This window comes from Dermacentor variabilis, chromosome 1 (assembly GCF_050947875.1).
Source record: "Dermacentor variabilis isolate Ectoservices chromosome 1, ASM5094787v1, whole genome shotgun sequence".
Taxonomy (NCBI): domain Eukaryota; kingdom Metazoa; phylum Arthropoda; class Arachnida; order Ixodida; family Ixodidae; genus Dermacentor; species Dermacentor variabilis.
The window spans coordinates 134795897-134940075 of record NC_134568.1 but is presented as its reverse complement, the minus strand read 5'-3'; the positions used below and the strand labels follow the sequence as shown (position 1 = coordinate 134940075).

Sequence of the window (144179 nt, the reverse complement as noted above, 5' to 3'; positions counted from 1 at the left end):
GCAGACCCTGTAGCTACTGATGCTATATGCGCGAGCGCTCGCTTACTTGCCTGCGTGCGGAACGCCATTGTCACCGCCACCTGCAAGAAACGTTATTCCTTCACGGCAAGTTAAATTAAATTATGGGGTTTTACGTGCCAAAACCACTTCCTGATTATGAGGCACGCCGTAGTGGAGGACTCCGGAAATTTAGACCACCTGGGGTTCTTTAACGTGCACCTAAATCTAAGTACACGGGTGTTTTCGCCCCCATCGAAATGCGGCCGCCGTGGCCGGGATTCGATCCCGCGACCTCGTGCTCAGCAGCCTAACACCATAGCCACCGAGCAACCACGGCGGTTTCACGGCAACTTCATGGCGCATATTCAACTGAGCTGTGGGCACCAGGACCCCAGCGCGGAATGCCTCGCTAGTTTCATTTTCGAGAGTCATGCCACCCGCTGCATAGAAGGTATTGAAGAAACGTTTCTAAATATGTCTAGATATATTATTGCTGCCGCTTTTTTTTTTCACACGCGTATTTTTCTACTTAGGAGCACTAGAAAAAAAGAATATAATATTTTTTTTTCCTTTCCCTTGACTTCTCGCCCGCTATTGCCGCGTGAATCAAACGTGATCGCTATTGGGTCTATGCGAACGGCGCCGAGGCGTGATCAAATTTATTTTGTTGCGTGTTTCACTGGCGTTATCAGCTTTGTCTACTTCGCTCGGTTCAACGCAGCTCAGCTGAGTTCGCGCGCTGCTGAGTTTCACGTTTGGACGCCTGCACAGCACTGGTGCCTTCGACGTGACCGCTTCAAGACGCTGCTCTAGTGATTTCGGGGTGGCAGTGACTGCGCAATTCCCGATCCCCTACAAGCAGAGGCGGCAGACACGGCGCCAGCCAACAAGCGCACCGACTTCCGAAACAGTTCTGTCGTTCTGTCATAGAGAAAGAAATTCAACAAGGAGGGGGCACTCGGCAAAAACTGGCAACAGGAAACACGTCACGCCTAGCGTCAACTCCATCCGTTAGTTGACGGGAGCAGCGGAAAAAGAATAGGAAATGAACTTACAGACAACGTTTTATATTTTTGTTATTCTTTCCCGCTAAAACTTAAAAGTTTTGCGTATAAATGAACTTATACTTCTCGGCTTATTTTTCTTGCGTCACCTAGCAACAAGCTAGCGGCACGCCAGACGCGCCATATGCATCCGTCATTCGCCAGATATGCCATCGAAGAGGGCGAGGCCGGCTGCGCATGTGAAGCTGGCCCGCTCGGCGACCTGTCACTTTTTGATGTAGCCCGTTCGTCGGGCTCCCGGCGTTTTCTTGCGTACCGTCTGCATTTCGACACTGCACCGCTGCACTACTGGACTACAGCAAGGTGAGGAATTTTGTTTGACAGTCTGCGACGCACTTCAAGCACATTTAGGCTTACTGCACAAAACTGAACCTATATAGTGACGCAGTTATTGAAAACCACCTCCGCCGTCCAGGCCTAGTTAATTTGAGTTGAATACTACTGGGAGGTGTTTGCGACGCTTTCTATAAGCCCAAGCATTATTATAACTGAATTCGGTAGCTTTTGGGCACGCTCGCCGCACCTGGCTTTGTGACGAAAAGCACCCCGGCCGTGTGACGCAGTTTCGCGTGTACTGAATCTTACCGGGACAAATTTTGGCGCTTTCTCTGACCCCAGACCTTATTGTAACTAATTTTGTTACTTTTTGGGGTACTTTTCAAGCACAGTGGCCCCGCTCGGCGTATTGACGCAGTTAGCGAAAAGCAGTGCGGCTGTATGCGGCAGTTAGTTTCGTGTGTAGTGAATCTTACTGGGAGAAGTTCATGACGCACTCTCTGACCCCAAAAATTATTGTAATTCATTTCGTAACTTTTTGGGTTACTTCTGAGGCATGCTCGCCGCGCCTGAAGTTGTGCAGCTTTTAGCAAAAAAAGCAAGCCGGCCGTGGTGAGTGAGTTTTGCGTCTACTGAATTTTAGTGGGACAAGTTTGTGACGCGCTTTACGGCCCTGCAACAACATATACCTTATTTCGGTACTCAAGTTTGTCGAAAACGCGACGAGCGATTGCCGAGAGTGATAACGCGGGACTGTGTTGCTTGCGCCGGCAGGACGCTTAAAAGATAACGCCGAGGAGCTCAAGAACTTGACATTTCTGTCTTCTGGGCGACTGAAAACAGCCTTTGAACCCACGAATCTGTCTTGAGTGCGACTAGAAGGCATTCTGCGAGCGTGTAACATGGTCTAGCTTGAGGCTGTGTTGTAGCCACCTCTGTGTACTTGACGTACCATCGCGTCGACTGAGGCCAAGTTGTTTTGGAAACGCGCAGTCACCCGTGTATTTGTGCTCTTAAAGTGCAGGAAATAATGCCCGGGAAGGAAGGGATGCTTGAAAATTCAGATGTTTCCTTTAGATCTTATGGCATTGTTTGGGAGGAGTCTATTTGCTGCGAAATGTATGTAAAAGTGAATTTATCTGTAATGCCGCTCATTCACTAGTTACGCACGTTTCACCTCTACACTCAATATTCCTGTTAGGTCGCTATACGAAAATGATACATGCTTGTAATTTACTTTTTGCAGATGGTGGCATCCGGTGGACCTTCGTACGGCAACGACTGCTACTTGCATGGTGCCACAACGTTGGATGAATGCATAAGACCGGAACGAGCATTTATATAGAGCAAAATAAACATTTCATCATTTCAGAAGACGTCTTGCGTTTTCTTTATGAAATTGCACGTGACAGATTCGGTGGAGGCTTCTAAAGGTCGTTCACGCAATCATTGTTACTAAATAATAAAACGATCCCGCGCCAAGGCTGCGCGTGGTTCAGCAGTAGAAGCGAAAAAGTGCCGCGCCGATCAACGGAGCCGGCGTGGCGTGTACCAACTGTAACCGAAACCGGGAGGTGTTAATACCATCCGCTTGGGGCGCTACAGTCAATTCGGCCGCTGGGCTCTATGGAAGTGTCCGCTCTTGTTGAAATTTCTTTCTCTATGGTTCCGTCTGCTGCGTGCTGTGGTGCAAAAGCTCCTGCAGAAACAGTCAAGCAAAGCTTTCGCTTCCTGCAGGCGAAAGGTGAGACACCGTGCTTCACTCTTGCTGCGATACATTGTACTAATGGAGCGAAAACGTGCACGTGCCCACAAATGAAAAAAAAAAAACACTTTGCTCTCATTTGTGTGCGAAAAGACTCATCCTGGTTGTTAGCCTACATATACATTTCGTTGCAACAATTCCCTTTCCTGAAACAGTTTACTGTTAACGTAGAAAATTTATTACGGTCGCGCAAAGGCGGACGGCAAGACTGATAAAAAGCACAAAAGATTAGCGTTCATGCTACATGCTCCGTTTTCTCTGTGTCGGCGTTCTATTAGAGGTGCCACGATAAGCTTGAACCAACTCGCGCAGTTTTCACTATATTTCTAAATTACGTAAACATTAGATAGCGGACAAAATAGGCTCTAGGCAGCTGGTTTGTTGGTGGTTTCAATGTGCGGGCACAACAGAGGACACGATCATTCATTTGACGCGGTTCTGTACAGTGCATAATCTGAACCCCTCGTCCCCCACAAAAAAGAAAAATGGGCTCCAATCCACGCAGTGAAGGTGGTTGGCCAGCGAAGCTGTGGTATCACCTGATCCGATAGACCAATGTGACGTAGCCTTTAACTGGGTCCTGCCGAGCCTGAGCACGACGCCGTTGCGCATGTTTACGTTACTGTTCTTTTCCGTCGCTCATCGTATTCGCGCTCCTCTTCAGACGCCCTAACTGTGCGTGGCTTGTTTTAGGCAGGAACCGCTGCGTCCTGCCTAGCCTGAGCACGACGCCGTTGTGCATAGTCAGGCTGCTGTTCCGGTCGCCGCTCATAGTGTTCAAGATGCTCTTCGGGAGTCCTAACTATACGTGGCCTTTCCATAGCGCTATCGGAATACAAATTAAATTATTTGCTAGGCAGGTTCTTACATTACATTTGAAAGTGTAGTGACGTCACTCTCTGCTTCGTATGCTACAGTTGCCGCTTCGCAGCAACTGCAGCTTATGCAACCGTAATCTTTACCGCGAAACGCTCGCGGCGAACGCTATGTGCGACGGCAAGCTTCCTGGTTCTTTATTTTGTCTTGACCTCGCACAGCCGGTGCCGCCGCTGGATGGATGGATGCATGCTATGAGTGTCCCCTTTGGCACAGGGCGGTGGTTTGCGCCACCAAGCTCCTGCCATTGTATTACCTAACGTCCTACCTTTGTTAAAAAAAAGAAAAGAAAGAAAGACTCATGAAGAAGTCCTATCACCAAACTTTCTGAATCCCTATTGGGAACCTTGTTTTTGTACTCCTACGTTGTTTTTCATTTGCCTACTTTTCTTGCACCAATCTTCCAATCGCCTCTTACTAATCTCTATTGCGGACATATTAACTTTCCCCCTGCTCTCGCTGAACCAAAAGAAGGAGGCCAGAGGTGCCTAAATCGACCGCTGGGCAAATATCTTCACATTCTAACAAAACATGCTCCATCGTTTCCCTACCTTTACCGCAGCAAGCACATGCTCCTTCCTTGTTGTATGTGGCTTTATAAGTGCATGTTCTAAGGCATCCTGATCTCGCTTCGAAAAGTAATGAGTTTCCCGTTGAGTTATCAGAAATTGTTTCTTTCTTGATTTCGTTTTTTTTTTCTCTCACGTAGGTATTAATGAATGGATGGATGCAAAACTTTAATGCAGGTTCTGAGGCACACGACTCAGCGCGCTGCGGGCCGCTGCCACGTTGGGACAGTCAGGCCATGCCCGACCGCCGCATCGTGGGCCCTTTAGACAGCCCATAGCTGCGCCCCGGCATCGGGGCTCTTGAAGCGGAGAGCCACTTGTCCTCATTGATTTGTTCTGTGCCTCGTAACGAGGGGCAACGCCAGAGCATGTGGTCTAGGCTAGCGAAGTCATTGCAGTGCCTGCAAGAACTAGTGGCATAAGTGTCGGGATAAAGCTTGTGGGTAAAGCCGGAATGGGATACGAGCCTGTTTGCAATAATCTGGGGGTCAATGCCTGCGCTCTGTTTAACTTCTTGTGAGGAAGGGGAAAGTCTCTCCTGCCGAGATAAAAGTGCTGCGTAATTTCATTGTACGTTGTCGCTTGATCTCTTTTCTCCCCCGCTGCGAGCCGGCGATGGAGGTCTCCATGGTCGCGCAAAGCGAGACGTCGCGCCTCGGAGTGGGCCAGCTCGTTGAGGTTTGTGAGGCTTCCCATGACGGATCCCATGTGAGCGGGGAACCACGTGAGAGTGTGGGAGGCGATGATTTTGCCGTCGAGGATGCGACAGGCTTCCTTACACACGGCGCCAACGCTGAAGGCGCGGATGGCTGCCCTGGAGTCGCTGAAGATATTGGCATGTTTGTCGTCCAGGAGGGCCAAGTTACTCATGGCAGGTTTATTTTTTTTTCATTGCAGACACCCATTAGATTATCTCAGCCTCTCCGCCTTTCCGCTTGACGTTATTTTTGCCACGTTCCTGATTATAACGACAGCATACTTGCTAGTAAAATTCCTAGCTCCTTTCCTCCTCTGTGAATGAATGTTTTTCCTGTACAAATATCTGAGCATTCTCCCAGCCCATTTACTTTCTTCCATATTCCTCAGTCGTTCTTCGTAATCAATTTTACTCTGAGTTTCCCTCACTTCAAAAATTACAGCGCATATCACCCTGCACAGCTTCGTTTGTAGTCTTCCCGTGAGCGCCCAGTGAGCGGCGTCTCACTCACCTTTGGTTGCCATCGAGTCCTGATGGTACCCCTGACTTCAAGCAAACAACCGCATTGCCAAATGTAAGTCCTGGAACCATTACACCTTTCCACATACCCCGGAGCACCTCGGACCTATTGTAACCCCATAGCGCTCTGCGTTTCATTATGGCTGCATTTCTCTTCCCCTTTGCTGTTATTGTTTTTCCTGTGTTTCTGTATATCTATTCCTTTCGTTTATCCCTATACCAAAGTATGTATATTCTTTTAGCCGAGGTACTTCCTGGCCCTGTATTGATATTGTCTGGCCATTGTTTTCATTAAATGTCATAACACCCAATTTTTAACGCTAAATTTTGGACCTACATTCTGGCCTTCCTGTCTACAGATATTAGTTAGACGTTGCATATCACTTTGCTTGTCAGTTAGCAACACAAAGTCGTCCGCATAAAATAAATCTGGAAGCTGCTGCTCTACTACTGTACCCACCCGCTTGTAGGAGAGATTAAACCAGATATTACTTCCTACTGGCGCCTTCTCCAACCTCACCATGTACATCATAAACAGCAGTGGGGATAAACGGCACCCCTGCCTCAGTCCCTTGTTGATATCAACTTTCTCTTCGCTTCTCATCCCTTCCCATTCAACGCAAACGGTATTTTCTTGGTAAATCTTTCAAAAGCTGTAGACAACCGTTGCCTAAGCCTTCACCTTGCAAAATATCCCACAAAATGTTGCGGTCAACGTTGTCATACGCTCCTGTAGTATGTCTGAAAAGGCCACATATAATGGTATGTTTTCTATTCTTGATATTCCAATATACTGAGTAAGAACAAATTAGTTATCCTCCAAGCGCCTACCTATTCTGAAGCCATTCTGAAGTTCTCCCAAAATGACATTATTCTCTGCCCATGCTTGCAGCTTTAATTTGATTGCCTCCATTGCTAACCTGTATATTACCGATGTAATGGTCAACGGTCTATACGAGTGAATTCTATCTGTCTCCCCCTTACCTTTATAAATTGAATTCATTCTACTTTGTAGCCAACTGTCTGGTATTCATCTATCGATTAAAGTTTTTTCCACTGCTTTCACAAGAGCTTCCTATCTTTTTGGTTTTAGTTCATTAATCAGCCTAAGGGGTACCTCGTCTAGCCCTGTGGCTGTGCACTTTCTCAGCACCAGCTACTTTTCGATCTGGTTCTCTTTCATGGTCTTTTTTTTTCCTCAAATACAACCTCGTCATTGCCTTGGAATGATTCGACTGTTATTTTTCCGATGTAATTTAATGCCGCGCCCCTTCCAGTTAATTTCCATCTTATTGTGTTATTGTCTTATTACACTTATTGTCTAATAAGTTTATGGGGTTCCAAAATATTCTCGGTGCGGTGTTCTTTTTCTCACCTATTTTTCCCAACCATCATTAATTTTCACCTTTTATCTTAACTTTAAATAGTATTTGAAGCATATATTTTTTTCTTCCGGTATATTTCCCATTTTCTGTCTACTACATTCTGCCGCACGTTGAGGCGAGCGCCATCTGGTGGTGCTGCAAGGAACCGAGCGGCGCACGCTTCCCGCTGTTGAGCTTTTGCCCACGGACACGAAAAATGTATTGTGGGTAGAGATACACAGCTTCGCTGTAAAATGTAATAACCCATTGTAATACACCCACTGGACAATTTGTTTTTCCAGATTAAACTTTTTACAGCGAATCGGTATACCCCCACCGTCCAAGGAAATGTTCGTGTCGTTGGCGTCATAAGCAACTCAAGGTGAGTCACCTATGTGATATGCATCTTTGTGCAACTGTCGTTCACTCTTCGTAGTATTAGTTTTTGTACATTTATTACACTATGGTCATGTGGAGCATAACCTATGGCCTGTTTTACATTCAGGTTCAGCCTACAGGCCAGTATCGACATCTCTTGCTGAAACTACAAGGTCACGCACGAATCCACATGTGCTAGGTGTGTAATTCATATGCAATGTTATATTCTTTATGTTGTTGCTGTTCGATCTTTGCTTTTTGCTTATGCATTCTGTGGCCAGGTGGAGTTTAATCCATGGTGTTTTTGTTTTAGATGCTTTGCACAGGTCGGAAGCTGCCGGCTCATTCACGGAATTGCAAACTCGTGGTATGTCATTTATGGGATATGCATCATTATGTTGCTGTCATTCATTGTTTCCACTTTTGGTGTTTTTTTACATTTATTAGCTATGGTCAAATGCCTGTGGTCTGTTTTTTGTTCAGGTTCATCATACACACCAGTATCCACACCCCTTGTTGGAGCTACAAGGCCACACACGGAAGCACATGCGCTTGGTGTGTCATTCTGATGTCGCATTGCTGTTTGTTATGGTGCTGTAGTTCTTGATATTTAGTTTCTTTAATGCAACTAGGATTCTTTGCCTACTTCAGCCGTTTTGAGCCTATCTAACGATCCTCTTACGTCTTTGTTTCAGGTGCTTATGCAGACCTGCTTCGACACATGCTGAAGTTGCCAGCTTCACAGAGTTGCAATCTCTTGGTATGTCCCACATGTAATATAAACCTTTATGCTGGCTTTGTTCAGTGATTATAATTTTTGTTTTTGGTCATTTAATGCACTGCAGTCAGGAAGAGCGTAACCTGTGGTGTCGTTTATGTTCAGATTCATCGTACAAGCCGGTATCCACATATCTTACTGGAGCTACAAGGTCACACGCAAATCCACAAATGCTCGGTATGTCGTCCACCTTCTACTAATCGTTACAGTTAATAGGGTTCAGTGTTGGGTTTTAGTGTTGCAAAGGCGAAATTTTCAGTATTTTACCTGTGAAGACTGATTTGTCTTGCTCTTTCATTTAATATTTACTTAAGACAAGTCATTTTTTGTTTTCTATATGTACCATTCACATTCGTGATAGTCCATTAGCACTAACTTAGATTGTTCATTGTAACATATTGGAAACAGAAGGTGATGCCCTTAGCACTAAATCAGCTTTGTTCTTTAGTTATCTTGCAGCTTCATGACAGAAAAAATTATGGCAGAACCCATCTGATGATAACTGTCGACCGTAATGTGATTAGCATTCAAGCAATATAGCAGCACACCACATTGCTGAAGCCACATTCATTTAAAATCTAAAGTGGCTATTCTGAGACTACCGTTGCTTTGGCTATAGGCGACGTATGGTGTCTCCGGTATCAGCTCACTTTGTGATAGCACTCGCTTGGCGAGGTTGCCCGTGAGCATGACAGCATAATGAAGACTGTGTGACGAAGATGTAATGATGAAGTATGACGTCTATGGAAAAACAAAGGTATTATGAATACAACGCCATGGTGACAAGGAAATCGCAATTTTGAAACGATGACTATGGTACAATCACGACAATGTGACGACTACAGCATGAGGACAATGGGATGATGCAAGTGCATGGCGACGACTGTGATGAAGATACGGTAACAACTGCATGACAACGATGGCGACGACAATAAGATGACATGTTTGAAGTGATGACAATGGAAAACAACAGTGCGATGACAATTGTGTGATGATAACCCTGTGATTACGATGATGTGGTGATGACGGCATGGCGAGAGTCGGTGATGATGTTAGAATGACGAAGGTGGAACGACCTCTACGGCATCACGACGGCAATATGACAGTGAAGTGCCTAATCATTCAGTCATGGAGATAGCCAACTTTTTTGTCGGTCAAGGCAACTGACTGCGGGCTGACACTTAAAATTTTAATTCTGGCTTTTCACATGCCTCTAGCAAGATATGATTATGAGCCAGGCACACCGTAATGGGGGGGGGGGGGGGCTCGTGAAAAATTTTGACCACCTGGGGTTCTTCAGCGTGCGTCCAGGGCATGGCACATGAGCATGTTTCCATTCTGCCCCCATCAGGATGTGCATGCGGCATTGAACCTGCGAGCTCAAGCTTAGCAGCACAACACCGTAGCCGCTAAGCCACTGCAGCAAGAAGTGAGCTGACACATGAAAGTCCTTTGCAATTATGCACCGTGATGCATATTTACCTTGACCAAAAAAGAAATTGGCTATCTCCGTGACTAAGAGATTAGATGCTCGTTTCATTTTCATTATGGACACATGTCTGGTTTTTAGGTGCTTTTTTTAGTACCTTCTTTTTGATTTTCCAAAGCGTATATATTACGGTTGCAGAATAAATGCGCTTGATAGCAGCTAGTGCTTAGTCCTATTCTCTCTTTCTCGTCTCGTTTGTCGCTCTGCATTTCTCTCATGAAGCCATACTAACAAGCACAGGTTCAGAATTTCTTGCAATACTGCTGGCTGTCCAGTCATTAATATATCTGCATTTTTATTTTTCAGCAGGCATTCAAGTGTTCCCTGTTGAATGCTGTAGTGTAAATGATAAGCAGCAAGTTCTTAGAGTTCCACCTCTTAAGCTTGTGTAATTGAACAATATGTTTCACTTGTGCTATGTACCTGTGTAAATTGAAACACAGACAACAAAATACGTAGTTTCTACACAGTTTGCCTCACCTAGCTTTCGCTTCAAGATAATGGTGTGAGCGTGAGTATTCATTCGCCAACCCTATGGCACAGCTATGCAGCATGTAAGAAAAACTTTTGTATGTTGCCGCTGGCACACTACCTTTTCTCAATGTCATCGTGATGGAGTGACACTGCCATGAATTAGTGGCGCAGTTTATCGTTTCTTCCTCCTTTAGGAGCGGGCCCCATCATTCGAGCTATGACGGTTGCTAGCGTGCAAGCGGTGACTTAGAAAAGCACTTGTAGTCCATGGCGTGGCTGCAGCATTGTACAAATCGTGAATCCTAACCTACACTGTTATCACAAGGCTAGTGCTAGGTGACGAAAACAATAAAGAAGGCACGTGCTCCGCTGTTTATGTTCCAACTATGGCTTATAGTACGTTTAGTAGTGCTCATCACTGTTTCTTTTTTCCAAGTGTTGCCACATCAAGTACCATATGTACACAAAAATAGGTTGATTACTGACATCTTTGAACCCTATATAGTAAACTCACTGAAAAATTTTTGAAATAGGATTTGAATATAGGTAGACCTATATCTTTCTAGAAAAGTGCAACACTTTGACCATGACACATCTTTATTTACTGCTCGGCTACTAAATCTCGTTAGTTGATGCCACAAGCTGTAACCTCGTCTGAACTGGCAGAGAAGACATCCTCGCTGGACGCTTCGCAGGCATCTTTGGCATCCCAAATGACGTTGTTCGTGCACCGTTGAGCGCTTTAAATATGCAGCATTCTTTAAAGCCAGTCTTAATAATCTCCAGACTGACCTTACGGCAGGCGTAATGGCGGAACTCAGCTTGGCACTCTGGCTAGCTGTGTTCACAAATATGGTCGATAGCTAATTTTGGGTAACAGTTTCGAAAAAAAAGGTCTACCTATATTGGAATAAATGCAGTAATTCTTCATCTTGCAAATAGTGCTGAAATGAAAATTTGCATAACACTAATGCCATTATTTCTTTTCATTTTTTGTAGCCTTCATGGAAAGTGTCTTAGAGGTAATGGTATTAAGCAGACCCAGCACGCCCATTCACAATACCGTAACGAGCTGCTCAGCTATGCCAACAGTGCCCCTTCACAACCTTGTGACCTCCCTGATTTGCCTTTTAGGATGCGACAGAAGTGCTCGACTATGACAAAAAGCTCGAGACAGACAGACAAGCTCGGACATCACATGGTAATTTCTCTGCTTCATCTATTTTTGTAATTTTGCCAGTTTTGTGGCTGTAAGCATGCTTTAATTAGTGCTCTACTCCAGTGTAAAATTGCCTGTCTTGTAACTACAGTGGACTGTAGTTACAAGACAGAAATTGATACTGATGTTACTTATGACACTAAGCCTCATTCATGACATGCTGTAGGATTTTGCATTAACTGTCTATGAAAATTTTAAAGAACATGAGTAAAAGTAAAAGCTCAGTTAGCACTTTTCTATTACCAAGAAATCATTTAGGTTGCAAAACTTTCAATGTTAACTGCTACCCAATTTATCTTTATAGCTGTATTTTTATTGCTTCTTTTTAACAGAAGAAGCACTTGCCTGTCCAAGGAGGGGACTCAACAAAACGGAAAACAACACGCATTCTACAGTCCCTCCTTAGCAGGAACACGGCAGTAAGCTTCAGTTGGTTTAGAACGAAGGGGGAAAAATATTCTCCGAGTTGAATCTGTGCAAGCTAATGTGTGGTGAGTTAGGTGTAGCAATTTCGATATCACTTACTTCTTTTTAAATATAGTGTCAAGCAGTATACTCACTGGATTGAGGCTGCTTTGGCAGATTTGATCCCTGATTGCCTAACTAGATGGATTTTCCATGGCAAAATATATATAATGTACGACATTGTAACAGCTTATGACTTATACACCTATTATTCACATTTTGCTAAGTTTAGTGCTGGTATTTAGTTTTGTCTCTTTGGTAGGGTATATACTAGTCCAAGTTCTCCGTGGTGTGCAAAACTTATAGGAAGGGTAATTTTTCTCATGCATGCTGGCACATTGACTAATGACATCAGGCACCAAGATGGTACCCTAAGGGTGTCGAGAGGGCCGCCATGATGTGGTTCCGCCATGCTGCCGAGCGACTTGCTGCTCAACAAATATAATTTTGGTAATTTCGCCCCAAATATGATCATGCTGAAGTCAGCTTTCTTGTTGCAGATTTTCTGTATGGTATGTATGAACATATTTTGTTTCACTTGTGTTTCATATTTCTTTGTTTTGTTTTTAATGTTACCGTTTGCCACATTCAGCGCCATCATTTTCTTAATGTAGTGTTTCCTGTGCCTAGCTGGAATTTTTATTTCCTGAAACTTAATTTCTTTACTGGTGCACATAGCTTGCACTGCCTGCTTAACTCTCTTCTAGCAGTGTAGGATTAAGAGTTAAGAGAACAGAACTAAGACTAATTAAATGTATCATTGGCGTAACTGTGAACACTGTTGTACAATGTTTAAAAAGTGCACAGCAATGTACACAAAAGCACCTTAGCAAGTAAATACAACTTTGAATTCTGCACTACTAGATGAGAGTTAAGCAGGCTGTGCACACCAGCAAAGAAATTAGGTTCCAGGAAATCAAAATTTCTCTTGGGCACCGGAAACAACACAGCAAAATATTATTTTAAACTTTGTATTATAGGTTCTATGAGGCGAATGTGACTTAATTACATATGTATTCATCTTATAATGGGTAGCGTACAGTAAAAATGAACATTTCCAAAGTTCAACTGTCGTGAACTACTGTCTAATTTATAGTGTATTGTCCAACATGAAATTAATGTCGTGCATATAGAACAATAAAATCCAAAAATAGTACATGTTTTAACAATTAATTTTTCTGTCAGAGCATTTCTAAACTTCAGCCGTCTTCAGTGTACTCCAAAATTCGCTGCCTTGTCACATTACTTTTTCTATTATTTCTGTTCTAGAACTGGTACAGCATGATGGCCTTCAGTGTTTTTATCATTTGCTCCTTTACTTTTCCCTCGTCCTGAAAACGTCTTCAAGCTCTTGTTTTAGGCTTGGAATTGAAACACGGAGGGCAAAATCCATTGTTGTCCATTTTATGTTGGGAACTTACACCCACTGCTGTGTAGCTGGATGCGTGTGCTTCTGCCCCCTCAGCAAAGTTTCCAGTGTTCTCAAGATTTGGTAAATATAAAAACAAAGAGGGAAACAACAGAACCACTGAAACCCATAAGCCTGCAGTCTTGGGAAAAAGCAGGAAAACGAGTGAATTACATCTCGAGAAGAATACGTTGTAGGTGACTGAAGTGAAAAAAATGTTCGAAAAAATGAACAACTTTCAAAAAGACAATTCTTTGTATTTATGGGTACCTGCCCTTTAAATGCAGCATGCACTGGTAATTTCTAGGAACAGCGGAATATGTAACATCCAGCTGTGATCCCTTAATGTCCCGGAGAGCACAATTAATAGACATCCTGTGGATATCCAAATATGATCCCAGAATGTCCCGGAGAGGACATACAATGTAAGATCCTGTGGATGTCGTTCTTTGTCTCATTTGGGAGGATTTGGGGATTTGTATGGGACATCCCAGGGACATCCCACACCTCCTAAGCAGGACATACCAAGAATATCCAAAGGACATCAGTGTGTTGTCTGGGGTGTACAAAATAAAAAACAATTGGGACACAGAAGAGTAGACCTTTCTAAAAAGCAACAGAAACTCACAAATGGTCAGGATCCTGTAATATGTAATGATAGTATGATAAAATATTAAATACACTGAGAAACACAGTGTGTTTAATATGTGACAGTATATTAAATAACCACAAACTCGTCAGTTCGAATAATATCCGTAGGGTCAAAATGCTTCTCGCAGACGCGGACATGCTCGGAGCCGAAGCTAAAACAATCTGTTTCCTGTCGTAGTATCGCCCGCTTCCATATTTCACGCTGCTCAGCCTCGCTAGACAGACAGAACAGCGAGGCTTTTTCGTGCGTACCTATATAGCCAGAGCGGCAACCAGTCACATAGCGAGTCTTCGGCATCTCAGGTTAGCGCGTCACATGCACTGCACTTGCTCGTGATCGAAGGCAAAATCATGAAAGAAAACAGCAGCTGCCACACCACTGCTGTCGCATTCCGCCTGCAGCCTTGCAGCTGCACCAGGCCACGCACACTCTCAAGTTCAACAAGTGGCCACAGAGGGTGAAAAAATCGGCCGCGCGCCACTGCTAATAAAACTAGCATTGCAGAATCACTTCGGGATGCTTACGTCAGTTCCAATATTTCCCGCTAGAGGCGCCGTAATAAGCGCAATAAGCGCAATAGTGGATCAGAAAATTTGGGTGGCGTAGTTCATAGTGGTTCTTTTTTCTCTTTTTTATTGTTTAACCTAGGTAGGACATTAGGCAGTATAATAACAAGAGCTTGGTGGCGCAACCCACCACCCCGTTCCAAAGGGGACGCTCATAACATCCATCCATCCATCCATCCATCCATCCATCCATACATCCATCCATTTTATTTTACAAACTTTCTCTTACAATTACCGAAGCATATTTATTACATAAAAAGGAGGGCAAAATTATCATTGCTATTAGATATTGCACTATTTATTAGCAAGTTTATTGTTTCTTTGTCACTATAAATGCAAATAGCGTTCAGCATCATCGATCTTTCACGGTACCTCTGGCCTGGATTTAAAATTCTTACCGGTATTTTCGAGTGCACGGCGGCACGGATTCATTCGTTCGTACACGTTGCTTCTTTGTTGCTTAAACTAGTTCATTACGCTTCGATGTCTCTCGTTATTTAACTTAGGGTAAAGTGACGTATTTGCAAGCGGACATGTAAGCCCGAAAGCTAGGTTTCGGTAGAGTGTACTAGTTTCGGTCGTGAGCCATTCGGAACACGTCTACATCGAAACGGGAGCTGGATTCTGCTGCGACTGACAACGGCAATAACCGTGAGTCGTTTAACACCGCTGCTTGAATCGTTATATAATGTTCGTCTCATTAACGTACAGGCGGAGACACGTTAACAAACTAGATCCTGCATTACATATGGGCAGTCGGGATCCTCCGTTGCTGTTTCCTAAATAAACCTTTACTTGCGAGGCTGTCGTTATACACACACAATCAGGAAAGAAAGAAAGAGCGATATCGAAACGCGCGTCGCATTTTTCATCTTATTGTAGCCGTGGCCATAGGTGACTGAGTAGCCTTATCAATATACAATAAAACAGTTTTTCGAGTCCGCCGGTAACTTCTTTCGTCCACAAAACAGAATAATCATTTGGTAAAATGAAGTGAAAGTGCAGAATTTCATGTATTAAGCAGTTGCAAGCATGATAATTCACCCATATTTCGTACTTGTTGGTTCCAAATGTTCTTGCTGTTCAGTTTGGTTTACCGCAGGGCATTTATTTTTGCAGTAGTGAAGTGTGCATGACGTTCGTGCAGAAAAATAATGCTTCAGTTCCAATAGCTTCATGACTTTCATGCATTTCCTTGTGGAACCAGCAGTATGATCTCTTCTAGTGTATAAATGAACGCACAAATGTTCTCATTTGTGATCTTAATAATACTTAAGCTGTTGACATGCATTGTAGTTAGGCAGACATCAATTTTATGGACAATAGCAATATTTATTTAACATGCTGCTTAAGCACCCTAGAACAGACAATGTACATTTGCATGTGTTCTGTAGCCGCAAACCTTTACAATATATATGTCACACCTTCTTGCATTTCATATTGCAAAATTGTGCTTTTTCAATTTCTGATGCAGTCAAAATTTCTGTCCCAGACATGCAGTAATGAGGACGGCACCAGTATAAAGCAACACACTCCACGCACTAAACAAAAGCTGCTGCCTGCTACAACAAGGCCATTGTGTGGACGTTGGCTGCTACTACAAGGTAAACAACACCTGGTTTGGATATAAATATGCTTGATATAGGCTGTATTGGCTTGCTAGTCTTGATATACATGTCATTTGTTTGCAGCAATATGAATGTTTTTTCATATTTATGGTTCAGTATAATTGGTTCGAACATAAAAGAAAACACTACATGAGTTTGGCTAATCTGTGCTGTATCTCATTTGTCACTGTTCTGCCCCAACAGAGTCTATGCAAAGTACAACTTGGTCATCACAGGAGCTCCCATCTATACCAACAGAACGGGGTTGGAGTCGAATTTGCAAGGCTTTAGACCATAAACAAAGAAGCGCAAGCGGAAGAATTTGGATATCAAGTCTGCAGAGGACTGTGTCAAGACTCAAAATAGCTTCAGCCACTATTCCATTAGCACGGACATTTGGCCGAGTCATCCAGCTAACTCAAAAAGGACTTTCTAGAAATTCTTTGTGTTCAGATGCACCTGCAACTTTTGACCAAGCACCGACGACGCTGGCCAAAAGAGTTCCGTCAGTTTGCCCTTAGTCAGCTTCCTGGCCATGTCAATTCCATTTGCGCCAAGTGTAATTTTTTTCTGTATATGCAAGCTTTTTCATTGCCCATCCTCATTAGAGATGATTTATCATCATCCAAACATAAAGTTCAACCGGTTCTTCGCTGATACTTAATACTAGTGACTGTCTGGTAGCGTACCATATATGCAGCAGTATCTTCTAGTCTATGTTGTCATGCACAATTCCTTTCCTGAAATAGCTGATGCAGCAACGGCATGTGTCTTCCATTAACCTACACACCGTGTGCTATTCACCATTTTACTTTGCTTGATGTTTTTAGCCTTCAATGCTTGCAGAGCAGAGTGGTTTCTCTCTTGAATGCAAGCTTTCTCATTTTCCATATTCCTAGTCTCCTTGATGATTGCTCTTCTTCCTCGATAGCCTGGGTCTTTGCGCAAGCTACACTGAAGTTATTGATTGCAGAATCTGGTTTGCTGCCCCACTTGGTTGTGGTCGCCGTGCTACGTTTCTCGGATGTGGGGGCCTGGCCAGTTGCGTTGGTAAACAGACTTTCGAGGTAAGCATCTGCTCCTGCAGTCCGCACAGCGACATAGACTCCCAGTATGCACGCACTGACACAGGTGCTCTCCGTTCGTTCTTTCGTGCTGCAGTCTTGGGCCAATTGTGCTTGTGGCCTACCTCGGCCATGATTTGCTCAGAACGGAGGCCAGCATAATGCTTACATGGTCGTGTATGAAGTTGATAGCCACATGGATGGAAAGGCCCGCAAATGTGGCTGATGAAGGTGATGCCCACGAAAGCGACTTGTCCATATTGAGACAATGTGAGACACCAAGTGTGAGCCACAGATTAGCGGCCCCCAAAGGGAAAAAAATGCGCAGGTTGGAAAGGAATGAACGGCTAAAATGCTGTGCCATGTCGCTGTGTAGGCTGCGGCAGCAGATGCCTGCGTCACCCGATTGCTTCGCAATGCAAGTTGCTCATTTTTAACGGCGACTGTCGCTGCAAGCAGGCGGGACACTCTGTCCAATCTGTTCGCTGCTGGTTGTCGCTCGTTAACCTGACCACCACGTGCGACGAAGGCAAGCACTACGCCCGTAGGTAGGCGGCTGAATGTACCCAAGAGTCCCGTGTACGTGAATGCTCACTGCTGCCGTATGATTCATAGCCAATGTGCAATGTATTGTCTGAACCTTATGCGGTGATTGCCGTTTAATTTCGCTCTTATCTCACTTGGTTACGGTCGCCGTGTTGTGCTTCTAGGATGTGGCGGCCTGGTCAGTTGCATTGGGAAGCAGGCTCTCGAAGTAAGCATTTGCTCCTGCAGTCTGCCCAGCAACGTAGACTCCAATTTACAGGCACCGTGATTTGTGCTCCCCGTTTGCCCTTTCCTGCTGCAGCCATGGACAAATTGTGCCTCTGGCCTTTCTCGGCCGCGATTTGGCATGAACGGAGAATAGCATACGTGCTTACATGGTTCGAAGTGTATGAAGTTGATAGCCGTATGGGTGGAAACGCCCGCAAAAATGGCTGCGGAAGGTGATGGCCACGAAAGCGACTTGTCCATATCGAGACAAAGTGGGACGTCAAGTCTGAGCCACACATTAGCGGCCCCCGAAAGAGAAGAAACGTGCAGGTTGGAAAAGAGTGAACGCTAAAATGCCGAGTAGTCCATGTTGCTGTGTTGGCTGCGGCAGCAGATGCCTGCATCACCCGATTGCTTCGCAATGCAAGTTGCTCGTCTTTAACGGCGACTGCCGCTGCAAACAAGTGGGACACTCTGTCCAATCTGCTTGCGCCGCTGGTTGTCGCTCGTTACCAGACCGCCATGTGCGACGACGACGGTGAGCCGTTTACGAGCCTCCCTCAATGATTCCAGCGTATCACGACAAACATGCAAATTTCATTTCTGCTATTGTACGAGAATGTACACTGCTTGTCTTCTGCCAATAAAGTCTCGCGTTCTGTTCACTCACTTGTGACTTGTTTGTATGGGCGTAAGTAGAGGCTCTTTTGTCTCCTGGCAATTAGAAAGCACCAGCTACCCGGCATCCAAGGCATTGAGGCATGCCTCATAGCCGGCAGGGCAAGCACGGCGCGTACCAGCGTACGCCACCGGCGAAAAACGGCCATATTGGATTTTGCTCTAAAAAACAACGCACTTCTGCTTCCGAATTGAGCAACGCCATCTTCTGTTCACCTAAGTAAGTTCCATGATCTGCCGCTGCTTATTTTCGTACCACTGCTGAAGATACAGTGCCCTTCTCTAAAGTTGGTTCTTTATTCCATGGCTGCACACACGCCACACGGTCGCGCGCCTTCGTCGTTGCCCCTATAGGACCCCTAGCGCCGCCTTACGGAAGGCGTGGTCAACATATGAAGCTCTCCTGTAGCATTACGGAAAAGTTTCATGACCATAAAAGCATTGAAAGACTCTGGTATAACGTAAAACTGTTCCAATTTAAAAGGGTGATGGTTTGGGCTAGTTGGTTTTCTTTTGTCTTTATTTGTCTTCATTCCAATCTCCTGACGTCAAATTTACGTAACCGCCAGCGCAAGCGTCGGGCGGTGACCCGCAGCATTGTCTGAACAGCCCAAGTAAACTGTCTCCTCGTTTATAGGAGGTCGTTTTTGTTTGCTTTAATAACGAATATCATTGCCTACATTGAGCGGTTTTTCTTATCTAATTGGCTGACAAGCGGCGAGGACCACGCTGAAGTGGAGAAGGTTTCAATGAGGCCGAGGGAGCGCAGTGAAAATAGGTAACCGGACGCGGAGGGTGGTGACGGTGTCTGCGATTGGCCCGTTTCCCCTTACTTAGCTTGCGGTGGCTGGTCGAAAATTGCGTCGGCGTGCAACAGAAGGTCAAGAATGCCGGTAAAATGGATCCTCAGAAAAGCAGAATTAGATAAGTGATGGCGTATACGTGCCGAAAGGGCTCGATAACTATATACTGGCATGAAAAAAGTTCATTTACGCAAATAAATCCGTGCCCTCTGGCAGGTGCGAATAGCCAGTGCCTGAGCGATCGGTGGGCAGCCATCTTCTATTCTTTTCGGAACGGTGCGGTCTCGGGCTATTCAAGAAAAAAAATCAGTGTTCGGCATATTAATGCATCCTTAACGCGTACACATCACTTTGACGGGGTGAGTTTATGCGGTTTTGTGACGTCGCGTGACAGAAAGGCAAAGTGAGCGCAGCCCGAAAGCTTTTCACCGATAGCAGAGGGCTAATGGCGAAAAGGCGCTGAATCATAAATAATTATTTTTTTTTCATTCGGTCCCTTGATACATAATCAGTGTACACAGGTCATATCACATGCGAAGCCTGAAGTTTAGTAGTCGATTATAAATGTTAATTTTTTGTCCAAGTAATGCCCATCTCTTCGAGTAGCCGGTTCATGGACTGGAATTGTGACATCCACCCCAGCCAATTTTAAAAGATTTTTGAAAGTGTTCGCTAAAACACCCGATACGTAGGTTTGTGCCGTGCGCTAAATGGAAGCATCAACGCCGTCTTCCATATGCATAGGTACCGTCTGTCGCGGTACCTGTGGCGTTTTGTCGGCTCCATTCCCCGCTGAAATGGTTCGTCACAGATCATGTCGGTATGTTATGCATATATTCATTCATAAACTTTTATTTGTTACCTTTTGTACTCTTTAGATGCACCAGCGATAGATACGCGACAACACCTCTTTCCCTCGCGGGAAATGCAGCAGCCAGAAGCGTATCGATTCCAACTTTTCCATCTGGTATGACCGGTTAAACCAACCTACACATCTGCAATTTGTTAGCCTCCGCGCCAACTTTTACAGCAAAGTACTGCTTCAGCGACCTCCATGTAAACATCATCGACACGAACCAACTTTCCAGAGCATGTGGCTGTAGGAGTTGCATTCGCGAAATGATAGTCCGGGCTCACCTGAATGGCTAATAGCACTGCGTGTAGTGTCTGCAATTGTGACAATAACCTATATTACATTTTACGTGACGGCGTTCACGTGACGGCACAGAGAGAATTGTCCCTCGTCACATTAGCAGTATTGGACGACTGGTCATTGTCTGCATAGGACATACAGGAGTACCGACTTCATCATTAGTCGAAGGTTCTGGAGGTGTTATTGTGTTTTTTATTTATTTTTTAAGATTTACTGGTCTGTTTGATCAGCTTTGACCACGCGATGTTTTCATTGTACAGGGACTGAATATTTGGCTGCGCGTGTTCAAAAAACGATTTTGCGCTCACCGCTGCACTCATCTTTCTCCACTCTTGCAGAACGATCGCATTTTGTCGTCGACTTCGTTTAGTTTATCACTTGGCACGATTAGTCGCTTGTTTTTTAGGACAAAAATGAGAAACTATTTTTGCCTATGGGAAAAATGGCGTCTGAAAAGCCGGCCCTGCATGAATGGGTGGATGGATGTTATGAGCGTCCCCTTTGGAACAGGGTGGTGGATTGCGCCACCAAGCTCTTGCTATTATGCTGCCTAGTATCCTACCTAGGTTAAACAATGAAAAAAGAAAAAAAAACACTATGAACTACCACACCCAAATTTTCTGATCCCCTATTGCGAACTGTGCTTTTGTACGTCTCCGTCTTTTGTCGTTTCCCTACTTTTCTTCCACCAATCCTCCAATCGTCTCTTACTAATGCCTATTGCGGACATGTTTGCTTTACCACTGCTCCCGCTGAACCCAAGGGCTTCAAGGAGGCCAGTGGTGCCTGAATCGACCGCTGGGTAGACGTCTTCACATTCTGATAAAACATGCTCCGTCGTTTCCCTAGCTTTACCGCAGCAAGCACATGCGTCTTCTTCCTTCTTATATCTCGCTTTATAGGTGCATGTTCTAAGGCATCCCGATCTCGCTTCGAAAAGTAATGAGCTTACCTTTGACTTATCACAAATGGTTTCTTTCCTGAGTTCGTTTTTTCCTCTTAAGTAGTTGCTCATGGCAGTTTGCTTTTCCATTGCCGCCACCCATGAGATTATTTCAGCCTCTCTGACTTTCCGCTTGACCTTCTTTGTCGCTGTGTTGCCCACCGTACAGGCCGCATGCTTGCTGGTAAGCTTCCTAGTTCCTTTCCTCCACTGTGAATCAATGTTTTGCCTGTACAGATACCTGAACACTCTCCCAGCCCATTTACTTTCTTCCATATTCCTCAGCCGTTCTTCATACTCAATTTTACTGCGAGCTTCCCTCACTTCAATACTAGTCCAGCCCATATCACCCTGCACAGCTTCATTTTTAGTCAATCCATTTTTGTTTTGTCAATCAATTTTATGCACAGCTTCATTTGTAGCCCTGACACAGACTTGTGTCGCCGCCTGCCGGCAGCAGCAGGAAGGAGCTGCTTAGCAGATGAACCATCTTGAAATCGGCCGCTTCCGCGGCAGCAGCTCCTTCCTGCTGCTGCTGGCAGGCGGCGACACAAGTCTGTGCCAGGACTGGCTCATCAGACGCCATTTTTCTCATAGGCGAAAACAGCTTCTCACTTTTGTGCTAAAAAACAGGCGACTAATCTTGCCAAGTGTTATACTAAACGAAGTCGGCGACAAAATGCGATCGTTTTGCAAGATTTGAGCAAGAGCAGTGCCGCGGTGCGCGCAAAATCGTTTTTTGAACACGCGCAGCCAAATATTCAGGATCCCGTACGTTTTAATATTAGAGAGATTTAGAACAGGGGCCCCAAAGAAATAGCGTCGAAGCCACTGTGCATGCGCGATACACGAACTGCGTTTGGGTTTTGCGTTGGGAACGCTATTTCACCGATTTAGCGTAAGCCTAAATAGCGGCCCCAAAAGCTTTGCGTCAGCAAACATGGCGGCATCCATTGAAGCGACGGCTCTAACCTAGCACCAAACTGGGTTCGATTCGTGGTAACGCCTGAAGTTCGCAAGCTAGGAGAAGTGACTGCCGTTATCGCTTTCTCTCAATTAGCGTGTGTTATGAAGATTGATTCATTAGACGCCGCTGATTCCGAATTCGATTGTGGATTTTATGACTCGTAGGCCTAAGACGGTTATGCTTGGCTGGTGAAGGTACGTAAAGTTGGTTTGCTCAAAACTAAGCGCAACTAATTGTTTGCTGCTTACAGAATGACCTCTAAACTGTAATTAAACGCGAATGCATGCAAGTCAAAATTACTCTTCCTATCATAAAATGGTATATTTTATATAATTATTTCTAATAGGTTTTTTTTTTTTTTTGACGCCGTAGTGGCGCTGCCAGCGCAAGACGCTATCCGCAAACGCAAAGCCCTGTTCTAGAACTCTACTCCTGCGTGCCCCAACGCTAACACCCGCAAATCTCTTTGGGGCCCCAAACTATTGGGGCGGTAAAGGTACGTAAAGTTGGTTTGCTCAAAACTAAGCGCAACTAATTCTAGAACTCTACTCCTGCGTGCCCCAACGCTAACACCCGCAAATCTCTTTGGGGCCCCAAACTATTGGGGCCCCCATTCTAAAACTCTTTATTAAGGGAATCTATGTTTTAGAAAGCTTGTGGACAGAGAATCGCAGCACAGTCTCGTACAAGGAGCTTTTCTTTTTTATACACAGCTTATAATTCGACCACCAAAGGCTCCGTTCGCTCTCAGAAATCAAGCCGTTCAAGAAAGATGGTTCGCGCTGAGGAAAATAAACCACAGCCAACTAATGGCATGAAAAGGAAGTTTATTACCGGAAAATTACAAATGACGGCGCACAGAGTCACGCTTGTACATAGGTTAATATAAAATAAATAGATCTGGCGATGCACGCAAATCTTTTGTGTGTAAACACTGGCGCACTCACGCACACAGCAACCAGCTTCTTTCTTTCATTTTGGAAGCATGCGCTCCATTCGCAACAGCAGCAACACACCATGGAATTTTCAAGCCAGCGTATTACAAACGTCCACATTTCTTTTTTGGCGCAAAGTGAATCAATGCTACCGAGAAATAGCATGAGCAAGGACATTATAATTTTCGCCTTAACCCGGAGGCAAATAATGAAGTAAAAAGCGGCATTTGTAGTGAATAAGCGTAGACATGCTGCTTCTAAACAGGGCTGACTAAGGCCATTTCCTGTGCAAGCTCGTAGGTCGGATGGCGCGTTCGCGGCTCACGTTGTGAAACCTGTTCCCAACGAATCGCCAAACCAATAGCGCTTTCACATACCGTTGTGGACACAGTGAAAAACTAGCAATATGGTTAATAAAAAGCCAAGCTGCTTTATTATTTACCCCACGCTACGAAGTCATTCTCACCTTAGCGACACTTGGAGGGAACGCTTTATTAGTACGCCCCTGTAATGGCATGAGTGTTATACAACGTGGTTAAACAAACGAAAACGACTCTATGACCGAATTTTCGTCCGCGCTATATTGTAACAATGGATGTTTTAGACTTTAACTAGAAAAAACATTTCGAAGTTCCAGGAGCTCACGCATCCGAAGCAATAAATAGGTTATTACATCGAAAATTCAGGCTTCAAAAGTGAATATGTATTCGTCAGTTACCAACAAAAGTCAAGGTTGCTTCTGCTGTATGTGGCTTACAACCTACCTTTCTTCTCCTTCGTTTTTTTTCCTTTTTCTTTTTTTAGCCACAGCTTGCGTCTACCTATGCAGGACGGTCTTCGGCTACTTAATACGGCTAATTAAATATTCTCGACTATGGGATAACATGCTCAACATGTCCGCGTTCCAAACTATACTGCTCCAAACAATTTCCGGCTAAATAAGAAGTACTCAGATCCTTATAAAAACTTAGGCAGCTCCTGACAGAAAAGTCCGTGGCACTCTTTCGCCATATATGGTCCTTGCGCCACTGAACACCACATCATCATCGCATAACGGTCTTAAACAGTCAGTTCAACAGTCATACACACAGTCACAACACTCAACCCGTGGTCATTGCACCAAATAAGATTGTCATGTGCAATATGGTGGCTGTGTACACAACAGCGTGGAACCGCACGCAGTCATGTAAAAGAGTGAACGGTAGCATACGTGTAAGCGCGCTAATAACCTACGAGAACCAAGGTAATATGGGTTTAGTTCTTCTGTGCGATCATTTTCGGACATGCGTCTTCTATCGCTCCAAGGTGCAAACACAAATTCCTGTCCTGTTCCTTTAATATCTAGGAATTAATGCGGAGGGAACACTTACTACGATGCAGTTCAGTTGAACCTGAGTGACATTCCAAAGTTGTATATACACATAGCCTACACGTTCTCTTGACTTTTTCGCATTGATTGTAAAGCTTGCATGCAAACCAGACGTCCGGAACGGTTGTGTCATCTTTTGTGAGCGTGGTGGTGGTCTTTCAGTTGAAGAGAACATGAATAGTGTTGCATCATTTCCATGAGCTCAACACACATTAGTGTTGGAAATAATGTATGAACTTGCCTATAACTACATGGCATGCCGCGCCATGTCGTATCACGTTATTTACCAATGAGCAGGCACTCGGCGAGTAAAATCACACAGCCCTGCGAAAGCATTCACTGCAATGACAAACGATTTGCCTCTATACACAAAGCCATTCCAGAGTCAGGAGACTTTAGAATTACATTCTGTTTTGTGTTCTCATCAGTCATCGTGCGTGCAGGGAGTCTTCCACAACACACACCACATTGCATTTGCTGGTAAATAAGTATTTCATGCACACAGAGAAAAAAAAAACAACATCCGTATGGTTTTCACCACGCTACAAATACACCAAACGGTATGAACGCGTGACTCTAACTGTTGCACAAAAGCGTATACGATCAGCCACAAGAACTGAGATTCACTGAATGCCACTCAGAGACTTCCGGCACTAAAGGGCCTGGAAACCAGTAAAGTCATATCAGGACACAAATGTGACTGAAGTGAAATCGTACAGGGTATCACTTTTACACTTAGTGCAAGGTAAACAGTTTTCGGAATCATTAGTATATCTACCAGACAAGTGGTTCCGGTAGGCACGCAAGGTCCAATGGGCTCGTCATATCATACAAAATTTTCGCGCGCACATACGTTGTTGCCTCTCTGAGATTTCTAGGATGCTTAGACAGGGCTTCAGTGTGGCGCTGCGGCCACTGATCTGCGTCGCTGTTGGGGCTCTCTGCACCGCATTGTTTATGGAGACAACGACGGCGCTGTTGAGCGCGAGCCAATTTTGACCCAATTTGTCTTGGGTAGCTAAGCACTCAGCCCCGACATAAAAGCTGACGTAGCTTTAGGCTATAAGAGTAGCGTCTAACTGCATAGTACTTCACGTAACAGGTACTTCACAGCACTAGTGAGAACAAGGAGCACTGGTGGTCATTTAGGCGACTGGCTATGCGCCGAGACACTCTAGTGTTCACGAGCCAAAAATGAGCGACAGGCTATGTGGGCACACTGTAGGAACGCGTAATATATACCCTTTTCTCATTGTATTCAACGGTCCCAGCACAGGCCCCCAACAACCCAGCGCTAACTAGGCGTCAGAGCTAGCCGGAGGGTTTGTCCCAGGAAATAATTGCAAGCGTCTGTGTAACTCGTCAGCTCCATGCCGGATTCGCGGACGCTTAAATAGAGCGATAGAGCAGGATAGTCATGTCCCGGTAGGCCATTCGCACATAGCACTGCTTGGAGTGTGTGACGCAACTTCCCCAGTTGCGCCCCACTACGCAGTGCCACGTCGGCTGGAACATCTGGTCGAAGTCCTGCTTGATGCTCTCGGCAACGTGCTTCTCAGTCGAGTACAGTTTGACGGCCTGCGTGGCTGACTCGACAGCGGCGCGCTGCATCTCCTGCGGCATGTCCGCCGCCTGGATCTTCACCTCGGGGTTTTCCTCGCCACCGCATACCGTGGACGCGGTGGGCGTGACGCATGTCAGGCGCGCGCCGCCGACTCCGGCGCCGAGGATGCCGCCCCGCTCCGAGCCGCCTCCGCCTGCGGGACGGCTGCTCACGTAGAACGAGGACTTGTGTCGTCCATTTTGCCTGCGGTAAGAAGGAATGACCACGTGGTCAGTTACAAGGTGACATATGAGGAGCGACCTTTCTTGTGTTTGTGTTAGAGAGAGTAAAGTGAACGAAAGGCAAGAAGGTCAACCCAACACCAGTCCGGTTTGCTACCGTACGCAGAGGGAAGGGCGTCAGTCTTGTGCATGAAAAGTTTAGGTGGATATCAGCTCATCCAGATATGTACACTTAAACACGTCTACAGTATTCACGTGTGAGTTTCCCTGAAAACGTGCGAATATCTGCAGGTCATCAAGATTAGCTACCTCAATGTGTTCCACGTTGGCGAAAGCTAGTATTGTCAAGTGTCCCATTTCGCGTCTTAAACGCAAAGTGTTCGAAGGTAAAGGAAGTAACTGTCGTCACCTAAGCTGGGCAATGTTTTCAGACAACCATATACGTATCAGCGAGCATTCGATTGGTGCGAAAATTTGTGATGTATTGTTGTATAATACTTTCTTCTCAGTAGTGACAGTCAACATTGACATATGTGTGTCTTAATGCAGCTAGTAACTTTGTATTGACCTTTACATGGCATTGAAATAAGGTGTCGATTTTTTTGCTGTGGCAGCGCGTCTCAGTGCTTCACGGCTCAATTCTTTTCAGCTCTTCCATCGTGTGCCCCACCCATCCAGCTGCGAACATGGTGTTAGTGATCGAGTTTTGCGGGAAAGAGAGAGAAATAAGTGATAAGGGAAAGGCAGGGAGGTTAAGCAGGCTGAGCCCGGTAGGCTAACCTGAACTGCGGAAGGGGAAGAGGGGAAGGAATTTGAAAGAGGAGAATGAAAAGAGAAGTTCACACTTTACACAGTTACACAGACAAGCGTTCATCACTGAGTTAGTCACAGGCGGGTATACAGGCTGGTTCATTTCAAAAAACGCAGCAGCGCCTTTGTAGCCTTGCACATAGCAGACGCACGAGGCCACGGGCCCAAGATCTTCTCCTCTGTAAAGGGCCTGCAATCTAATTGTTTCAAAGCTGTCCGAAGGGCACTTCTCTCATTTTCGTATCTGGGGCAGTCACATAAGAGGTGCTTGGTGATTTCCTCAGCACCACATGTGCTGCAGTTGGCACTGTCCGCCATTCCAATTAGGAATGAGTGTGCGTTAGTAAAAGAAACACCTATTCGCAGGCGACAGAGTAATATTTGTTCCCGTCGGTTAAAACCCGGTAAAAGTCGTAATTTCATATGTGGGTCCAAGGCATATAGGCGTCGGTTGGTAAACTTCGGTGTATTCCAATTTTTTAGAGTTATGGTATGGGCAAGACCGCTGAGGGGCCGCGCTGCATCCATTCTTGACAATGGTATCGAGCTTCTTTCATATTCTCCATGTGCCGCACGGGCAGCTTTGTTGGCGCGTCCATTACCAGTGATGTTTCAGTGAGCAGGTCGTGGCTTCTGTCCACCGCTCGATGGTAGCGTAATCGTATCTCTGCTACCAATTGTTTATGTGGGCTGCAACGCAGACTTTATAAGGGTGACTGCAGGGCGCCAAGTTCAGACCTTGTCGATGTTGTGGCTGATCTTGAACTTCTTGCAGAATTATGTCAACGGAATAACTACCGCACCAGTAGAGCTGGTTAGAGTCGAAGAGCCATCTGTATAAATGTGATTTCGATTGCAGCAGGAATCATGCAGCATAGACGAAGCCGGCTTCATTCAGGGCACAAGCTGACAAGTCGGACTTCTTTGCAACTCCTGGAATGGAAAGCCGCACTTTCAGTTGTATGAAAATGTCTATCACTCTATACTGTATGACTTGTATAATATTTCTAATGTTTCTTTTTCCATTTCTTTTCTAGGCGCTGCACTATGGAAATCCAACTGGTTAAGAAGGGCCGCCTGCGCTGGCTCGAGATATACCTTCGTGCTGTTCTTGGGACCGGCACCTTGTTGCAGCGCTACCATGAGGACCGTACGGAAATAGTTCGAGTAGCTTCGGAATGGGGACTTTGACGCTGACAAGTTTCCGTCTGATAGGCGTCGTGAGCGTGAGCGTCAGGGGAGTACTGAGGGAACAAGACAACCTACACTGTGCTATACTGAAACAAATGCAACGTATTTAGGGAGCGTCAAGCAGGGACCATTAGATTGGTGCCAGGCTGTCATCGTTCAGCCAAATAGCACATGGCATCACACTGCAACTTGACAAAGTGAGACATAGAAAACTTGAACTTGTACGTTCAGAGCTTGTAAATTGAGTAACATCTTCAGGCTTCCTTTCTGCTCCTTCTCGACCGAAGGTGCTCTGCGGTAGATCGTCCAGTAATGGCTCGAGAGGCTCGAGCTCCAAAGTTTTCGCTATAGCTCCCGAAGCATTAGGATAGTTAACATGTATATTCCGAGAAGCACCGGGAAGCCTAACGGCGGAATACAGTTTAAAACAAAAATGACTCCTATTAATCTCGCTGAAATAAATGCGGCTATATTCTGCTGTATACCTCACAGATGTTTACACAAAGACGTTGAATATAGCGAGAACATTGGTAACCCACTGAACGACTGTAGAGATTCCAGCACGAATCGAGAGATCCTTGCATCAGAAGGGCATTCACTGCGTGCGAAGCTTGCACATACAATCTACTCATTTTTCTTTTACTTGAGACAGCAAGTTATATTTATTATTTTCAGTGGTTCATGAAGCCTCTTGTGTGTCATATGCGCCTCCGAGATGTGCGCTCAGATGCGTTTTACTTGCAATAACATGTGATATGATAATTTGTGTTTGTATACTGCTTCTCGTCATCTTGTTTGAAGCCTCTTGCGTGTCATATGCCTAACACTGGAATAAAATGCGACAAAATACGTAAATCCTTGCACATATATCTCAAAGAAAAGAGCCATCGTTTGCTGGGTGCATGCTAGATGACATCGCAATACCGCGGTGCAGCAAACGGAGGCTTCACTAAGGCGGGTGGTATCTGTGCCTTGCTGTGCAAGTTCGCCAACATGCACGTCAAGTAACAATTGATGGGCACGCACGTCGTAAGCCAGCGCCACCGCGTGTATGGTGACCTGAACTAGCTACTGCGTCTTTTCAGTCGCAGCTTTTACAAAAAGCCCTTTAGTTCGCCCTGTCGTTGCTGTTTTTGCAGCTTTGCTTTCATTAATGCAGGAGATAGGCCGCTATAGTGTACCGTTGGTAGACGCCATGCAGGCTAATGCGATTAATTATGTAGGCTAATGTGATTCTAGGCTAGGGTAATGTGATTAATAGAAACAAAGCAATACTTACATAGGTGCTATCATAGGCTTAGGTACGTAGTCTTCGACGTCCTTCAGCCGCTCCAGCCTCTCGGAAAAGTAGTCCGCGTTGTTGGACAACTCTGCGAAAATGCAAGTGCCATGTTAATGGGCAGAAAAAGAAAATTGTTGAAACTTACAGGTGTTGCTTTTATTTTAGGTTTCATCAATGGTGCATTCATTGCTTAATGGTTATTTTCCTCTTTTCCATAAATATGTATAAACAGGCACATTCAAGCTGCTACCGGGTAAAAAAATATCTGGATGATAAAAGCAAATAATAAAAGCTGTTGAAAGCGCCAAAGAAAGGCTTTCTGTGAAACGGAAGGAAAGAAATGAATTCGGTAGGGCACCTCGCATCCAAGCGACATCCCCCTCCCTCCCGCACTAACCCTCGCCCCAATCTTCGAAAAAAAATGAAAGAAGTTAATAAATGGCTCGAACATGACAGGGATGTGTTATAGGCATGTCTGCTCCCTGCTCATACATTCATCCAAAATTGGGCTTTACCTCATGATATGATTTCATAATTTTCATAATTTCATAATTTATCTATTGATAAAAATACAATAAATATTGGTATAAATCCTTAACGAAAGACACATACGACGCCGCAAAATACATTTCTATTATGCTCTATTCACTTATGTTCTATTCCAATCACACTAAGTTCAGTCCCGTGACCTGCGGCGCGTATCCATGCTAAAATCCTCCACAGCTAGCTCATTTGCTCGCAACATCACATCATACCAACAACATACTGCTGAATAAATTTTCTCGAGCAAGCTACGTAACCGAACAATCAGACTCGAAAAAAAAAAGTCGCAATTTCTCCCGAAAAGGCAAAAGATTGATTGCGACAGCGATTTATTAGACAGCTACACGAAGTAAGGTTATTAATTTTCTTGCCCGTATAACTTGCCGTAAACATTCTCTTACTAAATTAACAAGCATGGTGTCACGCGCGGACATGCAAACATGAACACACCTCACTCGATGACTGCGGACGCTCAGTGTCAAAACGCTGATGTAATGAAGAGCGGCAGCAGCGGCGAGCAAATTGCCCAATTCATGCTTCCTCTAGGCGCACGAGAACACAGCGCACACGAAGCCATCAGCTATACCGGGTTGCCCAGCTTTGCACCCACCGCAGATTACCTCCAAGATAGGGCGCGCGCGTCCTCGGCCGAAGAGTCGAATCGCGCTAACTTGCCTCCTTCCCCCCGCCCTCTCCCTCCTAGCGCGGACACCATCGGTGCATCCGAAACCATGGCCGTGAGTGGATATCGCATTATTGTGCGTTGTTGTTGCCAGAGTGTCGTGGCAAAATCAAATATTGAAAGGAGTGTCTTGTTCTTCATTGTTCCCTCAACAAGATGGGAGCGCCTTGAAGTGCACTTCCACCATTTTGCGAATGGCAACGGGACGGAAAGGTGGAAGTTTGGCGAAGAAAGTGCGTGTGCGTTCCTGTGGTTAACGGCCGCGTGCTCGCAGGCCAGACAACCACACCTTGCCAGGTGCGATTATATTTTGTCTAATTTTCCTACTATGCAATCAGCGCGTCTGAACAACCGCGTTTCAGTGCTTTCCGTGCCATTCCACTTCGCGAAAGTGGATGACCAGCAAAGCTGTTTAGCGCACGACACATATGTGGCCCAGAATACTGAACAAAGGTACGAACATATTTGTTGTCCTAATCTATGGTCATCGCGGCCATATAGGTACGCACACACATTAGTGCATCACATCTGTTATTAAATGTGTACGTCACGTAAGCCAACGAATGGCTCATACCCCTTAAGCAATGGTCCATGATGGGCATACACCCGTAAACGCGGCCTCCCCATTACGACGACAGAAGTTAAATTCTACGCTGTAATGATGAGAGGCAACGGATCAGGCTGTGGAAGAAGACGATGACGAACGCGCGAGCAGTGACACTAATGCGTTCGCGCAGTCGGCGCCGAAAATTGTTTAACTGTCCTTTTTGAAAAAGTTGTACAAAACATTTTAAGAAAAACATCTGTTCTTACCCTCTGTTCCTGGGACCTCTTCAGGTCCCACGTGTGATAAGGGTAGTTCAAGGACGGGTCAGAAGTCCCCGAGCCCACAGGGGTATGTGCCATTGAGCTGGACCCTTTCCGCACTATCAATCGCCAAGATCGGCCCACATGATTTGTTTTGTCAACATCTCGGATACAATTTTTTTTTCAGATCCTAGCCATAGACAGCTTTACTGTAAAAGGCTGCACGGCTAAAGCCCAATTTATTGCTGCTACACAGTTGTCATGGATGCACGGGCGTCTCAAATGCTCAGTGGCTGAGGGGATCAGTGTAGGGTGTTGGCAAAGGGTGGCGAGCAGTCGCATGCTTTGCAATGAGCTGCCTTGCGAGAATCAGCAGTGGCAGTCATCCCGAAGTTTCAGATGGAGGGCGATACTCTTTCCTGTTGTCCGCACCACCTATAGAACTAGATTCTTCACGAATACCAAACATGCAGGTTCAAAAAAGCATCCCGAGTAAACCGTGCAATTCAGAAATCCAACCTATGCCACCGCTATCTTGTCTCTATCGCTCTCACAGGCGTGCCTGTAAGTAATGAAAATCGCGAATCCCCGGCACGACAGTTTGTCTGGGCTGCCGATTATGCTCCTGCCATTCTAAAGTATGCAGGGGCCCTATAACGAACAAATTTTCCAATATGTTTTTATTCCAATCTGCTGACGTCAATTTTGCCTAACCGCCAACGCAAGCATCGGGCGGTGCCCGCAGAGTTGTCTGAACAAACCAATCAAACGCTCTCCTCGCTTATAGGAGGTCACTTTTGTTTGCGTTAAAAACGAATAACATTGCCTACACTGAGCGGCTTGTCTTATCTAATTGCCTGACAAGAGGCGAGGAGCACACTCAAGTGGAGAGGGATTCGATGGGGCCAAGCCAGTGCACTGAAAATTGATAATCAGATGAAGAGGGCGGTGCCGGCGTCTGCGATTGGTCCGCTTTCCCTTACTTGGCTTAAGGTGGCTGGTCGAAAATCGCGGCGGCATGCAACGGAAGGTCAAGAATGCCGCTAAAATGGATCCTCAGCAAAGAAGAGTTGGCAGAGCGAGGTCGTAAACGCGTCTAAAGTTCTTGAAAACGATACACGGCCACGCAAAAAGGTTTATTGTACTCAAATAAACCAATGCTCTCCGGCAGGTGCGAGTAGCCAATGCCTGAGATATAGGCGGCAGCCATCTTTTATTCCTTTCGGAATGGGGCAGCCTGCGGCTATTCAGAAAAAAAATTCAATTTTGTTCTGCATATTATTGCATCTTTAACGCGTACACGTCACTTTGACGCGGTGAGTTTTCGCGATCTTGTGACGTCGCGTGACAGGCAGGTGAAGTGAGTGCAGCCTGAAAACTTGTGACCAATAGCCGAGGGTTAATGGCTAACCGTTTGCTTGTAATACAAAAGAAAATTGTTCGCGTAATTAGTGATATGCCTTTTGACTCCCCATCTGAGCCCCTATTTAAAAAGCTTCGGGTACTTAAAGCCAGTGATATGTTTAACTACCGCCTTGCTCTTGGATACATAAAAGAAACCAAACAGAACTTAAGCCTTGTTTCATCTCTGGCTAGATTAAAACACACATCCCATGTTATAACACCAGGTCCCCGGAATACTGGCAGGTGCCGCATGTGCGTTCAACCTATGGTGACCAAATGACTTGTTACACTCTCCCCACTCTGCTGAATAATCTCAGATTTGCATCCATCGATGTACCAAATTGTTCTGGCAGAGACCTGTATAATTTCTATTGCCCCAAGAATTGGGTTTAACCATGTACCTAATGTTTTTCTTTTTAAAGGTGTCGTGTATCTATATATCTATATTGCTTGTTTTTCCCGAGCTCTTTCATGTATGAAGCAAATTGTTTAAGTGAGATCTATGTACTACATGCCATTACTCTTTCCTTTCTCCATTTTCGTTGTTCCTCTTTCCTTTCATTTTCTTCTTTTTTTTTCTCGCTCCTTGCTGTCTGCTGCCTTTTGGACCTTCTGGTTATTAGGACCAGTCAAGTTGCTTTTGTAGCAACTTTTTTCCTAATGCCTTGGCACTTTGTACCACTTGTTTTTATGAATAAAGGTATATTATTATTATTTTAAAAAAGGCGTTGAATCAGAAATAACTATTTTTTTTTGTTTGGCCCAATGATGCATAATCAGTGCGTACGAGTCATATCAGATGGGGAGCTATCGCGGTTTTCGTGACGTCGCGTGACAGACAGGCGAAGTGGGGGTAGTTCAAAAAAGTTTTTGACCAATCGCCGAGGGCTGATTGCAGAATTGGAATAGACAAGTTTGGAATAGCTTTACGTTATAGTGCTCCAGGAAGCTGTTCCCTGTACTGTTCCCAGCAGTTTCCGAGAGAATATCAGTATCATCTCACTTATACATACAGATTATAAAATCTGTTCCAGCAAGCTGACCTACGAGTTCCTGCAGTACATGACGCAATAACAGGGTCCCATGGAAGCATGTGCACAGAAAGACCAACTCTGGCGTGTGGCTGCACTTAGCGCTATCTGTGTTGGGAATGTGACACCATGCGAAGGAGATGAAGCAACTAAGCGTTTCATATATGCCGTCTACGCCTTGTCAATACACTAGTACTTGTACATATTCGTGGTTACGTCCTAGCTTTTTTTTTTCGTCGATCTTTTTGTCGTTGCAGTTAAATTTGTGCGTTTTCTGGGAACGCTGCTTTTTCTACTTTATTTTTTGTCTAAGCACAGGTTGATAGAGCGTCTCAGTTGGAGCTGATTTTTCTACTCGGTGATATATAAGATTAAATGTGTGCGTACTAGTAATCATAACTTTCGAAACATTTTCAAGCAAGAAAATCACTTTTTTTCATTATTTCCCGATTATCATGGCATCTAAAATTTTTCCCGACGTTTCCCGTACTAAGTGCCTGTAGAGTTTAGTCCCCACCCACAAGAAGCGGCTTGAAGCATAGCTACAAGAATGAAATATTATAATTTTACAGGTCGTAGAACTGGTAAATTATACACGACTGTTTCCGCAGAAACCAAGAAGAAAACGATGTCGGTTGAATTGGTTTGGCGTTCTTACCTTTACGAAAGGCGCTCAAGCCACCGTTCTTGGCTTTCTTGTAAAATGAGATGACGCAAGCCACGCTGTATATCTGCAAAAAAAAAAAAAATAAATAAATAAATAAATAAATAAATAAATAAATAGGTGTGAGGTACTTTGAAACCAATTCAGATGGAGAAAAAGTTGGAGTGACCTGCAGCAAGAAGAGTTTCCGTGAATAATATTTATTAACCTCTGTATCGCGAAACTCCTTCCTTGATACATAATTTAGGCCTCACTGTATACCACAAGAGAGGCGCTTATCATTGAGGATAAATGGACTGCGTTTTCCCTTACGGCTGGCGTTCGAGTGACGATAAATTTAGCATCGCAGCTTGATCGCATATTACCTTCGCTCACCGCAATGCTGCGAAACAATGTGTACTGCTTTTCCACTGGTGTCTTAGTTCGGTGCAGCGGGATTCAGGCGGTAAGCAAATCCTTTATTAAAGCTGCGAAAGAACTGTAGACGCTGAAAGAGGGCTTTCACTTTCCCGACAAGACGCGACAGTGTGACACAAACACAGATAGATCAATGGTAATTAGGCCCAAAAATGCAGAATGTAGTAGTTCAAGCTGTCTTCGAAGGACTGGCTGTCCCTACGTACCCGTAGCCCGGTCAGGAAGCCCACAACGATAGACACGAGCACGTCCGTAGTCCCGCAGCTTGACTGAAGAATGTGAAAAAGGAAATAAAAGCAATATGTAAGGATGACAACAAAGGCGTCGGTAAGGACAACACATGAAATCACTTTTTTTTCCTACTTTTACGGAGCAAAATTTCAGTACCTCGGAATTTTCTCTGACGGACTAGCAATTTCGCACAGACTGTTTAAACAAGAACGAAAAAATTGCATTGTGTGAGGCTGCACTCTATTAAACGATGACGGCCTCGTAATTCGTCTGCTGTCACACATGCACCTTGTATCTTTGGCGCGTGTACATGACGAACATATATTTGGAGTATAAACAAAAGTGCAAAAGAAACACGGCGTCGAGTATCCAGCGCACTTATGTGCTATATCTACCTATATAGTGGAAATCGTGATGCGTGCAGCGGTCAGCACGGCACTATATGCTGCCAGAGTCGACAGCTGTGTCGTTCCGTTGCCTGATGACACCAATAAAACTACCAAGAGACACGAAGAGACAGGGTGAAGAAGAGGACGCGACAATGTTTCAAGTCCTGCAGGAGGCTCTTTCCTCTTCTGTGCAGCTTTTTTGCCTCTATCTCTACCAATGCTTTTATTTTTGCGGACAGGCACTAATACTATCACTTGTGAACACGCTATGGGCTGCTTACTTGCATCATATGTCATTCTATCACTTGTGAACATGCTACTGGCCCCTTATCTACACCGTAGGTCATTATTCTATTATTTTTGAACATGCCAGTGGCTCCTTATTTGCACCATAGGTCATTATACTATCACTTCTTAGCATGCTACTAGCTCTTTATTTGCATCACAGGTCATTATTCTATCACTTAAAATGCTAGTGGCTCCTTATTTGCACCATAGGTCATTCTATCACTTGCTAGCATGCTACTGGCTTCTTATTTGCGCCACAGGTCATTATTATAACATTTGGAAACATGATAGTGGCTCCTTATATGCACCATAGGTCATTCTATCACTTGTTAACATGGTGCTGGTTCATTATTTCCACCATAGGTCTTTATTCTATCACTTGTGAATATGCCATTGACTCCTTACTTGCACCATAGATCATTATTCTATCATTAGTGAACATGCTGGGGGCTCCTTCTTCGCAGCATAGGTCATTCTATCACTTGTGAACATGATACTGGCTTCTTATTTGCGCCTTAGGTAAGGCTAAAACGCTCTGAGCGCATGATGTCATCGCCGTTGATATATTGTGCCACCTCCTGAACCTGTTAACAGACTGCTCACGCAGCAGTACATGACAAGGGGCGCACAGAGGCCACAAAAGCTACACGCACAGACCAACGACAGGTAGCCACAATCTACAATGTACACCACACCGTTTCATAAAATCATCAGAAAAATCATCATTCATCATAATTTTACCCACGTGCCGTTCATCAGTTCAACAGCATTAGGCCTCAACCGCCGCCTCCCTCTACACTTTTCTCCCCCCGTACAATGTAAGGTTGGGTCGCAAGAAGAAAGAAACGCTGATACCACACACCTTTAGTGTTGCCAGTCGTAGCGCGGTGAAGGCAGCGAATTGGTCCGCTTCAGTGATATATGGCGTTCTCATCGTCATCGGGTAGAGGCGGTCTCGCATGACGTACTGATGAGTGAAAGACAAAAACGAGATTCACATCATTTTTAATTAACGCGAACAAATCGGTGTTACTGCCTTGTTAGTACAATGGGCTTTTGGAGGACACGGAAAAATTACTGAAGTTGTACGAATCAAGGCGTGATTTTTTACTTCATAGAATATCTACAGGCTGGTGGGGGGTATAGATTATTGATCTTGCCACCATTGCGCTTGTTACACGTCAGGATAAAGAAATTGTTTCATGTACAATTTAAACCAAAAGGAGCGCGCCACACCATAGGGTCCTACACCAAGCAAGGAGCTCGGACACGTAAAGTTATCATAAAAGAAGCGAAACAGGTGCGAACGCCACAGATTCTGCACCAGCAAGCGAGTTGTCGACAAATTTTAGAGACCTTACTTGTTTTTCTGAAGAGGAAAAGCCGTTTATTCCAATACCAACAAATTTGTGTAGATACTGTGAGCTCCCGCACGAAGCAATAGTGTTTCTGAGGAAATTGTGGGTGCTTGTATTCGCAGGGAGTCAATCAAGCACGCGCAATACGGCGTACTTAAACAATGTATGGTGTATTAACGTTGTACCTGGCACATAAAAGCGAATGCGATCAGCTATAGCCGCTTTGTCCGAGCATATTTTATTGTCCAGCTTATTTCCGTAGAGACCTACGGTTGTAATACAACTTCGACATTTATTAAATTTATTCGTGTTTATTTTATCAACATGAAGAAAGACAAAAAACTGGGGAGAACAGAAAAAGAACAAGGCATTGACGCAGCTATAGCGTTTTTTGTTTAATGCGTTAGCATTCTTTGGATACTTCACGCACTTTTCGGGGGCTATCAATGTATGTTGTTTGACTGTTGGTAACTTGTATCTCACCGTTTTCCCGCTCACCTGGGCCACTGGGTAGTCGGTGATCGAATGGGTAGCGCGTCGGGCTGATGTGCTAAAGTGACAGCGTTCGAAACAACTACCGGACGAAAGTGGATCACTTAATATGCGGCAATGTGAACATACGTGCCGCTCTTCATCGAACCACTTTCACGCCGACATATGTCACTGTAAATGCGGGACTGGTAAGTACTGCTGTTCAAAGGAACACTTTGACGCCGACCTAGAGTAGTGGGCATGTGCCGATCTCTCTGTGCTGGTCTCTAATGAGCCTCTTTGACGCCAACTTGGGTAACTAGCTATGCGCCACTGGGAATGTGCAGCTCTACAATGACGAAAAATATCCCTTAAATTTGTCCGGTGCTGAGTGGAAACAAGCCCGTGTCGCAAGGTTTCCTCAAGTACAGCAACACGACGCATTAGCAGGTTGCGCCACAAATGCAGTTGGTATGTGCCATTCTTCACTGAACTTCTCTCCAATTTGGGTCACTGAGTATGTGCCACTGAATCTGCGGCCAAGCGAGGGAACAATTCTCAGCGTACGCTGGCACCGGAGCGCCACGCTTCTCATCTCGGAGGCCACGCACGGACTTATGGGCAGTGCCGCTAGAGGACGCAACGCGTCCAGAACGCAGCGCGAGAGAGCAGTCCGGCTGCGGTATGACGCGTTTCTCAGTGTTCGCACGCTCCCGCGCGTTATGCATTTCGGAGCCTATGCACACGCTTCGTGGCGGCAGCTCTAGATGAGAGTGTTCTTAGGGAAACACGAAATGGGAGTCTCCTTGCAGTGCATATGCCTGATAACTCGTTTCGACGGTGGAAATACGCTGTGGCGCTACACTGATTCAATGCTAACGCATTACCATCGACAGGCATCGTGAGATGATTTACGCCGCAATTTTTTTTTTCACCATGACTGCTCATGAACTGAACTTTGTATCCTACTGCAGTTATTTCGTCAAATCTACATGAGACCAGTTGAAATAGTTGGATCTAAACACTCGTTCTCCTTATCGTGTAGCATACGTTCCTCACGCTTTCTTTTGTCTTTCTTTTTGCGTTTGAAATGTAGCTGAGACAGAGAAGGGCACAAGTGGCATCCTGTTTTAGGTCACTGGCGGCAGACTAGCATGACACCGGCAAACGAAGCTTGGCGCTAAATTTTAGAAGCAACGGTAGTTAACATCTGAAAAGACAGCCTTTGCATCACGCTATGTGATAGTATAAAGACTGTTTTATTTCTGTATGTGCTCATTTAACAGTTAGTCGTAACTTTCTTTGCGGACAACCCTTGTATTTCATGCTGAAACCCACCATCCTGCTAACTGCAGTAAAGAAGTGCGAAAGACCTTTGGAGAAGAGGGCCAGTGAGTACGCAAACAAGGCGCAACATTTATAAACAGTCTAAGAAGAAATATTATCGATCGTTCACAGATACTTACCATAATAATTCGTAGTAGGACGAAGCCGGTGCTGGCAGCGATATCCACGGCTGCAAACACGGACAGAAGCAGTACCGTCCGCAAGGATACGCTACCCTGTGAGGGAGATTCAGAAAGCGCAAAAGCAAAGCTGCGATCAGAAACGAACTGCAAACCTACGTGCTCAAAAGTACGTTGGAGTCGTTGAAATCAGGACGGAACATATTACCCACTTCACTTCAAAAAAAAAAAAAAAACACATCATTTCGTCTCTCAAATCTAAGCTTTGCGCGTATATGGTATCGCTGTATGTAGCATATCTTTCGTATTTTCTTTTAAAGATATCTTCTTCCTGTGCTAGATTATTGTAAAAATGTCGAGTCTACCCACTTGATTCATCTTTCGTAATATCAGCTTTGTGCTTAGTTTGATAATGTTTTTTTTCCATTTGTTCATGTTTTATAACGTACAATTTAGTGCTTAAGTTTCATTTCTAGTTTTCTATTGCTTCTTGCCGTTGTTTTCTTGTGCGTCTTATGTTTATACTTTATTCACAACAAATCCCTCTAGAGAGTACCACATCGGGACCTCTTTGTGTGCATTACGCTCTATTCACAAAACTTTGTATTTACGTCAAATAAACTGAAATTGCAAATACACGCTCAGTTCTAACAAATGCTAGTCACAAACTCAAGCCAGACAAATGCACTTTCTGAGAGCGCAAGCACATATTACTGATTTAAGCAAAAGTTTGTGAGATCATAATATGATAACGCTTTTAGAGCTTGCAGTCTCCCCTTGTGGAGACTATGTAAATATTAGCTAAAAAAAGGAAGCTGAGTTTCCCCGTACATTCAAAGAATAGAGAGAGGGCTGGTAGATCATTTTGCAGGAGTAACTAGCTGTTCAACTGGTCTTCGGGAGCTCGCACATCTCTGAGTGGAGAGCGCCCACTCGGTTGAGACTCAAGCGCAGTTAACGCGTACACTCTAAACAAAATGCAAAACAACAAAACAGAACAAATGCAATCGTTGGGGGAATTATGTTGTCCCCAAATAATGATCATCATATACAGTGTGTGCACTTTCTTTTTTTTTAGGTTTCTGCGCTTGCTACATTCCTGTAAAGGAGACAATTTCACGCTGGAAGACGAATTCTTTTCGTGACATGAATGTACCGGATGCACAGCGTTAATAAGGTAACGCAAGATAAGTAACGATCATTGTTTGGGCAAGATAACCCCCACAAAGGGCAGAAATCTTACACTCCGTCGGTCAATACGACCACACTAGAAAATTTATTTATTTATTTATTTATTTACTTACTTATTTTACAAGGAGGGCACGTACATGCATGCAGTGCAAGTGCGCTTAGAAAAAAATCCTTAAAACACAACGCAAATACAGTATTGCAATAACTATGAATCAACTCAACCGTAGCGTTTTACAACGCATTTCCTTACAGTATTGATAGTATGCACGACAAAACAAGCACTAGGACTATGGGAGAAACATTAACTCTAACATGAAAGGATTGCCACTACTCCATTGCTTTCAGTGTAGACCAGAGGTTAGGCCCGGTACTGGGACGCGAACTCAGTTCTTGAACCTGCGACTACTGTAATATACGTGCACTTCAAGTATACCCAGGCTACATTTTCTTTTCTTTATCTATTGCGGCCCCAGTGGTGCGTAAGCATTCCTTGTGAACACGATGACACGCGACAGAACTGAAAAATCAATTCTGCAGAAGCCTGCAAGGTGGAGGAAGAGTAGTGAAAAGGAAAATTGTCGTCCACCCGACTGTGTAGCAGGAAGCTACACAGAAAAATCTGTACGGATTTCTCACAAAGAAAACTTCGCAGTTGAAGAAAAATTTGTTCTGGTCCGGAGATCGAACCCGGGACCAAAGCCACTTCGCGGCGTGCGCTCTACCATCTAAGCAAACAAAGACTGGCAGGACACTGAATATGGCAAAAACACCCGCCGTGGTTGCTCAGTGGCTATGGTGTTGGGCTGCTGAGCACAAGGTCGCGGGATCGAATCCCGGCCACGGCGGCCGCATTTCGATGGGGGCGAAATGCGAAAAACACCCGTGTGCTTAGATTTAGGTGCACGTTAAAGAACCCTAGGTGGTCAAAATTTCCGGAGTCCTCCACTACGGCGTGCCTCATAATCAGAAAGTGGTTTTGGCACGTAAAACCCCAAATATTATTATTATTATATGGCAAATTAGTTCGGCGGAAGGCCGCAAGGTGGAGGAAGGTTCATGAAACAATTCCCCTTTGTAAACGAGCCATGTATTGATGCGTACTTCGCCATGTCAGGTGAACATATTATTTGTTCCTAGTCTTGAACAGGTTTCTTTTAAAATTGCCCGTGATAAGTAGCGTTGTTCCACCTGTTCGGGTAGATTAACTTTAGAGGTGGACATTACTTAAGGTTCAAATTTATATGAGGCGGACATTTTAAGGACGGATATGGAATCGCTTCCTTTCTAAGCAGCGATTCTTGGAAAGCAGCAACAACTTCACGACTGCTCAGCTTAAATTTCAAATCTTCAACACGTATCCTAAAGTGATTAATTACAAAGTTAATCAGTGCACTTTCTTAACCACCTGAAATTAAGGATTTCTCGCAGAAGCAGTGTCTGCTTTTTCAATTAATCCAGCTTGACAAACAAGATTGCGCTATATGCTCCATGCAATCCTTTCTTTTTTTACATATAAAATAGTAACCACACTTGGTACATGCACGCACATCTAATGTGCCGCATTGCTTATCAATTTGTGATGTCGAATATCACTGGTACACATGGTACACTGTCGAATTACTAAATGTTAACTAATGTTTGCCGATCCAAGCATGACCGTTGCGTGCATTCTACCATTTCCGCATGTCGCATGTTATATCTCTGTCCTTGATTCTTCGCCCGCTACAGCGAAGCACCAACGATTCCCCCTGCTGACAATTCTTTAAATACTGTGCAGGTGTACGTTTGCGTACAGAGGAGGGAAGGAGCGGACACGGTTCGCAGCCTATTTGTAGAAACTAAGCGCCGTCGCAGCTTCAACAACCTGTACTTGCGGCACCATATATAAGCTCAGTTGGAGGGCAACACTCACGTCATCCTTGGCCTGCTTGAGGGCGAACGCCATCCACCACCAGCTGAGAATGTAGATGATCACGAACACCACGCTCAGGGCGAGCGTCGTCCGCGCCGACGTCAGTTCCACTGCAACGAAATGAGATCACGTTGCAGCTTGCCTCGTGTAAGTCGGGCGCGCTTTAGTATGCTGTTACACAGAGTAACGACAAACAAAGAAGGCAAGATAACGTGGTGGGTTAGGTTCAATAAAAATACTTGTGCATTTGGTTACGTCATTTCTGTACCCTATAATGACATTACACCGTCTGCAGCACAAACATATGACGTATCACGTATTCCACTGCAGCTACGTCTCTGATACAGCCTACCCGATTTTCTTCTTTAATTGCAATAGCAGGTATGTGGACACTTCAGGCGAATTTCCTCTGTCGGCGTCGCCGTCATGTTTCGTATAAAGCGCAAGAGTGATAAGATCGCGGCTGCGCGCCGCATGCTGTAGGTGCGAGGGAAAGCATGGGAGAGTGAGCCGACAAGGATGGTGGCTTGTGGTGGCGGCGTCTACTCGCGCGCGCCAGGGAGGACGGCGGAGAGGGTGTGCTCCGACTTTGTGCGAGCGCTCGTATAAGGAGGGGGGGGGGGGAGGCAGAGGTAAGTAGCGCGCGATCGCTACTGCGGTCGCGGCTAGCGCATGGTTCGGCTGAGGCCGCGCGCGTCCTATCTGGAAGGTATTCCGCGGTGTGTTGGAAGGCTAGCCGACCTGTGAAACTGATGGTTCGTGTTGAGGCGAGAGCTAGCACGAAAGGGGATCGATTCGCGCTCGCCGCTGGTGCCACTGTTCATCACGCCAGCGTTTCGACAGCAAGCGTCCGCTGTCATCGAGTGAGATGTGTTTATGTTTGCCTGTGCGCGCGTCACACCGTGCTTGTTAATTTAGTTAGCAAGCAAATGTTTGCAGCAGTTTATACAGACGGTAAAACTACTAGCTTTCCTGCGTATAGCTGTCTAATAATTTGCAGTGGCAATCAATGCTTCACGTTTCGGGCGAAACTGTGACTTTTTTTGCATTCCGCTTGATTGCATCACTAGTCAAGTATAATTAATAAACTTTCCAGGCATTAACTTTAGGGAAGAACTTCCAGTAAGAAAGTTGAGTTCTTTAGCAAAAGACTACTTCAGCAGCTTCTAGCGTCCTACTTGTTGCGTAATATCTTTTTCTGCATTCTAAAGAAGCCCCTCGGGTTATATAAAAGAAAGCGTAATACATGCCCGTTCGCGCGGCGCGATGGAATCGCAGCGCTATCAAAGTTGCCGCATAAGAACGAACAGCGCATTTATCCTGAGGCGCAATAGCGTAAGGCTTATTGTTATCATGAACCAGGCAAGCACATCACTGGCCTAGACCGTGCAGCTGGCGCCTGCGTCGCTGCCCTTATGCCCGGTCACTTTCAGAGCGAAGCTGTTAGTGCTGTTAGCCTCTACAGTTGGTCGGTATTTTTAGCGGAGCACCCTCAGGAAAAAAAAATACCTTCAGTGATTACGAAAAAAAAACCTTTAGCGATTGAAACTAAAAGTGCATACGTTCTGATAGCACACATACAGTATACATTACAGCATTCGTTTCAATACAGAACGAGCACAAAAGCATCGAAACCACATCATTGATGAAAAGGCGCTCCTGATAACAACGCGAAGCAAGTAGCGCTCTTAGCATACGTTTTCCGGTAAGGATTACTGTTGCGCGGCAGCTTGCGACATCGGAGTGTCGTCACTAGCCTCTGATTTCATAGTTGTCGCTGCCCCGCTATAGGTAGGCAACGCATAGGAGAAAGGAGTGCCGAGGAGCAGCGTGAATCTGAAGAGCGGAAAAGGGAAAAACGACAATACGACCAGCGGCGGCGTGCTGCCAAAATTGCCATTGCTCCCACTACTCTAAGTTATATCATTTCTACCATTACCCTAAGCAATGCAACACTGCAAATACCCCCCTCAGCAGTTGTAGTGGTGCTTTTCAACAGCTTCGCTGGACATCAACTTCCGCAGGGCCGCAATGGAGAGTCAATGTTTCTAACAGCATCCGTGCAAACTAAATGTGATGTTCGTTCACATGGCATGTTTGAGAGCACTGCTATCGCGACGCGCATGCAGGCATGTCACGAGCATTTTTCTGTATTTACTTTTACATATCTCGTGGGCTTTATTTGTGAAGAACTAAATGTTATTACGCAAAGAAGTAGGAAATTAGAACCTACTGAATTAGATAATAAAGAGAAAGTGGGACATCCACCCAGTCGTAGCAACTACTACGAAGATCAGATGGTAGAGCGGCTGCTTCGGAAAGGCGGTGATCCCGGGTTCGAGTCCCGGACTAGGACGAATTTTTCTTCAGCTGCGAGGCTTTTCTTTCGAGGAACCCGTGTGGGTTTTCTATGTAGCAATTGCTACGATTGGGTGGATGTATAATTTTCCCTTTATTAATTACTTCTCTCCACCTTGCGGATTTCCACAGACATATTAAGTCACACTGAATTAGATCGATGGAAAATAAGTGCAGAGAAAGAACACACCCGAACAGCCGATAAATACACAGGACAGGCGCTGTCCTGTGTCTTTCTCGGCTGTTCGTGTGTGTCTACCTGTGCGCTTATTTTCCGTCAATCTGCAATGCACCATCTAGCCCGTCTGCAGGTGTCGTTAAACTATACTGAATTAGATGCTTCCTAGAACTCCCTGCAAGTTTGTCATTGGGAGTTTTGCCGTTACTAAATTTTCACCACTCGTTTATTAACAGAACTGATACATGCATGCAGGTGCACAGAGGCTAAGTCAGCAAAGCATACAACCTCGTCTTCCCCATTGTCTATTATGCCCCGTTGTGACAGTTTTATACAAAATATCGATAAGCTATTGTTTCGTTCATCATGTTCGATTAACGCTTCAGTGCTACGTCGTCGCGCAGGTATGTGCGAACAGTACGCTACAGGAATTTCCGTCCATAACCTTGATTATTCATCCTGATATATTGGGGCTCACTGATTATACCTGTGCTCTTCAAAGGTACGGCCATAAATGCTCCTGAAATCTTTAAGCGAGCTATTACGCAATACAAACTTGGACGAGAAGAGCACAAGGACGGAAATTAGATTTTCCTGCAATCGCTCGCAAGGTACATGTCAGTGTAGTAAGTTTGTGTCGTTCTGCGTATAGCGTTTACTGTTTGTTCGTGACTCCCTGTGCATAGCGACTCGAAGTTTACTCGTTTATTTTTTGTCCTAGCTTACTTGTTCTTTTTGGTTTCAACCACACCACACGAAACAGAAAACATTATAAGAAATTTAAAAGCAACCAGCGCAGGTCTTGATAATATGCATTCAAATCACATCAAGTTAATTGCACACCTAATCTCAGAGGTTTTCACAATTCTTATTAACCTAATGCTTAAGACTGGAACTTCCGACAAGAACTTAAACAAGGTAGAATTACTCCTGAATTCAAAAAGGGTGACCGTGCCTTGCTTACTAATCATAGATGAATATGCATTCAACCCTTTTTCAGCAAAGTTATTGAACAGGTGGTAGAAAAGTGCCTAACTAATTACCTATCTAAATTTAATATTCTTTCACCATTCCATTTCGGCTTCCGCAAGGGCTATTCAACCGAACTTGCTCTCATCGCCCTAATTAAACAATTAAAGATGGTAATCGGTAAAGGCATCTATGATGGATCAGTGTTCATGGATCTAACTAAAGCCTTTGATAAAACTAACCATTGCATTTTATCCTTTAAACTTGAATGTATCGGAATAAGAGGTCCTGCTGTAACTTTAATACAAAGTTACTTAACAGATAGGGCACAAATAGTAAGAATTAATGTTGTTCTTTCTAAATTAATGATAAAAACACTGACATATCACAGGGATCCATACTTAACCCACTCGTTTTTAATATATGTTAACGACCTACCTAATAGCAAGTTTTGTTCTAACTATATTATTTATGCAGATGACACAACTATCTTCAACTGTGACAATTGTGTAAGCGACCTAGTTTCGAAACTTAATACTGACTTAAACACCATGTTTTATTGGTGTCATTTTAACGAACTGGATATAAACTCGTCTAAAACTAAATTTGTTTTTTCACGTCCCACCAACGCTCATCCGCATTCATTCCTACGCTCTACCTTAGGAATAATCTTATCACCCATAGTGCTTCCTGTAACTTTTGTTGTGATCGGCCGTTCACCCCGCGACAACCTCCGGTCACGGACAACGCACTTATGGGAAACGGGCCGACGGCCTCGTGAAGGTCGTTCTCAAATGGGATGTTGTATGGCCACCACTGGAGTACCTCGGTCAGGAGAGCTCTGGGCAATTAGCCAGGATATGGTCATTCACCTGTCAGCCACCCAACTTGGCACTTCCACGCCGGAGATGAGGCCAGTGCGCTATCCCCCCTTTCCTGCTTGTCTCCAGTGATGTGCATGTGTTTCCAACAAAGCTCCCTTCGGGGGGAAAGGGCAACAAACCTCCGGATTGGTGGCACCTGCGGTCATCGGTCTCCTAACGCCAGATTGGGGGAGGTGAAACGATCCCCATGCAGGGGATAAAAAGAGCGACGGACGGCTGGAGTGAGGTGCTGTTACAACTTCATGAACTCTTTCTGTACTACTTTGAATTTTCTTGTAAGTATGTAACATAAAGTTGTGTGTAAAACGTCCTGGATACCCGGGCCTAGCCCCACGTTCCCTTACTCCTCCACGAGGTAAGTATATTCCACATCTTCGGATCCCCAGTCGCAGCAATGTTTGGGTGTAGAACGTGACTCTAACCATAAATGTTATGAAAACATAGCCAACATTAGGCAGAAGGCAACCTAGGAAATAAGGACACTTTTGAAAGCTCGGTATGTATTTAGCCATAAGACACTACTCTCTTTATACTACTAATTTATCCATTCACATATGAACTGTCGCATCGCATGCTGGGACAATACGTATGCTATACCCACTTACAATCAATACAAGCATTACAAAACCCGGCTTTAGAATAATTAGTTTTAGTCCTAATCATTTCTACGCCAAACAGTTACTACATAACTATGGTATTCTTACTGTAGACGAACTTATTAACTTTAATCTTGGTACTTTTTTATACCGACAACTAGATAACTCACTGCAACAGTCGTATACCTCGATCTTGTCTGACGAAAACTAATCTTACGCTTCCCAAGGTACGCAGCAATTATGGTAAGCAGAGTATCCATTTTTCGTTCGTTTCCATCTGGAACACACTACCTTCTACTATTAGGTCATGTAAATCGTTTGAATTTAAACGAAAACTGAAAGACCATATTTTATCATCTGCAACCACTTAGTTACGTCTTTTTTTCCTTGTCTCCCTCCAAATGTACACTTTGTTAATACTTGGGCTACACAAATAAAAATTTGGTTGGTTATGCCTCATTATCCATTTACTTTCATAATGGCGTTAGAGTTACTTCTACTTCTGTAATTAGTCGAATGTAATTGTAATTATTATACTTTTTTACTAGCACGTCTGTAGCTGATTTGTATTAGTACTGATAAACCTAAACCAATACTATGTTTTCTATTCCTTTTTATTTTTTACATTAATTGTTTCAAGTGTTTATATTTTTATTTATACGCTGTACAAGATGTCCCATTACAGTCTTTGAGCTCGGGACCTCCTCCTGTATAATATTTCCTTGTACTTTATTTTGTATATTAATAATAAAACCTGCTTCAATTCAAATTTATTCAATGTTGTCTCTAGTACACTGTACCATGGCGATTGGATGTGACAAAAATAATGCGATTCTCGTTTTCACTTGTTTACCTTGTTGAGCTTTTTTTTAATGACATCAACCTAATATGACAATTAAAATTGCGCTTATTAACCAGAATAATCTCGGTTATATTGCTGGTAATTATAATGGAGTTGTTTTAGTATGCATACTTATTATTCAGCGTGAAAGCAATGGAAGACACAGAGTTCGAAGAACACAGGACTAGCGCTGTCTTAACAACTGAAATTTAATGAACAAGATTCTCGAAAAAGAATACATGAATAAACCAACATATGCCTGCGCAGGAAATCTAAGTCACCTGGAAATAGTTACTGAGTAAGTGCGTTCACAATCTAACAAAACGACAGGTGGCTCAGATACACAATCATTGCGCAACTTTTCTGGGGAACTTGCTTAAGCCTTCCATACAGAAAGGTTGCGTGATGATGAATAAGTATGCATCATTTACAACTCGCCCACCTTTCAACCTTATTGTTTTAGTAGCGGTTATTACGTTTTGTAGTTGGTGAATGAGGGAGTTAGTAACGGTTACTACGTTTGTGTGAATACCAATAGTAACTGTCACTACCTTTTTTTTTTAGTAAGCTAGAGTTGCTTCCATTACTACCTGCATGTTACTACCGTGGTGGTCAATATTTTGATAACCGATTACTAACTAAAGGTTGGTAACTACAACGATTTTTTCCCTAAGACTGCTGCTAAATTAGACGCTTGCTAGAGCGCTCTACGACTAGCTCATTGTAAGTTTTTCCCTGTAATAATACCTGCGAAGTTGGTAAATTATTTTGATTAATTATGCAATTAAGCAGAATGTCAGAAACAGTGTGACTTGCTCGATTCAATAGCCAGCAACATGCATTTAGTCGCGTCTTCCTAGAGTGATTCGGCATATTTTTAACAATTGATTATAGTTAGCTGGGACACTCTGTATACTTAGGACACTACCTAAAAGACCCCGCACACTTGAGGGATGACTGAGCGACCCAACACCACCTACTGTGGCCCCGTTAACGGAGCTTGCCACTGTCTTTGGGCACACCGTACCGGAAGAACTGGACCAAGCCTAATCAAGAGTCGACGCCACCAGCGTTTCACTCTCCACACCCATTTCCCGCCGCCTCTCACCATCCCCGAACACCTATAGAAGCCCCGCAGAGGGGCTGGATCTAATAGTTTCTTTTTCCATCTCTCTCTCTCCTCTCGCATGGGGAGCTTACGTGACACCGCAGACGAAAAAAAAAATTGAAAAAAGTGGGCACGTGCGCCCCAGAAGGTGAGAACAAACCCGAATGGTTGAAGCACCACGGTGTCCATTTCTCATTACTTTCTACTTCTCCATTGCGTCAATAGGTATAACCGCGACGACTGTCGAAATCAATTAGCTTCCGCGGACGCAATCAGCGTGAGAGAAAGGGAACATTCTCGCACACCTGCGACGCGGACAAGAGCGCGCCGGTGACGAGTGCGTTTTTATGCGCGTGTACTCGCGAGACGCACAGCGGGCGGCGTTCTTATGCCTTCCTCGGGCATCTTTCGCAAAGGCACGTGGCTCCTGCTATCTCTGTCCAGGCTGCGTCCGAGATAGGCGTGGAAACTTCGCAGTCTAATGTTATATGGTAATCAAATGAGTCTTTACGAACGTCCATCCAGAGGAAGTACATTCATGAAAGGATAAGGTGTCATCTATCTGATCGCAGCAATGCACCGGCAATTACATGGACCTTACCTTTTCATTTCTTGAAGCGCTACGCATTTAAAAATGATGCACATGGGGTGAAGCGTACGCACGTTATATTTGCGGCAAGGCACCAGAAGCAAACGCTGGCCGACGGCATTGGGCGCACGTTTTAATTCAGACACTGCTGGCGTATTAAGTCCTAAATTGTCCAGATACCAGCGAAGAGTTCTTTGCAATACGTAACTAGAGCTTTGAAACGCGTCTGGCGCGGTGAACATCTGTGAAGAAGTGGACAGCTGTAAAGAATAATGCGAGAAGTCTGTGCATCGTGGATGTGGTGGACTCGTTCGTCCTACAGCTGCATCACGTTGCCGACACGCCAAAGCCATCACTGGGTTTTTTCGGCTACGAACATGAAGCTTTCGGAACACGAACGCTACCAAACACCTGGAGTCAGGCACGTACCCAGAATTTTTTTTCGGGGGGACGTCAAATGGACTCGCACAGGAAAGAAGCGCAGGAAGAACACTGCCAAGAACCAGTAAACAAGCGAAAGCGTAAAATAAAGATCACTTTAGTAGAATAGAACTTTAAAAAACAGCAGTCGGCAACAAAGGAACACGGACTGCGCGGAGTTGTGTTACTGCGCCAGCCAATCACAGAAGCAAAGAAAATCGTCGTCATGCGGCCTTTTCAAAATGGCGTCTTACTTGATACCTCCGGAGCGTCTGCTGTTCTTGAAGAGTCTTTTCATCGGCGGAAGCAAAGAGGTGTGCAACAGACATGGACAAAATGTATGGAGTCTGAGCATTTCACTCTTCAAAAGTCTGCGGTGCAGTTCATTTCACTGCTGAACCCATTTTACTCATGAAACTTCACTGCCAACTGAAGTGAAACTGCACAACAAATAGTTGTAGCGAAGCAAGCATGTTATTTCAGTTCAATAAGGTATTAGGCATTCGCCATTGCACTATAATAGGCGAGGGGAAAGGTATAAAATTACGCGCTAATAATTTTATTTTTGTAGTTACCACTTTATTTGGGTAACAGAAAAAGTTTGAAGTACGACTGATTTGCATCCTCGCGGAGGAACAGTCGCTGGCGGTTATGAGGGCGTGGGCAGGGCTTCATTGCAGACTTAAGTTGTACCCGACTATAGTAGTGTTTTTTTCATTAGCTCTGGAAGAAATATCGAGAAATATACGTTTCTGGAACAATCACAGGGGGGGGGGGGGGGGTTTGGATCCCTCGTTTACTGCTCTAGCAAGTTAAGTGCCACAACCGACTCGTATTGTTATTTGGGAAGTTACGTAACGATGCGTGGCCGCCAGTCGCGTACAACCACGTATGGCGCAAGAAGCTGCGATTCTACACGTACTGCACCCACCGCGGAAGGTTCGAAAAACACCTACATAAGCACAGCAGAGAAGTGGCTACGTTAGGCGGCTCAAATGATAACTGTAGAAGAGTCATTCAGAACACACGGAATTGTTCTCCACTTCGGGTGGCATTTTCTCTACTTCCTTTTTAAATAAAACGATGTTGATCCAGAAATATTTTCTTAAACAACGCGTAAATTTGTTAATTTTCACTTTTCCTTCCTGTTTGGCTGTTGCCTTGGCTCTCTCCCTTAGCAGATCGCTTAATTTCTCAAATCCTTGCTTCTCTTGTGTGCAGTTAGCAATTTTGCACGAAAAGAGCTGTACAATTAGGGAAAAACCAGACGAGTTAACGGGTGACAGTCATATTGCCTATGAGTTTAAGAGTTATTGCAGGGTTTGATGATAAACGCTGTCTCGCATTATTTTATTTTCGACCTTATCTAACCCGTATCACGGTTATATGGTTCAAAGGATCTGTCAACGTCGCGGCGAGCAGTCACTCGAGAAAATAATGAAACAAAAAGAAGAGTTAAACGCAATTGACATTTTCTCTGGCCGCAATTCGTTCCACGTGCATACAGACCAGCTGACCACGAACTGAATCCCTTTCCTGGTCCCTGGATCAGTCTGAACGAAGAAGGTTGAACTAAAGAAGCAACAACGATGCGCGTGACCGTTGAATAGACGGTGACAACTGAATGCATCTCGAGTTAATCGCGCGGGCACCGAATTCATGAGGAAACTGGTCTTCATATCCCAGGAGACGCCGATAACTACCCTCATCCAAACGGAGTGAAAAAGGTAGCAATATGTTGACCGCCGAATAGCTGTCAAGTCTCAACATTGATTTGGCGGCGCTTTAGGAATCTGTGAGAAGTGGTGGCGTGGGGCGGAGGGAGGGGGGGTATGCCTGTTAACTTCGGGGGGGGGGGGGGGCCGGGCCCCCCGGGCCCGCCCTTGGGTACGTGCCTGCCTGGAGTTACTGGCAGCTAGTTTAATTAACGAGAAGAAAGGGGATTAACGAAGTGGTCTGATTTTTATTAATCATATCATAAGAAGCCAACAAACAAAGACACCAAGGATAACACAAAAGGAAATTACTTGTACTCCCTAATTGAAATAAAGGAATTACAAATTAATGGAATTGAAAGTGGATGAAAAAAAACTTGCCGCAGGTGGGGAACGATCCTGCGTCTGCGCATTACGCTCAATTGGTAGAGCATCGCACGCGCAATGCGGAGACGTGGGATCGTTCGCCCCCTGCGGCAAGTTGTTTTTTCATCCACTTTCATTGCCATTAATTTATCATTTCTTTATTTCAATTAGTCAGTACAAGCAATTTCCCCTGTGCTGTCCTTGGTGTCTTCGTTTGTTGGCTTCTTATGATATGGCAGCTAGTTTAGGCCTATAAGGAGTCACGAATGAGGAATACACTCTATATTCCAGATCGCGGTCTCTGCAGCGGTGCAGCTTTCAAATTACAGACCGATCTCCGAAGTTTGCGAGCACAGCAAAAAGAGAGAGAGAGGGGGGCAATAAATTCTATTTTTTAATGGGTTCGGAGAGGGAAAAGGAGGGGAGGGGAAAGCGGTGCTCTAGGTATCTCTCCGGACACCTGCAATAAGGTTGACACTGTATGTGATGAAAAAAGTTAAAATTAACCTTGCAGAAAACTAACTGTGGCATAAAAGCTGTTTGAGGAAAATGTAAGAATAGAACATTGGCCAGTTCGTTTGTTACATATTTTTCAGCCGTTGCAGCTGTCATAACGGGAGAAAAAGAAAAGAAGAACAAGGCCAAACGTTTCGTTGCAAAGGGAGACGGTAAACCTTCCCTGATGTCGAAACAAACACCCATGGCGTGGGATCCATGCTTAAGGAATTTCAAAAGCAAAGGCGCCGCGAAGTTTCTGAGGTTGTTTTTCTTCAGGAAACTGATCCACTCTGATTTCGTTACGTTGCATATATACAATTCCTACACTGTGACAAAAACTCCTTAAATAGATCAGGACCGCTAGCTTTGAAAATAATACGTCGCTACGTTCTGCAAGGAAATACCGCGGTACTTAAAGAAAAATGCAAGGGGTTCGTAGTTTAAATATGAGCAAAGGAAAATTATATTTACACTGGCTTCGTAGTTCGAAAGGCCCTGAAAGTTTTCCTCATTCATGAGCTAGGACACGTGCAAAGGAAAATCCTCTGAAAACTAGGAGAAAAAAAAAAGCGAAGCACTTGCTGTCACGCCGACACTACAGGAAGGAGACGAGGGATCGCTAGGCAAACGCCTGCATGGCTTCATTCGTCTTCTTGGTGTCACGTAAATCTGAGTCCGGCGTGTCCTATTTTTTTTCTTTCCCGCGAACGTTCTCTCCGTTTCTCCAGTCTGCCACCTAAGGACCTCAAAAGCATGTGCGGCCTCCGTCCTTTGCGGCCTTAGAAGAGGGGAAATTCAAAGAAACCATTTGGCCTATCCATTCACCCATAGATATATCAGAATATGCACTGCACGTCCCCTCTCGGGGCGCATAAAGGATCAACGATTCAGTGCAGACTATAGTCGTTAAGTTGCCTCTGGTGAAGCCAGTTTACAAGCAGTGTCTGCCACGAAAAAGGTCCCGATGAACGTGGCAGGTGTTGGAGCACGATCAGCACAGCCAGTACTCACGCAGGAAGGCCTCGAGGTCGCCCTTGAGGTTCGTCAGCGTCTGTCGTGTGCGGTCCAACACGAGGCTCTTGTGGTCGTCGCCGCCTCCCATCAAGAGGTCCGACTCGGAGGGCATCCATACTGCCAGCACCACGCGCAGGAAGGCGATCTCCTTGCTCGCCTCGTACAGCCTCCCCGACAGCAGGATGAGTGCCAGGAAGGACAGCCCCTGCAAAGCACGCAAACCGCGCCGGTCGGCCATGCGTCAGTGAGCGCGCGCAGGTCCCAAACACACGGTGAAATGAAACAAATGATGAAATTATACGGGGTAATTGTAAAGTGCTACGCGTATGCAAGCTCGCAATTAAAGTCAGATGTTTGAAGATATGAGTCGTGCACGTGCGCACGACCCTTCCAAAGGCATGGACACATCGGGCGCAGTCGCAACACAAATTTGTAATAATAATAATAATAATAATAATAATAATAATAATAATAATAATAATAATAAAGTATTAAACAAAGCCGATGGCCCCTACCGTACTACTTTCCAACTTTAGGCGCTCGTCTCGAGCTCAGTGCCGCACATTACCATTCAAAAATTAAGACTCCCCCGCTGCGCCTTCCCGCCCATATCCTAAACGACATTTTTTTCGAAGACGAACATCCTTGGACCATGGTCGTGTGCGTCGCTGCCGCAGTAAGCAATGGCAGCATTACTGCAGTGCCTCCAGCCTAAAGTTCTATGCGACCGTTTATAGACTTACTGCGCATATTCACATGTGCGCGCGAACTAGTGCTCTTTCCCTCTCCTTCTTTTTCCTCTTTTTGTCCGCCCCTTCCCCTGTAGTGCAGGATATCAAACCGGACGTTCGTCCGTTTAACATTTCTGCCTTTCCTTTCTCCTATCTATCTATCTATCTATCTATCTATCTATCTATCTATCTATCTATCTATCTATCTATCTATCTATCTATCTATCTATCTATCTATCTATCTATCTATCTATCTATCTATCTATCTATCTATCTATCTATCTATCTATCTATCTATCTATCTGTGACATGCCCTCCTTTCCTTGTGTGTAGGGGTTCTTGTGTTCGCTTCTTCAGCAAAGCTTGATCTATATACTTGTGCTTTTAGTATTCAAAAAAGTGGCCGGTATGTTCTTCTCGAGATGCCAGGCTCTCCTCTTTCTTCCTTCTTAAACTAGGGATACCTATATATTTCACTTTGCGAAGTAACGCTATGCCAGCATATGTGACGGTGGTAAATATTTCGGCATGATGTCTGTAATATGTCACCAGCGTCGGTCCCTTTACCCTGAATTCGTCTACTGTAGCGGCCTCCCTTCTTGGTGCTAATCCCGGTGAAAAAATAAATAACTTTGATGTATACCTTAAATACAATTTTGTTTTTCCTCGGTTCCTTTCTTATTGAACTGTTAAACTATACCCAACGTCTGCATGAAAGTGTGTGTGCGTGCGTGTTTTGTAAGCGTTTAGATCACTTTTGCCTCACATTTGAACCAGAGTCAGCTAACGTACCTAATGTACAGGATTGTACAGCATTTGCGGAAAGGGAAGCCATTGCGAACATGACCGCCGCTGACACCGCAATGTCTACTCGCTCTTCTGTTGCACCAGCACTACTCCAAAGCACGAGAGAGAGAGGCAAACCCTCGACCTCATCGTGCATATCTTTCGAAGCCCAGAAGTTGCGCGGGCGCAACACGACGCATGCAGGAATGAGCAACACTCGTGCTAATATTGGTTTCGTTGCTTTTGAAAAAGGATGCGCGTTTCCTGCTTGAAAAAAGGCTTCCGGAATACGGGGCGATCATCTTTAACTTTACGGAATTTTTTTAACATGGCTTGCTGCAGATAACATAATTCTAGTCCTTGAGCTTGATTATTAAGAGAGGCGAACATTAGTTGCTCGTGAAATAGAAACACATGTTCGACTAATTAACACAAATTCATCAAATAACTTCTTAATTAAATACTTTGGGACATACATTGCAATTTACGAATTGTAGCCGGTGAGTTTGCAAGGCATATCCACTTGGAATGAATTTCCAGAATGATACCAGTTTGGAGATATGGGCCATCAAACTCGCCGTAAAAATTCACTGTTCCACTTGCTTATTTTAAGAAAACGCTCTTTTATGCATTGAAGCACAAAATTAACTATAACGCCCATGTATTTCGTCCCACACTTTTGGAAACATCTTGAAAATGGTTTCATCCTGGAAATTCATTTCAAACGGATACGTGTCACAATTTCACCGACTGCTATTGGTAAATTGCAATATGTGTCGTAAAGCACTTAATTAGGAAGTTAATTAGTAAAATTTTGGCAATTCGTTGAATGCGTGTTTCGATTTCTCGGGCTAGTAATATCGGCCTCCTCGAGTAATGCAGCTCAAAAATAATTATGATATCTGCTAGAAGCGATTTTTAAAAAACTCTGCAAAACTTAAAGATGATCACCCCGTATGTTTCTTATGAGAAAGCGAGAAATAATTTAATGAGAGCTGGAGATATTAGCTTATCCAAACGCCTTACGTTCTACTCCAAATGGTTAGCGATGAACATAAAATAATTGCCGCAAAAATTAAAGCTAGTCTGCAAAAACTAGAGGAAAAAACGCCCCTATGAGGCACTACTCTATGCTCCCCGGACGCAAACACTTTTGCAAAGAACCGCCTCATCGCCAGCTCATCAGTCGCACGAAAACCGAACGGGCCTCCGGCGCTGTTTAACATGGTGCCAGAAGGAAGACCGTGCGGCTTGAACAGTTTTCGGGCGTTTGGGGACGTCGATAGAAACTCCAGGTTTACCATACAGAGCCTGGGCGCTCGGAGAGCCACGTGCTTTCCGCAGACGATCAGATCATGAACACGCGGAAGCACAACCCCCGCTCCGTGTCACGCCAGCTGCGGGCACTGTGGATACCGGCGGCAGCAGCTTCGATAGGCTGCGCAAGCGAAAATTCAGCGCGATAATCAAACTGTGTCGCCACATACGCCACGTCGTCCGCTACACAGCCCTTCGCGACATGCAGCGGAGAGTTCCGGTCGTTCTTTTCAAGGACGAGTTGTTAAGGCCTGGCAAGTGACGCCGAATTCGTTGTTGACCAGGGACTATGGGAGGGCGAGCTGTCGCTGCTATGAATAAGCAAGCTCCCTCGTGGCAAGCCGCTAACCTCTGTCAACAGACGGCGTGGGCCAAGCGGCGCTAATATGACGCTTCGCGCTTTCGCAGTGCGTAGAATCTGCTGCCGCCGGCGTCCGCGACTCACGCGGAGCACAGCGCGAGCCCCACTTTCGTGTTCGCGCTATAAGAGTGCACCGCCCAGTACTACGCATTAGAGGTAATTAAATTAAATTCCGTGTTTTTTACGTGCCAAAATCACGATGTCATTATGAGGCTCGCCGTAGTGGGGGCACTACGGATCAATTTTGACCCCCTACGGTTCCTTAACGCTCACCCAATGCACAGTACACGGGTGCTTTTGCGTTTTGCCCCCATCGAAATGCGGCCGTCGTGGCCGGGATTTGATCCCTGCGCCCTCGGGCCTACAGCAGCGCAACGCCAAAGCAACGTACGATGCCACCACGGCGGGTACTGCAAGTATTATACTAAGCCGGAATGAAACGGGCACGGCAAAAAGAAAAAAATTACAGGGTCTCTTAAGATCTCTCTTAAGAGGTGAACGGCGAAAGCCTACTCTTCCTCTTTTTTATGATTCTCCTCTTTCTCTTTTGCCTCTTCTCTTTCTTTTCTTTCTTTTAGTCACTTCTGCTCACTACTAAGCATTTTTAGTCATTTGTAATCAATTGTGGTCATTACAAGCCGCCGTTAGACATATTGGTCATTTCGGAGTCATTAGTAGTCATTACAAGTCATTAGTAGTCATTATTAGTCATTACTAGTCCTTGTTAACATCTACCAATCTTTATTGTATAGGTATCATTCACTAACTGTCACTATCAATCATTTTTCCTTTTTTAATCTGTCTTGAATCTGTCTTCATATGGCGTATGACACTTCGGCGGACACTCTGGCCGTCAGGTCTGCTGACACAAACTTCACCACGGGCCTAGAAAGGGTTTAGCCTTAAAAGAAATAACGAGGCTTCTTTTCACTAACGTACAGAACAATGGTAGCTTTCGAAGTGGATGACGTGAATTGCATTTTCCAATTTTCGCGATGAAGACGCTATACACTTCATTCTCTTCTTTTCTGCGCAGTAGTTCACTTTACGCCCATCACTGCTCCCTCTGAGACGTTGGTAAGTCACACCACGAAGATGCCTTAGCCGAGCCTTGGCGAAAACGCAGGTGCTCACACACCGCATACACAGCCGTGGCCATTCTGCGCAAACTGCCGCTCAAAGAGGAGGTCTCCGTTCGGAGCCGGTGGAAGGACACCGCGAAATACTAGCGGAGCCGACGCAAGCTGTGCGTCTCTCGACCGACTCCTCGAGGCGTACACACGAGTCATTATTCATACAGGCGCAAAAGTGGTCCTCTAAAGACCAATGCTCCCGCAAACGCCGTAAGAAAATCGCGGAAGACGTATTCATACTTCCACGCTCGCCAGTATTAGTGTGGCTGGCGTGACTCTCACTTGTATTCCGAGTTCGGAGGCTCAACAGGTTTACCGGTCCGCTATATGTATACTGATATACTACAGGCCATTACATGTCGTTCTTCGTCCAGCCATGTAAAGAGCGGAATGGCCCTGCCGACACTGCCGTACTCTTATTTCAAGCACTTCGCTGAAGAACTATATTCCACGAGCGTGATAGCTCATGCAGTCGTCATACAAAACCCTATAGTCTGCTAGGTCTCGGAAGTAAACAAAATAGTCAGGCCATGACAGCACTTTCAAGTAATTAAGCGAAAGAAATTTTATAGTTTGCGTACCTTGCGTTTAATTTTGACTCTATATGGAAGTATGAGGTTTTGAAGGAAGCAGTCTACGCCCACGGCCGTAGCAGTGACAGGCTCTCTGAATCGCAAGAAGCTCGGAGGTCATGAGGTTACATTTCTTCCCGGCTTTAGGGATCCCGGCTTTATTGGGCGCTCGTCCAGTTTGTCTAGTGTGGCTGAGTGAACTGCTCTTTGCGGGTTGAAACGAGGGCACTCACAAAGAAGATGCGCGATTGTTTCATTGCACCCGCAGAAGCCACAAAGTGGGCTGTTGGCCATTCCGATAAGAAAAGAGTACGCATTTGAAAATGCTACTCCAAGCCATAGACGCACTAGAAGGGTGCAGTCACGTCGTGGAAGCTCGGGCGGAATACGGAGCTGTAAATTAGGGCCCAGGGTATGAAGGCGTGCACTTGTGAACCCGGATTAATTCCACTAAGCTAATGTTAGGTCACGCGCAAGTGCGGAAAGTTTTCTCGCTGCGTCGGCTCTCGAAAGTGGAATGGCAACGCAGTTGACGCCGTCGTGGGCAGATCGGGCAGCTGCGTCTGCTAGATCATTGCCATGTATGCCACAGTGACTAGGCAACCACTGATACATCGTGTCCTTCGTCAACTATGCGATGGTGGACTTTTCTGATCTCTGCGACAAGCTGCTCATGTGATCCATGGCGCAGTGCTGATAGTACACTCTATAGGGTTGCCTTGGAATCACAGAAGATTGACCATGCATGGGGTGCTTCCTCCTGAATGAATGAAGAGCCGCACGCAGGGCTACCAGTTCAGCAGCTGTCGTTAATGATACATGTGACGTTTTTAGCTGTATTTTGACGGGTCCTGTTGGTATCACCACAGCGGCAGCTGAACTTGCAGGTGTGATTTAGCTATCGATGTAAACATGTACGCGGCCACTGTGCACCTCATGTAAAAGTCCTAATGTGGCCGGCTTCAGGGCAAACGACGGCATGTTAGCTTTCCTCGTGATTCCTGGGATGGTAAGGCGTATTCCAGATTTGCGCAGGCACCATAAAGGTGAGGATGTTTCAAAGTTCTTTCAAAGGATATGGGGGTGAGGGGTATTTCTTTAATGAAAGACCACTCCGGCATCTTGGACCGCATTTCTTTCTGTTTTAGTTTTTCTATTTATATCTTTTTAACGCGGCAGCTGTTGTGGAATTTTCAGTTCTCCAAGTGTTCGTAATCCTTAACAATACAAGTTACGGTACGCAATATCGAATTGCTGTGGTTACTTGCCTTTTGGTAACCATAGTGAAGGAAGCCAGCTGCACCTTTTATTCTGCTGAACACTTTTATGTAGCATGTACGGAACAACAGAAAGCTGTGTCGGGGGTTTTTCATGTTTCTCTACAATTTTCTCACCGACACTTTTCATCTAATTATAATATTTAGGAAGTTCATTAATTAATCATGTCTAATTATGTAATTAGGGGGAATACAAACAATAATCTGAGTATCTCCAAGCGACGGCAAAGAATATTACCTTGGTTCCGTCCAGCTTCGTGGCATTTGTATATTTTTTAAACCTTGGTGCATGATAGTTGGGACACCATATATATATATATATATATATATATTGTCACGTGGTCGTGACATCAAAGAACACAGTAGCAATACTGTGAAAGGCAAAACTAGCTTTTATTGGGCGAACCTGTGCCCACAAAACAGGCTACACTTAAAGCACAACGAGAGCGGCGAACACAGTCGGCGATCGTCGAAAATCTGATCAGCGGGTCAAGCGCGTCGGCTTTTATACAGCAGTCGTCCAATGTTCCAGACTAATCGTTCGGACCCGCGTGCCTTCCACAAAGTTCTACACCATTCGCGTCACGCGATGAAATCAGATAACACAAGGTTCGGCGACAACAGACAGCCGGGTAGAAGCATCGGTAACTTTCCAGAAACTTCGGATACATGCAGGCGCGTCCCGCTCTGTGCGATTACATTTGTTAGGCGGCGAAACGTGGTCGCCCGATAAAGATAAGCACACGTGTCTATATATATATATATATATATATATATATATCGACCATCTGAGGCTCTTTGGTGTTCAACCACTAACAGCAGCACCGTACACGAGCGTCTTTAGATACGTACCACCCACATGGGAATGCGACGGCCACTAATTAAACCCACGACCAGTGCTGAACCACCACGGCGGGTGAGATTCAAATCTGAGAATAAATAAATTAAATGAGAGGAGAACGAAGACAAAGTTCACGTTATCGTAATAAATACTCATTTGCCCCCTCCCCATGCGCACTTCAATACTCTGAAACAGTCACATGGCCAGACAAAAGCTGTTTCACAGTATTCGGTTTGTCTGTAGATTGATTGATTGATTGATTGATTGATTGATTGATTGATTGATTGATTGATTGATTGATTGACTGACAAGTGAGCGAGTGAGCGAACAGTGCCCGTGGTGGGCACGGTCAACCTGTTCAGGGCGCGTGTCGGCAGCTGTTTCGTCCGCGCGCCTACAGCTGCATCTCGTGCGTCTCCATAAGGGCGCGAGATATCCGGCGTTACGTCAGCACCGACCGACCTCTATGGTTCTGACTCTGTGAACTTATTTCTTTCAGATGAACATGGTTCATTAACCTTGAAAACCGCAGCATATGGCAGACATATAGGACGAAGAGAAACGGCACACTACTATAGCCTTCACCATTCGTCCGGTGTGCGTCAAGCGCTGCCGTTTTCAAGATGCGGCACCATCTAGCCAGAAAGCCTATATTGTATTATGTCCGCTAACTCCTCCTTTTTTAGAGCGCAGCTCTTTGGCGTCCGTTCCTGGGTTTCGCGTCGTCGTCGGCGTCGGCGTCGTCGTCGGCCTCGTAACCAGCTCCGCCCCCCTTTCATCCCCCCAGCGCTAGCAGCGACCGACTGATACCGCTGGATGCCGCTGACGCCGCTAGAGAGTCAAGATAACGTGACTGCATAGAACACCGTCGCCGCCATGCAGAAAGAGTATCAGTCAGAGGCATCAGTCAGTCGCTGCTATCTCTTCCCTCCTCCCTTTATCGTGTTGTCCGCTTGCTGCGCGCGCTTCTGCCCCCATCGTTTGCCGCTGGGTGTACACGCCGCCCCCCTCCGCTTCCGCTTACTGCTGGTTGCTCTCGACGGCGGCGATGAGCCTCCGCTTCGGCGGCGCGAACTGCAGGGTCTTCTCGGCGGCGGCGATGAGCTTCTGCTTCAGCCTCGCTTACTGCTGGTTGCTCTCGACGGCGGCAATGAGCCTCCGCTTCGGCGGCGCGAACGGCAGGGTCTTCTCGGCGGCGGCGCTTAGCCTCTGCTTCCCCCACGGCTGTGACAACCTCGCGAGGCACTTGTATAGATCTCGTCTTTGAGAATCAAGCATTGGTGTACCAAGTCGAACATATATCAGTCTATTTCTCCGACCACAAAGCTTCCTTCATGACTGTCAAGAACTGTTAGTGGAGTCTTTGTTAAAGGAATACGTGTGAAAAATAAAAAAAAAATTCTGTGATAGCGCATACATGTGTTGCTCGATTTCTTTGCCTCAATCTATCCAAAAGGTGAAACAGCTTATTTGCTGCGCTCAAATTTCGCATTAGGAAGTAACGTAATCGTCGGTAATTTTTTTTTCTCTCTCTCTCCGTGATATGTTCGTGTCGCATGCGACGCTGACTACATGACAGCAAGCGTGACGGTCTCGCAAACTACACCAGCTGCCTTCATTCGCTTCATTGGTGTCGCTATAGCGCGCCACACGTAACTCGCGCATATCAGCGAGGTAAATTAATGTAAGCTCATAAATTCATAGAGCACGATAAGATCAACTTTTCCGACGTCTTAAACGAAGCCCACTGCTTCAGAAAGTGATGCCGGAAGAAAAAAAACGCCTCTCAGCGTATTAAGGATTTCTTGTCATGCTGACCAACGTGAGCTGCTTCTAGCTAGTTTCTGATTCCGCCACTTGTATTCAAGCACGCTACCCTACACTCACGACATAAACAATAGTCGTTCGTTACAGCGGCAACAAATCTGCTCACGCACTACTAGGATCTTGTTAACCGCGCGTAACAGTACGTTCTCTTAAGCATTAGAAAGGCTGTGGCCGCAAAGGATGTCCTGGATAAAATGTATACCCTTCTTTTCCTTCTTCTTCGCATTGTTTTGCTTTCTTTCGTTTTTTTTTCTGGTGCGAAAGTGTCAAAGAGCTTACTGGGCGTAGAGCCCGCGTCTGTCATCTGCAGGAGCGAAACGGCGCCTCATTCTCCGTTGGCTGCGACGCCAAGTCACGAGCGCGCCTCGACCGTGCAGAGCGGGCGAAAGGGAACACCTGCTGCAGCAATAGTGCGCCAGGGGTTTGCCTGTGGGGACAGGACATTGCCGCGACGCCACTTGACCCTCTCTCGCATTCCTCGTCCGCACAAGCTCTCGCCTGCGTTCTAACTGCGCTTCGGCAAGGCAAAATCAAAACGCGCCAGGCGTCTCAACGCACCCGCTTGTCCGCGAGAAGTTCACAACTCGAAGGACCACTCAGGGGCGTTCAATTGGTCATTAATGCTTTTGCATTCCAAACTCATAAGAAATGTTCAATTGTCTTTCTTTCTCCTTCTTTTGTGAGATTGGACAGGCAGACCTCTCACAGTCCACAGAATTAAATTGTAAGACTTAACGTCCCTCCTAAACTGCACAGCTGGTTACGACTCACGAGGGACACTGTAGTGGAAGTCGCCGGAGTAATTTTGACTACCTGGGGTTCTTTAACGTGACACGTGCCGCAGAAGGGAAATGAGAGAGGGGGGCGCATAGTGGAGTGAAATAATGTGAGATATAAGTATTCTCAGCTGTACTATTAAAAAAACAGATAAATATAGCTCTGGGACCGCCATCACATCGAAAGCACAGCACGTTTTCAAGCATATGCACTAAGTAAGAGAGTAGATTAAAAAAAAACACTGCTGCATTCGTCTCACCAGTGGCACGTAGAGGCAGGGCAGTTTCTGATCTTCCCGATCCGTGGAGTACATCTCCGTTTTTCTTCGGAAACTTTTGGAGCACTCGGATACACAAAGGTCACTCGCAGTCAATGTCTCTAGTCCTCACAGTGATGCAGAGTTTTCTAAAGAACATGGTCACCGTATTCGAGCTGGTACGCGGGCAAAGTTGGCAACGCATCACCACGACCTCGACCCACGGAGTAGGGTTAACGCGTGAAACACAGAGCTCAGAGAGCAATGACAGGAAATGCGAGTCAGGTAAGCCCACCGAACATAGCGATATTATTAGGAATTACCACATACTCAGGTTCGAGGTGTTACTTATCCACGCTGTAGTACAGCTTCAGTTTAAGCTCTGTACATTCATGTGCATTTGAGCCTGATTTGCCTCCACACTCCTGGCATTCTGTCCAATTGGAAGATTTGCGCACTAAAACTGACAATACATGTATGTGCAACACCACAGCCGCTCGAATGCTGCTGAGACGATTGGTGAAAAAGTACGAGTCGCTGTAATGTTCAATGCAATAAAGTCAGTAAGATTAGTTACGATCTATTGCCACCTCATCCATTCATTTGGTCTCGACAAATTCACGCGCAGCGTGGCAGATGTTTACTGAATATTCGTAAACGGTATCAAGACACGCCTACTTGACCAAAGTTGGAGTTTTCGTTCCATCCATGCCTAGGAACAGAAGTGTATTGGCCTGGAATGGAAAGTAAAACTATTCATGACAATTGCTCATCAAAGCATGTTAGTTATAGGAACAATAAAACAGCCCATATTGAACGGCAGAAAAACCCGTCACTTATGATAGTACATAACAGTCAGACTTCGCAATATTACAAGATGAATGCATCGCTACAGGAAGATGAATTACCTGTTAACAACAGAAACGATAGTTCAACTCGAGTCTAAAGAATGAAATGAAAAATTATGTGGACAGGAGTGCCAAGAAAAAATAGTTACTCACAGAGATATAGCTTGTCGGCAAATATTACAAGTCCCAATAATTGTCAAAAGCACGGAGTCCACTTCCAGCAATAATCACGGTGGTCCAATTAAGCGACGCCCAAGTCACACAGTGCTTAACGCTTTCTTTCGCTGAACAAGAGAGAACAAAATATGGAACATGTCCAAAACTACAGTGAGCGAGCCAGAGGGCGCACGTGTCAGATTGTCGTGCAGACTTCGTCACTAAAACTGCAAAATTTATAAGGTGTTGCATGCAACGACGACCCTGCGACGTTGTAACACAGTACGTTCTGACGTTCTAGAATGTTCAGTAAACTCCAGAACGTTTTAACGTCTAGTGTACGACACCTGCGCGAAGAATGCACAGTATAATAGTGATTTCTTGGAGCAGCCGCACTTAGACGGACAGAGCTAGCCTGGAAGTAGCGTTAGAGCAATGCTATATCACGTAGCAACGCTGTTCCAAGCACAGAAATCAGTCGGTTTGAAACGCTGAAGGCGTATATAACTGAAAAACTCTTCTGCTAGAAAACACAATGTGAGACGACACAGATGAGGTCTACGAAGATATGAATGTCATTGCTACGAAGATTTGAACTTTATCCTTGCCATCAAGAAAGTTAAGGCTCAGTTTGACTATTCCACACATACACAAAATTCAGACGCACGTTTTACATTATAAATACATTCAATGAGAACCCAGAGAATACGCAAGCGCTCTAGCCCGTATTTTCGTCATAAAGACCTGCACTTGAAACACAAATTCCTTGCAGCCAATGTCGGATAAAAAGCTACATGCAGCGCTGTGTACAAAGCCGCGATCGTGGCTCCACCACAGGAACCTGCCGCCGAAGTGGACTGCAAGAGCGAGTACTTAAAGCTGAGTGCTGTCTATTCATAGGAACACCTCGACTGATGCGAGTGATCTGAGCTGCACACATCAGGATGGCGATGAATACCAAGCCATGGCCGGGCCTTTGTTCCGCCTCCGCTGGATGAATCACTGCAGGATTCCAGATACACACCGCACTTCGTCGAGAAGAACAATGGAGCTTGGAGATTACAGCGTCGCGCTCTACCATTCCCTTCGGGCCACTCACTGCGGAAAGGCAAAAAGTCCGCAGACAACGGTTGCCTTTCGCTGCCACATAAAACACGTGTCGGCTTGTCCACACACAGCAAGAGTAGCACGCACAACGCGCTATCGCGCAGCACACGACCCACGGTCCTGGCCCGAGGAAACGCCGGAGGCGTCTAAGCGGCAGCAGCGCAAACTGGGGAACACGCGTCGGCCAACCCGCCGGCGCTTCGCGACAGGAATGAGGGCATTCCCGGAACCCGTCGAGGCCCGCAACAGACGGACGGACGCGCGCAATCCGATCGTGACATCTGACCGGTTGCCCGGCCGTTCGACCTGAGCAAGCAGCAGCAGCCGGCGCACGGTGGCGTTCTGGGGAAGGGAGGAGGAGGCCGTCGAAGACGCGCAGAAAACTTCCGCTCTGCTCAGTGTGCGCAGCTAGGTGTGCGGAACGAACGAATGGTAGGGGTTGGCCCAGCCGGCGCAAACTTCGCAGCAGCAGCAGCAGCGGCGGCTTCGGCGGTTCCGTCCGGCGTACGTAGCCGAGGCGAGAAGGTTTTCGCGAAAAGGAAAAAAAAAAAAGAAAGAAAGAAAGAAAGAAAACGATCGGGTAAGGAGGGCAGACGCGCTACCTGGGCTACCGTGAAGTCGATTTACAGCGTTTTCCTTCGCGCGAAAGCCAGCGGTGGAAACAGGGGAAGGAGGAGAGAAGAGGTCGGGCTCGTTTCTCTCTCCACATTGTCCTACCTGCTGAGCGGTTCCCTGCAGAGACACTTGCCGGTGTTTACTCTTTTCTCACTGCCAGTAACTACGAAAATTTGAACCCTGCCCGAGCAGATGAATGCAAATTCACGCAGGGCTTGTGGGCTGAAGGCGCTAGCCAGTCATCTGCAGTAAGTTTAACGCATACACTCGCAGAGGACGTGTCGGGTGCCAAAGCCAGGAGGTCAAGATCATGTTTTACATTCTTCTCCCCTCCATCGTTCCGGCAGACGAAGAACGAATGCGGAGGAAGAATGCAAACTCGGAAGGCGGTGTGGGCCGCATGGAATGGCAAACACAAGTCGTCGTTCGGAAGTTGGATGCACGGACGCGTCGCTGATTCGACGAAACTGCGCCGTCTTGAACGTCTGACCTAAATGTTCCGGCACGCCGAGGTCGAGTTTAATGTGCTTGTAACACGAACGAAGGGTGAGGAGGAGACAAGAAGGCTCGACATGAAACACGTTAGCGTGCTCCTTCCGAACAAACGACGGATAAATAGGGCTGTTCTACGCGCAGCAACAAATACTTCTGTTCCGGGCAGCGGATACATTAACGGCTCACGTTATTTCATTTAGAGGTCACCAAAGTCGCACTGGCAAGGCATAATAAGAAAACCGTGCCCTTAGGATATAAAGGTAAAGACGGCAGAGCCGCTATCCTCAGGGCTATTTTTTTTTAATGCACTCTAACGCCGAGATGCTACGCTGTGGGCTATTAGGCACCTCGTAGGGGAAGGCTCCAGTTGAATTTTGACCACCTGGTTGGCGATACTCCAGCGACGCCTTTTCCTATGCTATGACTTTTCACGCTTGTGGCACTTCCTAAGCGGTCAGAGCGACACTTCGCCCATGTTATGAATGCGATGAGCTGGCCGTGAATGGTGGATGATAAGAGTGGCATACAATCGGGCGGAAGGCATCGCTACAAAAGCGCGGCCGCCTAAAGCACGATACACGCGCGTTCTAGGAGCCAGGCTTGCGCAACAATAGAGTTGCGACATGGTCCGGCGACTGATCACACCGGCACGGTCTCGCAGCGTGGCTTAGATACTCTTTACAAACACCGAGTGACGACATGTACTGTCTGACGGCATGTCGGTCACGCGCGCAGTACATGAAAACTCTGCTCGTTCAACCCCATAACTGAAGCAGGAAACAGCTCCCGTGATTAAATTCTTTAAGTTTACTTAATGGCGTCAATGGAGGCCATGTGCCCGTCTTTCGGGAAATCCACGAGTTCCTTAAGTGCGATTAACATTATTTGGAAACTACACCAACTTTGCAGTATGTCTGTCTGTCCGCGCCTATTTCCCGCCAACTTGAGTCGCTGAGTAGTTCAAGATCCAATGGGTGGGGCATCGGGCCGCTGTTCTGAGGACACCGAGCTCGAAATCAGCCGTTGGAACAACTTACCGCTCTTCAATGAACTTCTTTTAAGCCAACTTGGGTCACTGAGCTACTTTTCAGTGACAAGAGAAATCTTTTAATATTTTGTAATGTAATTATGGGGTTTAACGTGCCAAGACCACTTTCTGATTATGAGGCACGCCGTAGTGGAGGACTCCGGAAATTTCGACCACCTGGGGTTCTTTAACGTGCACCTAAATCTAAGTACACGGGTGTTTTCGCATTTCGTCCCCATCGAAATGCGGCCGCCGAGGCCGGGATTCGATCCCGCGACCTCGTGCTCAGCAGCCCAACACCATAGCCACTGAGCAACCACGGCGGGTTTTTAATATTTTATCCGATGCTGGGCGGAATCGAACCCGCGTCATATGTACAGGGTGTCCCAGCTAACTTGGAACAAGATTTTAAAGATACCTAAGAGCACTAGAGAAATCGTACCGACTGCATAGTAGCCGTAGTCGTATGTACTTAGGGCCAGTATATTTCTCATCACGAAGTATTAATTAATTATTTTAATTAGTGAACTTTTTAATTATTGCTTGAATCGCAAACATATCAATTACAAAGTTCTAGGGCACCTCAAATAACCTCCGAATCAAGCATTTGTTTAATGCTCAGCTTTGTCTCGTTGGTATTTCCGAGAAAAAACAAAAGCGCGCGAAACATCCAAAATACGAAATAGACTCGCGCTCGCGCGCCGCTACTCAAGGGCTCCCAAGAGAATAGCCACGGATACACGGCTTTACTAGCGGCGGCAGCTCGATACAGGGCTTCGCGCTATGTGACGGTCGCGGCATCAAGCGAACACGCCGCTGACGCATTGATAAGCGTAGCGGAGCTTTGTACGATGCGGCGATAAGAGAATGCAGCCGTATATTTTTCAATGGTTGCTTGTAGGGGCTTGAGTAACGGCGTGCGAGTGCGCATCTATTTCGTATTTCACGTATTTCGCGGGCTTTTGCTTTTTCTTGGATAAAACAACCAGTACAACTTCAGCACGAAATAAATGCTTGATACGGAGGTTATTTAAGGTGCCCTTCAGCTATGTAATTGATATGTTTGCGATTCAAGCAATAATTAAAAAGTTCGCTAATTAAAATTATTTATTTAAGTACTACTTCGTGATGAAACAATACTGGTCGTAAGTACATGCGACTACGGCTAATATGCAGTCGGTACGATTTCTCTAGAGCTCTTGGCTACTTTAAAATCTTCGTCCAAGTTAGCAGGGACACCACGTATATCAGGCAATCTTGTCTAAATATATATTGGCACACGCGCCACACGCCGACTTCGCGGCGGCGCTGCTAGATGGCGCAGTGTGTCCAGGGGGATATGCGAGAGAGGATCCGGCTGCAGTACATGGCGCGCTTCGGCGGTGGCAATACGGTGTGTAATCGCATTAACGTTCACATCATCGTCAGATGGGTTCAGCCGAATTGTTGTTTATGCGATAGCATTACGCAGGTCAAAACTGGGCCGTTGCATCCATGTTTGTAGCTCGGGTTAATCTCGGAGTAGTCTAAAATGTTGGTGGGCCGATCTTATTAGCCATGCACTATACGCGTCCTCACCAGAGAGAGAGAGAGAGAGAGAGAGGTTGCATATTAGGCAGGGATGTTAATCAGAGGTAGTTCCAGTTGGCTACCGTGGTGAGGGAGAAGGTGGCCAGAGCTTTTACAAGATATCATAATATGCAGATCAAAACAAAAAGTGGCCTTCGGCGTTGAATTGAGATACTCTGGGTACAACGAAGTACGGAGCATATTTCACCTAGTCCTGCCAGCGCGTCTGTGTTGAAGAAGCATCTGAACAGCATGAAAAGAAGACGGTTTCCTCATGCGAATGTAGAGCAGTTGGTCTTCCCGGAAGCACATTAACAAGCGCTGCGATTAGGCTAGTTGGTACAGATTCATAATTTCGGATAGTGCAAGAGAGACCAAATACTCCCGATAAGACCACGAATAGTGCGCAAGGAAGCGTCAGGCATTCTGCCGACATTTCTCCTAGAAAGAGAAAGAGACCAACTTTTATGTTCAAAATACGACATTGCCTGCGCCGTCGTCGCTCGTAATACATTAGGCGTTGATTTGAGAAATTTCGTGGACTCGCGGAAAAAGACGGTCAGGTGGAGCAACAGCCTGGCCAACCAGGCTAACCCTGCCTGTAGCAACACGATCACCACAGGCTTTCGGCGATGTAGGGGGGTATGTCCGCGGCGGAGCAACTGGCGGGGTAAGAGCAACGACGTGGAGGAGAAGGCGCAGCGGAGTAAAGCCCCTTAATCTCCCAAAGTAGCGCCATTCACTTCCCTCCTTCTCCTCTCGGCGCGGCCTCGACGGTGGCGCCGCCGGTGGTGGGCCTGCTGTAGCAGACGACGGCTAACACGCTACGGGAAGAAATCCGCGGAAAAGTTCGTTCGAGCCCTGCGGAGCAGTTTTTTCAATCGAGATCTTTCTTCGACAGTCGGTAACTGGCCTTTAGAATTTCGTGTTGGAATTGCGGAAGAAATAGAGAAAAGGACCGTTATTCAAGGCGTATTTAAGGCGTAAAGCGCGCGACGTTGAGAGTTCGTGTTGCTGAAACACGACGCATGCACGCGGTGTACTCAAACACGCGCGTAATTACCAAAGTTTCAGGTGTTGACAGCGTGAAAGTATGTGTACGTAGTTTCGTAGGTTCATTTACGTACCTGCAGGATACTTTTCTTCGGCCGGCGCGTGAGAGATTGCTGACCGCACACAGGCGGAATGGCTGTGTGCAGTCAGCAATGCCTGGCAACAGGGCCGTTTTTTCCATTGCGATGTGCTTTGGTAATCGTGACGATATATTGTTTTTTTGTTAGAAGTACTGCTCCAGGAGGGCACATGTAATGGCTAACGGAGGCCTCGAAGAGCACGTGACATTACAATAATGCAGGCGTCGGAGTGTTCGCATACAAAATTGACTGTCCGCAATCTTATACCCCCTTGGCATGCACAGGCTTCGGCGGGCCCCATCCAGCCCTGGTTCTAGCTTTGGTGTTCCCGTTGCCGCTTTGGTGCCCTAGAGGCGCCGTCAATAATACGAAATAATGACAAGGTGTTACAACTAGTAAATAAAATTTATTGAAGAAATACAATCGCGCCGAGGCGCCAACTTCTAAAGCAGCGCTAGCGCGCCCGCGCGAGTGTTATGAAACGCCAACAAGGAATTTACCGGCCCACGTACGACTCTACGATCAAAGTGCACGTTAAACATCCCCAGGCGAGCTAGATAAAGTTATCCGGAGCCATCCACTACGACCTGCATCCTAGCTTTAGTCGCTTCGGAACGTTAAAAACGTTAATCACCTCAAACCAAATCAATACATGCGGGCGTACATTCGAAGCTAAAAGACTGCATCGTAAGTCATATTGAGCCTTGCAAAAGCATCGAGAATATGTTAACTTCTGGTGGAGCTCAAAACACACCCTGAATAAAGTCGCTTTTATGTCACAGGCCAGCTGCAGATGCGTGCATTTCACCGCAAGACGAAACTACATGAAACAAAGAGAGCACACTCGAAAAAAAAAAAGTCAAACAACGCGCTTAAAACCACGCAGAGCATGAGCACACACTTTTTCGAAGCGTAAGGCGTGGGCTAGGCTCGAAATAAGAGGTTGTGAGTAGCCGTGGCCCTTACTTCACTAAGCCGTGCGTTCTTTGCCACTTCCTCGAAGTCAGCGCGCCCGATCCTGCGAATCCACACTTATTTTTGCGTGCCCACCGGATGGCAAAGCAAAAGGCTTTTTGCCCTCGCTGTGTCTGTTGCGGCAACCGAAGGCGCAGCAGCATTAAGTTTTCGGCCCTACACATTCTATTGCGCTAACGCACTCCGTCAGTCCGCCTGCCGTACTTTCGTCGCGCAGGCCCAACAATGGAGGTCGGCGCGCGCTGGAAAGAAAAAAATACACAGAAGCGCGGCGCCTGCTCCGCCCTGGAAAGAAAAAATATAGAAAAGCGCGGTGCCTGCTTCCACGTGACACAGATTGGCCAATGGGGTAGCGGAGGAGGCTGGGGCGACAGGAGGCGTGGAGGAGGACGCGCCAGGGTGAGCGGGGTGTCGGAAAGATCTAAGAATGGCGCTACTTTTGAAAAATTGAGGGGCTTTACAGCGGAGCGATGTGACGTAAGAAGGCATGTGACCGGATGAACAGCGGTGGTTGGGTGAGCGTGCAGCGAGCGCACAGTATTGCGTGGAGCTCTCTCCCACACTGCGCTGTATGGCAGTGGTTGTAGCAACGCGATATCTATGGCAGTGCTTATTAAGTGATAAGTATTGCCAGTATGCATTGATCTCTATAGCGGTAACTGGATGGTATGTCATACAGCAATAGCTGTGGTGTATAGCACGTCTCGTGTCTGGGAGAAAGAAAAAAAAACAATTTTTCTGCTGATATGCTTCTGTGGAAAAGATGATTCCAATCTAGAAACGAAGACGGGAGTAGGTATATATAGCAGCAGTATATCCTGATGTCATAATACACAGGTGACCATGAGGTAGGAGAAGTCATCCGGATGTCGATATATAATCATGGAATAATAGGATCTCATTATATTATCGCATTACAGTCACTCGAGTGAAGCATGATGACTTCCGAGCTTTTTCTTTCTCCTAGTCTGTGCTGTTCTGTTGCGTGCTGACCCCTTTTGGCGCGCCTTCGCAGCTTTGAAGATAAAAAATATTTCGCCGGCACACGCGAGGAGTCGTCAGCATGCACTTGTTTAGCGCGTGTAAGTATTCAGGCCTTAATCGTTATAAGGTTTCATAAACAGCGCTTATTGGATCTCGAAAAGTGAAGTTAAAGGCGGGGGCAGGGGACGCGCGCTCACGCACGCACGCACGCACGCACACACACACGCACACACACACACACACACACAAACGCGCGCGCGCGCACGCACACATGCGTGCATGCATGCATGCACGCTTCCTTACAAGAAGCGCCGAAGCATCGCGGTGGGTTGTGTTAAGGGTGAAGAAGTTTTAAGGCCTCTTCGACGTGCGAAGTATGTAAATCTGCGACTTGTATGGCAGAGGGCTCTATGCTGCTGCAAGTTCAAACCTCGATGCTATGCGCACATTAAGGTCAACTGCATGTCATCATACACACGACATCCATGTGTAGAAGCCTCGAAGGTAACACACCACTACAGTGATTTCAGAAAAAAAAGAACGTATGCGAAAGCAGCAGAAGCTTTTTTATCCCCCCACCACCGTCGGCGTACAGATTTTGTAAGAGGTTTAGAAACCACTGTGAGTATGACTTGAAGTGACGTGAGGTTCTCAGTCTGGCCCATATACGGTGGCCTTGAATCGAAAGAGCTTGCGACTGCCAGAGGTGTTACAGGAGCACCGGCACTCTGCATGACAGGGAAGTCCTTGCACCATAGATTTTCTCACTGTTTTACGTAGAGTGAAATCTGGCGCCATCGGATGTGGGAGTTTTCTAACGGCGCTGTCCTGTCATGGGAATGACGGTATATGGGTGGTTGAGGCTTGTGTTGGCTGGTGTTGTACGAGAGAAAGAGAGAGATAAAACAACTTTATTGAAAAGTCCCTGCAGGGTTCGAAAGCAGAACGGAGAGGCTGGGAGGCTAGCCCCGTAAAGCTCCATTTTCCGTCAGACGCAGGCCAAGCCTTGAACCATAGCGGCGTCCTCCGCCAGCCGGACAGTCAAGAGCTGGTCTTCTGGGCATTCGCTGAGCAGTATAGCCTCCCACTGCTCAGGGTTTTTTTATTTTAGCATTGTGGTTAATGCTGTGCTTGATATTGCTTGGAGCTGATGGGCATGCCCATATAATGTGATGGAGGTCCGCACGTAGTGTATTGCATGTATGACAGTGTGATGAGTATGCTTCTGGGTGTATTCGGTGCATGAGTAGCGGCGTAAGGAAAGTGCTTGTTTGTAGAAGTCTCCACGTAGTTGCTTGGTGTTTGTTTAATGATTTGTCAGGAGGAGGATATTTATAGCCAGAATTTCCGTAGTATTCGAGGATTTCTCCTTAAGTAGTAATTTGTTCGTATTGGGAAGCTGTTATTTCTTGATCTGGTTCTGGTTCTGGGGGCCGTAGTTCTGTTTGGGTCTCATCGGGGATTTGTTGTCCAGAGAGAGAGGGGCGACGCAACTGACTCTCCCGGTGGACACTTTCTCGGGAAGCGTCGTTCGCAGCGTTGTTCCCAATTACCCCTGCATGGCCTGGCATCCAGATGAGTCGAAGAGTTCTCCTGTGGGTAGGATGTGTTGCAATGAGAATTCGATATGCTTGAGGTGATATAAGTCCCTTGGTGTAATTAATTACGGCTGCTTTGGAATCGGTGACGATGCACGATGCATTGCATGATGCGTATGCTAAAGCTATTACAGCCTCTTGCCCTTCTTCTGGGTGTTTGGTAGGTATGGAGTTAGTTGTTGCGATATCCACTTTTGTACCCTTAAAAAATGCAAGTGTCATGGTTGGTTGTGACGGATAGTTTGCAGCACGAACATAAGCCACATGTTCAGCGTCTTTGAGCACTTTGTTGAGTCTTTGGGCTTTTGCTTTCCGTCGATCTGCGTTATGGTTTGGGTGCATGTTCTTTGGGTTGGGGTATTATGAAGGTGTTCCTGATGTCCGGTGGAATATCTCTTTTCAATTCCCATCTGGTGCTGTATTGCCATCTTGTTTAGTATTGTCCGTCCAGCCTTCGTGTGTATTAGGCGTTCATAGTGTCATGTTCTGTGTGCTTCTACAATTTCGTCCAGTATATTGCGTAATCCTAGGGCTAATAACTTTTCGTTTCTTGTGATTGAAGGAACGTATAATGCTTTTTTTAATGCTTTCCTAATCAGTATGTCAATCGTGTGCTTCTCGGTATGCGTGAAATTTAAGAATGGTGCGCTATATGCTCTGCGAGAGATGATGAAGGCTTGCACTAGTCGAATGATATTCTTCTCTTTCATGCCGGTGTGTGTGGTAGCAATACACGAACTAAGCCGGCCCACCTGTGCCGTGAATGTCTTTAAGCGTTAGATTGTTGTGGTGTTTTTTTTTTTGTCACTTTATAGGTACAATTCCAGTACCCTTAGGCATGAGACTTGGGGTACGGGCATACTTTTGATTTCCAAGGCAATTCTTTGTTCGTTAGTGGCTTGCGATTTCCTTTGGTATTTTGATTTGATTAGTAGGAGCTCAGATTGCTCCAGGAAACATGAGAGTCCTCTTGGTTCTACGTATGTTGTGACTGTATTTCTTGCTTCCTGCAGGGTCTTCTGGATTTCGCCATCGCTGCCACCCGTCACCCATAACGTTATATAATCCGCATATAATCTCGGAAGATAAATGAGTGCGATGTTGAATAACATGGGTGATAGCACCGATCCTTGAGGCGCGCCTATGTCACCCAAGTTTACAATGTTCGATTTGAGTCCTCCGATATTCAGGGTAGCAGTTCTGCCGGTAAAGAAATCCGCTATATATCGGTATGTCTTATGCCTTAAGTTTACGTTAGAAAGTTCTTCTAGTATTGCATTATGCCCTACGTTGTCAAATGCTTTCTTGAGATCCAGTTCGAGTATGGCTCTTGTATCTAGCTTGGGAGCTTGATGCGGATCTATGACTTGATGGTAGAGTTGCAGCGTGATGTCTTGCTTTGAGAGTTTTGCCCTAAATTATATCATAGTATGTGGCACTTGCTCATTCTTTTCAATGTGTGTAGTAAGTCTCCTTGGTATGATGTGTTGACGGCGCACACTCTTAATCGCAACGAAGGCAATCTGCCGCCCATGTACGCCAGGTGCCTTAATCATGTTTTGAGACGCACATAAAAAGGGGCGCCAGCTCTGCCGCTTCTTTCATTGTGAACAAGGCTCCCGTGGGGGAGCCGAAACGTAAATAACGATTTTAAACCATTTTTGGTCGGTGTCCAGACCTCTTCCTTTTAAGTATCAGGTTTAAAGCTACAGAGCATTCCTGAGAAAGTTGGCTTTGCCGCAAGGCGTTTTCTGTTCCCCGCCACGATTTTTCCGAAGGGTAGCTATAAACAGCTTCGCTGTAAAACTGCGCAGTCAGTGAATACGCCTCGCTGGTTTGGCTAATTCTCAGGCGTAGCCAGCTATCTGATTCTTCAAGTGGTTCCGCCTCTCTTTGACATTAGGGTGGCGTAACTACCTTTATATTGAGCCGTATCACGTCTCCTTTAGTTCCATTTTATATATATATATATATATATATATATATATATATATATATATATATATATATATATATATATATATATATATATATATATATATATATATATATATATATATATATATATATATATATATATATATATATATATATATATATCGTTGCTGTGGTGAAACAAGGCCTCAAAGACAACGAGAGAAAAGTATACTCTACTACACAAGTACGTGTGTAGTAGAGTATACTTTTGTGTACCGTTATTCGCGCTGTTTGCTACAGAATGTGTGTTCAATGTAACGACCCACCGTGGTTGCTTAGTGGCTATATGGTGTTGGTCTGCTAAGCCCTAGATCAGGGGATCGAATCCCGGCAACAGCGGCCGCATTTCAATGGGAATGAAAACACCTGCGTACTTAGATTTCGGCGCACGTTACAGAACCCCAGGTGGTCCAAGTTTCCGGAGGCCCTCACTACGGTTTGCCTCATAATCAGAAAGTGGTTTCGGCATGTAAAACCCGATAATTTTTTTTTCAAAGTAACGAAGTAAGTAGCCCATCAACTACTACTGCCTACAATTGAATGAGTATGGATGGCCCGTATACGTACAGTCATGAGCAAAAGTAACGGACCCCTGTGATGGCGTGCCGAAAAGCATGCCAGCCCCACTTGGCGCCTCGTCGCTCAAGCTCCTGTGACGTATTTTCCGGTGCAGTACACATGTGCGGATGTCGTTTCGATGAATAATATAGGAACGCACTTGCGCGCTGCGCGGTAACTGTCATGAGCGGCGTGGCGCAAGGAGGCACATGCATGCTTTTCAACATGCGCTCGCAGGGGTCCGTTACTTTTGCTCACGACTGTACATAAATAGCTAAAAAAATAGCTCATGTCATCTACATTTGGCCATCATAATCACTGTCTTTACTTTGATGATCAATTGGTGGGCTTTATAACGAAGCGACGCTACGGCTACAAGATGCGCCATAGTGGCAGGTCCCGGATTCACTTTTACTTGCTGCATGGTTCTGTAACCTGGACCTAAAGCTCGGTACGCGAGAGCCTTTAAATTTCGGTGGTCGAAATGAAACCTTCGATCTAGTGTTCAGCAGTGTCTTTCCTGTTACCACTGAGTTCAACAATAAGCTGCTCATCATCTCACACATATCCCGCCTCGTCTTCGCCGCCAAGGCATCTTATTCTCCTGAGGGCTGCGCTACTCCAGTAACAGGATCTCCTGCAAACCATTCGCTGACACATTTGAACTCGCACATGAAGAAGAATGGAATGCGAGAATCACTTTCTTTCGAGCCTGAAATCATACCTTCAGCCTCTCTGTGATCATCATGATAGGAAAGGAATCGTTCTTTTAGCTATAGAGATTTGCGAAAACGACGAGTGTCTGCGGGGCCTTTGCTGAAATATGACTGGCGTCGCCGACGAGCTCTTCAGGTTTAATTATGCAAGCGGCTGGCACAATCACACAATATCAAGAGCCAGCATAGCGCTGATTAAGGCAGTACTATTTATCTATATAGCCGCCGCGAGTAAAATCCCTTACAGGCGTGCTACACACTTAACCAAGCGAATACGACACTCCGCAAGAGCGACGACACGACGAAGACGAGGAACAGCGACTACATACGGCTACGACTGGCAGCAGAAGAGCCGACTCCAAAACTCGCTTCTTGATATTTTCGTTCTCGCGCACCCGTGGTCGGCACGCTGACCCCGTACAGTGTTCTGTTAGTCGTAATCACAGTCGACCAAGCGTTTGAAAGGCGTGGTCTCAAACCAGACGGCCCGGTACGCCCGAATGATTCCCCAAGTACTGCGCATACGGTGCTCCGCGGCCCGGGTGCGTGGTTGTTGCACACTTGGTAACGCACCGCTGACTGCGGCTTGCCCCGTCCCTTTCCCACCGAAGAGCGTCACGCGCTGTTTCAGTTCGTTATGGAGCGCTACGCGAGCAGACCAGAAGCTCTTCTTTCCGTCTACACGGCGGTTCGCTATTTGTCCTTTTTTTCCCCTTGCGGTTCCTGCGCCTGGTTTATGAAGGCAGTGACATAACCAGCTATGCCGTGCAATACGTTATCGAAGCAAACGTATGCGTACCTGATGGCCTTATGTGTCCGTGAAACGGTGGGCTATCGCCACGCGTTTTATACGCATATGGCTTTCCTGCTCACCCAGCTTCGCCATCGCGAAATGGTAATTTTCTTTTCAGGAGATTTTCCGCAAAGCGTATGGCAGCTAAAATATGACCAAGAAGGGATGGGGGGGGGGAGACACAAGACAAAGAGAAGGAAAGACAGGGAGGTTAGCCACTGTAATTACCGGCTGGCTACCCTGTGCTGGGGAAAGGGGTAAAGGGAATAAAAGGAGAAAGAAGAAGAAGAAGAGGGAAAAAAGGAAATCGGAAAGTTCACGCAGTAACGCGATACTACGCGCTACAACACTCAAAGACGGTTGCACAATTCGCATGTCCTTAAAAACTTCAGCAAAGCCCTTAAGGCCTTGAGTGCCGAAGCCCGTCTGGACCAGTGTCCTAGAGCTTTTTCCTCTGTAAAGGGGCGATTGTCCAGTTTTTCGAGCATGGTCAAAGTGCCAAGACAAGTGCTCGTGACCGCGCTCGAAATGACCAAGAAAGAGCCTCAAAAAACGCATGCAGCCCTGTGTGACGAAGGTGCTGCAGCAATAATTTAACGGCATTTGTTGTGATATATCCAACAGGTATAGTCCTCTGGTACATGGAACATTTGACCTGAGTTTGGCTTCCCTGAGCATTTGGTGCCTAATATCCTTATCATTATGTGGTGCAGCCCCAGAAGGCGATGAATGCCCGCCACAGACACAGGAGACGGGAACTTAAGACACGTTATAGGGTTGTTAGTTTCAGATCCCCAGGCGCAACCTAAAGAAGGTGTCACGGCTGTCTCAGGCCGAAGCCTCCGGAGACAAACTTGTGGCGGGACCACATCAAGGACACAATAAAGTTTTATCTCTCTCTTCCACCGGTGAGCACTGCGGAGAACGATGCAGCCACACAGGGTCACAATGCACGTATGTCTGGTCAGAGAATTGACTTCTGGGCTTCGAGGGGAGCTCAGGGTCAGGAGAAAGCGAGGCTGCTGAATTGTCAGACAAAAATGGCCAATGAGCTAGTGGGCCAAGTTCTTGAGCGGACTGCCGACTATATCCCTGATTCCAATGCACCGTAACGCTGAAGCGACGACTTGCTTAGCCAAATGGGAACGAGTCATCTTATTTTACTGGCAACAGCGGTTGAAAAGTCGAAACTGGGTTTGCTGCGCCCTCACATGGCGTTCTTTCCTTTACGATGTCGTCGTAATCGTCAGGTCCCTTCCTCATCCTTAGCCAGACAAAACTTTGGCTGTGTCGGTTTAAGAACTAGTGTCGGTTTATTGACTAGCTGCCTTCACCCAAAAAGATCACGTACTCGTGACGCCTGCGGCAGTAAGGGTGCTCCACATCCGCCGCCAAGGTTTGTGAGGGGTGGCACTGGCCAAAACTCCTAGGGATAGTTCTATAGTAGCAACACATAAATACCCCAGAAAGTGGATGGGAAGACGGCGCCGCGGTAGCTCAATTGGTAGAGCATCGCACGCGTAATGAGAAGACGTGGGATCGTTCCCCACCTGCGGCAAGTTGTTTTTTTCATCCACTTTCAATTCCATTATTTATAATTTCATTATTTCGATTAGTCAGCACAAGTGATTTCCCCTGTGTTGTCCTTGGTGTCTTTGTTTGTTGGCTTCTTATGATAGGATTAATAAAATTCGGGCTCCTCGGTTAAACCCCCTTCTCCTTCATCGTAACCCGGCATGCAGCACTGCGGATAAACTGAACCAAAACATGGGTAGGTGGTGATCAAATTCGTCGCTCAACCGTGTAAACATGATCGAGTGCAACAAACACCCAGATGACAACAGAAGACGTGAGGACCAGAAGCGTCCCGCCGAACGACAGCGATTCATTGCTGCCGTTGCTGCCGCTCATACGGCCTCGCGGCGAATGAATAAGGCCCATGTCGCCGGCAGGTTTTTGCGAGTATGTCTGAGCACACCACTACGGAAAAATTGTTTTTCAACATGCTTTGAAGATTTGACCACCATACACATGCGACGGGTGTTGCTTATTTTGCGCCCAAATGTGAATCAAAGAGAGAAGCACGAGCAACGACGCAGAAAACTACAGCGGACAGCTGTCTCCTTTCCCGAGTACACTTAGCAAGGTCGCCACCAGTGGCGCATGCGTCGGCGCGCACTACGCGTATAGCTCTAAGCTACGTATGAACTCCTGCCACCACTGCCTCCTCTTACGATGGTAGTTTTTTAAATTGATAGCTATTTTACAGGCGATTTCCAGCTACATTCGCGGCATCGCAATAGCTGCAGTATTGTACCCAGTAATGGTAATCATCAGGTAGTAGTAGCGAGCGTAAAGAAATAAGTACATATATTTGAACGAATCTGGCTTCGCAGCTGGTTTGGAATTGATGTTCGAACCTACTGTGACATTAGGTCTCTAGCGACTTGCGAGCGTAAGGAGGAGTAATTTCTAGTGAGTCAACCACTGCAGTGCGTGCTGAGGTGTGTGAGACCGAAACGAACCAGCCAGAAACAGGGCTAACGACAGCAGTACCACGACAGCAATACCAGGAATAAGTGACCGTGAGGTAGCGTCAGCTATTTTCACATGCAAGAAAGTCAAATTACCAAAGCTGTTTCGGTGAAAATTTTTATATGGAAATGTTATTTCTGTTGCAACAGATAGAGAACTAGAACTATTTTTGCCAGTGTTTACTGACTAAAGTGCTCACCTTGACATAGCCTGTGGAATGTATTTAAGGAAAAACTTTTCTTGGTTAATAAATTTATTCTTTCAAAAACGATGTCTGTGAGAAATAGAGTGGATAACCCTTGGATGAACAGAGTAACTGACAATTTCGTTAAAAATAAATGTCGAGTGTATCCTTGTCGTGTCTAAACGGAAGGAATTATGGCGGTACATTAAAAATAAAGGATGATATTGACATCTCTCGAATACTAGACATTGAAGCTTTACTAAATTATGACAAGAGCAGAGTGCTTCAATATGTTTGTTCACGTGGTTGCTTTTATTCTTTTTGATGATCCTGTTGTATTGTACTCTTTTACAGCGATCGCTATTAAGGGCTACTTTCCCCGCTATCGTGTCCGCGTGTAGAAAAAGAATCCCTACGATAGTGCGATGCAGGGCCGACCCGCGGCGGATGTGACGCAGGTGTTAAGCACTTCCCAAAAGTGGGCCGGTCTCGAAGATATACATTATCGGACCAACCCGCGGTGGAACTGAAGCAGGCGTTAAGCACTCCCCATACGTGGGTCGATCCCGAAGATGGTGCAATGCCGGGCCGACCCGCGGCGGAGGTGCAGTTCGCCATTAAGGAGCCCACATACACAGTTTCGCTGGTCATCTTTCTCCACAGAGTGGAAGGACTCTGAGTTCTTTTAACATTTGAGATGGTCTTCTGTGTACAAATTTGATTAACATTTTGTAGCAGTGGCTGTACATATATATATATTTGCCCTATCCTTCTTGGAACCATAGCGGTTTGCATTATTGAACAAATGAATAAATATAATTAATTAATTACTTAAACGGCAGCCGTCAGACACCAACCAAGTCTGCGGAGTTCACTTGCGCTCTTCTAGAAAATTCGAACTGAGCGGCTGCTTCCTTGGCAGTGTGCTACTGCTTCATGCTGCATGATGTTAATTTAGAGCGCGAACACAGGAGGCTACGGCCGGGACAAATGCGGTCATGTTCGCGTTTACGTGATGAAAACAGCACATGACACGTAGGCAGCTCTCTACATGACATAGTGTGTTAGATTCTACGTGAACAGCTGTAACTGAACAGATTTGTAGCTGGTGTGACACTCGGGCATTGTATTTAAACGCTGAGAAATGTTATCACATTCAGTTGACAATCAAGAGGCAAATACTTGACGGATCATACTTCCTAAACAACAAATTAGTAAAAAAAAATTTGGTAGGGCAAAAAATTTGGGTATTACTGTCTTGCCTGATTCACGAATTGAATGAGCTATCTGACAGACAGTACGCATGCCTAACTTTAAATACTACATTGATAGTATCGTGTGAATCTGGTACCCTGTACCAAGTTAAACGTTACCCTGTAGTACCTTGTAACCATGTTGTCCCGCGTCCACCTTCTTTTTACTCTTGCCTGGCGCTTCGTGTCCCGATTGGACATTTAGTCGTCATGTTTTCCTTTCGTAGGCGCGTTTCCTTTGTTCTTTCTTTTTTTTTTACATTTCTTTTATATCATTAACCCCCCTCCCCTATAATGCCCTAGAGGCGCTGTATCTTTTCAATATAAATAAATAAATAAATAAGCACAGCATAGGGGAAAAGAAGAACCAGTCAGGTTCTCCGCGAGTACAGAAAACTGCACGCCTGAATATGCGCGTAAGTACGGGTGACTGCCTCGAGGGGTAGCACTACAGCCTGTGAAGTAACCTGTTTTAGTTTTCAGTGCTCTTCTTTTTGTTTGGCTTGGGCATGTAGATAAAGAGAGGGATGGAGAAGGGAGTTGAGGGGGATGTCGGCATGCGCAGTAGACATCGATGGTCGTCGAAAGACTTCCAATGCACTGTCCTGGCGCCAACTTTGGTTGAACGCTTTGTTTCGCCAGCAACGAAAACGAAATAACGACTCCGAGTGAGGCTGAGAAAATGGGACGCCAGTGCACATGATTAGGAATTTCACTCTAAACGCACCCTCTCTAAACGTATACATACGCCAAGCGACAGCGCGTATAGGTCACAACTCATCAATGCCACGTATGCGTTTGGTGAGGGTCCTCTTTATTCAGTTTTCACGACGAAGTTCTATATGAGGCGATAACGTTGGCACGGGCTCGTGGGTACATTGTCGAAACAGCGTGAAACCATGGACGGGACAAGGGATGGCAACGCGCTGACCCGCAACTAACATTTTTTTTTTCCTGATGCGCGCGGAATAAACTAAAATGGGGGCAACGGGACGGGAAGGAAATCTTGACAAAGGGATTTCATACCGACTGCCATTAACCAAAACCCAAGTGGACAAACGTAAATAAGCTCAATCTCTTGATCAAACAGATTCATTTGAAGGCGTGCTAACGCATGCTATGTATGTGTATTCTATGTGCAACACGCTATAAACCTTAACTGCGAGTCAGCGCTCTGTCGGGCGTCTTCTTGCTTTGTCCCATGCTTTCGCTTCGTTTCAACTCCGATGTTGAGGGGATTTCCACAATGGTTTTCTTACGGCGTCGGTGGTGGTAACGTGTGGCGACGTGATCGCGATATGAAATGTCAGTCAGAGAACAGGCAGGAACACAGGCTGCGTCAGAGTCCCGATGCGGCTGTGTGACCACGGCCTCTGCGAACGCCCAGTCGGATCGACGCCGGTGTCGGGTGATGAACCATCTCTAAGCGAGCATCGCAGCCCTAAAGTGGCCATATGACCAGGCTATCGTAACGCACAGCCGGACGCCCTGGAACATACTGGAACAAAAGTCGGATTGAGCGCAGAGCGTACAAGTATTAAGAGGAAGCTTTAGCTCGGGCCCAACTCCAACGCGGCCTATTCAAGTACATGTAAAACGCGAAAGCATTTTTATGAGATAACCCCTGGACCGATTTTAATAAAATTTGTTGCGTTTGAAAGAGAAAGTTAAATTCTAGTGACTGTTGAAAGCGGAATTTCGATTTAGGGCTTGAATTTTCTTAAAACGATTTTCAAATATTTGACCGTTTGAAAAAAGTATAAGCACGACGTTTACAAATTCATAGCTCTGCATCAAGAACTGATATCGCGGCTCTGTAAACAGCATCTATTAGATCATTCAAAGCGGACAAATTCAATATGTAATTCTACATCTTACGTGAATTTTTTAAGTTGTTTACAAGGGTTTTGCAAAAGTTGTATTTCCTTATTATTAAATTTCTTAAAATTCATGTGTAACATATTAATTTTGTCCGCTTTAGATGTACTATTTTATGCAACTCACCGAATTATATTATCATTTTTCTTTGTTGAGTTACAGAGTTGTAAACTTTATAGTTTCGTTTTTTTTTTTGAAAATTTTCGATTTTTGCCAATTTTTAATAAAAAATTGACGACCTAACTAAAAAATTCGAAACCAACAGTCACTAGATTTTAAGTTTTTCTTTTAAATGCAACAAATCTTGTCAAATTTGGTGCAGTGGTAGCCCATAAAAACGAATTCTCCTTTTACGTGTATTTAGATAGGAGCACCCGAGCTAAAGCTTCCTCTTAAGCTCGGAAATGGTGAAGCGTTTGAAAAGACTCATGTATATAGCGAGGGATTTGCTCCGGATATTGCGAAGCGCTTACAAAACCTTGGGTAGATTTCGGGCAGTGGTAAACTAAAGCCCCTAGTACTTCTGAACTGTGCTGGAACTCCTTTGCAGAGCTCCGCTGTCTTTGATGCTTGAGTTGCCCGGATTCGCAACACATCTGCGGAGGTATTTTCTTCCATTTTCACTGCAGTGAAATCGCGCAAAATCATTTTGTTTCTCATGACACGCACTAATAGTGACTGGTATTTTACGCCCTCTGCGTGTACACGAAAGGTGTATACGAGACTAAGTTCTCGCCATCAGCGCTACGATGAACGAAACACGTGACTGCTAACGGAACTGAGGAGGGCGGTCTGCTCGTAATGTGACAAATGTGCATTGATTGATTGATTGATTGATTGATTGATTGATTGATTGATTGATTGATTGATTGTGTTTCACGTGACCGAGCGCGATAGGAAATTAATCTGAACAGAAATTCATTCCGCTCCACTTCCGTTTGCCTCCTCCTCTGCACAAGATACATCAAGGCAGCAGATAGATACGTTATACAAGAATGTTCGTCCTAAACGGCTTTTCCTTTTCAATTTTTGTATTCTGAGGTGTGTCCACGCGAAACCGACAGCCCAGCAGCGAGACCAAAGCAGGCCAAGGCCATTTCACCTCTGACAATTTCCCTTGAACATCTGCTCCGCGGATGCACATTGCGCGAGAGACACGAGGAGAACGGACCCCTAGATGTACATTTTCTCCCTTTCTCTGAACCGGCCGCCATCTTTCTCGCTCTTTCTGCCTCCCCGATTCGCGCTTTTCCTCGTCCTGCCGCACTGCACGCTCGTGGCGGGAGGAGCGACCGCCGTAGCCATGTTCGGCCATGTCACGCCGCGGCGCCCGCCGGCCGAGCCCTCCCCCCGCCGCGAGCCTGCCCAGCTTCCAGGGGGACGCGCGTCCACTTTTCCCGTTGGTCACGCCACACGGCCCTTTTTTGCATCGGCGCGTTTCCTGAGCAGCCGCTGAACGACGGCGCTCGCGAAGCACGCCGGCACGACGCTCGCACGAGCACGCGCGCACAAACACCGCGCGAGAAGCCGTCCCCTTCCTCGCTTACGTGGGCGCGCTTTCTTTCTCGTTTTGTCCCGTGCGCTTGGTGACGGCAGCGCGCGCATACAAGTTATCCACGCATCGCAGTCCGCAAGCGGCCACGAGGAAAGCGGCCGCGGCGCTTTCTGGCGTTTCGTTATTCTTCTTTACTCCGCGACCTCGTCGGCAAACTTGTCCTCTCAATATACGCGAAGCGGCTAAGGATGCCAGCGAGATGCCCGAGGCTGCGATTTGATTTCGGCCGCCGTGGGTCCTGGAGCTGCGCCGATTCCTTTGAAAACGAGCAGCAGAAGCGGCCGCTGCTAACGGTGCTAGCGCCACATCGGAGCTCGAGATACGCAGAAGAAAAGCGAAAACTAGTTGCGATCGGGCGCGGAATAAATCGCGACGCGCGGCGAGCCGCACTGCTGAGCATGAAGCGCGTAAGTGCCGCTTCGTGTGTACGTGCGGGATCGAGGGAACGGCGGCTGGATTTGTGGCGACTCGGAGTACTCGCCTCCTGTAAACCGATGCCTTAGCCCACGGTTCCCTTCGCCCATCTTTCCACACGCGCACTGTGAGGCGCTCCATTACCCTCCTCCCTTATATGTTTGACCCATATTCAGAATGTCGCGATATTCTCGCGTCCGATTAGTCGTTCATCAGGCTTACGCAGTTTACCGCAGCTGCATACTACGAAGACAATGAGCCCGTTCCCGAGTGCTCTGTGACATGGCGTCAAGTAAGGCGCCGGACGTCACGTTACTAGTGTACGCATTCTCACCGCTAAGTTCCAGTTCTTCGGCTGGTACGAGGAAGTAAGATGTGGCTTGGCAAAATTTTGACATGGAGATGCTAACCTGTGCACTTCTCGGCACTTGTACTGGCTCCGGCAAGGGATTAAAGCTGCTTTTGAAGCCATTCAGGAAGCACTATTCGGCTTCGCAGTCGCGTCTTCAATGACGTCAGTAACACTGTTAAATTTCCCTCTTTCAAGGCTAGTTTCATTTTGAAAAACAAAATCGGGTCAGTCGGAGCAAAGTCCGGGAAAGTGAGTGAGTGAGTGAGTGAGTGAGTGAGTGAGTGAGTGAGTGAGTGAGTGAGTGAGTGAGTGAGTGAGTGAGTGAGCGCGTGTGAGCGTGCGTGCGAGCGAGCGAGCGGCCTTTCGATGAGTGAGTGAGTGAGTGAGTGAGTGAGTGAGTGAGCGCGTGTGAGCGTGCGTGCGTGCGAGCGAGCGGCCTTTCGAGCTCTTCTTTATTGTTTATATTCTGTTATTTGTATGTAATCATGACTGATAGTATTTACGGTTCCAAAGCAGCACAGGGGTTGAGATACGCCGTTGTACAAAGCTCTGGATCTATTTTGACCAACTGGGGTTCGTCAACGTGCACCCGATGCTTGATGCACGAGTGTTCTTGCACTGCAAGGATGTCCGATAACCTTTTAACAAACTGACAGAAAAAAAATATCGCGGTTATATTAGCAAATAAATAATAGCGTCAACGATTCGCTCAGTGTGTCACGTTCTGTACCGTGCCCCGGTATGTCTTTCGATTACGGAAAGCTTTGCGTTGACCAATTATTTTAACACATTAGTTTGGACCAAAAACGCGAAAGATGGAGCTGGCAACTAAATGACCGCTTACACTCATCTTAATCAGCATGATCTCCGCTGAAAAACAACACTGCACGGAGTCTCGCATTCTGAGATCCCGGTATCTCTTCTAAAAAGAATGTAGTATAGTAACACATACTTATCCGCTTATAGCTCATAATAACTAAAGAACAGGAGCAGTCCCAGAATTTTATTGACACCTAGTGTGTGCGCGATAGATGCCTCAGACTAACGTTGTTGCGCATGCTGAAGGCCACGAGATCCAGTGGTCAGGCGGTATTATGGCCTGGAGCACACGATTCGTACAGTCGGCCGATCTATCGCACACCAAAGTCTTTGATACTCACGCCTTTCGCCCGCTCGTCCCTCAGATTGAACTTTGAATATCAAAGTCTTGACAATTTTTCAATAATTTCAATGCCACAAATACTGCCTTCAACGCCATTTTCTCGTATAGCACTGCAGCTTAGGCGTTTTCTTTCCATATATTTGGTAGCTGGCAATTTGAGGAAGTACCGCCTATTCGATGCGTCTGCCGCTAAACCCGCGGATCTTGCGCGTTGCGCAAGCATGGCCGAACCAGTTCAAAGCACTGACTTGAAGTTGGCTGTCTATTGCAGAGGAAGTGCACTTCTTCCTTTTCATTCCTTTTGTAATCTTTAAGGTCGTGACGTGACATCATTAGCGAGGTACAAAAACCTTAATTTCCATTTGTAATCACAAGAAATGGGCTTGACTGATCACGGCGCCGACATGCTTGCGGTCAACAGATCACGACCTGTCAGACGAACAAAACGGATTGTGCGGACGCACCCCTGCAATTCTGAGAGTAATCTAGGAAGGTCGCACTACGCATGTCACTCGTATATCCAAAAGGAAGTTGCCAGCCGACGTGTGGAATGCCGACCTGCAAGTCCTCGTACCTTCTTCCCGTTGAACGGCTTCCATCAATCTGTATAGATAGAGCTGCCCCAGATACTGCCGTCTGTGCCACGTCACAGTATCGGTGCCGACGATACAAGACGATACAAGCCTCACATAAGTGCCGTCACGTAGAAATAAAAGCTGCATGTACTGTCAGCTTGAAGTTGTCTTTTTACAACGACAGAAGAGCTCTTAACTCTGGTTGCTGTGTCCGTCTGTCAATTCGGTTGCACTGATGACGACTGTTGTCGTTATCCACGTTATTATGTCGTCGTCAAGCCACCTCTTCATTATCAAGTAAAAAAAAGCATTTTTTTTTCGCTACCTCCACTACATCGCGCGCTTCAGACAGTGCAAGTCAAACCGGCGTATATGCAATGCGTATATGCGGCAATGCAATGCAAGCCGGCGTATATAGAATGAAATTCTGGCCCACAGCGTATGTTTCTTCGACTTAAACAATACATCACGACAGAATATATGCATGCATACTATACAGTTGGCGCATATGGGTACTCTAAAGCATGCGGACTTGCCAGTATAACACCGCATGGTATTCAGCAGTTTCACAACAAAAGTGGAACGCAGTTGTTTATACATATCAAGCCGGTGTTACGAACGTTGTCAAAACGCGCGGCCAAGTAAACATTTACGCGCTCAAAACAAAACTTTACCCACACCACCGTCACTGGGATCCGAATTCATGCGACTGCAGTAATGTGAACTTAGGTGCTGGGCGCGCAAACCACAGCGCTATCGCGTAAAAATATAGCACGGTAGTTCGCACAAAGTTTAGCGCTCCGCGCACACTCTGATAGTAGCGGCATCTGTATTGTTATCTCAAAGGTCACAATTGGCAATACGTTATTGGGCCAGTGTGTGTATGTGTGTATCGCAAAGAACTTGTTCTCGATGAAATTGCGGTGTATCGATGTGCAATTATTTGTCGTCGTGGTCGGGAAAGTAGCATCGACAGCATGAGCGAGATGTACGTGACAATGATTATGATGAGTCTCAAACATAGCACATACCCAGAATGGAGAATGTGCTAAGAATGAGGCTGTTGGAGGAAAACGCCGAAAGCATCGACGGCGTCAATGCGAACGACGCCGTCGCAACGACACAAACGTTTTCGCATAGTAGCTCGTACAATTTGTAATTATCTGTTTTAATATTGCTTCACTATTTTAGTTTTTCACATTCTTACTCTCAATCAATCAATTAATTTTTAAGCCCCTCCCCGCCTCCTACTCAAGCAATCGCATAACCGCTGGCTCCTTGGCGATTCCCCGTAGTACGTTCGAGGAACAAGTTAAGCCAACAAACAAAATCGTAGCCTCCGCTGTGCTTGAATGCTGCTGCGCAGCAGTAAATGATTTCCGAGCCGAAGGAATCGCTAAAGTCTCCTATTCATCCCATTAGTTCTTATTTTCATTCCACGTGTTCATTGAAGTCACCTCTGCACAATATAAATACTACGTACGGCAGAATGCCACCGTACAAAAAAGAAGAAATATAAATATTCGATGGTACAAGAAAGGCGGAGGTACACTCTTAACATTGCAGCATGCAGTGCATATACGTATAAAATAAATCATGGCATACCGAAAAAGAGTCAACATGAAAGACATCGGTGCCAGAGGGACTGTAGTACTCCAATGATGTAACTTAATTATATTAATTATGGAGATTTCACGTGTCAAAACCATGATCTGATTATGAGGCACGATGTAGTGGGGGACTGTGGAAATTTGGACCACCTAGGGTTCTTTAATGTGCACCTAAATCTAAGTACACGGTGTTTTCGCATTTCGCCCCCATCGAAATACGGCCGCCATGGCCGGGATTCGATCCCGCGACGTCGTGCTTAGCAGCCCAACACTAAGCCTCTAAGCAACCACGGCGGGTACTCCATTGATGTGGGCTCACGGTCATACATGTTGAATATAGAAATATCAAAAGCATGAACCAGTTTTTCTCACCAGGGATCATGTATAGTCGGAGAGCACACGTCTTCAGGGCACCATTGTTCCATTAATACGGTCCCGCTGACCAGTTTTAATACGAACAGCAGTTGCTTGAGCTAGGAAATGGGCTTAACTCGTCAGTCCGCTTGCAAGAACTTCGAACGATTCTCATGCTATTCTTCAAGCCTACGGCGCTCTAATCCCTATTCTATACTCCTATATGCTCCTAATCACTATGTACTCTAACTGCGCTTTCAACAGCTGACAACCGCTGTAAGCTAGGAAACGGGCTCAACATGTCCGCATCCGACTGATCGAACAAAATCCTTGTGCTGCGAAGAACAATGAACGACAGCTCAGAAAGAATATCGGCTGGGTATACGTGAGGCCAGCGATGAACAACATTCGCGCCGGCTTTCGCTATCGGCACGGTATGCTGCCATGTGGCAAAGGAAGACACTCGCCATCAGACCGCACGATGGGGAGCCGGGGCCTTGGCATCTGAGCGAAGTCGAAAACGCAGAAGCCCGAAGAGAATCTAAAGCGGATGCGCGCTCGAAAACACCGTGGACAGAAGGTGGCGCAGCAGCTCGAAAGGAAACGTACCAGCAGAGGAAAATATAGCCACGAGAAAACACCTCATAAATGCTGTTCACTAAAGCCTGCCACTAAAGCTTGCCTAAACTCACTAAAGCCTGTCAGGATATCTTTCTTTTTTTTATTTATTTGGTAGATTTGACGTCAGCTCTTCAAACGAATCAGCGGCCAGTGCAGGAAGATTAAATCAACCTCATTCAATCCTACGCAGCCTTTCTTTTCTACCCCTTTTCTGAACTATATTCGTGAAACCCGACGTCTAGCTGCGTCCAATTTCTACGTTTGTAGGCATTTAAACATGCTACTTATGTGGTGTTCATATACAGGGTGCCCCAGCTATCGTGCAGCAAGATTTAAAAATATGCAAATGCCGCGTAGCTGGGCAGAACCAAGGTAATGTTGTTTGGAGTCGCTTGGAGATACTCAGAGTATTTTTTTTTAATTCAGCCTAATTAGATTACACAAGAAAAACTTCCGATACAGCTTTCTGTTGCCCAATACGCGCTACAAACAAGTGTTTTTCGGAGTATAAAAGCAGCCCGCGAATACACGAAAAACGCCTCGAACGGCCAGTCGAGCGGCCATTTTGCGTGCATTTGCAGGCTCTTTCGCGCTCGGAAAGACACTTTTATGTGGCACGTATTGAGCAACAGAAAGCTGTATCGGGAGTTTTCATGTTGCTCTACAATTTTCTCACTGACACTTTTAATCTAATTATAATATTTGAGATGTTTATTAATTAATTAAGACTAATTATGTAATTATGATGAATGCAAAAAATAATCTGAGTATCTCCAACCGACGGCAAACAACATTCATTTGGTTCTGTCCAGCTACGTGGCATTTGCATATTTTTAAATCTTGGTGCAGAATACTTGGGACACTCTGTATAACTGCCCCTGAAGTGCGAACTGCGTGCTACAGACCCCTACGCCCGCAAAGCAGGCATGTCGACAGACATCTATGACCCACCATTACGATTACTATTAAACGCGGCGCCCCCATCTCTCTACGATTCACTCAAATAATTAAATAACCCAAAGTCGGCATTCGACTACTTCGGCTACGTCTCACAACGTGACGTCATACAGCACTCACGCGTGTACGACCGCGCACTGATCACGGACGACAAGACTGGTTATCACAACGCAGCGGTGTTCGCAAACACGTAGTGCTCGGTTATCACGTAGAGTTTTTCTTCTTCTTTTTCTTCTTCTTTTTCTTCTCCTTTTTTCTTCTGCCTAGGCTTTGTTTAACCCTAGTATAGACACCATTGTTTAACGCAATGCAGATTCTACGTTGTCGGGACACGAATGAACGCCTGCCTTTTCGGGTCACATGCGTGTCGCCGTTCGTCCTCGTAACGACACCGTTATACTCTATCGAGCGCCCGCTAAACGAGCCCGGTTCGCGCACACGCCGTTCCCATGCATGGCAACCAGCGCCACCGACTTGAGACGGCGATGCGCGACAGACCGAAGTCCGCTCCCCGCAATCACCGCGTAGCCGTCGGACTATATCCGTGCAGCACCGAAAGAGTGCAGAGCGCTTGCTTCAGCTTTGACACAAGAACGCATAAACACCTTCAGGTAACCGCGTGCACATGTGATCGAAGAACCTGCCGGAACACTCAATTTTTTTTTCTTCACAACCAGCACGCGCACTCAGGAACTGAGAAGCGCACTGCGTAGAGGACGGTAATACAAGCCTACAGTGTGTATGCTTTTCCCACCCATGCTAAGGCTGCGAGGAAAAAAAATTGGTGCACTCGTGTTGCCGAAACATGTGAAACCACTTGTATACCCTCAAAGTCCAAGAGAACGTGTCTCGCTCATTTATACGGCAGTCAATTAAATTTAATGTAGGGGAATCTGCTGACGTGTCTGTTATCGTGCGTATTTTCGAGCGTCACTGCAAGTTCATGATCCGCAATATAGGCGCACTGGTGGCTTGAATACGCGCCGCCCTTCAATATAATAAAAATGGGGCGGGGGAGCAGAGGGCAAAGAGGTTTTACTGTAATCTTATTGCGAAAGGGTGGCTGCGCTTCGCCATAGCAAATAGAAGCCCTACTTTCTTTTTCCTTCCCTCTATTTCTCTGTCTCTTTATCTCAGAAGGCCTTAAAATAATGCAATGCGACCAGGGAAGTCCGCATTGAGGGCGCCATTCAACGCAGCAGCGAGCTTTCGAAAAAGAGTGATCCTATTCGCAGCTGAGGAGTACCACTGGTGCTCTCAGAAGTGCAGCTTTCGAGCCTCTACTGGATACACACGAATATATCGTATCTAAGACAAGCAGTTGGCCGGTAAGTCTCTCGCCGTGCTGGCCACGCAGCGGCAGCCATCGCGGTGCGCTGCACACATGCTCGCAGGCCCCTGCAACCCCCCCCCCCCGCCCCTTTTTGTTCCCTATATTCGCTCCTCCATCGGACGACAGAGTATCAAGCAAGACGAGCGGATCACTTATGCAACCGGCCATCCAGCCGTGGCGGCCACGACCCGTCGTGCGCGACGTGCGCTCTAGCTGCGAGGACCAGCCGTTCTCGTTCACGGAGAAGGCGCCGGCTCCGGTGCCGCCCCGCTGCGAAACAGGAGCGCCTGAGAGAATAAAGGTTAAGTGCACCGCACCGGAGGAAGGGGGCGAGGTCGGCCCCAGCCCAGGTCACGGTGAAGGAAACCGCGAGAAAGGTCATGGCGCCGACGACGAGGACTCGGATGCCGCTGACAACCTTCCGTTCCTCCATCTTTGTAGGAAGCTTAAGTGTGTGTGTGTGTGTGTGAGGTGGGGGAGACGAGGGGGGGGGGTGCGTCTTGCGCGTGCCCTTTAAGGGCTTTGATGGCCATGCGCGCGTTCAAATCGGCGCGCGACCCAGTCGCGCGAGCCGTCCCAAGGCGACAGCAAGATGAAGGACTTATTACGGCACGCGGCTGTTGCGAGAACCGTTTCGCGTATACGTTGTTCTGGAGGTAAACGGACGCGCTGAAGATTACAGACGTCGGCTAAGCGGTTCAAAAGCTTGTTGAGTCAGTGTGTGACGAAGACCAATCGAGGGAGCCATGCATATATACCTTATCGGACTTCCTTCAGGAAACGAATGACTGGTTTTCAAATTTCGAAGCTACGCCTGGGGATTATCGGGTCCACCGCAGCGGAGTTTCGATAACCTGCATGCAGGGATCTGTAACGAGGGCCACAATGTCAATACAAGGGCGTTTTCACATTCCGGCTCTGCCTGATAACGAAAAAAAAAGAAAAGAAAAACTTATTCAAGTAACACACACACAAAAAAGAGCATACAAGATCAAGTTCTGCGGCGAAAATAATAAACTGCATCTTATGCTATAATATATGCCTGCTTAGGTCACTACAGTGCTGTGTAAAAATTTGATTTCGTATTAGAAAAATAAGAAATAAAAAAAAACGCTTGCAAAAGTGGTGTTTTTAAAGGGGTTGACGTTTGGTCGGCGTTTCGTTTTTCTGTTTCTAATTTGAACATACTAGCCGACCAGACGAGATGTACAATTAAGGACTTGATTTCAAAGATGTGCTTTCCAATCGCCGGCTGTTCGAGCAAGAAATCGAGTTGATGGAAAGCTATATTAATGTAGTTTTTTGCTACGTTGCCGCAAAAATATTAAAGGAACCCAAGCCACCTGCACAACTACATAACTTCACAACAACCTCAATATGTTGCAAAGTCTGCAGATAGCTATAGAGCAGCCAAAATTTATTAACATATACAGGTGTATAACTGTAGACTTACATTGGGCTTCTAGAAAATCCAAAATCACCCAGATGATACATCTGGACCTATAGATGGCGGTGGTGGTGATGGCGTTGCTACACGGGATTACATTCGCAGACTTGTCCGGCCATTGCCCCGACTGAGCGTCTATTTCCAGGTCATGAGTATGTGCCACCATGAGTTGATCAGTTTAGCCTCTCGCATAAATGTGAATAGAATACGCGACACCTCCTTACGCACTACTAAGGTCCTTCCAGAAAAAAAATTGCGGTTCTACATGTTCGTGAGAGAACTGTCTTCTCATGTTGTTCAGAAGCCACTTCCTTTCGAAACAGGAGCGCTTGCAGGACCTGGGGAACTGCTCTATATCGGCCACTTTGGGTCACTTGCAAGATGAAGTAACACGGCCTACTTTAGACGCCTATGCAGGAGTTTATAGCCGATCCTGTCGTCACTTTGTATATGAAGGTCGCATCTGTGCGGCCAAGTCCCTTTACAACACAAGGCTGGTGTAGCGAAGTCCAAAGCCAACGAAAGAGGCGGCGCATTGTTTCTGTAGCGGGTCGGTGATTCATTGTTTTCTCACTGTTGGTTGCATTGAAAAATTTCTGGTACTCTGGTCCAGATGGGTTTCGGCACTCAAGACCTTAAGGGCTCTGCTCAATTTTTAAGGGCTTGTGAATTATGCGACCGCCTTTGAATGTTGTAGCGCGTAGCATCGCGTTAGTGTGCGAATTTTTCTCATTTCTTTCTCATTTCTCCTTTTATTCCCTTTACCCCTTTCCTCAGCACAGGGTAGCCAGCCGGTACTTACACTGGCTAACCTCTCTGTCTTTCCTTGCCTTTTGTCTCTCTCTCTTGAAAGCGCTTCATTGGCAAAAGCATCTGTTCTTTCGTTACCAGTGACAGCAACATGCGAAGCTATCCAGCCTTGCTCTACGCCACACTTTTTACCTTACCCACTATCCCGACAAATGTCCTTTCTGTGGAGGATCCTCTACTCCCCCTATCACTGTGCACGTGGATGGCACACCGATACCACAGGTTAATCGTGCTCGTATCCCCGGCCTACACGTCTAAACGGATGGCAGGTCAAACTACACTGTTTCTCTTCTATCCAGAAAGATTGATCAAATTCTGGCCATGATCCGGAGGGTCTCCAACAGGCGCTCGGGCCTTCGAGAAGAAGACCTGCTGCGCTTGGTGGAGGCATGCGTGATCGGCCGCCTTACATACCATCTCCCATTTCAGCGGTTGACCCAAGCGCAACAACTTCGCATAGACGCAATGATTCGCAAAGCGACGAAGCTCGCCCATGGCCTCCCGAATTATACTTCCACACGCCGTCTCCTTAACTTAGGGACACATAACACACTAGGCGAGCTGCTAGAGGCACATTGGGTCAGCCATCGCCAGCGCCTCCTACTCACTCCTACTGGCCGCCATCTTCTCACACGGCTAGGATACTCTGTCCCACCCCTTGAGTCTGAAACCCGTCCAACGATCTTGTCGTCAGCGATACGCCAAGCACTAAGTATTCATCCATTGCCACGTAATATGCACCCCGAGCATGACAAAGGGCGGCGCAAAGCCCGTGTACGATACATTGGCCGCATGCTTGCAAACATCCCGGAAACACATACTTTATACACGGACACATCACGCACTCAAGAGGGCTATACCTCGGTAGCTTTCGATGGCACCGAATCTCTGAGAGACTCTGCTGGAATGCGCGGAACAAATGCCGCTTACGGAGAAATTCTCGGTGTTGCTCTTGCAGTTCGATACGCCATCCGTGTTCCTGAGGAAGTGTATATATTGACGGACTCGCAACAGGCATGCCGGGCGTTCCTATCAGGACATGGCATCCCGAGAGCGGCGCACCACATTCTCAAACAGATCCCGCAAAATACACCAACCACATTTCCCCGCATCCACTTACTCTGGACCCCTGGTCATACCTCGCTGCCGGGTAAAGAACGCGCACATGCGGTTGCCCGAGAAATTTCCCTCCGGGTGACTCGGCGTGGTGAGGCGACTAGTTCAGAGTGGGGGGATCCCTTGCTCCGTTACAAAGACATACTCCGTCATTATACACGCATTCGTCGCACCCACGCCGCCCCACCGCCGTCCTTCTCGCGCGAGGAAGCAGTGGCATTACGCCAGTTACAAACCGCAACTTTTCCTAATCTTGTCTCTCTGAATAAATTCTACCCACTGTTATGCAGATCGTTGCCCTGGCTGTGGCAGCTTGCCCACAATCTTCCACGTCACGATTGAGTGCACTGCAAACATCTTTCCTCCCTTGCCAACTCTCCTTTACCCCCTACGCAACAAAGAGCTGTGGGACGATGCCCTCCGCGACGGACCTCCCGAAGTCCTCCGAGCTGTGATACAACGGGCTCGAAACATGGCCGGAATCATCTTAGGGACCCTGGACTGAGGGTTCCTCCCACACTGCTCTCGTCATTCAAATATTATTAATAAAGATGTTTTACTCTCTCTCTGTGGAGGACACCCTGACCTCTACCGTTCTACGTGGGAATGCTCCAAACCACTCGGCCTTCCTACAATACCCAACGCCTCTCGATCCCAGTGGGAAGCCGCTCTTTTCAGCACAGCCTTGGACGACCAGCGATACCTGATTGACCGGGCCAGCCGGATAGCAGTAGCAAATGAGGTTCTGGACTGAAGGATCCACTCTCTGAGACGTCATTACCAAATAACAAATAAAGTTTTATGCTACTACTACTACTTTTACTACTACTACTACTACTACTACTACTACTACTACTACTACTACTACTACTACTACTACTACTACTACTGCTACTGCTGCTACTACTGCTGCTACTACTACTACTGCTACTACTACTACTACTACTACTACTACTACTACTACTGCTACTACTACTACTACTACTACTACTACTACTACTACTACCATCCGCTGAACCGCGATCTTGAATCTCTTTGGCGATTTCTTTTGGTGAAAACAGCGACTGACGACAAAACTTGTTTGTAGGCAGGCCACGATATAATTGCTTAATTGCCAGCTTCGAATCCGAGAGTATGATAGTGTTTTGCGCGAGTCAAACAGACCAAATTGTAGCAGAAATTGCTTTCATTGCTGTTGCTCTTTGCAAACTGAAGAATGAAGCCGCACAGAACTTCGTCAGAAGCACCTAGGTCTAGCTTAAGAATAGTTAAGTAATCAATGCTGACTGTTGGAAAGATGTTCGCAAATTTATTATGCACTTGTGAATAACCCAACTTCGAGTCGTCAAGAATAACAGCGCTGTTTTCCTGTTTGTGTACATACAGGTGTGCCGGCTTATCGCGTCGTTTCCTCATCAGGAATTTCTGCCCTACGATGACCTGTGAACAAGGTGCAACGCTCCATGAATGACCGCCCCGTATAATATACTACGTAGTGCGGCGTATTTTACGAACAAAGCTGCATCGGCTACAGATAAAAGAAATAAACAGAAGCATTGGTTAAGGTTACAAGTTGTAAGTTCCAGAAGTAGATGCTTGCTTCTCTACGAACAATCGACCTCCCGATAGACAGTCGTGGTTGTTTAAATGTTCACCGTTCAAGCAGCAATGGATCCAATACAACTTCTCCGTCCCCAACCAGATGACCGCATCACTCTACAGTGCAAGCAGAAAAGTCCGTGCTCCACAACTTTAGCATTTACGAATTTCTGGAGCCGCTTGTAACATTAGCCCAGGATTCGAATTTTTAAACCTTTTCGGTCATGAAAAGAAAGAGAGAAAGGAAAAAGTATGGAGGTCAACCAGGTGCGCTTCCTATTTGCTACCCTGTGCAGGGAGAAAATGTTAGAGGGGTGAAAAGGAAGACGAGAGGAGAGATGGAGTGATAGTACGGCGTACACGGTGGGACGCCAATCACGCCTAGAAATATACGATTATGCCAGCAGATTTCAGGAATTGTAGCGCTGCTTGCGTTGCTTTGTGAGCCTGTGACGCATGAGGCCACGGTCCTAGAATATTTGCCTCTGAAAATGACCTACAAAGCGGCTGGTTTAACACAATCCGAAGAAAGTCGCGCTCGACGGCGTATAACGAGTACAAAAACATAATACGCGTTCGATTATCTCTTCAAAGCTACACAAGTCGTACGCGGATGTGCCTGCCATTGCGATGAAAAATCTGCAAGCTTTAGTGAAAGCCAACCCGAACCAGGGGCGGTACAGTAAAGTTGCATCGCAGCGGGAAAGGTACGATGACAGTTGAGGCTTAAGAATTCGACGATGGGCCAAGTCTGTAGAGCTGACAGTTAGAGACACTGGGTATGTTCCAGAACGCTTACCCCGTGGTGTGAGCAGGCAAAGGATTTCCTTTCGCAGAGTCCTGAGAAAGGTTCCTTACGAGCTTTAACGAACTCCCACTTCTCCATCTTACAAATTTGTAAGAGCTCGTAAAGCAATGACTGCCATGGGGCAAGCGCCTTCGCTGAAATATAAGATAATATAGCCGCTATCACAATTGGCTGGCTACTTGTCAACCGCTCCGAAGTACGCACCGCTCCATGAGTACGAGCCCAGGTTTGCAAATTGTTTTGATGGCCTTTGCGTAGAATCGGTTGCCCCATTATGAAAGTTTGCCAAGTTGGAATAATAGAACGAGACTCGAGGTTAATTTTATGAGTCCACCTAACGATTCTCATCCGTGAAATCGGCGCCGGCAGTGTTTGTTTCGTGTGGCATCTTTATTCGTTCGTAGAATTATATTTCATTGTTTCTAAATAATTGTGTGGATGACACCATTCCCGAGATAGGCGCCATCGAACTTGTGGCGAAAATGCACTGCTGTTCCTCTTTCTTAACAAAACGTCGTTTTATGCATTGAATCACAAAAGCAAATGGAACGCCGGTGTATTTCTCCGCAAAGTTCTGGAATTAATATCTGGAAAGTGGTGCCATCCTGAGAATTCGTTGCAAGTGGATCCGCCTTGCGAACTCCCCGGCTAGAATTGGTAAATTGCAATATGTGCCATAAGGTAATTAGTTATTCATTAGTAAATTATTGTTAACAAGTCGATTACGCATTTCCGTTCTTGTGCAAGTAATGTCCGCCTCTTCGAGAAGGCCAGCTCATGGATTACAATTGCGCTATCGGCCACGGGCAATCTTTAATGAATTTCTGAAAATGTTCGCTGAAACACCCGGTATACGTCTAAACGCCGCCAGACCTCAGAACAAAACCGTCATGTCAAAAGAAAGAGAAGGTCGCTGATCGAAAAAAGCTACGGTTAACAAGTACTAGACGCTTCAGCTTCCGCACGTAAGCCGAGATTTCTCTTTCTTTCGACATGAATTTACTGTACCCCGCCAGACAAGCTGTTATCGCGCCATAGATTTCGAATCAAAGCCGCCGTGTTCATTATAACGTGATGCGCATAGTGCGCGCTGCAGCAGGTACGCGAATTCAGATTCCGTGGAGGCCCACGGTGCACGTTGAGTGCGCCGTGAGGCTCCTGCTTGGACCACTCATCGGGTGTTGGGTGCTCGCCGAGAGAGAGACGATTTGATTTGCACCCTCTCTCTCTCTCTCTCGTACCGTCTGATCCACCGCAGAATTAAGTGCCTGCTTTTTATACCGAAGCTGCCACGGCGACTACAGGTGCGGCGGCGAATGTCCGTTCCAAAACGCTCGCCGCCTCTTGCGCCTGCTTGACGACGTCGTCATGCAGTAAAGAGGACGCATCACCTTTCCACGCACCTGCCAATGAGAAATTATCTATAGCAATGGAGAGTAGGGAAATCCAGCGACATGCACTATAGGTCACCGATGCTGTGGACAGCATCTCTGCCAATTTAGAAGCGCCCAAGATTTAGCCTCACCGAATTAATTTCGTGGCAATAAATCTCTTTCCGATCACCTCTCATTATACTTCTTATAGTGACTATAACCATACTAGGTAGTGACTATGAAACACAGAGACGTGAATTTTGAACGACCACTGAAACCAACGGTACGATATATGAGCGAACAACGTTACCTCAATCAAACACAAGATAAGAGGGAAGTGATAAGGTCAAAGGCATATTTCGAAGGTACACAATGGAGCTGGGAAATTACGGATTATTAGTTTTAAAGTTTCTTGGTATTCTGCATGCGAATGGGGTTACATACAAGTATATTGCATTCAGTTTGCTGATACGTCCGCCGCGGTCACTATAGACACCTTCCGCGGAGCTGGACACCAGTCTTAGCCTTAATTATTAGCGCCTTTGAAGTCAATTCGAATGATTTCGTCTATGAGGTAACTCTTCAAGAGAACCAGCAAAACAAATTTTATTTGCGTAAACCCTTGTATATCTCAGACAAATTTAACGACAGTACCCAATGCAATTAGACTTCCTTCATTTTTTTGTGAGCAAATCGCATTGCCTTTAAGGCATGCCTACTGGTGCATGATCGCCAGCTGTCGCAAATGTGCTCGTCAGCCACATTCAGCTTTTGTTGCGCTAAATTCTCAATTAATTCAGGAACAACCTTTGGCCACTATTTTACTTACGTGTCATATCTTCAAATGGCTTAATCCTATATGGAAGCCTAGAAGTGAACCCGGCAGGCACCTATGTATCTCCTAACTGAAAACAGTTGATTTTTGTATGCGTAGTAATGTCTACCAGATGCCGCCACATAACTAGATGAACCGAAATATCAGTCTGCCACAAGATCAAGTTTTTCTCAATCTTGAGCCTTTGGTAGACTCTAAAACCAAGCGACCATTATGTTTTCATTCTCTACATGTGTCAGAGCTTATTGGTTCGCTGTAGCATATGCCTCGCGCACACACATGTGAGAGGCATCTGCTAATAGCGCACATGAGCAAATTCACTGCTAGACATGACAGGTCGTTCAGCTTGACGGCCACAAGCATCCCTTGACCCACAGCACAGGCAATGCGAACATGACAAGCCATCTCACCATGGCATAGTGGCAGATGACGATGGTGCCGGACTTGAGATCGGCGAAACCACTGCAGCTGGTCATCGACATCATAGCTCGGTGACGTGCAACGTCGTAGCGAAAGAACCACCAGTCCGTGAATCCCGGCAAGTAAAGTCGTGCACACACAACGACGACGGCGAGGAGACGGCTATAAACACATGGTCGGTAACACCCGCGGAGCAGTGACCGATGGAACTACGGCACCCGCTTTTCGGCGTCGTGAACCGTCCCGTTAAACTCGCCTTAGGCGGCTGTCGACATCTTTGCAGAGCAGCTCAGCGGGCCGGCCCGCGGGTCTCCAGAGCGGTCGCGCACGCAGGCGGCCCGAACGGCTGGACGTCGACGGTGCCGGCACGTGTGCGCCCGATGGAGCGTCGGCGCGCGACTGGACAGGCCCACTGGACGCTCAGCGGAGCTGCCGAAATAACGAAGGTCCGTGGCGCGAACGCCGCGGCATGCGCGCGCCCCACGAAGAATATGCAGGCCCGACCAGCAGAGACAGTTCTCGACGGCCTCGACTCTCGCGTGCGCGGGCTCCGATATCTGGTCAATTGCGGCAAGAACGGCGACGTTTCGCGCCCGTATCGAGGCACAAATCGGGGGGACCTAGTTTTTCGGTGGCGGCGGCGCGCTAACGGAAGTCGGTCTCTCGGCCGCCGGCCATCTTGCCGAGAGAGGGAAAGGGAAAGAGAAGAGGAAAATAGAAGCACGCGGACTCGAGCGGGCGCGCGCGATTGCAGAAGACGAAGAAGAAGAAGCATAAGACGCCGAATAACGACGGCCTTTCCTCCTCACCACCGCGGCCTCAGCTGGGCCAGCCCGCTTGGCGAAGGAGCCACCAGGCGCGAGTCGTCGAACGCGTGTAGAGCCGGGCTCACGTGACCTTTTGTCTGGCAGTTTGGCGGCGTTAGGGGAGAGAGAGACAGGAGTGCTTTGTGGTACAACACCTGTAGCTCTTCTTAGTTCTTTTTCTAGGCGATGTCCGACGGCGCTTAAGTGAGGGTGCCTGTAAAACGGGGGGGGGAATTCGTTTTTCTTTTGTGCTTCTAGGCTTCTTCTCAAGAGCATGCCGCGAGCATTAGTTGCCACCGGAGGGGCGAGGAGCAACCAGTGATGCGGGAAAGCCGCCGCTGACGCCATTGGACCACCGTGACCCAGTGAAAGAGCCGTGCGGATCAACGAAAAATGAGCCGTAAGCGAGCTTCCCCGCATTATCGCCACACTGCAACCTTCCAAAGCGCCGCAGCCGCAGGGACTAGTGGGCAGCGAAGTGAATGAACCGGCGTCAATTAGGTCCAGGCCGCACTTCGCGCAGCGTACGAGGCGTGCACAGCCCGTGTGCGTCACTCCACCGACGCCGGTCCTGTTATTACCGTTTAAACGGCGTTATCGTGCGTGACGCTTGGGTCGGCTTTGTTTTGGGAGCAGTCTGTCGCAAGGCTCAAATTCCTCCGCAGTCCATCTATCTTGCTCCAGACGTCCATGGATCGAACCATTAAAAGCGAGCCATGAACGTCCGCTTATAGCACACACACGCTGAGGTTCGACTTGGGCGCCGTTCGCAGAGGTCGTCATTCACAGCCATTATCGTCAATAAGAAACGTAATGTCATTCGTCATGCCCGCAGAAAGCAAGGTCAGCAGGGAACTACGAGGAGATAAAGAAAATCTGTGGTCGAAGCAGGACAAGGTACTAGGTGCGGCTTTTGATTGCAGAAAACAGCTGTATAAGCCCTATAATCGACAGAAAAAGCTACACGGAATGACATATTGCGATATTTCAATTTTTCGCGGTCCCCAGGCCAGGCAGCGGTAGAGAACCCGCGGCCTGTTAACTGTAATGGGGTTTCCTTACTTGACTCGCGATACGATTTCCTGGTGCACCATTGGAGCTGAGCAAATTATAGTAGTCGATTCCCTGGCTTCATTGGCTGCGCGGTCGTTATTAAGTTGCTGCTACACCAGTAGGCCTAGGTACATTATTGGCTGCATCACACGTCCCATAGCGTGTCAGTGACACGTTAAGCATATATCGAGCTGAAGTGTGTTGCGTTCACGGCGCATTTCCCGTGATGTAGCGGCTTCCAATTTTCTTTACTTGCTTTCTTTCTTGCTGCCTGCCCTCCATTTTGTCACTTCTGCACAAGGAGCATTCGTGCGAACTCGAGGATGTTTACTGTCACGTTTTCATTATGTGCATTGAGGGCTCGAAGCATCCGTGGATGTCTCGCACTATGCCTTCTGACGAATCGGTTTTGTTATTGCTTCCCATCGCAACATATATACCGTATCATAAATGTCACCAAAAATATCACAGCTTTAATAACCGCTCGAATAACAGATAACTCACAAGCCATGAACTCGGTAACATACCAGGAAAAAGAAAGAAACAAAATACAGTGGGTCAATTAACGGTCTACATCATGGTCTCGATGATACCCGGCAGGAGGAAGAGCAAGCGACTAATGATCCGTTGCCTCTCATTCCGTGCTGATAGAGCCTTAAATCTTGTCCGCTCGTTATACCCAGCCACAGGCTCAGAGAGCTTTTTCGTGGAACAGTGCAGGCATTCGTGCGTGCTCACAACACTTAAAGGTCTTTTTTTTCTTCTATTCTTTTCGTCTGGATCTTTTCCTTCTCTCTCCTTCTCTCCGTTCGCAGGCTTCCTCCTTTTCTCGGTTTAAGCGGCCGGACTTGTTTTGTGCCTGACCGCGTTACTTAATCCCTCCCATCGTTAACTTCAATCAGCCATCGCCTACACGTTTTCTCGCATTGCGCAGTTAACATAAATTTGACAAACAAGGAGTGCAGCCTAAATTTCTGTGAGCACAATCGCATCAATCCTGCAGCAATCAAAGCTCTTAGCTAGATTAGGTAACTGCCGAAAAAAGCCCATTTATCCTGTGCCTGCCAACCTGATCACGAACGTGACTTATAATTCACTCCTCCGTATTGTCTTTTCTAAGCAGCTTTCCCTATATGGCATAGATGTGGATTTAAGAAATAGTGGAGAAGAAATTCCCGTAGAAATTGTAGTAATGGCTTACAGAAGTTATCGTTCATGAATCAACACGTATTATTCATTATTCATGCATTAATTATTCATTCGTTCATCATCCGTCGCGGTAGCCTAGTAGCTATGGCGTTGCGCTGCTAAGATCGAGGTCGTGCGTTCGATCCCGCTTGCGCTTGCCGCATTTCTATGTGGGCGAAATGCAAACACGCTCGTGTACTTAGATTTAGGCGCATGTTAAAGAACCCTAGGCGGTCAAAATTAATCCGGAGTACGACACTCCGGCGCACCTCATAATCATATCGTGGTTTTGGCACGCAAAAGCTCAGAAGTTAATTAATTATTATTTCATTCACACGTTTATAGTGCGCCCGCGAACGACACCGCACGAAAGCTCCCCTCCGTGAAGCCACCACGACGAGCCCTAGTGCTAAACAAACGTGCCAACCACGTGAACTGAGATCGTTGCACTGAGTTGCATGCCTAAGTAGCGCGCTACGTAATTGAAACAACATGTGTTACCGCAAAGGACTCAGAACGCGGGCGCTTTTCTGCAGCGGGATAATATAGGCCAAAACGCAAGCCTGCATTTAGACCCAGTTGGAACGGCGCCTTTCATGCGAAATGTTTCATTACACGGACTGTGAAGCCCTTTTATTCATTCATCGGTAGCTTTTAAATTGATTGTGAAGCCGGCATTTTTTTTCTTCTTTACTTTTTATTCCTGTTACCGAGAAACACTGAAGGCGGTCCTGTTCAGCTAACGCTCGCGCAAAGCTTCCTCCCCTGCAGCCCATATTATGGGCCGCAACCTTGCACAACTTTAAGAGCACTTAATCGTGTCTCCTGTCAATGTACACGCGCCTTGCCGGGGCTTCTCGTACACTGCTTCAAATAGCGGTAATCACGGGCCTTGGCTTCTTTCAGTTGGAACTGTATATAGTCTCAATTTTCTCGTCGGTGTTAAGCAGAAGACACACGGTGGGATTTGACGTCCAATTCGGCGCACGACCTCTCATAGCAACAACCGCAACGGCGCGTTCCCGACAGGTCCCTTCAGATTCCAACAGGTTCCAACTGCCGAAGCAGCCGCGCCTGCTATATTTATATGCTGTGCACCGAGGCTTCTATTCTTGTTATTTTACTTGCCTCAGAATAACGGATGTCGAAGTATCCATGCATATTTCAGACGCGTCGCACGTCGTATTGGACGATGCACCACACCGTGTGGCTTCTGCTTTATACATTATACTTTCGAATAGGACGTGTACTTGTGCGTAACACTCGTCGGTGGGTTAGAGTGCTGAGCATTTCTTTGGTCTACAGCGCAGGACAGACCGGAGGCACAAGAATTTGTGTGCAACGGAACGCTTCCCGGCCCCCGCACTGCGAGTAAACTGTTCCAGAACTACCCCGAGGTATCAAATCAAATATCGAATATTCTTGCAATAGCAATTTTATGGGCACTCCATGCACATTTCCGCCATCGTCCGCGTCGGCATGATGTTCGGTGTAGGCATCGTCGCCGCGCGCCTTATGCAGTACGTGCGAGTGAAAGCGTGCGAGGATGAGCCGACGATGATAACTGTATCTCGCGCGCACAAGGGAGGAAAGCGGGGAGGAAGCGTGCCCTCTTCCATCGCGCGCAAAGCACGGAGGGGGTAGTGTTGTGGGGCTTTAAACTTCGGCGGCGGCGGGGCTTAAAGCCCCTTGATAATTTGAAAGTAGCGACACTCTCCTCCTCGCGGCGCTTTCCCCCTCAATTCCCCTCGCCCGCCGGCTGCACACGGCACACTTTTTCTCCTGGGCTCCCGCGGACGGGCCGCAGCATTCTATGGAGTCGTGTTATTTTGGGCCAGTTGCGCGCCCCAGTGGTGTTGAAAATTTTGAGAAATGCTCATAACGTCATCGATAATGCTGAAGGCCACGTTTATGAGGAGGTTGGCATTTTCTTAAAACCGTATGAACGGGCTATACTGATGTAAAAGGAGCTTTGAGGCGAGTTCTATACTTCAGACAATTTTTCTGCCACATGATGAGATGCTTTACTTTGTGCGTCTGATCTAGTATTGCTTGTGGCACATCCCTTTGTGTGTGGCTTATTAAGCGAAAGCCTTTGATCTCTGTTTCAAGGTCGCGTTGTGAGCTACAGAAAATATCACGTGGCCGAAGGAAGGCTGGAAGTGGACCAGGGAATGTGCAGCCGTGTATGAGAAATTATTACTGATTAACAAAGTAATGATTGATTAGTGATTTGATTCACATGAATAAAGGTTATTAAGGAGGATTAAGGATAATTAAGGTGTATTAAAGTCTATGAAGGTGGATGAGTGTGCATCAAGGAGAATTGTCGTGGATTAAGGTGAATGAAGGAGGATTAGGGTGGATAATCGTGTATTAAGGTGAATGAAGGATAATAAGGGAGGTTTAAGGAGGATTAAAGTGCATTAAGGAGGGTACTTAGATTTTAGACTTAGACTTAAACCCGTGTACTTAGATTTAGGTGCACGTTAAAGAACCCCAGGTGGTCAAAATTCCCGGAGTCCTCCACTACGGCGTGCCTCATAATCAAAAAGCGGTATTGGCACGTCATCATCATCATCATCATCAGCCTGGTTATGCCCACTGCAGGGCAAAGGCCTCTCCCATACTTCTCCAACTACCCCGGTCATGTGCTAATTGTGGCCATGTTGTCCCTGCAAACTTCTTAATTTCATCCGCCCACCTAACTTTCTGCCGCCCTCTGCTACGCTTTCCTTCCCTTGGAATCCATTCCGTAACTCTTAATGACCATCGGTTATCTTCCCTCCTCATTACGTGTCCTGCCCATGTCCATTTCTTTTTCTTGATTTCAACTAAGATATCATTAACTCGCGTTTGTTCCCTCACCCAATCTGCTCTTTTCTTATCCCTTAACGTAACACCTATCATTCTTCTTTGGCACGTAAAACCATATAATTTTTAATCAACCCTAGTTTACCTTAATCTACCCTAATCGACCTTAATCCTCTCCAATCCTAGTTCATAAGCCTTAGTCCGTATTCATGCACTGTAATCCTTCTTAATACGCTCTAATCTACCTTAATTAAATCCCTAATGAATCATTAGTTAATTTGGCTAATCATTCTCTTATACAGGAGTGGACATGCTTTGGGTCGCCTCCGGCCTTCCTTAGGTCACGTGATATTTTCTGTTCACAACGCCACCTTCAAGCATAGAGATCTAAAGGCTTTCGCCTTAAAAGAAAAAACGCAATGTGGCCTAGCTAGCGCTCATCACCTGCAATACCACGGGTATACTTGTCACTAATTTTTCCAGGGCTTGCATTCATTGTATCTGACTGACGCACAGATCGACGTACGCTAGAAATAATAGCTCCACTACAAATCGCTATTTTAATTCTCAGTAAAACAGGCAGCGGATCCTAACAATCGCGAAAAGTTCGATCGAGAGGCTGTATCTTCGCACATAATTGTTCAGATCGGAAAGCAGAATCTATAGTGCTGCGTTTCCGACTGAATAACAACAGTTGACAACGTGCGAGGTGATGGAGCTGCCGCAGAATATTAAGCATACTGAGGACAACCGCATTCTTATGTAACGTACGAATTGCCGCAACAAAAACGCTGGTGAGAAGCCGGAAGAATGAAAGAATGCAGCATTACGGGATGGCTTTACTACGAGCAATAAGAAAGATGCCTCAGCTCGCAAACAACGCCGTTCTTTGTCGCAACAAAGTTATTTCGGCCAATCTTATGCAGCCACTGCTTCCTGCGCAAGTCGCCACGCTTTCCTTGTGGTATCATAAAAACGGCATAACCATCTTCAGGCTTCTTGCTGCAGTTATATGCGCAACAGCACGGCATAGCGTTAGCACATAGAGCAGGAAACATAGCGTACAACGTTCGCTACGCCGACCTAAAGCGCCCAGCCAGCCGAGCTGAGGAGAAAAATGGCGCGAACGAAAAAGAAAAACACAAACAAAACGCAAGATCCGCGCGTTTCCAACGGCAACGGCAGGGAGACCAATCGCCGTGCAGAAAAACTGGGACAAAACTGGTTGCCCCTAGGGGGACGCGCAAGGGGCAAAGAGGAGGCGAGGAGGTTGCGCGGTGGCGGCAGAGTTCAAACAGTGGCGGTACTTTCAAATTATCAAGAGGACTTTAGCGGGGCTGAGCGCGACCGCGCGGGAGACCATCTGCGATGGGCACAGAGCCTAGTTTTGCCGAGGGCTGATATTTTCGTGTGTACTGTGTTCTCGTCGCTTAGTTCGCGTTGAAGCGAGAAGCAGCACGAAGGTCAATTCGCGCGCTGCTGCTGCCGCCCTTCCTAACGCCAGCGTTTTAACAGCGAGTGTCCGCTGTTATAGCAGTTATATAGCTGTTATAGAGCAATAGAGTGAGTTGTTTATGTTTGCCTGTGCGCGCGTGACACCATGCATGTTAATTTAGTCTGTAAGCGAATGCTTACACGTTCATCGGGGGGATAAACTACTATCGTTACTTCGAATAGCTCTCTAATAATTTGCTACCGCAATCGATACTTCGCCTTTCGGGCAAAACTGCGATTTTTTTTTGCTCATTTCTAAACAAAGTGACTCATAACGGTCGAGTGGAGTCTGTTTGGCAATAAATAGCTTACTTATGTTATTTGATACATCTAATGCCGTTGTAAATTGTATTTCAGCTCAGTTGAAAAGCTTGTAAATGAGAAACATAGGAACGCTGACTATATCTAACGCAATACTATGACAAGATTTTGCGTGAGTGCACCAGAAGTTGAAGAAGCCGAAGGGAGCGGATGCACTTCACGTCGGCTTCGTCTTTCGTAAATGATTTTGCAGTGTTTTTGCAAAATATCGCTGTAATTTTGCACCATCATCTCCCGCAAGTTATCCTGACTCTACCGATATTTGTCTTCAAGGTGGGAACTGCTTTTTCACCGCTTTATTGGGCCATTTCTGCCGAGCCGCTGCGCCGCCGAGCTAAGCTTAGTGCTCTGGCCGCTACGTGATCCGCAGTTACGGCTGTGCGTCAACTTTCTTCAAGCCGCCATGGAAGTACAAGTTGAAGGAACTGATATCTCACCCACCGAGATTTACGAAGAAGCAGGATGGTGCACCATTGGCCCGCGCGAACGACTTTCTCCTTGGGGCAAGAGCGCTAACCCTAACATTGAATCAGTCTCCCAAATCGGCGTTAGAGGCACGAACAAGGCGCAGCGAGGCCCGCGCGCTCACAAGCAGCAAGTTCTGAAGGCAGGGAAGATGCCCACCCTTCCACGTGATCACCACAAAGTAGTTATCAGGCCACGGGGCGGCTTGAACGTTGCAGCATTCGGGGTCGTACGCCTCGCTTCGGCCCTATATAGGGCAGCAAACGTATCTCCACAAGACGCCACGGAAGACATTGTCTGCCCAAATATGCAGCAAAACATCATCGTTGTGAGTACCCCTCACTCTCCTAATGCAGAACGGTACCGCCGACTCGACAGCTTTGAGGTCGACGGGCACCAGTTCGAGATACGGGCATATGAAACTGCGCCCGACTATACAGTCAAGGGAGTCGTCCGAGGCATTCCTCTCGAAGAAGACGCGAAGGATATTCACCTCAATATCATCAACAAGAGGAACCCAAATGCCTTAGCGGCCAAAAGACTCAGCAAGACCACGTCGGTCATCATCGCTTTCGATGGTGGCCGAGTACCAACGTGGGTGTACTACGGGGGTGCTATGCTCAGGTGTACCTTGTACAGAAAGCAGATTGACGTGTGCCACCAGTGCGGACGCGTCGGCCATCGCATGGACGTCTGCCCGAACCCCCAAGACCGTGTGTGTAGAGGCTGTGGAGACTCGAATCCAGACCCCAATCACACATGCACGCCAAGGTGTCACCTTTGTGGGGAAGCGCATCCCACTGCGGACAAGACCTGCAAGGCTCGATTCAAGACCCCTATCTTGTTAAGAAACGACGCGGGGACCGACAGAGGGCAGCGGCGGAGGCCGCCCTCGAGCTAGAGCAACAGAACTACGACGAACATTTCCCACCTGCCTCCCGCTCCCGCTCTCGAGGCCGGGCCCGGTCGCGCTCGGCTGCGGGGCATCCATGCCGCCGGCAGAGCAGGTCTCGGAGCCGGGCGCGCAGCAAAACCCCCGGACCGAGCCGTGGCCGTTCGAACTCTCGGCGTCCGAAGCAAGCCGGCCAGCAAGATACGGACCTACCTGACAAGGTGGGCTGGGCAGATGCGGTTAAGGGCTCGCTGAAACGCAAGGCTCAGGGAGCTACTGCCTCAGAACCCAATAATAAGAGGTACCCTATAGGGATGTAGCATTAGAAGCAGTGCAGCGCGAAGACGCACAGTTACGCACGGTCGTGCTACAATTAACCCAAGAAATTCGAGAGATTAAACAGTCGATGGCGCAGACATCTATACCTAAACCTGCTTTAGTCCCGACTCCCGTTACGAACGGTAACGACATTGCGGCGCCGCCCACAAAGAAACGCGCGGCGGCCAGTTCCGAGTCTCAACAGTTCGAGAACCTCGAATCAGCAGTAAGTGATTGGCGCAAAGCACATGTCACGATAAATGACTGGCCGAAAGAACAAGAAGAAGTAAGGAAGCTGCTTTCTGAAATTCAAACCGGGATCCGCAACATCGGCGTTGCGGTCAATAACCTCACTGCTCGAGCAGACAGGGTTGAAACCCATATAGACAAAATCGAGACTCACATAGGCCTTCGCCCAGGCATAGAAATGGTGCCCACCATGGGCCCTACAGTCATTCACCCTAGCCGTATCTCATGTAAAGCACAAGTACAGCACCACGATGGCCTGCCCCACAAACGAGCTCGTGCTGTGGCAGTGGAACTGTCGGGGCTTCACTAAGAAGCAACCACTGCTGCAACAATACGTCCGACACGCGCAACCCAAACCCGACGTCAATGATACAAGAAACAGTAGGTACCGTACCAAAGCTTCCAGGTTACACTCCGCATGCCTCGCCGATTCCCGTTGATCGCGGACTTGCAATTTTAATTCGGAAAGGGATAGTAGTGCAAGAACACAGCGTAAGCGGCACACATGCGGAAAACATGCTTGTAGAGCTCCTTCCCAATAGAACACGCAACCACAGTGTATTTCTCCTCAACGTATATAGTAATCCGGCTCACTCACGAGCTCGTTTCCTCTCTCTGTTCCGAGGGGCGCTTGCCTTGGCGGGCGCAAAACCGTTTCCGGTGGGGGGAGATTTTAACGCCCCGAACGATGCCAGGGGCTATGGCTACACTACCGCCAAAGGTCGACGCCTGTGGCAGGACCTGCATGATGCTGAATTAACTCTTATTACCGATCCGATGGCGCCGACCCGCACGGGCACCTCTACGGCACGGGACACGACAGCAGACCTGACGGCGGTCCGTAACATCCCTCAAGCAACGTGATGCAATACCTTTGAAGATCTCGGTAGTGACCACATGATCATAGAAACACGAATTCCTCAGGCGGGTACACCCCGTTTTCCTAAGCTATTGAAATGGACGGAGTGGGACAAATTCCGAAAACAGCGAGTTGAACAGAGAGGTGAGGAGGACATCGATGACATCGAGGCATGGATGGAGACGCTCAACGACGACATGAACAAGGCGACGCAGACGCTCGCACCCGAAGTCCAGGTTCACAAGATCGACAGCCGACTAGCCCACCTCTCGGAAGCCAAGGTGTCACTACACGCAAGATGGAAGAAGCAAATGCACAACCGAAAGCTTCGTAAGAAGATCGCACATATCAATCCCCAGCTTGAAGAACATTGCCGGACCTTAAGCCGCTAACAGTGGTATGACATCTGCAACGCAGTCGATGGGCAGCTCCACAATGGCAGCACGGGGCGTCTCCTTCGTCACCTCTTGGGGGAAACGCAGAGCAAGTCTGCTCAGCGAGCAAACCTGCAACGCCTTTTACACAAGGAACAGGCTACCACGAGTGATCATCAGCTCGTGACACGCCTGCTAGCCAAGTACTTCCCTCAACGGCCCGATGTTCAACACGGAGATTACACTGGAGAGCCAAATGTGACACTCGATGAAGCGTTTCACGAGTCAGAGATCGGCGCAGCTCTCCACGACCTTAATGGCAAATCAGCAGCTGGTCCCGACAAGGTTACGAACAAGACTCTACGAAACCTCGATGATGCCTCGATAACCGCTCTTACGGCATACATCAACAAATTCTGGCGAGCAGGTCGCATCCCAGAGGCGTGGAAACGCTCTAAGACAGTCCTGATACCGAAGCCAGGCAAGCCGTCCAGCCTCGATCACTTGCGGCCCATTTCCCTCACATCCTGCGTTGGCAAGGTGATGGAGCACGCGTTCCTCTCCCGCATCAACCACCACCTCGAGGACACTGGAGCCTACCCACCCACTATGGTAGGCTTCCGGTCACACCTCTCCACTCAAGACGTCATGCTCCAGCTCTACCACCAGATTATCAATGACCCAACTAGTGGCAACCGGGCCATCCTCGGCCTAGATCTGGAAAAAGTATTTGACAATGTAGCACATGCAGCAATCCTGAGCCGCATAAACAAGCTCAACTTGGATGAGCGAAGCTACAACTACGTCCGAGACTTCCTGTCGCGTCGCACAGTCACCCTCGCAGTCGGCAGCATGACATCCGACGAACATACACTAGGAAGCACCGGCACTCCTCAAGGGTCGGTCATATCCCCACTCCTTTTCAACCTCGTGATGCTGGGTCTCCCGGCCTACCTCGACGAGATCGATGGCCTCCATCACGCCTTGTATGCAGATGACATCACCCTGTGGGTCAACAAGGGCAGTGACGGTCAGATAGAATGCACCTTACAAGCAGCGGTCTCTGCAGTCGAAACCTACCTCCAAGACACAGGTCTCCGACTATCTCCACTCAAATCGGAGCTGCTCGTCTGCCGCCCGCGCCGCCGGCCCAAGCCTACAGCCGAATCGCGCCAATGTGACGACATAATCCTCTATACGCAAGACGGCTCCTGCATTCCCCGAGTCCCGAAGGTACGCATCCTAGGCATGCATATAACAACCAACGGGTCAAACATAGAAGCTATTCGCAAAATCGAAGGCAAGGTTACAGCGGCTACCCGCCTGATCAAACGCATTACAAACAAGCACACGGCCATGAAGGAGGACAGTGTCATGCGCCTCATACACTCTTTCGCAATCAGTCACATCACTTATGTGGCTGCCTTCCACAACTGGAATGTCACCGAAAGGGAGAAAATCAACACCCTTATACGCAAGACTTAAAAGATCGCCTTTGGCCTACCGGAGTCCACAAGCACTGCTCGTCTGCTACAGCTGAGGGTATACAACACGCTTGAGGAAATCGTGGATGCGCAAAGAACCTCTCAACTCGAACGCATGTCTCTGACAGCCACGGGCCGGTACATCCTGCAGAAACTCGGCTTCAACTATCACGTCCAACACGGTCAGAAACAGGTCCTTCCACCCGACCTCAGCGACACGCTGATTGTCACCCCTATCCCTCGAAACATGCACCCCGAATTTAATCGGGGCCGACGCCAGGCCCGTGCCAAGGCACTGCTGCGCTCCTTGGGTGGAAAGAGGACTACGCGCTTTGTAGACACCGTAGAATACACACGAGAACACCGGTTCACGGCGGTAGTCGTAGACGTTAGCTCCCGGCTTACGCACGCGTGTAGTGTCGCAACGGAATACCCCGAAACAGCGGAAGAGGTAGCGATTGCGCTTGCGCTTACCGACCCCTTCTGCGAGGTAGTTTTTAGCGACTCACAATCCGCAGTTCGCAACTACGCGCGGGGGCGCATTTCCTCCGAAGCTCTCCAGATTCTAAGGAAAGCTGGTCGACAGCACTTCGATAACACCGTGATCATGTGGTTTCCAGCGCACGTCGCCACTCCCACCGATGAGGGCCCCCCTCACTTGAACGAGGTAGCACACCGCTCTGCGCGAGAACTGACCCGCCGCGCAGAATCGGAGACCGCCTCTTCCAGTTCGGAACTCCTGGTTCAAAACATGCGAGAACGCCTGGTCAGGTACAACGACATGACCAAGCACTACCAGCTAGGCTGGCGGTTGCTGCCCCCACCTCACCCCATGCTGAAACGTCGCCAGGCAGTCATCTGGCGACAATTGCAAACACAAACCTTCCCCAGTCCGGTGCGATTGCAGCACATTGTCCTCGCGCAATACCCGACTGCTCTTTGCAAATTATGTCATGAAACTAAAGCGACGCTGTCACACATGTTGTGGGAGTGTCGGGTTACATCAGCTACAATGGCAGTAGCTCCGGAGGCTCTTGCGTCGAAGTGGGCCGCCGCTCTGCGCAGCTCTAACCTCAAGACACAAGAGTGGGCTGTCCAGCAAGCGCGAGAGGCGGCGAAGAGGCAAGGCCTCGAAGTCCCCTCATGGGAGACCTGAACCGGGGTCGTAAAAATTGCCGGATTCAAAATAAAGTTGTTTCCATCCATCCATACTATGACAATGACGGAAATGGAACAAAGGAATTGGCCGTCAGCAAATGCATGTGGTAATAATGTAGTGGTCGTTGCAGGAGCTAAATGCATTACTACATATAACCACATATCGTTTATGAAGAATCCAAACATGATGACAAGGGCCAAATAATGCTCGCTGCGACAGCGAGGAGCACATTGCGGCCACGCGCTGGCTGCCCGCTTCTGGATGACGCAAGCAGAACGTCGCTTTGAAGGGCGCAGCTTTGCTCTCCCTGTCGCCTCGCAGCATTGATTTCGCGCGCTCTGATATAGCTGAAATTCGTCGTTCCACAGTTCCGCGGGTAATCACTTTTTTTCCAGATCCAAAAGTTGATATGGCTTGTGCGGAGAGCTCGCTTCAATTTCCCAATTACGATGAGCGCCCTGAAACTAAATAATTAAAAGATAATTAATTAATATTTATTAATTAGCGACTAATTATCATGTATAACCCGTCACTTCATGGTCGCCACCGCTGATGGCATGTCTCCGAAGGAACCGACCTTTTAAACGACTATTTTTAAATACTTCTTATGTTCGTAGAGACATCCGGTATAGTGTCCGGAAATGGTGCAGAAAACAGTGCGCACCTTTTCTAAAATTTTTTTTATAATTAAACATTGGTGCTTAGCGTCCCGAAAATGCTCCACAACGGTCAGCACAGGATGCTGTAGTCGGGGGCTCTCGAATTAAGTTTTGACCACCCCACCCATGGGGTTTCCTAGCGTGTATGCAAAGCTCCAGCTCCGCAGCACATCATAATCACTCAGTCATTCGTCGCGGGTACCTTTACAAAAATAAAATCCCATTTACCTACATTACAGTTCGAAATAAGTATTGAAAAAAAACGACAGAAAGGTATTCACGATTCGGTATATGCATAAACGCATTGAACAGTCGTCGGTTGTTTAGCCGAACGAAAGTTTCTCAACAAAGGAAATTCATCCCGAAAGTGGAACATTTCATCGCCGTAAATAAATGCTGCCATTTACGTGGATGCTATCAAAGGCTGGGGAAAAAAAAGTCACGGGTTTCTTTGCGCTGTTCCCACGAATGAAGAAAATTGGCATTAGCCAAGGCCTGACTATACACTGCGTGGACAGTGCATGCGACAGCGTTTGAAATGAGTCGACGATCTCGTTCATTTCAACTGTCTCACTGACGACTGGTCCGAATACATGTATACACCGTACTCTCTTCCTCCGTACATGAGCCGTCGTAACAGGACGAATGAATTTTCACGAACGAATGCAGAATGAATGCGTCAATCAATTTTTAGGGTGAACTTAACTGGCTCTGTTAATAAATATATATACCGGTGATAGTCGGGCTAATTTGTTTTTGCGTCTTGCATGATAAACTCGGCACTACACTTTTCAACCACGTATCGCACTCCACGATGGGGTATACTCGTGCAGGCATTGCACCGGGACGGTCTCGAAGGCAGTGATTGGGTTATTGATCACATCTGATCGCCGCAAAGTGCCCGGGTCGGTGACCTCGCTGAATGACTAAACGCTATTAAAAGCAGTCCCTGGGTTCATTTTTATTGAACACCTCCTAAATAAAAGCCACGAAATATATGTGCCCTTCATGATTCCGACCAAATACCAAGCTTTTTCAATCGCGTTTCGCATTCGAGCACTTTAATGTCCTGATCTGGCGCTTCCATCGACACCTGCGCACCGCACTATAAAACAAGCGTCGGTGGCCCCGTTCCGCATCTAACATTTCGGATGCGAGAAATGTCAAAACGCGGTCGATGTGCTCGCCCGTGCTCCTTTCCTCGTTGCTTATCGTAGTAGGCGCATGTTTCTCTCATGTTACCCGTCGATAGCGCGTGCATGTGGTATTTTAAATGACCAAACTGCGAAATTAAAAAGAAAAAAGAGAGCAAGAACGTTTCGCCACACACGAGGCTTATCGGCAGCGTTAGACGTCGCACTATTTCTGCTCTCCAAACCTGTCTTCCGTATGCATTTTTTTTAACCGCAACCCGTCGCGGAAGCGAGGCCATTTCGGGTTGCTGCAGTGGTGAAATGAAGCGTGCTGGTGGGTGAGTTTCAAGTTCGAGGTTACAGTTCCAGCAACGTATTTATTTTCTTCTGTCGCTTTTATCACTTCCGTGTGGGAGCTCGATGGCATCAATACGCCCGCAGCGCCGGCGCCTGAATTTTGCGCAACGCGATAGTATCGGCGGTAAAAGAAATATGGGTTGCTTTATCCGTTTCCTGGCTTTTAAAGGAACGCGTATATGGTGTCCGATGCTGTGCGCGTGCGAGCACGTTTGTGCCTGCGTGCGTGCCTGCGTGCGTGAGTGTGTGCGCGCGCATGCACAATAACGATTGAAAAACCCCTGTTCAAGAGGCAGAATGGTTCTGGCGTGTTAAAATTAAATTCGGCGATTTTGTAAGTGCCAACACCACAATTTGATTGTGAGGCACACCGTCCTGGCGGACTCCGCAAATTTGGACTGCCTGGGGTTCTTTAAAGGGCACCCAAGATTAAGTACACAGGTGTTCGCATTTCGCCCCCCTCAAAATGCGGCCGCCGTGGCCGGACGGTTCGGGCGTGTGTGACTTGTATTGTTGCCAAGTTCTTCCCGAGCGGAATCGCAGTGACAGACAGCTTGTGAAATAAAAATGATATGTATGGACTTGTTCTGCCAGCATTTGCCGGCGGGTTAGCTCGTTTCGCTTGTTACTTGTTCATGTTGAATGCGCGTGCCCTGTGTATTAGTGGGTCATTTCATGCGTCCCCTTAGTCATCTGGAGAAGCATGCTATGGGCGCATGGCGAGGCAAGCATCTCTACCGCCCGCTAACGAGTGTCTCTCTTTTTCTGGTTTTGATTCACGAAAAGAATGACGGGAACATCTTCCAGCATTCCCGTAAATCAACACCAACTGTCCGGCTTGTCTACATTACTATATATGTAGTTCAACGGGTCCAATTTTTTCTCCCTATCGTCGTGTGAACCCTTTCATTACCATTTGCTATTCTAAATGAACTCACTACCTGCGCTCGAAGTCAGCGCTTGTCCTCGTCTGGTATTTCTTGCTCTTTCTGTCCTTTCTGGCGCGGTTACTGCTGTGCACTACGGTTTGAAGCCAATCTCTGTGTCAACGCCGCTTCCATCGATACATCAGCCGCCACAAGTACGGACTACAGGGAGAACTTTGAGGCCGTAATAGCGTTGGTTTGTTGATATTAACATTATACTTACATGAAATAGAAATATAGAAACATTAATTTATCGATTACGTACCGGCTTGGCGCCGCCTCCACCAACCACTTCTTGAACAGAATTGGACGCGCTGAGAATCCAAACGGCGGCTGCGGACATGAGCACGAAGACAGGTGTCTTCTTTTCTAGACAGGTGTCTAGACGAAGACTGAAATCATCGCACTAGACCGGAAGTCGTTCAGCTTAAAGAGATTACCGGGGCCGAGGCCAATAAATGGGTTGTGCAACAGCATTAAAAAATTATTGAGGGCAGTGGCATAGTCTAGCGTTATTAACGGATCTACTTACACCATAAGGTCGTTTAAGAGAGATAATGAAACAGGAAAGAAAATCTCATATGAGTCTTTTATATTTGCTTTTATCTTGCGCTTTGTACGTTAAGTGACGGTATGTTTTGCTGCTCTATTGTACTGAGAGGATTCGTTTTTTTTTTGTTTTTGTGTGTGTGTGCATGTGTTGGGCTGTTTGCACTTAGATGTAAAAGAGTGCATGATATGCGCATATGAAGTATATGCTATATGCATACCTGCTTGTTATAAGTGTATGTCATAATCTAAACTGCGTTTTATGTATATGTTACATATAAGAATATACAAGAGTGTATAGTACCATACACTAACCCTCGCATTCGCAAACGATCCTCGACTCAAAGCTCCTACTCCACTCTTTGACGATGATGTTGATGACGATGATGTTTTGGCACACCCCCCTTGAAAAGGGGCGGCGACGAATAGTCACCTAGTCTACTTGCTTTAATCAGGTTTTACTGCATTTGTCGCCATCTAGCCTCCTGCCTATCTGATCTCGACCTTAAGTTTCGTATTTAAAACCATATCACGACAGTCTACCGTTTCCTACGCTTGCAATGACTCCGGTTCTAGCAATCACTTCCCTGCTTTTTCTTCCACCAATACTCTAAACGTATCTTACTTATCTCGACAGCTGACCAGTCAATCAATCCATCTTTGTTGAATCCCAACGCTTCTGGAAGGTGGACATTCTTCATGGGTCTCAATGGGTGAATATCTTGGCATCCATTACGATGTGCCAATCGTTTCCGGGCTTTTTCTTTTTTACTGCAGCACATACACACATAAAAGAAAAAAATTTTGATAAGCGATTCAACCTCTTCAGTTGGAGTCGATTAAAGACAATGTCTTCCTGAGAGAGTTGAGATTGAGAATGGGGCGGAGTCATTGCGCACGGCACTCTATCGCGTCACCCCTCGCGTAAGGAAAAGAGGAGGAGCGTCGTGCTGCTTAATATTTTTCTTTTTACTGCAATGCCTTCGGGATCGGCGCACATCTTTAGACTGCACATACCGATTGGAACGGCCCACATTTTTAGACAGCACCATCCTCGGGATCGGCTAACGAAAGAGGCTAGAAACACACATACCGATACGGAAAAGTGGGGCTAACTTGCTAAGAGAGACACTGTCTTTAATTGAAAAAAAAAGTTAGAACTACCTCGACGTTTCTACGCACGCTTGAAAATAAATTCATCACAATTCATCAAAATGACAGAGGCGAACCTATGCCCTCTGAGGCTTTGCCATACAGCACAGAACACTGGTGTTTTAAGCTAAAAACGGAAAAGCAGAATTGCGAAAGATTACGCATATAGCCACGCATTTGAGCATCGATTCAAAGCGGGAAAGAAAATTTCTTTTTTTTTTTTGCCAATTAACAAGATTCAAGCAATTTCTTTACGTCTGGTTTTAGAAGTGCACCAGTAGAATCCTATAGACTTTCCACTGAAATAAAATATGTGTAATTCTTTTTTTTTCTCGCGTAGCCAAGGCTGTCCGTATATAATATTTTTTTTATTGTTAGTCTCGTGTCCTCCTAGTTATTACGTTTTACTATATATATGAGTGATTTTACGGTTTCCCTTAAGATATACGTGAACAAAAATGTTCCAGAAATGCTTCACAAGACCAATGGCACTTTTTTGTCACGATTCATGAGTAGCCATTTTATTTCAAGCAACAGCTTTCAATCCTTCTTTGCGCACGCACTGCTCTCGCTGCACACTTTTTACGCTGGAATCTGCTGCGTGATTTGCATAGCTACGTTCGTGAACCTCGTGCCCACGTAAGCCAGAACGAAAAACTGCAAATGTCTGTCGCGCGTTGTTTTTTTAATGACCGATTTGATGCGTGTCCTCGCCGTAGAACATGAAAACGCATCAAGAGCACCACGACTTTGAATAGAGTAGAAATACAGCCAATAGACCGACGTACTTCGGAAGCGGTTCGAAGCTTCAGACGTTACGTTGTCATAACAAGTGACACGTGATCAAAGGTTAGGATTCAGTTTTGAGGCTCAGTGGGAGCGCTTTATCGCGCGCAAAGTGCGCGGCATGTATTTCGTGCGCACTGACCGCGTCCTAAGTATGCATAGTCTACAGAAATTATAGTGTCCGCTTTCAACCTGTAATAGCTACGCACGACTTAATGCAAAGTTTTAAAGAGAATGTTTCTTTGCCTACGCTGCCGAATTTGAAATCAAGAGCTTGACGAAGTCTCGTCTTGGTCGGGAAGTAACGGCACAGTAGGAAGAAAAACAGAACACCGACCAAAATGGGGTTGTCTAAAAATTATTAAACGTTTCGGCTTCCACACGGAAGCCTTGTTCACTTACTTCTCTTTCAGTGAACAAGGCTTCCGTGTGGAAGCCGAAACATTTAAGAATTTTTAGACAATTAACCCCATTTTGGTCGGCGTTCTGCTTTTCTTCCTACATTCTAGCCTCCCGAGTTTGGCGGGGTTTCTATTGCTGTCTGCTGCCGAGTCAATCGGTATCTCGGTGGATATATTTGTGCATATGTATACGAATATAGGAAGTTCCCATATGGAGTTTTTTTCCAAGCGTTAAACAAAGCCCACAAAACGCGTGCTTTTGCGGGCTTCTTTCAGGCATGGAAAAAGAAAAAAAAAAACTTTTATGTAGCACGTATTGAGCAACAGAAAAATGGATCTGGAATTTTTCATGATGGCCTACAATTTTCTGGTTGACAATTTAATTTTACTCTGATTATAATATTTGAGAAAAAGTAACAATAACTGATTATGTAATTATGCGCGAAAATACGAAAGATAGTGTGACTTGCCCCAAGCGAGAGCAAACAACATTACCTCGGTTCTGTCCAGCTACGTGGCACACACGTATATTTAAATTTTGGCACAAGTTACGTGGGACACGCTGTTTAGACCACTCGTACCAGAGCCGTCGAGCCTGCTCCGCCATGACGATCCGATAGGATTTACGCACCACGTGATTCACCCAGAAGTGACGGACAGAAGGCGCACGCGTGGCCCATTGTCACGTCCTCGTGATCCCAGCACGCGGCGGATGTCGACACCTACCGCCCAATTGTCCAGATCATCCTTCGGACATTTTCTCGGAAGGCAACGTCCTCATTAAATACCACTTACCAAAACAGCTCAGTCAATTTCGAAGCCCCGCCACAAGGGGAACGCTGGCGAACGCGCATTCGCAGACTGACAGCTATGCCGCTCTCGGAGCCTCGACAACTATACACGTTCGACCAGAGCACTGCACGGGCTCGATCCGGGTAAGCAAGTTTTAACCTGGGGCCGGGCCGGGCTCGGGCCTAGGAGTGGCGGGCCTGCTAGGCCCGAGTATAAGTCGGGCCCCGAACAGACCCGGTTATGGAATATCTGTAACTTCGCAAAATTCTCGGCTCTAAATACTGCCGCCCTTGCAGAATTCTGAGTCAGTGACTCTTGTGGCCTATGGAAAAGCAGGGACAGGCTGGACACGCCAGAGTAGCGTTACACTCATCACCGGTTAGTCAACGTTAGTTAACGGCGCCTTTCGGTCTCGCAAATCGGTATACCCGTAGCCACCGGCGCGACGCCCCACTTTTTCCATCTTCGCAAACTCGGAAACTCTGGTCAGAATAGTTCCCCGGTGATTAAGACACCTGGAGTTGAGCTTAGCGTTCGCGTGAGGGAAGGACGGCCCGGTGTTCGGAAGAGCGAGGGGAGTGACAGCGGCATCGCCGGACAACAAGGGGAAGCGCACTTGCCGGCTCACGAGCGGAGTCAATGGACGAACTTCAAGAGCGACAAGACGTTCGGAACAAAATGGCGACGTGTTAGATTCATCCCGGTGTCATGGGCAACAAACAGAACATGAAAATGAAGGGGACGAACATTGGCGCTAGACAGATATTTGCAATGCGATGGCGTCAAAGAGACGGCACACTTGCTTAAATAGAGAAATGTTCACGGGGGGGGGGGGGGGGGGGGATTCTGATATCTTCTTCAGTCTATACGAAGAATACGACGCATTCTTGTAACAAACATCCACAAACGCAAGCAGCGAAATATACTTCTGTACAGCTGGTTAGATTTCGTAAGACCGGAAGGCATGTCTAGAAGGACACTCTTTGTACAACCTTTGTTTCGGAAAAAAGAAATATTTAAAGTTTTGGCAACAGTGAATATTGCGCTACTTTCATTGCCTTACCTATACTCATTTTAATGCAAGAGCAAGAATGAAATTTCACACGGTTTCTTATAGAGGACTGAAGTAATTTATTCACGTAGCAACACATAACGTCTACAATATATGGTCGCAAATCATGTTGTGTGCTAAGATATAGTGCAACTCGCTGCTAGTTTCCGTTCAATTTCTTCATTATTTTTTCAAGCGAGTTAAATTGTGTGCCATAATTTATTGCATAATTAGTCAACACAAGTGAATTTAGTCTTTCAAGTGTTCTTAGAAAAATACTTCAAATCAACATGGATGCTACGAAAACTTCCAAGGTCGGAGAATAGGAAGTGCAAAACAAATCAGAAAGCAGAAAAAAAAACTCATCGCTCAATAAACTAAAAGAGACGGAACCGATGGGCCCGAAGCCAGCAGATAAGTATTTGTTTTTTTTTTCATTAAAATGTGAAAATGATAAGATAATATGAAATAAAAGTGGACGAAAATAAATTATGCGGATCCAATGGCACATGTTTCAATCTGCAGCTTTGCGTGAAACGAAGCGTGAGCAAAGCGATTAATTAAATCGTTTGCAATTAACGGCGATGTTTGTTTACTTTCATCCTATATGCAATGTGTAATCTCATGGAACGTTTACATTTCTCCACCACAAATGTCGCAACTTTAATGTCATGAAACTTTCATGTTTATGCCGGCAGGACCTCGCTCACAAGCTATGCCGAAATGCAAACTCCAAATCAGGTGGATCTACAGTGTGGGACGTCTACGAAGCGACGTCACGAGGACAGAGGCAACGTGTGACGCTTGTAAAGCGAAAATGGTGACGACAGGTGCATGCGAAGAAAAGCCCGCCATGTATCGAGCAATTAACATTCAGGGATTCTGCACCTCTTGTGTCACAGTGGGACATACGTCCATTATGGAAGTTGGGCCAAGAACGGACATAACCACAGTGGCGCATACGGAATTGCTAAATCAAAGAAAATAAAGTAAATCAAAGAATGCGTCAAGTGTAATTCGTCATTCAGATCGTCATTCAGATCGTCATTCGTCATTAACAGATCGGTGTACTTTAGCGATATTTGTGAGCCGACATTATATGTCGAGGTTTTCATATAGGAAATGCAGTGGGACATGCCCATTCTGTATGACTGGACAAGAACGGGCGCACATCCAGTTGCACACATTGAGCGGCTAAATCAAAGAAATTAACGTAAATATTTATTTACCTTATCAATAAATATTTAAGATAATTAAGTAGGGGTCCGGAAATGTAGAAATTATGGGATAGAGGAAAAATGAAAGTGGGGACGAAAAGAGCAACTTGCCGCCCGTGGGACCCGAACCCACATCCTCCGCAATTATTTTTCTTTCTTTTGAACAAAGTTCTGGCACACTAAATGGTGCGGCCCTCGTATTCATTATTCGTGCTTTCTGGCCCTACGCGGTTTCGTTGTAAATTAGCGTGAACGAAGAAATATTACAGGTTAAATTGATGAAGAAAAAAAGAACTACATTGTCTATACTGTACTTACATGCACTGTGCTTAAATCTTCACAGGCTAAAACAAATGTATACAGGCCCAAAATTCGCTCATATTACGAAATACGGGTACCTTAAGTGCTGACTGTTGAATTTACATTAAAATGAAGCCAAATAAAGCAAGAGAGATTCCTTGTTTTATTTGATCACACATGAGCGTTACCCTTGCTTGTAACTTGTTTATAGATAATGGAGTTATAATTCCTTCAAGCAGCAGTGTATGCGGAATTCTGAATACCAATAGAACAGTGTATTTAAATTTACATTCCTGACAATTTTAGGCCCTCAAACTCTATAGCATAGTATATTTCATTCGTCGAGATTCAAGGGTGAGATTAAATCACTAGCGATTTGCACAAGAATGGGCATCTATGTCTTCGCCATAAATTGATGAAGAACAATTTAGCAAATGTATTCGGGGCGTTCATATCAAACAGTAACGCAGGAGCTTAATGAACAACCCGCCGTGGTTGCTCAGTGGCTATGGTGTTGGGCTGCTGAGCACGAGGTCGCGGGATCGAATCCCGGCCACGGCGGCCGCATTTCGATGGGGGCGAAATGCGAAAACACCCGTGTGCTTAGATTTAGGTGCACGTTAAAGAACCCCAGGTGGTCAAAATTTCCGGAGTCCTCCACTACGGCGTGCCTCATAATCAGACAGTGGTTTTGGCATGTAAAACCCCAGATATTATTATTAATGAACAAAGAAGCGAGGTGCGCCGTGCATCAGCGGCACGCCAGTTTCCCTCTTCGCAGAGACGTTTTATCGAGAGCCTGATGCGGGTGCAAGGATGGGCGTTTGAAGTTTTTTTTTTTTTTTAGTATGCTGCGCAGTGCATCCTTTTATACGTTCGACGCAATTGTAGGCAGAATAAACAAGTGAAAGTTGGCTCTCACCTTGTCCCCACTCCCTTTCTTTATTTCCATTTTTGCAATAAATGGCCATATGTCTTACGGTCCGAGATTGTTCAGTATGAGCCGACTAGCCCAGCAACACGTACTACTGGGATAATGAACAGAAGATGCAACTTTACCTTTATATTTTTACCAGTTCATTCGGCAGCAACAACTCCAATGGAATCTTTCTTGAATCCCTGACAATTCAGATCACCGAGCACACACTTAATCGCAATGACGGCAACTTTCCCCACGTGTACTCAGGTTGCTTACGTCACAACTTAAAGGAAACATAACCGGACCATTTTCCCCTTCAGCTTCATTGTGAACAAGGCTCCCGTGCGGGAGCCGAAACGTCTTACTTTTATAAACTTTCGTGTTTGTGGTGTCCGTTTTATTTGTTGTCCTGTATGTTCTCGACCGGACGGGTTTCCGTCTAATTCTTTATTTCAACTCCACTGAAGCCAAATGGTCAACTGTCTCTAGCAAATAGTTTCTGTGAGGCCCGGTATCTTCACAATCACCGAGAGATGGACCACGCGTTGCTTGAGCTCAATGGTAACGGGCCCGGAACCGGGCAGCGCCAGGCCAGGCTGGGCCTGAATTTTCGAGCCCAGGCCGGTTACAGGCCAGGTTTGAAACCAACAGAACGGGCTCGGGCGGCCCAGTGCATATTACGGTCATTTTCGGGCAGGGTCCAAGCTAGAAAAAAACGGCCTGTGCAGTGCTCTGCGTTGAATACCCGATCTCTTCTTTCACTTACGCGCCACCGGGAGTACTAGACAAAGAGAGAGAGAGAGAGAGACAAAATAACAGACGAACAGTAGAGAGGGTAACTAGAGTAACTGTCCGGTTAGCTATTTTGCAAGGGTAGGGGAAAGGCTAGAAAAGATTAGGAGAAAAGAACGAAATATGTGAAAATAATCTGTCCTCCCAAACGCGATGAAGGTGCCTGACAACCATTCTGAAAGTTCATACAGTCCCGATGCTTTTAAAGCAACGCGGGCTGGCGTTGGCTCAGACCAGGGTCCGCGGATTCTACGTACTTTTTTTACGTAAGGGTTGTCCCGGTTGTCAAGCGCCAAGGAGCCGCGCGGGAGCAGCACGCAGCTGTAACGTCGACTCTGCGCTTTCTCAGCGGTGCGCACCGAGTGGCCGCATGCCCGACAGGGCGCACAAGCAGTGTACGGAGAACGCTGCTATATCACACGAGGCGTGGCCGCGCCGCCGAAGAAACAGCGTATACAGAGCACTCGCGCAAACGCACATACGAGCGTATACACGGAACGTATATATAGTAGCCCACTATACGTCGCCGTCATACCCCGCGACGGGTCGACTCGCACGGGCGGTGCGCAAATCAGAGCGCGGCGGGAGGCGCATGATATCTCGGCTTCGCGGGCTCGAGTCGCGAGAGACCGAACACGGCGCCGCGAAAGAAGCGGGCAACGGCAGCGCGCAGCGCTGCATCCGCCGAGCGTGGATAACGACCGCGCCTCCACGCACGCGTGAACTTCGCGAAGAAACGAGCAGAGAGACCGGCGAGGACCCGTCGGTTGCGCGGGTGTACATACACGAGGCGAACGCGACGATACGACTGAATGGGCGACCAGGTTAGCGGCCGAGGTCGGCGCCGGTGCGCGCTAATAAGTAAGCTGCGGTGGTCAAAACTGGATAGAAGCAATCAGATTTCATCTCGGTCGTTGTTTACACTGGCCGCCCGCATAACGAAAAGCCCGCTAGCGCGGCTCCGCCGGTCCTGCCCCTTTCGTTCGTCTCCGGCGGACCCGCAGCGACCGCGGTCGAGGGCCGCCCGCCGTAAATGTGGTGGGCGGGTCGAGCGGACAAGTCAAGCGGACGAAACCTGTTTGCATATTGAGTTCTCGTTCCGCGCGCGCGCGCGCCTCTGTCGGCTGTCCGGCGGGGGATTCGCTCTAATTCTCGCTCCCCGTCTCCGGTCGCTTATGGGGAGGGGGGTTCGATCGCAGCGCCGCGGCCAGTGTCAACGCGCGCTCACGAATGTCCGTCGGCGTACCCTTTTACAGGGGAGGGCGACTTGGACTTTTTTTTTAGGGCATTTGATTTGGAAATCAGAGCTTGCATCCAAAATGGTGCTACAGCAAAGCGGCTTACGTGCACCAGCGTTGCATATGTGTCCGCTAACCTAGTTGTCTTGTATTCCCACGCTGTATTAGTTCCGTCTCCAAAAGTTTCCTTTTGCTTCACCAATTTCTCTCGTTCCCCTTTTAAACGCGTGCGCGACGTTTCAGTGCGTGGACGCGGGTGCCATTAAACGTCGAGACTGACGGTGCAAAAAGCGATTCGCAAAGTTGTAGTAGAGAGAAACAGAGGCGACGAATCGTTATACTTTTATTTATTTATTTATTTATTTATTTATTTGAATATACTGCCGCTTAGGAAGAGCTACTGCAGGAGTGAGTACAAGTCTACAGTGCAAGTTTCAGAAGGGTAAACACGTTTCTGTAGCAACTAGAAGTTATACAAGAATAGAGGAAATGCTTACTAGGCTGTGTTACCACTGAGTGCAAAAGAGAAAACATGTTTGCAGCAACGCAAAGAGAAATTATATAGGAAATAGGGCAAGGGTTATTAGGCTGCATTGCAAGCTAGTGCCGCGAAAAAAAAAATGCCTTTGATGAGAGGAACCCGATATTTCCAGATGAACAATTTCATATATCGATAGTGTGTAAAAAAACTGTATTCAAATGCATTAGTCCGAGGGAAAAACGGTTTCAGGTTAAGTCCATGATAACTGCTCGCCGAAGACTTAATTTGGAAACAGATGAGCTGTTGCGTAGATACCTCCGCAGAGTCTGAGCATTTTTTGCGTAGAAATGTCGGTGCTCTAAACTGTCAGAGGGCATAAACTAATTGTCTTTCGTGTCCGTGCGTGAATCGCGAACGGCACGAACATAAGCAGAAGCGGAATAGCCGAACATGCACAGCTTTGGCGCATTTGTGATGGGCTGCAGTCTGTCTCCTGCTTTCCTCCGTTTTCCGTTATTATTACATTAATTTTTGTTTTTCTTTTACCATGGGTTACCACATGGCATGTTATAATTTAGTGCATATAGCCTTCTCCATATAAGAGAAGAAGAAAACGGGAAAAACTGCAATGTGGTCTGTGGAACCTGTTGTACATAATTAACTGTTCGTGGTCTGTAGGCCGGTCTGTCCATATCGCTGCCCCTCTAAGCGCTTTTTCTCTTGTGGCCTTTTTCCTTGCACACAGTCCAGAGGGGCCAAGCATTCGCTGCATACGCGCGGCAGCAGAACACTTTGAGCACTTCACAGGGTTTCCGGTGCTGGGCCCCAGGTTCAGGCTATGGATGGTGTATAAGGGCCGCAGCCCGAAGTTCTGTTTAAAAAAAGAAAAAAGAGACTTCCACCACCAAAGTCAGGCTATGAGGAAGGGAGCTTACACATTGGGAAAGGGTGTGAATGGGGCGCATGTGTCCCGTAGGTGAATAGATTTTTGGGCTACAAAGATGGGAGCGGGAGTCGGAGAGAAGGGACAGCCCACCTAGTGTTTCTCTTTCAGTAGATACAGACGTAGAGCCTAGACGTTAACGGCACATACCCACTCGGAAGATTGGCCGAGAACCGGGCAGTTAAATACAACAATAAGAAAAAGGAAATTTAAAATAATGTAAACGCAATTTGTCAATATAGTTTTATGATAATTAATAGACAGATTCTAGCTTATGATTTTAATACAATAAAGGGATAAATCAAAGCATAGATACAGATGATCGAAATCAATTTTGTAGAAATATACCTGCATCTTAAGTTCTGATTTTAGGGTCCAAATCTCTCTGTCACTACAATAAAATCGTGGATGGCATCGCCAACCTACCTGACGCTGCGCCCACGGGTCGAGACCCCCAAGTATAGTCAATTTCGAACATTTAAGTCTAATCTAAAAAAGCGTAGCGGTGTTTCTAAAGTTCTTTTTCGCAAATCAGAATATCTTTGACAATAAATGAGGAAACTTTCTATTGTATCGTGTTCTCTGCAAGAGGGACAGTTCGGTGGGAGAACCAGACCGGCTCTTTGCACGAAAAAAAAATTAGAAGCGGAATTCGGCCGCGTAGTCTAGTGATTGGGACTTGAAGTGCTTCGCCTTTGACAAGAGTTTAATCTTGCAGTAATGCGACAAGTGCTGAAAATCTCGGGAGTTTGTTAATTAAGGGGCGTGAAATTCACGCAGCGTCATTTGTCTCCTAAATATAGCCCCTATGATGCAAGCTGATGCCGGTAGGATTTGAATGACTGGGCCATTAAGGGACGCTTTCACCAAGGAACCTGCCATTTCCTTTAGGAAAAGGCCCTTATACCCTGGTACCGAAACCAATCTAATCAAAGCTGAATGAGGGGGCACTAACGATTTGAAAGATCGCAAACAATGGGCGTCACCAGAAGCAGTGAGGGAGGAGCACAGAGACAGGACATCCGTCACGACCACTGTAGAATGTGTTGATGCATTTTGTTTGCGGAGGGCTAGAATTTACAGCTAAAATTCTGCTGGAAAGATCGGGAAGTCCGGGAGGCGAAGAGAAAGCGAGCAATGAAGAATAGGAGAAAATATTGGAATTTCACACTTTTCTTCATTTTGGGAAGCGTCAGTGGCAATAACTGTCTTGATCGGTGTGTGCAAAACGTAATAATTTAAGATAGAGCTTAGCATGCGGCAAGATAGTGCCTTTGCATCTTCAGGAAAAATGTAATCGGACTGATCGTTTTGGACGTTTGGACGTTTAAAAGTTAAACATCCACGAATTTGGACGTTTACCTGATCTAGGAGAGTTTGCACAGAAATAATTTCAGGTGTGTGGAATTGAAGCCAGTACAAGCCAAAATAAAAAAAAAATCCCGCTGAGAGTTCAAAACTGTTTGTGAACGCCTTATAGGGGATTATGGGGGATGCTATATTGTCTATACTACGTGACAACGTAGCATTTAAAATGGCTGTACAGCTAACAATCGAAAGCGTGTAACAAGAGAAGGAATCCTAGCTTCCAGGTGTAAAACTTCAGTTGTAACAAATTTATGTCGCCCTAAACATTGCCGCAAGGCCTGCCTCTCTAGAAGAACAATATGTCGAAGTTTATATCCAGGAGCTCCAGAGTACAACACAAAACCAAATTCCAATACCGGGCGAGCATACGTGAGGTATATTGACAACAGCGTTCTTCTTCGCATTCCTGATCGACTATTGCTCAGCCTACGTAGGAAACCAGTCGCACGAACACCCTTTGCTGCAATACAGTCAATGTGCGCCTTCCAAGACTGAGAATCGTCATATATTACTCGAAGATACTTGACAGTCTGTACTTGTGGGATGATATCTAGATGATAAAAGAGAGAAATGTATATGGGTTCCTTTAATGGAAATGCGAGCACCGAGCATTTGTTTGCGTTGACACAGAGATGCATCACATGAGGCCATCTTTCTATAACAGAAAAGTATGTCTGTGATATTGATAATGCTCTTCGATTTCGTTTGTCGACAAGAAATACGCTATGCCATCGGCATACACATATGTACGCCGTCATGACATGAAACGGAACTCATTTGAATACTGAATAAGACTGGAGAATGCACTGCCCCTTGTGGAACGCATCTCGTCTGCGCATAGATACCTAGCCGAAGAAATGCCGCTTTGGAAGCAATAAAATTCTCTGTTCCTTAAAAATTCTGCAGTGCATGCTTGAAGGTATTTTGGAAAGTTAAATTTTCGAAGCTGATTGAGCAATATCACGTGTTCAACACTATCATAATCTTTCGAGGTGTCTAGAGCGACTAAAGCCGCGTACTGTCTTTGGCATCGCGCCAATTGAATATAACTTTCTATGACAATATGAGCCTGCAATATTTAGCATGGCGATTTGAAACCAATTTGTTTCGGTCGCAGGATCGATCACCCATTAAGAAAATTTGTCAAACGAATATTTATAACTCTTTCAATCATATTACGAAATTTGAAGTTATCGCGACGGGCTTAATACTGTCTAATACATAACTCCAAAGGCAATTTTCCACTCCAATGGAAGCCATGCCCTTCTGACAGAAAAACTGAAGATGCCTAATAAATAATCTTGTGATTCTTCGTATAAAATTTTCAGCATGGACAAAGTGATTCCATCGGGGCCCGGAGCCACTGGTTTATGCCCTGTTCCTAAGTTTTGCCTTCTTCTTCGTCTTCTTTCTTTTCACGTGCTGGAAGGTTCGTTCGGAGTCTACCACAAAACTTTAGCGCTTTTTGTGCCAGCAGGCAAATATAAAGTATTTCGCAAAACAGCAAAGGTTCAATATACACACATTTACGACCGCATCGTGCGCTTAGTGAACCTATACTGATTGGACAGGGGTAACTGCAGACACGCGCGCAGCCGAAAAACCCGGGCACCTCGGACGTGAGCTGCATTCGAACCCGGAAGAGGAGACCTCGAGACACGCACGGGCGGCAAACGCCAAAACCGGAAGGCACACTTCGCGTGTGCGCGAATGCGGGGATCGCGATTTTTTCATCGCGTGAATCGCCAAGATCTGCAGAGACGGAAGTGACAACGGAGGCCAGGTCCGACCAAGTTCAATGCGGCCAGCCGCAGTTCGGGATTGCGAAACAACGCGCGCCAACGCGCGCCAAAATTTAGCCCCTCTGCAAGCTCGCAGCTGTAGCAATGCGGGAGGTAAGTGCGGCAAACAGCGGAGGCATTTAGGAAGTGTGTGCGTGTGTGCGTGGTGCAATACACGCGCACACCAGTGACCTCCAACGAATCACGGTGACATCCCGTGGAGCGCTATCAGCAGGAAAAGTCGTTACGATTGCCACTCACGTCCGCGTGGCATTCCCAGGGGTCAGTCCTAAAATTCCGCGCGTTCGAGGAACAATCTACGACGAATCCCTTCGGTCACGCGAGCTGTAGATATATGCGGCCTGTGGAAAGGCGGCGCTCTCGTCATTATCTGTCGAACTCAGAACATGCGGCATACGTGTATATGCAGAAAAAAAGCTTGTGTCCTGCCATCGCGACTGTCGAGAGTCTTATAGTGATAAGCAGGTTGAATCGTAGGAAGAAAAGCCCCCACGCCGCTTTGAATCGTGCCTGGTGCGAGGTAACGAGACAATGATATGGGCGTCACGATCGACCCCGCATGCACTTCGTGGTCCCTTCCCATACATAGGCATACTAAACTGTGACTGCGCGGCAGGTCAGGTTTGTATATTGAAGGCGAAGCCTGCCACAGGCTACAGTGTCGTGTGTTTTTTTTTTTTCTATCAGAAGTATCGCAACCTAGTTTTCCGTTCTGGCAGAGATTCTCGTTGTCTATGCGATCTGTTTTATTTTCTACTGCAACTACTGAGCAAACATACCCGTCCACCTGCCGCAAAACAGGCATAGCCAACTATAAACTAGCAGCGGCACTACAAGAAACACCCCATTGTTCCCATGCTCCATTTCGACCTAGTTGATATAAACATTTATTGCTTTGAAAGCATGTGGTCAAGCCTTCAGCCCACAAGGATAAGCAGAGGTCAATCCCATTTCATTAATCTTCCCTCCCTCTCATGTTCTATACGCTGCGTGTGGATTAACGGTGTACGCGTCGACTGGAACAGACGTCCGCCTATTCTATTTTCTTTTTTTTTGCGTAGGCAGTTGTTGTAGACCGAATACAAGGTTTTTGTTACAAAAAGCATCTTTGAGTATAGCCTAGTGTCACTCCTCGCCCTCGTCCATGCTTGAAAACGGTAAACGAAGTAGCCGATTATCAAACGTCTTTATCATGATGTTGCGGGTTAGACTGTTCCACAGAAGGTCCCGTCACACACGTTTGCCGATAGTCTCTTCCTTCACCTTCGTCACATTTCCCTGGTGAGTTCTATGGCAGCAATTCGCTTTCCCGGATGGTCTATAAATGACCGTTTTCTACAAGTGCAACAGAACGCGGAAACGTATAATATTTCCGAGTAACTGCATGCACTTCACTGCAACATAACCGAGCGAATAACAGTCGCGTAAAAAAAAAGAATGATGACAACAGCAAGCGGGGAGCGATACATGTAGGCAATGATTTATAAAAAAAGTTAATGATGGTACAACTATAGGTTACACGACCACATTAAATGAGCTAGAGGCTATACATTATAGAATGATAAAACTAGAGTGGCAGTTAGACAAGACACCTAACCCGGGAAGCTATATTAGACTTATAGATATCAAGAGGCTGTTGGAGCTTTTGTTCTTCTTACGTTTGTATGTAAAAAAAAAGGAAAAAGAAATCTCAGTTGTCACGCTTATAGGCGCAGATGCATTTGAATAAAAGCAATCGAACTGAACCTGAACCGAAGGAAGACAGCAACTGCTACCATTTCAGAACGAAATGATCTAAGCGCTAGCCCCCACGACAGGGATATAGTAAATAAACTTCGCTATTCTCCAAAACATTCCTTGATTTCTTCAGTGTCGGCGCGCCCCACTAGCAGTTTGTTAAGACTTACCGAAGGCGTTGTACGCGATAATGGGGGCAGGCGCTGCGCATAAATCGACAACTACGAGGGCAACTCGACCGTGATCCTTTAAGTTCCGAATTTAGCCATGCCTGCTGATCTCCGCGGAAACGTTGCTTCTATATACAAATACGTTCTGGGTCCCATAAGTTCAATGCCCAAGCGACGCCACGCCCTATACAGCACACAAGATAAACTGAGGCACCCTATACACTTTGGCTTTTAAAGGAAAACCAAACGAAACGCGACTATGGTGAAGAATGCAATAAGAACGATCAAGAACTCTGTCGCAGCGAGAAAGGCGATAGTTCTGGCTGTAAACACGTGATGCACCTTACGCGTAATCAGACAGCCCGATATCGAGAAGTATGTCTAACGTTATCCCTTGCCGACGCCGGGGCACTGAGACAGGAATCGCCTGAAGCGTCAAAGAAGCTGTAACTCAGAAACAGGTACTTACGTCGCCTCACGGAAAGTAGCATCGAAACGCTGCTGGGCTTATGCAACAGCGCTGGTTTGATTAAATCCACAATCCTAAGAAAAAATTCTGCCCAAAACAGCGTGGCCTAACAAGAAAAAAAAAATATGACGCAAGTAAGAGGCGATCGGATAAGACGCAGGCCTTCGGATGTGAGATAGCTTTGCGAATGGCACTTATACTGCTGCCGCAGCAAGAGATAATTGTGCCGTTCACAAATCAAACTTGCTTGCATTAATTTTTTTAATGTTTTCAACTACCCTGTTAACTTTCCTTGACCGTGTAGAAGCGTGTCTTTTAGGTGACAGCCTGTCTTTTATTTCCGACTAGAAAACCTTCCGTACTTTCCTCATCGTATCCTTTTACACCTTCTGAAAAAAAATTAATAGTGGGGACCAAGGCATAAAAAGACGGGCAAAAGAAGAACGGCCTGGCAGCGCGTCGGAAAGCGGCTGACTCTCGTTCCCTCACTCCCGATCGAGGCAAATGCACCGACATAACCACACTTTTTGCTGTCACATTATTAATTTTAGCGCGAAGGAGCCGAGCCTTACAGTTGTCACCTTCGCTTTAGCTCTTTCTTTTGCAGCATGCTCGAAACTCTGTGCGCACGGCAACAACCCAGCATTATACTACCAGTCCATGCTACGCTGTGCTTGGTATGTTCCGCCTCAACAGCGTGGCATCACCCTGATGAAGAAGCGGCTGCCCCCATTTTGCAGAGCAAGGATGTGCGCAAAAACACTGAGAAAAGGAAGAACGAAAACAACGAAACGGCTTCTGAGGTACACGGGGGAGAAAACCAGAGCAACTGGTCGTCTCTCCTACATTCCCCAGATGCGGATGACCGCGCGCGCTGCCTTGCTCGGAGCTCGTAGATGAGGCGTGTCGTAATCGGGAGAGGAGGGGATCCCGGAGGCAACAGGCGTCAAATGACCAAGGGTGCGAGTTGCCCGCGCAATGGCAATCTTTGCGACCGCCTCGGTGCCACGGCAAGTGGTAGCTGGCGAAGCCTCATGTTAGCAGAAGGCGGCGTTCGCCGCCTTCGGCTTACAGCACAAATGGGGCACTGCGACAAGCGGAGAGGGTGTACAAAGCTCGAGTCCAGAGTGTTCGGAATATGCATAAGCGAAAGCCAGCTATCATCAAGAAAACAGCGTGAACATGGTGCATATAAAAAGAAGACGGTTGCGCAACGCTGTCTACCGACTTTCATGTTTGTAATTGTGCTGACCGCGCTGTTACGATCGCTTACGAAGTAATAAGCTCCCAAGCGTGGACTGTTGGGCCAGTTGGTGCATCATGTGGTGTCCTTGAGCGGAAATATGGGCGTCTGTCCTATCCACTTCGTTTCTTCTCGCCCGTATTTCTGCTCAGGGACACCACATAATGAGCTCCCCTTGACCTTTGTTAAACGGACTTTGTTGAACTACTTGTGAATGAATGAATGAATGAATGCGTATGTATGTTAGTAAACAGCAGGTGTACTCGCTTTTGCATGAGAAATACTGTTCTCGAAAACCATCGAATCTGACAAAAACTTCAAAATTCAAGACAGAACGCAGCAGAACACGACGAGCGTCAGGCAGGCGCTCGCAAAGGAGGCAACTGTCTTGTCCTCTTACTACAAGGTTAGCTAGAATGTGTGTGAGCATTCCTCAAGCAACCTCGAGCCCCCGGGTCGTTGCCGAGGCATGCCACCCTTCGTTTTCAGTTATCAGAACTGTCGAAACACGTCCGTGCCTTGTTCGTCCACTAATATAACGCGAGATGCACGTACTAGCTCAAGCGGTACGTCCGTACGTCCCGGTTTACAGCGAAGCTGTTAGCCTCCAGTTGGTCGGGATTTTTCACTGCGCGTCCTCACTGAAACGAAATACCTTCAGCGATTAAAAAAAAAAGCACCTTCAGTGGTTGCAGTGAGAAGTGCCTACATTCTATGGTGTCACGCATACAGCATACAGCACAACAATCGTTTCAATGAAGAACAAGCACAAAACAAGCATCAAACCAAACCATTGATGATAACGCGCTCCTAATAAGAATGCCGAAGCACGTAGCACTCCCCGCATATGTTTCCCAGCAACGATTCGGAAGCTGCCGCGGCGACGGCAGTTTCCGGCGTGTGTAATGACGTCACTAGCATTTCATATATAAAAGAACCAATATAGCGACTGATTTGATTGTTGTTGCAGCTCTGCTATGGGAAGGCAACGCATAGTCAGACCTCTCGAGGAGCAGCGTGAACACGAGGAGCGGCAAAGGGAAAAGAAACAGCAATACTACCAGTGGCGGCGTCCGAAAAAAAAAAGAAAACATTACTCCCATTGCTACCATTACTCGAAAGCAATAAAACTTTGCATATGCCCCCCTCGGCAGTTGTAGTGGTGCTTTTCAACAGCTTCGCCGGCCATCCCCTTTCGCAGGGCCGGGATGACGAGTCAACATTTTTTTCACGCCGTTCCCAAGATGAGCACAAGGTTTTTCCTGGGAGCGCGTTGGCAGCGCCAGGAGCGTCGCTCAGAGTCACGCAAGCCAGGTCACGTTAGCGCATGCAGCCGTGCACGCAGCGAAACCAAACCAAGCGGAAACGTCAACGCAGAGCTTGGGCCGTGCTTCTTCCACAACGCAGAAACCAGTTCCAGAGTCAAGACGCCAAGTAGCTGAGCGACGAGTAGCTTTTAACGTATACGAGGGCGTCATCTTCCAAGTTCACCGTGTGATCAGATGCTCATCGCATACCTCTCGAGCTAGCTTATGCGGTCGCGGAAGAAACGCCACAGCGCATACTTGTGCCTCGAATAGAACCACCTGCATAGGCCGCACAGCTTGTAGCGCGGTAGACATCAAGCCGATAGGTTTCACCGCGCGAACGGCTTTATGGGGTATTGCGTCATAAGGCATCGACTGACGAGCCTGGCGATGCGAACTGGCGCTTAGTGAAGGCAATTTGGGTTCTGTTGTCGACGCAGTCTTTCCTCAATTTACACCGGTATAAATTCATCCTAGGGCAAATTCGTTCCAGAAAACGAGCCTTGGCTGTCCTCTACGAGGAGATTACGACAAGAAAGATGCAAGCCAGCTATATAGAAAAAAAAAATGCCGCATCTCCCAGACAAAACTGCTCCTGAATATCATACGCGAAACATTTGCGCGGGTATAGTAGCTCGGATAAAACTCGGATATTATGCTCCTGTGGCACCAATGCGCGAAAAAAAAAAGTGTTTTCTACTGATATTTTGAGTAGAAGACGAGATTGTTTAGCTACGCAATATATGCGCCCGCTCAAAGAAACCGTGTACCCAAATTTATTTTTTTACCCTTCACTGCCCATGTGCAAAGCCATAGAGTCAAAAGCTAACCTACTTTGGATGAGAGAGGAAGAAAAGAAAAAGACTATAATAGCCTTTCTTTTAACACTGAATACATTTATATGAGACTGCATCGATAATTTTTTTTTTCCAGAATATTTTCTCTATATACGCCCGCTTTCCTCGGTTCAAAGTTATATCAGCAACGTAACATAACAAGCTTAACAGAGTGCTATAACTGGTTTTTTCTCACATCTATTTGTTAGGTTTCACTAATTCAGGGTCGCTGGTTAGTTTGTTGGCCACGGCCGCCGCATTCCAGTAGGGGCGGAATGCAAAAACGTTCGTCATGTACTGTGCATCTGGTGCACGCTAATAAACCCCAGGGAGTCAACATTAATCCGGAGTCACCACTAATAATACATTTTAATTTAATTATGGGGTTTTACGTGCCAAAACCCCTTTCTGATTATGAGGCACGCCTTAGTGGGGGACTCCGGAAATTTCGACCACCTGGGGTTCTTTAACGTGCCCCTAAATCTAAGTACACGGGTGTTGTCGCATTTCGCCCCCATCGAAATGCGGCCGCCGTGGGAGTCCCCACCACGGCGTGTCTCATGAGTTATAATCCATGTGTGCAATAGCGGCACGTTAAAGCCAATAATTTATTTTGTTTTACTAATTCAGTGCAGAACCCGCCGACATGACTATGAAATCATGATGGCGAGTACGTGCATGGTGGCCGATCCGAATCTAGGCCATGGCGACCTCATTTCCAAAGGCATGGGGTGCAAACACCTTCCTGAGCACTGAGACTTGAGCACCGATTAAATAAGTTTTGTTGGCTCTACATGTGCAGCGCGAAAACACGGGGAAGGCGGGAGATGGAAATTCAAGACGATGAGCAAAACGAGAACAAGGTGAAAGCAGGAGCCAACGTTTCGACAAGTGGACTTGTCTTCTTCAAGGCGAGGAAGACAAGACGAACAGGCGCAAGCGCGCACTGCGCTGGGTGGATCTACTCCTGTTCGTCCTGCCTTCCTCGTGCTGTAGCACTTACAGTCATGAACCACGTAACAGGCTCAACTTTCCGCCAAAACTTTTGGCGGTCAACATTAATCAGATACCGGCCCTGCGGCCGTCTCTCGTAGACCTTGGTGCAACTGTGGGATGTCAAAACCCATTCAATCGATTGTTATTCAATAGAAAAATACGAAATAGAGTTATCAGTTCAATTTCAATATGCACAAGCGTCGCTAGATAGCGCAAGTCAAAAGTGCCGAAACTCGCAGGCCGCTTATACAGTACAACAGCCTCACCACGTTACAGTGCTTCAGTGAATACCGGCTGTCGTGCAACGTCCTTGAAAACATGGCAGTTGACGCAGCTGCAGGGTAGTCTCGCGAGAACGATGAAATAGCTGGTTTCTCACTTTCGATTAAAAAAAATTACATGTATATCGCCGGCTCATGGAAAAGACAAATTTTATCATTGCTAAAACACATTAATATTTATCCGCATGTCCCCTGCTACATTTCTTACTGATGCTGTCGGACTGATTATTCGCTTATAGTACGGAGAAAGCCCAATAATTCAAATCTTCAAGATTCTAATCCCACGACCAACATGCATCACAAAGGGAAGTTGCTGCTCTTCAAACATTTTTCTAAAATAGATGCTTCTAGGAACACCGTGCTTCGCGAGCATCTCTGCGGTGATCGTGACTGCATGCACTGTTTTTCTGTCTGTACTCAGTCACTGTATGTTTATACTAAGTGAAGGCCATTCCTGTGACATTTGTTCTTATATGGGGAAAACACGGGGAAGGTGGAAGATGGAAATTCAAGACGAAAATATGTGTGTATCTGAACTTGAATTTCATGAGGCTGCAAGTGGCATGCACTTGCGCGTTTGAGTATCTGGCTGGTTTATTTCTACTGGACTTTTCCTTCTGTTTTGCTGCCATTGCAGCAAATATCAATACAGACGGTATGAGAGAATCTGTATAAATAAATTTATAACCACGTCTGTATGAAATAAAATAATTCATAACGTCTGTATAAATAAATTTACAACAGACATAAAGCGACTGTACTGCCTTATTGAACAGAGGAAGCTGAAGGTTGACGAACAAAGGCGACGCACAGGCAGCAATAGTGCACGGACAGCAAATAAAGAAGCAAAATCAGAGGCGCGTTCCTTTCTCAGGCCCTTCGTTTTGCAATAATGAGCAGGAAATCAGTCGTTTCAGCCCATTGCATTGGGCAGGAAAGATTGCTAACAGCCACTGTAGCAAATATCAAGCGACAGCGAGTCACCATCTGTGGCTGCGTGCCTCAAGACCTGAGACGTAGAGCTTTCTGATCAGTTTTACGAGCGCCGTTTATGATTAACCAAGCTGTGGGCATTTGTCCTAGCTTATATTCACATAATGGTCAATGGAAGTCAGGAATAGAGGAGTCACCCCTCTAAGACAAGAACCCGACGCATCTATACCTTTGCACTTCCAGAAATAGTTTTCTTGCAGTGGGTGCCCTTACACCTGCCGGCGACCACGCGCACCAACAGCCCTTATCGTCAAGTGTGGGTACAAAGAAGATGACAGCTGAAAGCACAAGGTGCGTCGCTTGAAAAGTGGATTAGCAGAGGCATTTCAATGACCTTCTATTCCGATACCTAATCGCCAACACCCCCCACTCCCACCGCATACACACACTTATTGGGAGGGGGGGGGGGTGCTGCGCGTCACCGCCGACAGTATGTATCGCGAGATACCAAATGTCCCTCGTTTACCACTTTGACGTGAAGGAATCCTGACAAACAAAAGTCTCCCCCAACACGGGAATGAGCTTCACGGCCACGAAGCTCCTGAGCAAAGCGAAGATGATGACATGGATGCAGAGGATAAGCAAGGCAAGGCGAGACTAGGACGAGGTGGTGCACTGCCGCTTGTATATGCATGTTGCTTTTCAGAAGGAGTTGCCGCTGAATTCTTGACTTCTAATTGGCTACAGAGGCGTCGAGCTATATATCTATGACTTTGTATGAGTCTCGCTCATCTGGGAGAGAGGGGTAGAAAGCAACAAGCAATGCCGATTCGCAACAAACGATCATGCCGACTACCAAATATTCTTTTATCCTGAAAGGTATTTTGTAGCGCAGGCGGCTACATTAGGAAACGATGAAATTTTAGTTCTAGCGTCAGTTCACGAAATTGTTCCAAAAGTCACCTCATACATTTGCAAGTACTGCGGCTGACAGTCTTGTCTGGGAAAACATGCCATCAAGTCACTTGGTGGAACGAAAGTATGCGCAAGCTCCCCATTAAGAGCTAAAGGGTGTTTCGAATTTAAATCAGTACATTGAGTGGTAGTCACAGTGTGAAAGAGGTGCGGCATGTCCGGAATATGAATTCAGGACATGCTGCGACGTCCTCTGCAGTGGCGGGTCATGGATTAGGTCCTCCCATTTCAGTTTATTTTAGAGTCTCTTTTGTTTATAGAAAACATGCGAGCACGTGACAGGGTACCAGAGCTGTGGCTTCCGCGGCTCGAACACTGGTAATTTCAAGAGGGGCTTTCTGTCTTCCTTTCGGTCGAGCTCAAGGCAAGCTGACCAGGAAGGTAAGACTTCAGTCGACCTTCCAGGTCATAAAGTAGTGTCTTCGCCCTCGGCGTTAACTGTCTGAGCACGTTTGCAAGCATGCAGTCGCCGATGAAACGGATCGAGCAATCAATACTCACGATGTAGTTCCAGAAAGGCATCCCATTTATGTGCACCCAGTCCGTCCAAGAAGAATTCGGCGTCCGTGCAGACTATCGTTGGATAAAGGTGGCGCAGGCAAGAACAGAAGGGCGGTCTAGTTTGCGGCACAAGGTGATTGCAAGCGTCGAAGGCGACGGGGCGGTCGCACACAACCAGGTCCTGTGCTGTTCTGTTCCAGAGAACGAACGCGGCACACCGAAATCGGAGCGCACCGGTGGGCGCAAGCACACACTTCTGGGCCGGCTCAGCCAAGGGTGGCGCGACCGCCAACGATGATATGGCAAATGCGGCGACAGAGCGGAACGATGAGTGCCGTCGCAGCTACGGAGACGCTGAGAGGAGGAGTCACTCGCTGTTTGCCCCGAAGACGTCACGCACGCACGCACACACGCGCACACACATACACACACACAGCGCGACGCGACGCGACAGCACCGCTACGACGTTGCCGAAGAAACGAGAGACGGGAAAGGAGGCCGTCGACCACGGCGAAGAAGCTGTATCTTACTTGGAAAACAAAAAAATTCGGCAAAGATGCTCCTCAGGAGCAGCGGGATTCACAGGCGGCCCGCACGATCCTCCCCGCCTGCGCTGACCAAACTTCCGCTCGCCCCGCTCTCAGCCTTCCTCCGTCTCTCGCCGCAGTTTTTATTTTGTCTTATGTTAGCGAGAAACACACACACTCCCAAAAAGAAGAAAAGAAAAGAAAAGCCGCGGCGGCGAGCCTCATGGTTGTACGGGGCGGGTTTCCTCAGGCAGGCCAGGAGGGGGCGAGGAGAAGCGCAGTTTGCAGTGGTGGGATTGCCGCTGTACGAGACCCGTTCCCGACGCATGCTGCTGCTGGATTGCAGCTACTGGCAGCAGGCATCACGTGACAGCGCGCTAGAGTTATAGCAGTTCCTCTTTCTCCTTCAGGTCCAGTAAACGAGATGAGCTATAAGGGACCCGTAAACGAAAACAAGCAAAGACAAAGCGCGCTGCATTAAGGCGAGCGGGCCGAAAGAGATGAGAAAGCAAAATAAATAAATAAATAAATAAATGAAGGAAGGAAGAGCAAGAAGTTTTCGCAGCGCCCATGGAAGCGGGGCAAGGTGGCGAGCTGCACTGCGAGGGCTTGCCTCGAGCGTGCCGGAGGTGGTGGAGGGCATCGCCGCCACGGTAGCCGGCGCTCATCGAGCGCAGGGACGAATATCGGTGCGAGGAACGATTTCTTTCCTGGGCGCAGGTCGAATAAGCAGCGCCCTGGCAGCAAAGACCTCTTCCACGCTCTTGTTACTCTGGTGTGTAATGACGACTCGCCACTCTCTGTGTCACGTTCGAGCGGAAGCATATGCGGATACAAGTCGTTTCCCTCGCTGGAGTTCGTTCTCGACCGTCAACTTCCTATCTCACGATCCGTTGAATTGGCGTCACGTCTCGGGAAAGCCCGTGGCTCAGCCTGTTTGATTTTGGTAACTTGGTTATAAGCCCATAGCGTTCGCGAGTGCGCTCAGTGTGTGTATGTGCGCGCGTGCGTGCGTGCGCGTTCGTGCGTATGCGCGCACGCGCGTGACGCTTACAAATTCACGTGACTGCGGTGCTGCGCGGTTTCGTCCCGGCGGTTAAGGATGCGCGCCTAGCGGGGGCTCGAGTGTCAGCAACCAGAGTGTGGAGACTTGCGGTGGAAAGGCCGTATGATCAAGGTTAATGGATACCGCGGTCTCGTCTGAAAAGCACCCGAGACGCACCGCGTTATAGCGGCGCAAAGCGAGCGCTTGCGAGCCTTCCAAAAAGCAGCCGAGTGCGCTAGAGAAAAATAAAGAGAGAGAGAAAGATATAAAAAAGGTCGCCGACGCTTTCTGGAGCGCTGGCGCGATTTCAGGAATGCCCTCGCGTTTCGTGGCAGCAAAGCGGGTTATAAGCCGCAGCAGAAACGGGGCGAGAAGAATCATCGTGTCACCGTCGTCCAAGCCGACGGCCTCTCATTCTTTCGCACGAGCCGCATCCAAGGTCGCTAAGTGCCAGTCTTTGTTGAAGCATTACTGTAGAATGAACGCTTACGTATAGCCACCCTTATATGCGGCGATAAAAGGAAATGCGGGAAAGGTTTTTTTTTTTTTTTATGCGACTATGACATTTCTGTAGAGCTCTTTAAGTGGTTTGTCGTCGCTATGAGCGGGCTGCGTCGCATGGCTGAGTGTAAATGGCGAGCACCGACTGAATCAATGCCAATCACCGGTCATTGGTCTGGAGGTCACATTTCTTTCTGTGGTGCCGGGTTGGAGGTTGGCGCTCTACACTAATGGCATTCAGGCGACCACCAATACAGGGTCATTTCACTGGGTCTTATCATGCGTCGACCATTTAACAGAGCTATGTAAAGCAAGATGTTTACCCTGACCTGATATGCGCAAGCACCATACGGCACCAGCATTACTGGGACGGTATAACGTGCTGGACTGTGAATAGCGTCAACATT

General features: G+C 46.7%; 1 protein-coding gene and 1 non-coding gene across 3 annotated transcripts; one reads left to right on the top strand and one right to left on the bottom strand.

Moving 5' to 3' along the window:
- Window positions 1-23337: 23337 nt before the first annotated feature.
- On the bottom strand, window positions 23338-142000 carry LOC142584903 (uncharacterized). 2 transcript variants are annotated; one of them, XM_075695245.1, is made up of 9 exons: window positions 141700-142000; window positions 54287-54494; window positions 42754-42863; window positions 39651-39746; window positions 37218-37322; window positions 35654-35716; window positions 35025-35097; window positions 29897-29987; window positions 23338-26638 (listed from the first exon to the last, which is right to left on the bottom strand). In XM_075695245.1, the coding sequence occupies exons 1-9, from the start codon at window positions 141718-141720 to the stop codon at window positions 26221-26223; spliced, it is 1185 nt and encodes a 394-aa protein (XP_075551360.1). In that variant the 5' UTR covers window positions 141721-142000; the 3' UTR covers window positions 23338-26220. The 2 variants fall into 2 exon arrangements, with proteins under 2 accessions (XP_075551360.1, XP_075551352.1); XM_075695237.1 differs by lacking the exon at window positions 141700-142000 and adding an exon at window positions 64171-64868.
- On the top strand, window positions 80205-80276 carry TRNAT-CGU (transfer RNA threonine (anticodon CGU)). The gene has a single exon. It is a non-coding gene; the product is annotated as a tRNA-Thr (tRNA).
- Window positions 142001-144179: the final 2179 nt, after the last annotated feature.

What these genes read in the sequence shown, in the direction of transcription:
- LOC142584903 (XM_075695237.1), bottom strand. Translation starts at nt 64,224, where the DNA reads ATGTACTCCACGGATCGGGAAGATCAGAAACTGCCCTGCCTCTACGTG. An exon ending in CGACCTCGAGGCCTTCCTGC is followed by an intron (nt 42,864 to 54,286) that starts GTGAGTACTGGC and finishes ATTTCGTTGCAG; the next exon opens with TGGAACTGACGTCGGCGCGG. An exon ending in GCTTCCTGACCGGGCTACGG is followed by an intron (nt 35,098 to 35,653) that starts GTACGTAGGGAC and finishes TTTTTTTTGCAG; the next exon opens with ATATACAGCGTGGCTTGCGT.